This window comes from Chamaea fasciata, unplaced genomic scaffold, assembly GCF_029207755.1.
Source record: "Chamaea fasciata isolate MVZ Bird 193981 ecotype frontalis unplaced genomic scaffold, bChaFas1.0.hap1 SCAF_3, whole genome shotgun sequence".
In the NCBI taxonomy this organism is placed as follows: Eukaryota; Metazoa; Chordata; class Aves; order Passeriformes; family Sylviidae; genus Chamaea; species Chamaea fasciata.
The window spans coordinates 63,184,712-63,328,890 of NW_027094088.1; the positions used below are offsets into that span (position 1 = coordinate 63,184,712).

The 144,179-nt window shown below is 40.2% G+C and overlaps 3 protein-coding genes and 1 long non-coding RNA gene across 15 annotated transcripts; 1 reads left to right on the top strand and 3 right to left on the bottom strand.

The window, feature by feature from the left end:
* Positions 1-4,424: 4,424 nt before the first annotated feature.
* Positions 4,425-58,501, bottom strand: PKIB (cAMP-dependent protein kinase inhibitor beta). Of its 9 annotated transcripts, none has more exons than XM_066180491.1 (4): positions 58,485-58,501; positions 57,902-57,999; positions 9,484-9,658; positions 4,425-5,759 (listed from the first exon to the last, which is right to left on the bottom strand). In XM_066180491.1, exons 3-4 carry the CDS (start codon positions 9,629-9,631, stop codon positions 5,674-5,676), a joined length of 234 nt encoding a protein of 77 aa, XP_066036588.1. In that variant the 5' UTR covers positions 9,632-9,658; positions 57,902-57,999; positions 58,485-58,501; the 3' UTR covers positions 4,425-5,673. The 9 variants fall into 9 exon arrangements, with proteins under 9 accessions (XP_066036588.1, XP_066036590.1, XP_066036592.1 ...); XM_066180493.1 differs by lacking the exons at positions 57,902-57,999; positions 58,485-58,501 and adding exons at positions 56,825-56,946; positions 57,381-57,514; XM_066180495.1 differs by lacking the exon at positions 58,485-58,501 and having other exon boundaries at positions 9,484-9,663; positions 57,902-58,071.
* An 18,450-nt stretch (positions 58,502-76,951) lies between these two features.
* On the bottom strand, positions 76,952-79,880 carry LOC136287018 (uncharacterized). The gene is made up of 2 exons (XR_010720051.1): positions 79,795-79,880; positions 76,952-79,593 (listed from the first exon to the last, which is right to left on the bottom strand). It is a non-coding gene; the product is annotated as an uncharacterized lncRNA (long non-coding RNA).
* SERINC1 (serine incorporator 1) lies at positions 78,741-94,739 on the top strand. Its single transcript, XM_066179317.1, has 10 exons — positions 78,741-78,862; positions 84,340-84,501; positions 86,014-86,207; positions 88,984-89,063; positions 89,255-89,392; positions 90,400-90,569; positions 90,669-90,759; positions 91,217-91,358; positions 91,461-91,691; positions 93,145-94,739. The coding sequence occupies exons 1-10, from the start codon at positions 78,824-78,826 to the stop codon at positions 93,281-93,283; spliced, it is 1,386 nt and encodes a 461-aa protein (XP_066035414.1). The 5' UTR covers positions 78,741-78,823; the 3' UTR covers positions 93,284-94,739.
* A 1,530-nt stretch (positions 94,740-96,269) lies between these two features.
* Positions 96,270-111,447, bottom strand: HSF2 (heat shock transcription factor 2). 4 transcript variants are annotated; one of them, XM_066179320.1, is made up of 14 exons: positions 111,199-111,447; positions 107,734-107,842; positions 107,400-107,527; positions 105,904-106,028; positions 103,877-103,952; positions 102,693-102,754; positions 102,494-102,578; positions 101,489-101,658; positions 100,079-100,191; positions 99,913-99,988; positions 99,226-99,331; positions 98,237-98,296; positions 97,569-97,635; positions 96,270-97,193 (listed from the first exon to the last, which is right to left on the bottom strand). In XM_066179320.1, the coding sequence occupies exons 1-14, from the start codon at positions 111,376-111,378 to the stop codon at positions 96,904-96,906; spliced, it is 1,647 nt and encodes a 548-aa protein (XP_066035417.1). In that variant the 5' UTR covers positions 111,379-111,447; the 3' UTR covers positions 96,270-96,903. The 4 variants fall into 4 exon arrangements, with proteins under 4 accessions (XP_066035417.1, XP_066035415.1, XP_066035416.1 ...); XM_066179318.1 differs by having other exon boundaries at positions 99,913-100,191; XM_066179319.1 differs by lacking the exon at positions 98,237-98,296 and having other exon boundaries at positions 99,913-100,191.
* Positions 111,448-144,179: the final 32,732 nt, after the last annotated feature.

The window sequence follows — 144,179 nt, forward strand, 5'->3', positions numbered from 1 at the left end:
TTATAAATTTACCTAGAAGTTTTGAGTTACAACAGCCAAAGTGAAAAGAAAAAAGATGAGAAAAAGAAAAAAGAAAAAGAAAAAGAAAAAAGAAAAAGAAAAAGAAAAAAAAAGATGCAAAGTTCACAAAGTTCAAAGGCTGTCTGAAAGAAGATGCCTGGAAGAAACTTATTTCAGCACTTTTTTAGATTGCAACACCACCTCTACTTGCATAATGACATGCTATTTGTTTTCCACAGAAGCTTTCCCTCTCTCCGTGTTAGAGACAAGGGCTGTTCGGGCCTGTCTCAAGGGTCTCTCATGAGTCTGTCTGATAGAGTAAAATTTACCCAGTACTTGCTGAGACGAACATCAATGAGTTGTCCTTCTACCATCTTATTTTAGCGAATACGGAGGTAATTAAAGAGATTAGTTTCCTGTACTGAGTTTGAAAGCACTAACAGCGGATGTTGGGCTTGAGGTGTGAGTGAAGCAAGGGGTGAACACAGAAGACAGGAAAAGAGTAGGAGGATGTAAGCTTTGAACGGAGTAAGACGACAAATCAAGAAGGAAGGAAGGAACGGGATAGGATTGGATTGTTGAGCCCGCTTCCCCCTGCTTGGGAAGCCGCGGGAGTCGGGCGCCCAGGGCGGGGACGAGCCCGGGGTGCCTGTGGGGACCAGCCCAGCGCCCGTGTGGGGACAAGCCGCGCCGGCGGCCCCGCGAGCGGAGGCCGCGCCAGGGCAAGGGCGCCCTCTGCCGCCAGCGCCCGGCGGGAGCCCCGTCCTGCGTCCCGCGGCGCTGCCACAGCCCCCACTCTCCCTTACGGCAGCCATCATCCCGAAGCAGACACGAATTCCGCCGTTCCCGGGGAGCCGGGAGCTGGGGGACGGACAGGGGCGAGGCTGTGAGGAAGGCGAGGGCCCGGCTGTGTGGCTGGCGCGGGCTCGGGCGCCATCTTGTGCCCGCCGGGCGGGAGGTGCCGCCGGACGGCTGCAGAGCCCCTCTCTCGGGAATGCTCCTGTACCATTAGGAGACAGGGTGCCTTACGGCAAAACTGTTTCTGGAATATTGCTGGGCATTAGCAGCAGTTGAAATGCTCCTTCTTTTTATGTTTACACTGCTGATGTATCATTGACAGACATGCCCGAGGAGTCTGGAAATTAAAATCACAGCCCTACACAGTAGGGTCAAGCCAGTCTCTCACAGATTAGCTTTTCCATACATTGCACAATAAGCGCTGGATTTACAGCATCAATTCTTGCACAGCAGAGTCCCAGGAATAAAGCACTGGTAGGGATTGTCCAAATCCTCACAACAGGGCCCTTACATTGCAAGCAATTATTATAAAAATGTGTAATGCAGAAAAGTCAAGAGCACACAGGGCCAGAACCCTCGCCTCCCCAACAACCAACCAACCAACCAACCAAACACCACAAAAACAACAATAAAAATCCCCACAACACTATCCATCAAATGTAAGTCTTGCACTAAAATCCACAGATCTGGCATCAGGATGTGGCACATGCCAAGATGAAGTGATGGCCTTCAGGCTTCCTGTTGCTTACATCCATCGGGATGGTCCCCACTGGGCTGAAGAGGGAAATAAACCAGGACAGTAAAGGAAGAGCTCTCAGTAATCATTGCTAATTACTAGCCAAAGTAGAACTGCTTCAGGTTGAGAAGATGAAACACAACTATCCCTAAAAAAGGTCAAAACAGTCATCTGTGGTGGGATTTGCACCCAAGCCCAAATCGCAGAGTGGGCACCTAAAGCAAGGTAGACTGCAAGCCAAATTCAGACACCAACTTTACAGTAAGTTTATGGGTTGAAACACAAGATGCTTCCTGTTTGCAATCGCATGGATTTCCGTGTACAGAGGCACCCAGGTTCTGGGCCCATAGCAAAACTCCTGAAGTGAATGTGTTGGATCAGCTAGAGACATTCTGCCTCTCATCAGCCCAGTTTGCAGCTGGGTTTGAGGTCTCAAACTTGTCTCCCTCCACTGCCTTGCACAGCCTACCTGGTAAGCTCACGATCCCACTAGATGGCAGGACAGTTTAAGCCTTTGCTATTTCTACTTCAGAGCAAGTGCCCTGGGACCCCGGTGGGCTCAGCCCCACTGGTCTGTGCTTTCTGTACCTGGGGGAACCCACACTCATCACCATCTGGGGCTTAGCTCACTGAACACACATGGAGAAATCCACGGAGAAGTCTTTGTTCAATTCTGTTTCATAGGCTTTATTACCCACAGAGCACTGGCAGACAGAAGTGAGGAATATGAACTAATACTAATTTGCTAAACCTTGAAGTATTCCTCTTTATGTGTGTGATACATAAAGAATATTTAGCCTACTAATGGTAGTAGGTAAAATGATAGTAGTAATAAAGTGCAGTTTAAGCCTCTTATGCTCTCCTGTAATTTTAAGTAGTCAAGTGCAGTTATAATTTCTTAATGACATCTGGAAAACATCAAGGCGAATTCTCTATATATTCAAAATACCTAAATTGTTTTATAGATGCACAATAAAAATACAAGGGTACTTCCTGCTTTTTTTTTTTCAGCATGCTGAGTGGGTAAGAATGGATAATTGCTTTGGTATGTTCTAAAATGTGCAGACAGCAAAGTTACCTTTTTTGCTTGGTACTAACATGAAATTCTTTGCTTTATGAAAGCCCAGGAAAGCACTGTAAGATGATGAAAAAGATGCTATTACCTGTACCAAACTTGCTGGAATGGAAATTGGGATTAATGCATTATAATACCAGATTAGCTTTAATAGACGTTTTCTGCTGTCATTTATCAAGGTAATTAAGTATGTACCTAATTTTAGGCACCTAAGTAGTTCTATTGACTCCTGTGAAACCCCTCTGCATTTTGAAGTTAAGCATGTTTTTAAATATCCTGCTGATTCAGGGCCATAAAGTAGTAGCTGTGTGAACCAAGAGAATGCACGGTTATCAATCACCCAGTAGTTGAATTAAGGGCCTGGATAATGGTTGAAACGGGATAAACTGGCTCAGTGACAAACATATTCAGAAGCACTTCATTTGCTCTTTACAGACCCAGACAAAGTTTAGTAGGACTATTATCTGTCTTCAGCCCACTAACAAGAAAATGAACCAAAGATTCCCCAACTTCAGCTGTGCTTAAGTCAGTAACTCTGCCCAAGCCCCAGAGTACTGGATAGCATGGCATAAAGCCCCCAAGACAGGCCTAAAGAGGTGAGTTCCCTTCTGCCTGAGTCAAGAATCATGCAGTAATACTAATAAACTCTGCTCCAAAGACCAAAGTTTATATGGTACAATGTCTCCCACATCAGTCAGTTTGTGAGTCAGTTTATACTGGCCAGAATTACGCATTTGGCTCACAACTGGAGAAACTTGATAAAATCCAGGCATAACTAAATATTCCTACTGCTACAACTAACTAAAAATGAGATCTCTCATGCAGTCTGGACTAATACTTGTTTAGACACAAACCGTACATGCACGTGGCAAAAAAGTATTTCCGTGTTTGTAACTTGGTTAATTTGCAATTAGATAATACACATATAACATATTACAGATCTTTTAAAAATGTTCTTCCCACTTTCAATTAAATTGCATTTTAAATCTTAGTTTTTACTACTGCCTTTTTTTCAAATTTGCTGTTAAAATTCTTTTATCTACACAAAATATTTTCAACGACAGGTTCATACAGCTCAAGTAAAAAGTAAACACCTGAGTGCTTACAATAAATTCCCCAGGGTGTTAAGCATTCTTGACTAGCTGTAAACTATACATTTGTGAGCACTTAATGCCGTTTATGTATGTAGTTATAGATTGGGGGGTTTTTACTTAGAATTTAGCACATGAATAATTTGCTAAATTCAGCAGTTTCAGAATTGGTGTTTCAATAGCAAAAAAATTCAAACTAGCGCAGACTAACAAAGTACCTAAAGGATCTATTTCTGTAACCCAAATTTCAATGTCTGTTTTGTATCAGAGAAGAAACTAAATATATCCAGTGCTGCAACTGTGAAAAAAGTGCAGAATTCGATATAGGCCATAACCCAAAAGAACAAACATATAAGGACTTGTGTTTCAGTAATACTCACACACTTGATTTTGATAGAATCACCACAGCTTCTTCTAATTTACCAATTTTATGTACTGTGGTGCTTTAAAGGAGGCTGGTGTAGGAGAGTGGGACTATAATCCAGAACGAGAATGTATACCACAAATACAGTTACCTCCTAGTCCCTGTCTACTGTGGTTTTCAGCTCTGGTCCTCCAGTGTCAGCTTGTTCTTTCAAGCCACCTGTTTAGATCCAGTGGAGTAAGTTATTTTACCTTTCCAAGTCTGAAAAAAAAAATTGGGGTGTTGCATTTATTGAATGAAAACAGCTTTAAGAGGAGGGAACTAATTGTCAGTTCAGTTGAATTAAACTGGATCCTTTATTGAATGGTCCCCAAAAGCCAGAGTATGGGTAAATGCACAGTAGGAATGAAAGTTGTGCCTTATAAGCTCTCTTGAGCTCTTACAAGCTGTCAGGTTTAGAGTACACAAATATCTCATTGATGAAGTATCAGTCACATGAGGGATGTACCCATCAGAGATGCGTCCTCCGTTTTCATGATGTACATAAATGGCTGCTGCCCAAGGAATCATGAAGGTTCATGTCTGTACCTGAATCTTAAGCTTCCTACAATAGGGGAATGAATGCCAAGTATTTTCAGGAGCATGATTTCCAAAACAAATCCTTTCAGTAGAGAAAAAAATTTTGCCTAAAATCTTTGTAAAAATCACAATGATTGAAACATATTCACTGTCAGCAAACAACAAAGCAAAATCCAGATGAAATAAAATAAATATGTATTATAGGGCTTTAAATATTGTCCTACAGGAGAAACATTAAGAAATCAACTGAAGACAGAAAAGATGATAGATATTTAATTTCCACAGTGAGATTAAACAATTTTCATCATATACAAATACACCTACTTTACTTTAGATACACATGAACAGCTACAATATTGAGCATGAAAACAAATGGCTGAAGAGGCAAGACTGCAGAGAGTGGGAGAACTGAGATGATCTGCCATAATCAAATAGAGGTAAGGAGAGTCTGAAAACAAACACTGATGTTTAAGTATTTTATAAAACCTTCTGGCGACAGGAGTAGGAGAAAATTTTACTTTATGTAATTTTTTTTCCTCACACCCATGTACATATGTTTAATGAGAACAAAGATCTCAGGAGATAAATTACAGATAATTTCTGTAATCTAATATATACTTAATATCATGTTGCGGGGAGTGAACACACCTCTGTGTCAGAGAAAAGGAAGCTGTTTTGGGAAATTAAGAAACAAGATTTTTATTTTGAAACAATGATTAGTTCCTGGTAGGTATATTAATCGGAACTGTCAAAGAAGATTAGTTAGGATGAATACTATAACCAAAACAAGCGAGAAAACAGAAAACTAGAGATACATTCTTTAGTTCTCTTCCTGTTTGGATATGCAGAACATTGCTTTTGAAAGATGACAGTAGAAAGAACTGTATGCCATCCACATAATCATCTAGGTACAAGTGTGTTGCAAAGTCATGTCTGTGCTGCTAAAGTTGCTACCACACTTCAGAAGGGGTGACACGGGGAAACTGGGAAGTCTGTTGACGGGATTCATGAACCCAAAAGTCCTTGGGTGTTAGGAATCATTGCGTTTTCCTTCCGCCTCTTGACTTTCCAGCAAGGCTTTGGATGATGACACTTCTCCACCCTCTGCTCCTGCATCTAAACAGAGAGAGAATAAACATTTATACCACACATATTCTCACAGCTTTTTTTAATGCAACCAAGTATTTGAGTTCACTGATCATCTCTGTTTGGACTGGTTCTTTACTACCACAGTCATGGGTGCTTTAGAAAGAGAGATTACTCAAGAGATAAAGAACTTTGAGAGACATCTTCTAAAAGCCGATGCCTGGTTGGTGTTGATTTGCCCACTTCTTGGACAGGCTGATCAATATGCATTTGGCTGTAAAAACTAGACAGGAAATAACATTGTATTACTGTTACTATTTTTTTTTCTGGGTCATTTCCAGAATCAAATTAGAATATTGCATTCCTTTGAGCACTGTGCAGTTTCAGGTAGATGACATTACAGTTTATGAATATGCCAGTTGTCTGTCTGACATTCTTGGACCAGAAATATCTACATGAATTTACCCTGTCTTCACAAGATGTGGGATTTTTTTTTACTCTGAGTTGGAAGTTCACTCACAGCCTCGAGTTGAATGCTTACATGACTGATAGAAATAAAAGCTCCCTAGTGACTCTGGTCTTTATATGTATTGTTGCATGCTGTTTCTTTTGATCAAGTTTACTCACTGAGAAGCAGAAACTCCTCTTGCTTTGATTTCCTTGCAAACCACAATAATAATATTCACATTATCTTCAAGCCCCACATAGTAGTACCAGTGGGAACAGCATACCCAAATCTATGGCAGTCCATAACTTTTGGGGACAAGGAGAGGTCTGCTCAGCACATCTGGCTGTACTACCCTCCACTTCGTACTCCTCCATCTCCTCCACAGTCATAATCTAAGGGGTACATTTTCTGACTTGCTATAAAATATTAAAAGCACCCAAAAGAGTTATATATCTTGGTCTCTATGTATCACAGCAAATATATAATGCTGTACACAATCAATCAGCTAAAGCCCTTGCCAGAAACTGCTTGATGTTTTAAGTCTCCTCAGAGATTCAGAGGCTTTGGAATTCTACAGCAATAAAGAACCAAGTTATTTGCCACCCTCCAACCTTATGTAGCACAGCACTGTTGTGGAAAGGGACACAGGACAATCTCCTCTATTGACTGCTTCTGTGCAGGCTGGACATCTAATATCAGTTGAGTCTTTCAGACAGGGTAGAGCAAAACAGTTTGCTAGAGAAAATCTAATCTCATACTTGGTGGCACTTAGGTGTGCAATAGGTGCTAGTTAAGCTGCTGAGTGTTATCGGCAGAATGGTACCCTAACGTAGATTACCAAATGTGGAAGACTAGTACAGCTTCTTGCTCTCAAACTTCTTACAGCCTTCTCTTCAAGCTTTGCATCACCAGTGACACCAGTCAACTATTCAACATGGTTCCAGACCACCTGTGGAAAATCTCATCACTCCAAAACTTACACACCACCAGAGGATGATCAGACATGGTACAGATGATCTGCATTTCAGAGTTAAGCTCCAAGATAATTAGCTGGTGCCAGAATCTCTCCTATTCACCTCACAATAACATCAGCTTCATGTGGCTTGCAGAGTACATGGACATTTGTATCATACAGATATGGTCCTTGTGCATTCATAAAAAATATAGAGCAAGGTCTCTCTTCTTTTCTAAACCAGAAGGTATTAGCACATCCTGTTCCTGACTTTTCACTATGACAGTAGCATTTAGAAAGAGGAAATGTATGATCCAATGAGCATTAGCTAAATTTGAAACAAGATGGAGAGAGTCCTCCTCACCATTTCCCATATTTTTCACTGAATCTGAATTTCAGAGTAGCAACAAAATAGGGCATAATTTATATAGCCACATGTTCCATCTTCTCCACTTCTCTCATTTATCTAATTTCTTTGTTCTGGGCTGCAAATGACTTTCCTTTTTTAACAACTTATTGTTAAAGTCAGAGATAGGCAAAAAAGATGCCTGTTAGAGCACAAATGTTTCACAGACAAACTGTTTCCCTGTCACAGCATTTGAACTTCAAAACTGTCTTTCCATTTTGATGAATTTTCTGTTTGCTTATTGTCTCATCAAAACTTTAACGTACAACATAATGAGGCTGAAATTCCCATCTGATACTTGTGGAATTCCTATCTCCAGAAAGCACCCAAGCTCTCAGAGTGGATCTAACTGCATCCTGTATTCATTTCCTATTATCACTACTGTAAACTGCTGACAACAGAATCTGCTGCCTTCCAACATGCTCTGGCACAGTTATATGTCAAAGACAAAAGCCAAGGACAATTCCATGCTCTTAACTGTCCTTCAAATCCTGGCAGTGCTGGTCCTGTGTTTCTAAGAAAGCATCAGTACATTTTGCTAAACCTAACATAGCTGCGTTTAATTTCTTCTTCTTCTTCATGAATTGGATGGAGACCAGGAGAAGAGGACTATTGTGTCATCTGGAGGACAAGATACTTTATGCCATGCTGTAACTTTTCTTACAAAAAGACTTGCACTGTTTGTTTTGTAGGGCCATAATTTTCATATTCATAGGGGAAAATGTCTCCTTAAGACAAAATAATACCTTCTTCCAGGACCCATTCAGATTCTTATTTTCCTCGCTTCTCCTGGTTCAAGTCAGGTTATGATCATTCCCCTTTTCACTCCTCCAGGAAATGTTCTTTCTACTGGATTAACAATCCTTTGATGGGCCCGTGTAGGCTTTAGATTACAGAACCCCAAGGACATGACTATAAATTTAATCACCAAAATAACAACAATTTGAGATCAAATAAATCCATCCCCCTGGCCTTTTTATGGTGCTTTAGGAGGCTGTACACCCAACATCCTGTAAATTCTTTGGGAAATGTAAAAGGAGGATATGCAACCCTCCTGAGACCAGGAATCCCTTTAATGATCTACTTCAGTTCAGATTCATGGACCATTCACACCTCAGCACAGGCTTGCCTTCCCTTTTGCTGCACTCACACCATCACTGTTCCTGGATGTGGGACTATCTGTTGTGCTGGTACCACAGCGACAGCAACAGTGATGGGCATGAGAAGAAAGTATTCTGAAAAAAGTTCTGATTCAAATTTAAAAAAAGTAGGGACAGACCACGCTCAGGGCCAGTCTATATTTTTTGTTTCCTAGGCATTAGAAATCAGATTTTTTCTGAATCTGAAAATTCCCTAGAAGTCACTCTGAAAGTAAAAAGAACTGACAAAGCTGGTGTTGATTAGACCTGTGCTATATCAACAGATCATCTCATCTAATTAAAGGACATAGCAAAATAGGGCATTGGTCTCAGATAGCAAAGTTGAAAGCCTACTAAACAGGAATAAAATACTATAAACACTACTCTTAATGTATTTGCCTGAGTTAGGATAGCTGTCATTGTATTAACAGCACAGCTCTGCTGTCTTATGCAAAGTTATCTCAGCGCAGTAGTACACTGGAATTTATAGCTGGAGTGATGTGTTATCCTAGTTGCCTGGAAATACAACTGTATTTTCTGTCAAGGGAACTGGAATTCAGTTCCCAGCACTGAACTGTTTCCCTAAGCTGCTAACACTGGATCTGTGGATGGGTATGGATATGGATTAATATGAACTTGAGTCATCACGAGGCACACGAGCTAACTGTTTTGGAAGCTTGAATTCAATTCTAAATGATGAAAGTAATATTAGTATTGATATCAAAACTGCACGGTGGTGGAAATCTTAAAAAAAAAAAAGCAAAGGACGAGTGCATAAAAATGTTCTTTTCTGAATGCACAGCCATTACCTTCTGAAACAGAGAGCTCAGCCAGTTTGTGTGGCAGGTCTGAAGTCCCAGCCCCAGCAGGAGAGCCCAGGATATCTGGTAAGGCGTTTCGGCGGCCTGCCCGTCCTGATGCAGCAAAATCTGTGACCACAGGCTCCACATCAGTCATTGCTGACTCCTTTCCTCATAGCAACATCTGCGCTTGGAACAAACAGAAGAAGAAAACAACTGTAGCCTGAGGGATGCTAATTACCTGCTCATAGTACAATAGCCAGAGGCTTTGCCCAATCGTTCTTTTGATATTAAAAGCCATACATTTCAATACTAAGTGTTTGAGCTTTATTTCTGCCCCTGAAGAAGATAGGAGACTGTCTGTGCATGTCCTTACGGTGCCATTTGCACATCAGACTGGCACAATGAACAGCTCTGCACCGACAAGAAACCTGCGAATAGGGTCAGCAACAGCCCTTTCTGCCAGCCATCTGTCTGTCCTTCTACGACCTATTCCCTCTTTTTAAGCGGTTTTGCCATACAGTCACTTGGAAAAGAACTAAAATTCTGTTGCCATACAGTCTGTGCAAAGTAAAGCATGTTTTCCTTATTATGAATCTTGTTTAGATTCTTATTTAGAATCTTGTTAGAACAAACTTATTTCACAAAGGAGCAAACTATATAAAATGACCTCTCAAAACACCAACTGAAACTCTTTGTAGAATTTCTTTATCCTTCCATATCAAACCACTTGTTTTCCTCTGCTACTTGTTAGCCTGGTTTAACCTTTACTTGAGCATATGACTTTTATCAAATAATTAACTGAATACTAGAAGTGATGGAAACAATCATATTCTGGTCCTGTGATCCCTGTCTCAAAGCCCATTGAACTGAGTGGGAAAACTGAGGTCCACAGTGGGCTTTCGATCAGGGATAGAGATGTTTGCATGATCACACCCCGAGTCAACAGATGAAGTACGAACACCTAGAGCAGAAGGATCCTTGGCTGTAAGTGACACACAGGGTGTGAAAACTGTCCTTAGCAGTCACAAAAGGCTATAATACAATCATTTACACAATAATGTGATAATTAACAGAGCAATTTGTAATTAAGTATCCATTACTCAATTTAAAACAGTAGTTACTTGCTCTATATGAATGAAGTTCTGTTTGCAGTGTGGGAGCAGGAATGTTGTCTCTTTGTGTAAATACGGTCAGTGCATTTGTGTGGGAAGGGATACAGATGGTACTGGAGACAAATCTGACAGAAGGCTGTCAGCTTCTGGTTGACAACTGGCTGTATTTAGACTAAGAACTGGATATGGAAAGTGTCAATCATGTTAGTGTTGTTCATATAAGAAGAAAAGCATCACAGTCCTCCTTTTAAAATTCTGCTAAGCTTGGGAAATATTATTGCTTTTATTTCATGGATAGAAAATATTATACAAATAGATATCAAACATGACTTGCTCTGATGTACAGGAATGAAGAGGCAGAACTTTGATTACTGATGCTGACCTGCCCTTTCTACCACATTTTCTTTTCTCCATCAAAGTGCCTTTCAAGACGAAATATTCTTATCTTCTTTGTTTCTCTAAGTACCTTGTAATAGAGGAAATGAATCCTTGTTGGCAAGAAACAAAGGCACAAGTAGGACCGCCAAGTCTGAAAGGTGACCTGAACATGCAAATAAACTGTTTGCTTTAACCAAGGGCAGTAAGTGAAAGGTCTCATTTGGAGATTTAACAGAAGGTTCCTGTTATGCAGGAAAACAGGTCAAATCCAAATGAAACTTTTCCATCAGTGGCAAAATGCAGAAACTATAGATGGGCATTCAAGAATGACATTATTCAGAAAACACATAAAAATCAAGGAGTCATCAAGGTTAGAAGAGAACTTTAAGATGATCCAGTCCAGTGGTCAAACATGCACCAACATTCTCAGTTAGATTTAGCATTATACTATCAGAGGGTGAGATCAGCACTTGGCATGAAATATGAAAATAAGGAGAACAAATCCTTGTTTATACACACAGTCTCATGGCTTTTTGGGGGGTTCATATTTACTAAACTCTAGGTGTCCTAAACGTTTTTTCTTCATATGCTTACTACAGCAAATAAAGAGACTACAAATTACACTTCAGAACAGAAAATTCTTGGGGTTGTCTTTTGCTTAGTAAACTTGTTAAAATTATTCTCAATGCCAAAATACCAGCATGCTTGCATTTCATGCCCATTTCAGCCACTACTACGGTGGAGCCAAAAGTACTGTAGTGAGTAGACTGCTGTTCACGTAAGATCTACAGAATGACATTAACATCACAACACACTTTCTCAAGCCTGTCTTGTGGACTTCCTCCCACCCCCTTTTCTCTCTTGCATGGATGTTTTGGCCCCTAAATGGTTACTTTTTAAATAGAGAAAATCTGGTCTATAACTCATGCCATAAGAAATTACTCTCTTCTGCAATACAGTTTGCAGTACAGTTTGCACTTTTGCACTTGTTTCAAAGCCCTCCCTTTCCTCCCCAGCACATCTCCTTCTCCTCTGACGTAATCTGCCTCCACTGCATAATACTAGGCAACCCAGGAAGATGATGAAGGACACAGTCTGATATGCCTTCAAGTAAGTGAATTTTGATTTATGCACTTGATTAAAAAAGTATGCAAATCTAGACAAATCTAGAACATCTGTCAGACAAAAAAAAATCAGCTGATCATTATCTATCCTTTTGATGGCTATAATTCAAATATGGCTATCTAAAAATACACAATCCTTTATATACGTCACATTTACCATTACGGGTTTTCACCTTTGTTTTTCTATCTATACTGCACTAGCACAGCAGTGTATTTGAAAGGTGTAGGACTGCCCCAAGAGGCTTAGAATTGACATTATAAAACGTAAGTCCATTCATAGGTCCATATAAACCAAAACTTAAGCTCAACTCCCAACATATGAGACACATTATTCAAAGTCGCTTGCTGCTGTACTTGAGAGAAATGCCATTTTGTTCATTAATGTTCTAAGGGAGTTCATCAATTTAATTCTGAGGATCTCTTTTATCAGTATTTTCTAAGGCCTACATCCAAGTAAGGATACAGAGTTTCTTTGCTCTTGATCTGTTTCTACCTTTACAATTTTTAACACATTCATTGGAAAATATCTACCTCTCTAGCATGTCTTGCATCTGTTAAGCACAGTATTATTCATGCCTCCTCACAGAGTAAACAGTAATTACAATGTGCACAGCATCTATTTTTCTCAAATCCACTCCTCCTCCTCCTGCTGCCAATATCTCCTTCTGCTTCATTGAACCCATTTTGCTCTAGCCTTATCCAAGATAAAGATACTCACATGTTGCCAGTGCCTGTATGCAGTTGCTTCTGAGTTTCCAAATTACTATTGTCATTTTTCTCCTGTGTTGCTGCTCACCAGAGTAATGGAGCACAGTTCCAAAAGAACAGTGCCAGATTTCCAAATCACAAAGTTCTGTACTTCCCCAGCTCTCTTTTTGCCATAGCAGAAGCCCAGTCCACCTAAAAGCATAACGCAACTGGGTGGAAAGGAAGAGCTGGGCAGGGATGGAGGCTGTCTGCAGAGGGTCAATAGTAGGAAGGCAGGTGCATGTCCTAGAAGGGCTCACCTAGCAGTTTAGAGACTGAAGGCTATAACTGGCATCCCAGCTAGCACTCCATCACCAGGACTAACTTTGCAGATCATTACTGGGCCAAGACAGTGTTAAAAAGGTTTGGGGAGTATTAGATTAATCCTCTCATACAGGCCTCTGAAATGCCTGCAGGATCACCCAGAGCGCACAAAAGACAACTCAGGTGTGTATGGGGGAAAGAAATGCTCTGCTTGTGAAAACTGACTACAGCCAAAAGCAAAACTCGATTAATGATCTATCAGATATTCAGGTAAGTGTACTCAGACAAAACAATGGCAGATAAACTACCAGTGGCATTTTTTCTAAAAGACAGCTAGTTTGTTAATCTTTGAGTCTTCTTTTGCTGGCAGCATAGCCAACCCTTTGGGGGAAAATGAGTCACAGAATCTGGTGAGAATTTATTTAAATAAATTACAGGAAAAGAACAAATAATTCTCCTGAAACAATTTGTGTTAAGAATCAAAGGAAATAATGCTTCAAGGTGTTTAGTTATAGCAGGTGCCACAGTCCACATTCAATGTCAGTATTGTCTCTTCTTCACTCTTTTTTGTTAGAAAATAGATAAATCACCACCTTAAGTATCTGTGAAAGCTATTTTTGCTTCTGATCTTTCTACTAACACTGACAGAACACCAGATTTGTTCTGCTTGGAAGGACAATAAATATCAAAAGGTTCCTAACATTGGCATTGTGGTAACTCCACTCTGTGCAGGAGCCTGAAAGACCAAACACATCACTCCTTGCTATTCAGGCACTTCTGTGAAAAACTTATGAATAGTCTCTGCCTGTGCTACCAGAGAAAGCTACATTTCCCAAACACTGTTCATTCTGAATGCCCTTTAGTAGAAACAAACTGGAAAGCATTAAATCCTCTCACAAAACAGATGAAAAATTCAAAAGACAAGTAGTACTTTCAGAGCCAGACTGACTGATTCTGTGTCTTGAGGGTCTGTTACTGTAAGATGCATTTCAGTATCTTAATATATTCAGAAAAAAACGATAGTCCTTCAAGTGGTGTTTAGTTTGTCTTTATTTACTTTATTTACTTGAAATTAGTGTTCTCCATGCACCTCTACCCCAAAAGCCTGTAGGTTCAAAATTTTCTAAGTAAGGAGAACAGAAAACTTGTTGAATGAAGTGCTTCCCAATGTGCAACTGAGATGAAAACCATGTCTTCTTGCTATGCAGTTGCCACACTTTTACATCCACTTCTGCTGCAGCTGCATCCTCATGTCTTTGTGTCCTTTTACCAAAGGTCTCAGAATAGGAACATTCTCATTATAAATGCTCACGTAATCCTTATGCTTTATCCTGAGGCATTTCTGGACCACAGAAAAGAAAAAAAAAACCTAGGAACATCCATGCTTTTAAGAAAGACATCCTAGAAATTATGAAAATAACTAACAGTCAGCTGGGCACTTGCCTGAATTTTGTGAGAAGAATTTCTCTTATGTGTTTTTTCACATCATGAACATTTGTTACACACAGACAACCCTACTGCTGGGAAGCACACAGAAAGATAAGCAAAAGTTCTTTACCAATACATCTTTACTGTACGTATATCCAGACACAGGAGTTTCGATTTTGTTTGGGGATTAGGAAAAGAAATCACACATTTCCTAGTATGCAGAAGTAATATAGCTAACTATATGAATGTTAGAAGCGATCCACTAAGGAAAAAGAAGTAAACTTGTAACCTTTCAGGTTTTTTAATATATCACTAAACTAGAAACAAAGAGTACTTTTTATTATTTCACATTAGAAAGATGAATTGGGTTTCCCGTACCAACAGAGTTGGCCTTTCTCAGAAAAATGTTCTCAGAAAAATTAATGAATTTTTGTTTTCCTATGCAGGGAAACTAGATTATATCCCTTTTCAGTAAATCTACAGTGCAGAAGCATGTCCTTCTACATCTGTTTCAGTCTATCTGTTACAGCCCTATCTCTTACACATTATATTTTTGGGATGATATTTGAAAGTTTGGTATATTGTATTACAGGTTTTCCCTTTTGGTTCTTTGCAGTGTACACAGCTGTACAGAGATTTTACACAAAGGTCTTGTGTCTTACTTCTGCTCTGGGTATATGACCTGCTATACACTATTGAGAGAGAATCAACATCCTTATCAATAGTGTGCAAAAATAGCTTCCATACATCATCTTCTTAATACCAAAATGGTCAGACTGGGATATCGTGATTGCACCATTCCTCCATTTCCCGGTCTCAGAAACACTGATTGAATACCCAAGACCTTGATCCTCTTCTTCAGAAGTCCATCATTTTAGGGCACAGGATCTGAAAAACTTGGCCAAAGATGTAGGACATTTTTTGCCTCAGAATGGAACTTGGAAACTTTCAGTTGAACTTTCGACCACTTCCATAAAGCCAATATCATACTCATGGGAAAGACAAGAGGGGGAAAAAAAAGCAACATAAGACTGATCTTGCTGCCTTTAAGGTTCTGGAGAATGCACAGATACCAATGGTGCAGTTCACCCTCTACAAACCTGTAGAAGGCTTCAGAGTGAGTGAGCTGTATCTGACCTCTGAGTATGCACAGTGCTCTTATGCACAGGAGAACACATTATAGAACTAATAGCAGCTCTAAATAATGGCAGAATTTTCTCTTTGTGAAAGAAAATAAGGGAGAGAGGAGAAGGGGTCATGATAGTGACAACTGAATCAGAAGTCAACTGCATCAAGTAATAAATGAAGTGACATTAGCTGAAGGCAGTCGATACCAGGCAACCACGCATGTCACTTTCCAAATGTCTGTGAGTGACCAAGAGCAATGACAGACATAAATGTTAGTAGACTTCATGGGAAATACAGTTCAATTCTAACTCATCGGACATGCTGGAAAGAAATCAAACACATCCCCTACTATGGATTAAGAAATGAAGCTCAGTGGTAACAAATCAACTGACCAGCCTAATTCTTGCTCTTGTATTTTGTCCATTCATCCCCACAGAGTTTTCATTTCCTGTTGCAAATGCACATGCCATTTTCGGAGTTCAGCCACACAGTTCCAATCTGCTAAATCCTTTCCTAGAAATCTGCATCTGGCCTGAAATTCAAGAGAATTTTGCCCACTTTCAGGAATATATGAGAGGAGTAATTTCAGAATTAGAAACAATTTTTACAGCTAATCTTGCCTTGCGGAGTCCTTGAAACTGCAACATTGCAGTTCAATTTTATTTCTGAACTTTTGCACTGTAAAAGGCACACAAAGTAATGAGTATCCCCCAGCCTCTCCAATCTCCTTTCTCCTCAGCTGTTCAACTGGGAATTCCTTAGGGAAGCACCAGAGAAGTTTTTTCCTCTGCTTTGATATCTGCTGCCCCCGCATCCCACAAACACTTCCTGTAACACAGACAAGTCATCTACATAAGCCAGCATATGTCAATCTGTATTCTTCTATAGAAGCAGTGAGGGATTTGTTTCTTTACTCGCCAGCTCTGTAGAAGAAAACTATTCTGACAAAACCACTGGGAAAACTGAGACAAGGAAAGAGCTTGAGACATACTGGAGTCCACTTACACAATGCACTCCAGTAAAGGAATCAGCTCAGTGAAATGTAAAATGCTTTTGTGAGAAGATGAATTTACAATTTAGCAGAAATAGGAGAATGGAACAATCCCATGCACATAACCAACATGGCGGTGTATCCAAAGTCTCTCACTTTGGGAAGGCCAAAATCTCCTTGAGATCTTACTGACATGAATGAGGAATGTTTCCATCTGGCTTAGAGTGAATCTGAGTGTACCTGTACGTACAGTATGTTCCCAGGACGGGAATTCCTTGTAGAAGCGCTTACAGAAGAGGAGTTGAGGAGCAAGAGGAATTTCCTAGTAGCAACACGTGCACACAAAGGGTTGAAAGCTAGGAGCACAAGGCTGACAGAGAAGTAAAAACCACCAGGACCTGTAACTGTGCACAGATTAGAAGCACAGTTACAGCTCTTCTATGTCAAGAGAGATTACCTGAGGGTCTGTGTGAGACAAAGAAATTACACAGGAAGCTAAAGGGACACGGGAAGAAAGGAGAGCTCTGGAAACTTCCTGAGGAAAAGGAACAAAATCAGTACTGAGGAGTTTCTTTGGAAGGCAAGCATGATGGGAGGAAGAGGCTTTTTCAGTTCTGGGGAACACTGCAGGAGACCATCTGATGTAGAATGAGCAGAGAGATGGGCACAATGGAGGCCCTATGTTTAGCAGCAAACTAGCTAGGAAACAGGTTGGTTTGTTTGCTTAACTTAAAAAAAAAATGTTAACTATACCAAAGATCTCTCTTCTCAGGTTTTTTTTGAGAGGGATAAATTATTGTGTTAATATGACGTGCTACAACACCTTGGCCACCAAATAGGTAGTATTTGTGACAACCTTTACAGACTGATATTGTTTGGAGCCCTCAAAAGAACAAGCAACTCCAATAAGAGCTTGTGCACAGAAGTGCATTTTCTTTGCCCTGCAGGCAGTAGCCTTCCAGGGAGAAAAGTCCCTGTTTGTTTCATATTAAGACCTCCAGATTGTCCCTTGGAGGTAGAAGTGGGTTTGGTGAAAGGGTTACCTTTCCATTATGAAACTGGTGAGGGACAGAAGCTTGTGCTTCTTTCTATTCAGCAGTTAGGTGGTAACAGTCTAGCAGCAAGCAGTGTGAATAGCTGCAGGCACCTTGCACATTCCTAAGCCTTCAAAACGTGGGACTGAGATAATTTCCATTAAAAAGCAAGGACAAGCTCTTAGAAGTACTTTATTCATTTAACTTTGCAAATAGGAGCTGACATTTTATTTTATCTTTGTCACAGCCAAGTATCATTCTGTAATTATATATAAAGCCAGATCAATTTTCTTTTGTTTGTGTGATTCTTCCTTCTTCAAACCTACAAGCTGTATTTTTTTAGCCTGGATAAGACCAGGAGACCATCCCATACTCTTCATGGACTTCTTCCCTGCTCATCTCAGTTTCACCTGACTGATGTGGAAAAACTTGGGTTTAGCCAGTTTTGCAGTCACACCCCCGAGCATTTCTTCACTGGAGCATAGGAGAGGATACTTTCTGTCTTATATAGTTTATGTCTGATGAACATTTTGGAAAAGTTTAAGTCCAACCAAATCCAAGCACCATTCCTCTCACTGAGTAAAACTTCCAATTTAAGTTTTTTATTTCTGCATTCTGGTTTCATAGTGCAAGCACACACCAGGGGAGTCACGATTTGCAGAACAAAAATTACTCATAGCAGTCTGTTCTAAAAAAAATACCCCAAAACAAAAACTAAACAAAAACCAAACAAGCAAAAAAAAAAACCCAAACAAAACAAACCAGAAAAAAACACAACAAAAATCTCAACACAAACCAACAAAAATTAAATGCAACTTAGTATTAAATTGCTACTTACTCATAGGGGACTGGAAACAGTATTTAAAACAAAGTAAGGTTAAATCTATTCTTTATTGAGTAGTAAAAGTACTAACGTACTAATAAAGGCTAATTTTATTTTCTTTACCATGGAAAGCTGCAAGAAAGCCTGTTTGTCTTTATCATGAGTGTCCCTGTAACACTCCAAGTTTTTTATTATTCTGCTGGCTTCCTTAAGCACTAGCCTGACTGGTAAAGCAGATGACAACTTCAGCTATTTCAGTAGCACTTATTGTTGATGGGAGCATCTCTACCACCCTCTTCAGCAAATATCAGTCTGACAGCCCCCCAGCTATCTTGCAGACATCACCACAACACTTCTCTCAAACACGGTTCTTGGGGTCTCAGTGCTCTTTGCTTTTGCCATGAAGCTCTGCATAACTATTTCCCCTGTAATTATTCAACAATTTCTCACTTCTGTTGTGTCTCATACTCCACAAATGATCTCGGCTTCCTGAACTATTCTTTTGGCTCATGCAAGAACACTCCTGGAAATCCAATCCAAAATACCTCATTTGGCATTCTTCACTGAATAGGATGGTGGAAAGAAAATCATATTTTCTCAATTCAATAGTTTGAATAGTTAATAAAATATTATTTTATTAACTCCATTCAAGGGCAGTAAAATTCTTTGATTTTGCTTATATAAGTGAACTATTGCAAGATAATTCTATAAATCTATCTCTGCTGGTCTACCCAAAGGTTTTTCCAATCATATTTCTCTAACTAATAAAAGATAATTTCTTTCCCTAAAAACTTCATCTTGACCATGTCCTTAGACCACCACAGGTGCTGGAAAATCATTCTGGTTCAGTTTGCTTTTAGGGGAAGATGAACCAACAGAGAAGAAAACACTGTGCTTTTCAGACTAATCTGGTGACTGTTAAAGTGAGCCCAGGCAGGAAAAAGCCATTTGGCAAGTGAACTCTAATACAAGGAAAATGGAAATAACCTCCAACTGCAAGTCAACCTGGTGCCCTGACACAGCCTTTAATGAGTAACTTAAGTTTCCTACTGCTCTCCTTGACATGTCAGTGACTTTAGCATTCACAAACATGAAAAATCAATAGGACATAAGGATACATTTTGAGAAGTTATATGACTTTGCTGCACTGTCTTTAGCAATTGCATTTTAAATGAGGACCCTCAGTTCCTTGCTCGGTATGTTCCATTTATACTATATTTATGCTTTAGCATATTTTTTTGCCTCAGAAACAGTATTTCTTCTATAGTCAATGAATAATTTTTCATTTTCATTTCATTCTCCAGCATACATCGTGCTTACTCTAATACAATTTCACTGAGGTCACAGTTTACCTGTTCAATCTTGGCAGTAGTCCTATTTACTGATTTTAATGAAATTACAGCTAGGAAAATTTGCCCCCTCTCATGGTGACTCACCAAGAAAATAGACTGAGATTTGAGAAATCAGTCTTCTTTTAGGCTTATAATTTAAGTTCAATAATGACCTTGATTCACAAGACTTTCTCAATTATATTTACAATAGACTTTAAATTGCAAGTAAAAAAAAAATAAATTCAATCAATTACAATTCACTGAGACATATCCTGATAGTACATGTTTACAATTTGACCCTGCAGTTCCCCACATACTTCATCTAATTGCAAGGCTTGTCTTGCTTCCACTGAAATTTGATAATACAGCCAGGACACAGTACTATGAAGGAGCACTTTGATATTCAAGGGCAGATCACTGAGTCAGATTAGGTGACAAGAGTTATCTCCAGGGGATAGGACACCTGAGGATAGAGTCTGTGGTTACCTGTGCGCTAGAAAATCTGTGACTGCCCCACGGTCAGAGACCACAGGGTATTTACACCCACAGGCACAAAGGATCAGAATAAGAAAACCCTCAGTTTTAATTCTCTGCCAGAATGTTCTGAGACTGGGGGAAAGGTTTTTTTCCATAGAATAAAGAATATAGGGGCATAAGTATTTGAGAGCATCTTGTTCTTAAAATTTCTGGAAATGAACCAGCTAAGCAGTGCTCCACTGAGTATGACTGATGAAAGAAATTAAGTAAATCAAAAATCCACAATCTCTTGAGGAGTAATGAAGGAAACAAATAGGCTGTATGATTATCCATAATACACATTAAGAATTTTTTCCTGAGAACTTATTTTGGATTAATTTTATGCTTCAGGTGAAGGTTTTATCTGCAGTACTATACTTGCTTCCCCCTTCCTACTTTTAGATGACTCTCTGCATCTCTGCTGAAAGGATACCATTGGTCACAGCAATTTGTAAACTTCCCTTTCATGCTGTTTCAAAGTGTCTCTTTTTTCCTAGGTGAACAGGTCTAATAGGTAAAATTCATAGTAGTTACAAGTCTAAACAAGTCAATAAAATACACATGGGATTAATTTGGTTTTATTTCTTTGGCCTTTCAATATACTTCTATTTTATGAAAGTATGAATCATCTCTATTACCCTCTAATGACCTTAGCCTGGGAAGCTAAACCAGTCTTCCTATCTTAGGGCTTCACAGTTATAGACTAGTTTCATAGAAAGGAAGACATATTTCAATCAAAATTCTATCAAAATATACTAAGGAAATTATTTTATGGTCTCAGCGAGCTTACTTGGCAATTAAGAAAAATTATTGTCTCTCAAAAAATCTAAGCCCTAAAAGCAAATCCCTACCTCTAATTGTTAGAGCCTATCTGTTTTTCAAGAACAAGAACAAAACTGACCTTTCCAAGGCATGCATGAGGCTGGCAGGCAAGTCATTTCCACACAGTTGAATTAATGTATTTTAAATTAATTCCATTAAAATTATCTCTAATTAAGGCTGATGGCTTTCAAATAAACCTTTCCATTTTGATAAATGATCCTCCAGTAAACATGCCATGCTATTGAAATACCTGGATTAAGTGCTTTAAATAGGGACCAAAAAAAGGTGTATTTACATCTCAAATGATAAGGAGGCTGCGAAAACCACCAGTACATATAGGATGATTTAAAAAATGAAAGAAAAAAGTTCAAGTGTGCTTTTTATAAATTATTTGAATGGAACACTCAGACTTTCAGTACTGAAAGGGGGCCTAGAATTTTCAGCAGGGCCTGTTACAGGACAAGAGATAATGGTTTTAAATTGAAGGAGGATCAATTTAGATTAGACACAAGGAAGAAGCTTTTTATCGGAGGTGGTAAAACACTGGCACAGGTTGCCTAGAGAGATGGTGGATGCCCCATCACTCAAAACATTCTAGGTCAGGTTGGATGGGGCTCTAAGAAACTTGATCTTGTTACTGGTGTCCCTGTCATTGGCATGGGGGTGAGACTAAATGAGCTCTAAAGATCCCTCCCAACCCAAACCATTCTACAATTTTATGATTCTAAGTATGGGTGGACCCTTAAGCTATTCTAGCTGGGATATCATGATCCACAGAACTTTTATTTAACTTTCCTTATCTGCATGAGCCGTTGATGCTTAAGGAGAGTGAAGGAATGAAAACCAAAATATAAACAAGCAATCAAGTCTTGTTTCTATTTGTCATACAAACAACATAATGTGGAAGTTCCATATACTACATCCTTTGGATTTAAAAGTTTAACAGTCAGCTTGCTTTCTCCTCATCTTTTTAGTTTTAATTTAATATTTAGTCTGATACATTCTGAGTGAGAGATGGGCTTAATTTTGACATGTTAGAGCAATGGCATTCTTGCACAAGAGTAGCAGAAGCAACAAGCAAGATCTGTATAAGCAAACGTTGCTTCCCTTTGGAGCAGAATCAGATAGGATTTTCATCTTGGAAACTCAGAGGAAAAGGAGAATCTGCATGTCCACTATGTAGGGATGGTACCATGTAATTCCTGAATCACATCAATTTTAATTAAACTTTTTTTACTAGATCCAGGCAAGAGAGAGACCTCTGACTGCTCCTGAAGAGTTGCTTGCCAGTATTCAGGGAGTGGCACAGGGGAGGACAGTGTGCTTGAGTTGCTATGGATATGGTGACTGCTTTAATCACCAGGCTCTTTGACCCCTCTGAAATTTTCACTTTTTGGTTTCACCCTTGGGAGCCCACAAATTTCACTGGGTTTCCTTGCTCTGGAAAGAGTCCATACACAGCCCCAGTGATAGAGATATTTCCTAGAAGATGAGGAGGCAGTGAAATCCCAGACCTTGCTTGGCTTTACCACAGGAGGTTTGTTCCTTTGTGCTCTCATCCCGCACTGAGACAAAAAGAGTCAAACCCTGAGAGCCACAGAGGTCATGCAGGAGACGGGACATCCTTCACCTCAACTCCTTCTGTAACCTTGAAAGAGACAGCACCAGCCCCGCCTCCCCTCTTCCTACCCTCCCATGGCAGCAAATGCCTTCTCTCCTCTTTGTCCTACACCAGCAAATTCACACACTCATAGACATGCTCTCTCCATGCAAAAAGTGCCAGTGCCCACCTCCTCACCCAGCCTCTACCACCCTGCCCCACAGAAGGACCACGGCAGAAGCCTCCACCATCCCTGAAGAGGCTTTTCCCCAGGCAACACCACAGGTGAATCTCCCCACAGAAAGACAGAACAACGAGCAATGCAACCTGCAGAGGGGGAGTTAAACTTGCCAGTTGGAGTTACACCTGCCATTTCAATCCCTCACTGAAAGCGCTCTGCTGCAGGGGGATGAGGAGCCCAAAAGGACCAATTTCTCTTTATACAAAAGATTACTGCTCAGCACTGACATTTTGTATCCTTCAGATTTTATGTCTCACTGGAAATAACAGCCCCCCCTGGCAAGTTCCTCTTAAGGTTTTGCAGGCTCTACGGCACTTGGTCAGAGCGTGTACCTACCTGTGTAATGTGTGAATTCAGGAACTGCAGAAAGCTCAGAAACAAATTTTCCCTATCTGCTAAGCTAATGACCTCTTATAGGATGCCTATGAGCTCTGAACATTTCCTTTTTTAGTTTTGTCAGCATAATCATATTACAGCCTGATACCTGACAGTGTAAATTAATCAGTCTCCTTTTATTTTTTTATTTTCCATGCAAATTCCTCAGAAGTTGGTTTTTTGTTTGTTTTTGTTTGTTTGTTTGTTTGTTTTGTTTCTGTTTTTTTTTGGGGTTTTCCCCCTTTTTTCCCCCATTTTGTCTTCTTAAGCACAGAGGGAGAGAACAGGCAAAAAACAGATAACAGATAGGCATTATCACTGAGTGAATCCTTCTGCAAGCTGATACTTCTTTTTCTAGATAGACTGAAACTAACACCAAGACCATTTTAGAGGACACGTTCTGCAAAGATGTGTCTTTCCCAGAAACACAGAGATCTAAGTGAATTGCTTAAAGTGGAAATTCCATAGGAGGGTTTCTTGGTGTTGTTTTTCTTTTTTTTCGTGGTAGTATGAGTTGAACATTTCAAAAGAAAGCCTGGAAGTGATACCGGTAAGTGCAAATCATTGAGGAATTACGCTGATGTTGTAGTACTCAAAATATTTACTCCTTCATTTATATACTGGGATTTAGTTCTGCATTAAGACCTATTTATTCAAAAAGTCAAAAATAAGAAGGTGCTTGTCATGATCTCCCAGTGAGTGCATATCCTTAGAGATGGTGGATTCTCTTCTTCTAAACTCCACTCAGCACTGGAGATGAATAGAGCCTACATCTCCTCTCTAGAGCCTTCCATGAATCTGGATGGAAAACTTCAGATAGGGAGATTTCTTTCTGCAGATGTCCTCTTGTTCTTGAAGAGCTACCGAAGATTACAGGCATGATAACATTTTTCTCTGGTCTTCTCTATAGCATCTTTACGTCTCACTTTAAAATAAGTAGCTGAAAGGTTTCTTTTGTTTCTAACTTGTGTTTTTCTTTAAAAAAAGTAGAGAAATAATTCTGCATTTTCTTTATTGCAGATGAGCAGACACAACCTTTCACTGAACAGGACCTGTGTTCTGGTCTCATTTTAAACTCATGGGTCACATTCTGTTCCTTATGACATCAACTAAACCACTACAGCTTTGTTCAATGAAATGGAGGTTTACAAGAGTACTTTTAGAAAAGAAATTTCTGCAGATACCCCTCCACAAAATCCTTGCTCATGTACGCTGATAGAGGGAAGAAAATAAGAACAAGATTTGTTCCTGCCTGAGAAGTTTCAGCACTCCTCCCTCAACCGTAGAGTCCCTCATATTTGTGGTGACTGTGTGAAGGCCAAGGACAAGCAAAACCAGCTATTCCTTCTCAGTTGAGAGCTGTTTGTGTCCAGTACTCCATCTCAGACTCCTCATAGTCACATACAGCTCCAGAAACTTGGCTCTGATAAAGATGTCTCTGCAGGGCTAACCTGACAAGTCTGCATTTTAAGGGCCAAGTAAATGGTTTCACGCAATGAATCCCTCTTCCCCTCTGAAGGAGGAAATTATGCACCCACAGAGAAACTGAACTAATTTTCTGTACTTCTCAGCAGGGAACTCCCTAAAACACTGATAGTCGTAGCCAAAAGACATAATTTTTAATATAATATGGAGGGCTTTTTTGGCTTTTAATCTAACCACATTTATTATACCAAACAACAAGCTAGTTCTAGTGTTTCAAAGGAGACCCTAGAAAGACAAATATGACCCCCAGTGTGTAAAACCCAGCAGCAGGATAACACTGGCAAGGCTATGAACATTTAAATAAAGGGAACTTCTCTGTTTGCTTAGTCTGTTCAAGGCAGTAAGGAAACAAGCACAGCTCGTTAACTAAAGTTCTTTAGGAATGGCAGATGATAATGAAACTCTGTTAAAATGTTATAAAAACAGCTCAAAAGTTACAGAACACAGTACAGCAAACAGAGCATAAGAAAAAAAGCTACTTACAGGACAGCAAAAAGAGGCTGATGAATACCAGAGACACCCAGAAACAACTGGAAAGTGATCTCAAAGTCTGTCTTCTCAGCTGACTACAGCAAAACACCAAGGGAAAACTGAACTGTTGCCAAGAAGGAAGATAAACTTGCATGCATTTAAAATAAATGAACAGACTACAAATTCACATACAGGAGGGCATGGCATACAGGTAGACTTCCAGACTTCAGCTTTTCATTCAGGGTACTTTTGGTACAAAAATCAATCCTTAACAACAGTTCCATTAAAGGAATTCTCCATCCTCTCATAATGGAAGGCAAATCCCTCTGCACCAGCAGTGCTGGTACATTCATCCCAAAGGTGGCAACTGGTGCCTGGACACCATGTGAGCAACAAGCCATGGCTGTCCCATGGCATTCTGCTCTCCAGAGAACACGTAACTGTGTCATAAAAATTGCTTTAACACTGCTCTAAGAGAAATACTACTTTGCCAACACATTTTCAGCAATTATCTAAAACAGAGTTCACATTTCAGCATGTAAACACAGAGAGTTTCACAGCAGACAAGAAAGCTAGCTGGAAATAACCACACTGCCCATTTTGTATTTGCTGTCAGTTGTTTTGCATGAAGAATTGACCAGCCTGCAAGAGGAGGGTCATTTAGTATGGCTACTTGGCAATCTGCACAATTCTACCCCCCAAAATGCTAAATACCTTAATGTTCATGATGCCTTCAGCCCCACAGCACAGCCTCAAGAGGGGCCAGCATGAGCTACAGAAGAAAGCCGCTGCTCAAGCTGTGCCAGCAGCTACAGATTCCACTGTCTCCACAAAAATAACCTACCATCACATAACTACCAGAGAAGCAAATTGCCACTGGAAAAGCCTCCCTGCTTGTAAAAATCAGAAAGGCTGCAGCAATTTGAAGCCACACATATCCTGTGTGTCACATACGTCAGCAGGGCAAAAAAAGGAAAGGAACGATCAGGAAAAATTAACTTCTTGGTTGAGGAAATGATTCAGTGTTCTGCACCAAGTCAAGTTTGCCCCTATCTGACATTTTTCAAGGATCAGTCACCTACAAATGGAGGGGGCAGGGGGGTGGGGGGGGTGGTGGCTGGAAGGGAGGTGTGGGTTTATTTACCACTGAATAGGTTTTATCCAACACAGAAGATCCAAGCTGAATAAAATTCAGCTGCTGTAAACCTAAAGCAACCCCACAGGAGTTATGTTTCTCTAGATGTGCACTGGAGTGATTGAGATAGGGGTCTTACCACAAACTTTTCACGTCAGATGACTATTTATTTGCTAGAGTAAAAAAGGGATATTTCGGTGGATGTCAGTGGACACATAAAGTTAGGTAGCAGAAACAAAAAATAATTTACCGACCTACATATTCTTTTTCTGTACAGTGTCACCTCTATTTCAAATATTTAATGTAGACAGGAAAAGAATGTTTAAAAAGCTAACAATTTGTTTAAATGGTTACATTAAATTAGCCTTCAAACAACTTATGGAATCATTTGGGTACAATATGAAACCACACTAAAGTCTACACCAATGTATTCAACAATTCAGCTCTTGGCAAGTATAACATTTTCTTCCCCAGATTCTCTTTTGGATGAATATTATTTTCACAGCACTTTCATGTTGAGAAATAATGAAGTCACTTCATGAAGCGCAGTACAAACTTTATGAAGGACTCAGAGAACTCTTGCCTGTTTCACAGCTACTAGTTGTAAAAATGCTGCTCCAGAAAGTTTTAAGAATATTAACAAAGGCCAGCATTTCGAAGTAGATATGGGTTCATCACACAGAGATTACTGCATTTCAAAATACTTCAAAATAAGTTGTGCTACTTTTCAGCTTCCACCTCACCATTTCTGCCACAGTAACTAATATAATAGAGCATAAATTTACAGGAAAACCACAATCTTGCCTGAAGCTTTTAACACTCTGTAAAATTAGTTTTCTTTTTGTGCATATCAGCTATGCCTATTTTATTGGTTTTGCTCAATTAACACCATGCAGGAGAAAATTCAGTGATGTACCTGTCCTTGGCCACTGATTACAAAATATGCTTCTTTTATTTCAGTATATTTGTCAATGCAAAGCAAGAATGGGTTTCTAATTAGGAACCAGGATCTGAAGAGAGTAGTGTGGAAACAGGGAGACAGAAAATGTTATCAGAGTCACACTGCCTGTTCCACAGCTGCAGAAAGAAGGTATGTGGTTGATACCATGCTGATGCTCACACACAGCCCAGCTGGAGTAAGGCAATGGCAACAGCATCATTAGCTCTTTTCCCAAGCTATTGTCTTCCCTTCCATTCCCCCTCCCTTCAGTAAATCACGCCTGGTATTGGCAGGGAAGCATCAAATTGTGAATCTCAAGTTAAAATGCTGTCTTATTCCAAATCTGTTGCTCATCTGAAGACCAAAACCCATGCTTTTACTACATTACTGGACAAATTGTTAGTACTGGACAAATTGTTAGTACAGTCAGTGCTTTAAACCACATGCTTAGCCCAAAATGCTTTCTTTGCACACATGCCCTTTCAAACCTGACATTTTGTGTATTGATTTTGGCTGCTTTGTAGGTACTTAAGTGCTGAGAAGAAGAAAACACCATGCACATACACAAAAGGTCTGTTGGTGGGTTCTCTCTATTCTATTTTGAAGTGCAAAAGCATTACACATTTTTGCAGCTCTTCAGGGATCCTACCAGCTAAAGGATAGATTTTTCTGAACAGTTACTGCAGCTTCCAAAACTGTGACTTAGAAACCAAACTTTCACACTTAGAAGTTTAGTAAGTGGCTTGGTGCCAGATAAACTAATGATCTAAGAGCTTCCTAATATGCAGCAGGATGCTTTAGCGAAAGTTTGCCCATTACATATGTAAGGAAACGTTATTTGCTGTAAACTTGGATAAACTTTGTTGGTCTAGCAGCAATGAGAGCATTCAAAGTCTCCCAAACAACACACTTGTTGTTGTGCAAAGTCCACCCTGGTATGTCATCATTTATTAAGCTACTTTTGCATTTCATGAAATTTATTTTTCAGGTAATACTTATGAGACTCTTGTTTCAAAAAAAAAAAAAAAAAAAAAAAAAGAGTTCTATTAATTAAATTATTAATATATGAATGAAGTATTCTGGACTTGAATTTAGTGCACTTGAGAAGGTCAGTTAAGTCTTTTTATAGACCAACCAAACTATCTTGTATGAAATTTTTAAAGAAATCAAAATTAAGACCATGAAATACATTATTGGATTGATACCCAGAATGTTCTTAAGTTTATGAGACACACATAAAGGCATTTTTGCTTATTTGTAACAAGCATTTATTTTGTATTATTAGGTGTGGACATACCTACACTGATGTCTGAGGAGATATGTCATCCAGTTTATCTCTGAATGCTCTTGCCACAGCCATTAAGGTGAGATAACTAGGGATGAGAAGAAGTTCTCTGAATTTCATAGGATATTAAACTGTTTGGGGTTTTCCTAAAACTAATAAACTCACACCTTTGTCTAAGTGAATAAAGGTGGAGTTAAGCCCAGTGCAAGTAGCCATTTGCAAAGTAAAACCTTTCGTGGACTGTCGTGATGAAGGCCCACAACTGTCCCTGGAACTGATTGTGCCTTTTTTCTTGTTTCACACACCACAATTCTTCGCAGCATCTGGGAGTGGATTTTCTTCATTCTTCAGCCAAGAACATGTCTATGTATGACAGGTGCCATGACACCTTTGCTTGAGGTAGCAGATCTGCAAAGTAGCAGAGAAGCCAAACTGCAGAAATAGATGATGAAGTTTCTTCTCCCAAGCTGGATGCTTCATAAAATTACTTCAGTCTACAGATTTCATGTACGAAGGAAGAGCCACCTGGAACTAACCAAAAGGTAACACCTGGAAGAAGGGCCTGCCTAGGGATCCCACCCATCACAGACTCTGCTCTGGGTTGCCAGGTAGCACCTGCATCTACTCACTGCTCACTTCAGCTGATAAAGAAATCATCACCTCTACAATGACTTCTTCAAACCACCAGGCATAGTTCATTCTTTCTTTTGAAAACATGCCCAGAGGAATGGGATGGGATTTGAAGAAAATGCCTTGGGATTTGAAAAAAAATTGCCTAGAGCTGATGTCTCCTAGGTGAATGGTTTGATCCCCGGGGAAGAAGTTAAGCTGAGCAATAGTACTTTCCACTGTGCAGAAATATTGCAACTGAAATTCTGTTTTTGTGATGTCAACTCAAGTTTTGCCCTAGTCTTTACACTTTAACCTCTAAGGCAATGCTTTCACTGAGTGAAAAAAAGAAAAAAAAGTCAATACTAAAGGAGGTCAGTGTAAGCTTTTAGACACACACATATAGAGATAAAGAGGCCACAAACATGTCCAAAATAAGCAGAAGTTATTTATGCAATTATTTTGGACCCTCTAGGCATCAATTTTTTGTGTTTGTTGTGTGTCTCCTACTGTCACCTCAATCCCCAAACAATGACAAGCTGCACCAAGTTCACAGGCTGGATCATCACATAATGAGGCCTGAACTGATGCCAACATGTACTTTATCACACATCACAAAATGCCCCTTGTTTTTTTGCCCTCACCAAATAGAAAGCTGATTTGCCCAAGTTCAGAAAAGCCTTGCTCACATGGCTTTTTTGGAAAGAAGTTCTCAGCACATTCCAAGTTAATCACTGAATTTGAAGTTAGTGAATTCTGCAACTGTTACGAAAACAGAGATGACCAATTCTCAAGGTGGCCTAACTGGATGAAATGAAGTGACTTTTGATAGGCAAACTTATTATTCCACCTCTCTGTCAACCCAAGCCCTGGGTGTATTCTGGGAGAGACTCTTTGCTCTCCTTATTGTAAACCAATCTAGCAAGTTTCCTCTTCAAAGTGACATTTTTAGGGAAAAAATGTAACACCAAGCGTCCAACAGTGGCCAAAAAAAAAGTGTTCTTGTTACATGCTTCAACACAATTTTAGAAACTTTACACTGATTAATCCACATTAGAAATTTGACCTTGCAATCCCTTCAATTTTAGGAAAGAAAATAAATTTTGGAATTTTCCTAACATTATTTCAGATTTATTATTAAGTCATTATATCAGACTATTCATGGGAACACTTTGGATGATGTCTTTGTATCTGCCCATTCTGTATGAATTCTGACTCTGCTGCTGAAGAAAAGCATGAGCTTTCTGTGCTTTTCTCAAAGTCGGCTGAGGAAGAGAAGGGAACAAGTAATATAATTAGGGAGAGTACAAAGTAGTTCAACTTTATTCTGTTTAGTCTTCTAAAAACAGTTCTGCATATAAAAATGAATTAAGGTCACTGCTTCTGGGACAACTAAAAAAAACCTATTTAAATCAAAGCAAGGAATCCTGCTTGACTTTGCTGAATACTTTCTGAACAGATGGGGTACATGAGACATGAAGAAAGGTCTGGGAGGAAGCAGACTCTGGTGGCTCCTCAGAGGCCACAATCCACTGCTGCTTCAGAATAGTAACACCCATACATTTAGGAATACACTAAAATGTCTGTATCCTGACAAAAAAAAAAAAAAAAAAAAAAAAAAATCAACACTTTCATGCTTTCATGGTGAAAACAAGTCAACAAAGCAAGGTTCTTCTGTTCAGATGGGAGTAAATAGATGAGGCAGTCAGGTAGAAATCAGTAACTTAAACTTCAGCATTGGTCATAACCATCTTCTTCCCCAAGCAGATTTACAAGGCCGCAGGCACAGGCCTGCATAAGTTTGAACTCTGGTACAGAATCAGTCAAAGTGTTGACTGGGTGTGAAACATGTTTTACACTTTTCTCACGCAAGAAGTCACTCAGTCTCTTGCCAATGACACCTGGTCTTGCTGTATGTGGTTTATTTTCTTTTTTCCATCTGTTTTTGTTTGTTTGTTTGTTTGGGGTTTTTTGTTTGTTTGGTTTTTTTTTTCCTTTCTCCTAAATGAACATGTATCCACTGTCTTTGACTGATTTCCTGCTCCTGCTCCCAGAAATTGCTCCACTCTATTTTGGACCCTGAATACAAGTTCTTTGAACTTGCTTGAGTCTGGAACATTAGACAGTATTATTTCTGCATTTGCTGAAGCAGAAAAAACCCCTTCATTTATGCGATATAAAAATACCTCATTTAAGAGTTTGCTGGAATTCTGTTCTGCCTTCCTGCTAGTTACCGTTGTGTCTTCTTGCCAGCCACCATCTTGAAAAGTCAAATACCAGCTTCCGGATGAGCAGCAATGTAAAAGACAACAAAGAATCATTCTGAATAAAATATATGGCAGCATGAAAGGAAAGCAAATATTTTCTTGCTGGGACAGCTGCCTAAAAGTCCTGGCTAAGCAACCCTTTTATGAAGACAAGGTAGGGTTTTGTCAAAATGGGGATTTGTCCTCATCTCAAAACCAGCACACTTTTCATCATGTCACCAAGGTTCACTCGGTGGAGAGCAGCAGTGTAACCCTCCACTGTTTGTAGGTCTCTGAGAGCAGGACAGGAGGAGGTGACTGGGACAGAGCCAGAAGTAGAGGACAAATCAAGGCTGCAAACTCTGTTATAAAATCATAGAATAATTCAGGTTGGAAATGACCTCAGGAGGTCATCTACTCCTGAAATATCACAACATACTTCAACCTCCTACTCAAAGCACACTCAATAACTAATTCAGATCACACTTCTCAAGGATTTGTCCTTTCAGCTATTGAATATTTTCAAGGATAAAAAAACCTCTGTGCCAGGGTTTCACCGTGATCATGAAGAGAAGTCTCTTCTTTACCTCAGGTCTGAATCTGTCCTCTTCTAGTTCATAACCATAGTCTCTCATGACCAGAGTCTCTTGTTCTCCTGCTGTGCAACTCTGTAAAGAGCCTGGTTCTACCTTCTCAGCAACATAAGGGAAGGCTTGTCAAAGGTCCTCCCAAGTGTTCTCCAAGCTGAACAAGCCCCAGTCCCTCATAATCTCCTCAAGTGTTCCTCCCTGACCAACTCCTGCTCCAGTTTATCATCATCCTTTTGGTAAGGCAGAAGCAAAACTGGACAATCTTCCATTCGTGGTCTAATGAGTGCTGCCCAGGATGTTATGCCTCCATTGGTGAGTAAAGTTTAGTTTGCTATGGGCAATGCACAGAGCAGGGTAACATGGTTAGAGTTACCAAGAGTTTTCAGGTTGAGCTGCTCACCCCAACAGGTGTGAAAAAGCTGGGGAACTATCCACTGATACAGCAGGAATCTATATTCTAAGAGTCTCCATGTTTTGGAAACTGGGCATGGTGACAGATTTCCAGTTCGGCTGTGAGACATATAGAACAGAGCATGTGGTATCCAAATCAGGCATCAAAAATCAGCCTTTTTATTCTAAATAGGGCTGGCACCAAGTCCGGTTTCCAGATGGCTTTCTGTTGCATGTTTCTGCTGCTTAGAGGAACACAGCAAAAGCAGAAGGGGAAGCCCTTCTCCACAAAGAAGAAAGGAATCAGGGAAACAGAAGTACAAGCACGAAGAATGAGTCATTATTAGTAAGTTACGTCACTTTCCATGTCACTTTTCTCCAGTAAGGAACCAGCCATGGAAGTTCTCACTTTTATGCCAAACAATTCAATGTTTGATTCTGCTGTCTGTAGTAGCTTTGGCTGGCATTTTCCAGTCTTATTTATACAGTTAGATGCAAAGCAACCCATTAAAATGCTTGTTATTTATTAATAAATGTGGTGTTTGAAAGGACAAATGCTCTTGTTTACCATCCCCTCAGATTTTAGTCAGTCTTCATATCATGCTCTATGCTATACAAAATCTGACTTCTTTTGTTCTTCATCTGCTTTTGATATTTAATTATTCAAACTGCTTGATGACTGCATTAGGGTCTGGTTTAGTTGTTTCCAAATATGGAAACTTTCCTTATAGCTCACTGATTGCACATTCATTTATTAATCTAATTAAAAGTCGGTGGGAATTTTCTGTTTAAGAATTTGGATCCTGGAGTAGCTGTGGCTTCTAAAAGATGCCCAGCACAGCTGCAGAGCACATACTTAATGCAGTGGGCACATGACAAAGTTGACCTAGAGGACTGCTAACTACACTCACCTTCAACTATGTGTAGGTGTTCCATTTATTTGTGGTATTAGAGCCCACCTAATACCTAGGAAAAGACAGCTCAAATACAATAGAGGATAATGCCAAATCAGTAAACTGAAACACACTATACAATCAAAGGTCATTTGAAATCTAAGTTGTAGCACTATGTACTGTTGTACTGCACAGCTCCAGTACACACAAGCACTCAATTTCATGTCCAAATTTCATAGCTGCATCCTTAAAAACAAATTCTTAAGCACTCTGTACAACTGGGACCATAAATACTTATTTCATCTTATTTTCTAATTTCATCTTTCAAAATAGCAGTTGGAGGCTTAAGAGACACTACCAGGACACAGAAGGTCCAAATGATCATCTTTCTGTTCTTAAGTCTGCAGAGTACCGAGCACTGCTGATGTCCACAATTCTCTGCCTCTGCTGGGGAGAGGTAAATCTATTTAGCACCTTAAAGGATCCAGCCCTATTAAAATTAAAGAAATGTGAAAGACTTCATCAGAAAGGTTTATTTAATTGGGGAAATTTTCTTTTCTAACAGTAAGACCTTTCCCTGCCATCTGATCTCCTGCAACAGACTGGGTCATTCTTGTAGGGCTATTTTGCTCCTGTGGCCTTGAACCCAGGCCCTGTGAGGAGACCAACAGAGCAAAGATACAGCCAGTTATAAACACAGGGTTCCCAGGATACCATCCTGCCTAAGGGCATCCATAGGAAGCTGAGCCTGAGGCTTTTGGCTGCTACTCAGAAGCAGTAGCTGGGGTATAGAAGAATTGGGGCACAATAGCCTCTAACTCACTGCTCTTTCAGCCTTTGCCTATTGACCTTCAACCCATCCTTATAGTTTCCTCGCTCTTTACCAACATTTCTTTTTACCTTTCATCTCACTGATGCAGAATTCAAGGTAATAAATAAGAATTGCAACCTAACTACTCTTTTGTGTCAACTACAACTTACTTGGCTTGAAGTAGAAATGCAGGCATCTACACAGTGGCAGCCAGAATGGCAAACTACCTTTGCACAGACATAAACAGTGTATGGAAGGAGAGGCACCTGTGTCCCTAATCCTGCAGAGGCTATGGAACAAGTTAGCACTGCTGCCAGCTGCATCGCAAAAAGGCAAATGTGTGGTTGCAGCATTAGGACACACAAAATACAAGGGTCAGCAAGCAGCATTTTGAAGGATAATGCAATTTTATTCCCTGGTCAGAGATTTGCCAAAAGGAGAGAATCCACTCCACGCTTGCCTGTGTCTGGAGTACAGCCACACAGACGCCAGTGTGTCAGTAAAACACCTTTTTTCACGTGCCCTAGCAGAAGGCAGACACAAGCAAAGCAACAGAGACACACCAGAGCTCCAATCAGCTTTATCTCCTGGCCTGGGACCGGAAAGAGCCACAGACTCAAATGGGGCTGGGGAGAAGGTGTGGCTACAAGAATTTAACCTTTCCCATTATATTGTAGAATCCGTTGTGCTTGTTTGTCACATGGAAAGGAAGAGAAGAAAGAAATCTCCTCCAAACATCAGTATACAATCTTCTGTGGCTTGCAGTCACAAATCAGCAAATTCAGAGACAGATCTGTGTCTGAGCAAGGCTACAGCTTATTTCCGTGCACGTTATCAGACTGTGCACAGGATTTTTAAAGCACAATTATAGCCTCTGACATCCTACCTAAAGGAGTGGAGTGGTCACCATGGTAACACCTGCATCACATGGCAGTGAACACCTGATACCAATCAATCTTGAAAACATCTTTTTAAAGAAATAGCCTCCTGGAAAACTGCAGATGGAGATTTCTTTCTGAAACTAAGAAGACGCTCTCTTATTAAAAAAAAAAATCAAAGTTTTACCTTACCATCTTTTCATCTGGCTCTCCCTGCATACAATCCTATTCTGTATAAGTTTATAAAAGTGATAGAAAATAAAAAGGCAATGGTGCTGGGTTGAGAAGAGTGAAAAGCATTGTAGTACAGCTGCTCTGTAAATGATAATTTTGCATTTTTCTCCCAGAGCATGAACTGTGGCTTCTGACAATATGGCCATGCTCTGGTTGCTGAAACAAAATAGAAATGTGCCTACTGTAGTGTCCCCCACCTTCCCAGGACAACAGATTTGCCTCAAATGTTAAAAAAACCCAGAAATGTCATCAGCTTCTTTCTCCCTTTTTGCTTTCCAAATCTGCAATTCAATTTCATTAATTAGAGTTGTGTTCCTTCGTGGGGGTATTAGAAGAAAAATATGTTTAAGGAAGTGATGTTTGTACTCAGCTTGGCACTGTGGGTTTCTGAATTGCATTCTGCCACCAGCCCTCCAGACATATCCAGCAGCCAAAGTGCAGATGTAATTGCTAAAGTCCCTGTGGTTTTTGGCAGGTTGGGTTTTTTTTTCAGCTTTGTTCCACCCCAACAGCCTTTGGGTTCTTTGTGCTGTGACTGCTCCTCTGCCTCTTTCAATGGTCTGCTTTCTCCTCTTATCCCAGTAAGGACAAATAATCCCAGAAAATACCTCGTACAAAGTTGAACAGCCTCAGCAGTATTTCCAATATAGTCTTTCTATTTCCTGTTTAATTCTATCTCAAGTTATTGCTGCTTTCATTATTTGAAAATCTGCTTCTTAATTTTCCTTTGAAAAAGACTTTCTTCAGATGGCTTCCATCTTTGTCATCTTCCATTTCCTCTACATTCACTTTTCCAAGTAATTCAGAGCTATAATTATCTATTCTGATAGTGTTTTGCACAAAAGCAAAACAATACAGGTGGTCAAGCAATAAACTCACACTAAGCAGAAATTCCTTTACCGAATACGATTTCAGAACAGGAGAGCCACTGAATCTGCAAATACCATTGACTGACAAAAGCTGGATATCCAACTGCCGTAGAACTGGTGAGAAATCTGCACAGGAATTCTTTCAGCATCCCGAAGCTGTGTGGGAAAACAGCAGCAGTAGACACTGCATGAGTCCAAGGAGGTAACAAGACATCCTTTCATAAGGTCACTGAAGTCACTAGAACAGGCCCCCCTCTGCCATGCCCTCCTCACTGCTGAGCAACCACAACAGATTATGTGCACAGGAACTGCTGCCACAGGTTGTTTGAGCTCATGTCTACACAGTACACAAAAACTGATAAGGAACTTGTTTCCAAAACTTATTTCTAGAGTTATGATTATATCCAGAACTAACTGCTTAACTCATCAGAAAAAAAGATGTGACTATTGCTGTTCAAGAAGAGTGCTATCAGGATTTTTCTGAGAAAGAAAGTGCAGTAACTGGGTGGTTATGGTATATATATATATATATATATATGTCACTTCTCATGTATCCAACTGAAATGTCAAATTGTACTTGTTTAGCTCAGGTAGGTAAAAAAATCCAGTTGTCTTCCATTTTAGTATAATATTGGCCTCTACCTACAGGTGTGTTTCAGGAGAAAAGCGAGGCATGTTGCTTTGAAGCTAGAAAAATAAAAGGAATTGATGATATGTAAAATTTGTGGGAGCTGTTCTCTGCCCTCAATATGTTATGCAAATAACTCCCGGCAGCTGTACCAGGTATTTATACTGTCTGTGATGCTCTACAAGTCAGCACTGCTGTCATGCAGTCTTGTGATATATGAGGAAGTCTGGATTTAAATCTGCTTTCATAGTGTGGAAGTTACATTTATTTAGCTGTGGTTCTGACGTGCATCTCACAGTAAATGGCATTATTGCTCAACAGGGCAACAGACTCCAACAATAGAAATATAAAGCTCCAAAATCAAAATGAAGATGTCAATAACAGTGTATTGGGTTTTAACCTGTGGCAGGGCCCAATTATGATTTTCAATAGGGACATAATCAATGACAGAAGAGATCCATTGATTCCATTGGTTACGGCCAGGACCAGAAACCACACTTCAACTATGTCCAATATCTTTTGCAAAGGTAAGTGGCAAGGGAACATCAGGCAACTGCAAGAGAGTTGTTGCAGGATTTGAGAAAGCTCTTGTGGCTTCCTGTGCTTATCAACCTGTAAAACAGTACTCAAAACCTGCCCTTCCCAAATTCTTGGTTTAAAGACAACAACATTATCCATGCAGTGAAACACACAAAGGCAGTCTACCCTCGCTCTGGAAGAGCATTGTCGTAAATAAGTAATTAACTACGCACTTCAGCCTGGAAGCTGAACTTTACACTTGCCACCACAAATGATGATTCATGTTTCCCATATCCATTTATAAATGAAGGATCAGCACAAAAAAATAGCAGTGAGGGTCAAAACTGCCATGAATATTTTCATTACCTTCTCTATCAGGGCTACACATGCATTTGCTGACAAGAAAATCAGAAATCTTTCACCTCTATGCAGCCAACTATGCTGTAGGAGCTCTCAGTACTGCAAGTTTTGAAATATATGCTAAACTGATGATTTCTGATAAGTCTGCTACTATCCTTTTGTGTATGAACTTCAAATACCAAATTCCAGCTAGTGAACATGGCATGTGACTTTTAGGCTGGTGTTCATTTTTAGTGCTCCCTTACAAATACAATCTTTGTGTAGGCACACCTACGCCCTTTTTTATCCCTTGATGCTGTGCAGTAGCAATAACTAATAAATAGTTTGCTAAAGAGTTATTTATGCAAGTACAAACACAAACCCACTAGATTTAATAATATATTTTCCTTTTGCACTTGTGTGAGATAGAAATAAACACAACTTGATAAAAATTTGGTCCAGAAAGAGAAAACAGGATCAGAACAGCAGATCTTTCCAGCAAAACAAGTAAGACAGTTTTAAGTTCCCCTTTCAGATTCAGACTTCCGTTCCTGGCACCTGTGGTGAAGATTTTTTTCCCTAGTCCAGTCACAATTTCTGAGTCTCAGTACTATCACTCAGACACATCTGATGTCTTTTTTTCTCCTCCCTTCAGTGTCTCAAAAAGCGAAAGGCAAAGGTAAAGCCTGGATACCCTGACAGGGCCTTTCTTCACACTGTAATTAATGAGGTTAATGTGCTTTACTGAATTTTCACTCGAAAATATAAAAATCCAACATCCCTCTGAAGCAGTGTGGCAAAAAGGCACAAATTCACCTCCTTGCTACTGGCAGCATGGCCTGAAATTGCTTAAAAAGGCTCAAAAACATTTGGAGACAGACGGTCTGCCCTACTTCTTGTATTTCCCTATGAAATTCTTTAGACATAAACCACTGACCAAGTCAGTGACTAAGATTGGACTCATCTGCACCAACACTCCAACAGGAATTTAGAAGCAAGGTGGTCCTCTCAAAACCCCATGACTCATTGAGATCATCTCCCTCACCTTTTAGACCTTTATCCTTTTTCATCCTTGTTCTCCATGTAAATAATTTAAAATTTGGTTCTAATCCAAGTTTGCTTTTTATGCTTTGTCTGTGTAGTCAGTCATAGAATGAACCTTGCCACTGAATTTTGTCAAGATGCACCTTCTCAAATTCAGATTAAACATGCTGCTGCTATTACCTTTGGCAGTGATTCCTTAAGTGACCTAAACCACTCATCTGTGACAGTCTCCTAAGAGAGAATTCATGGTAACTCTTGCCTCATTCTGCCTTCAGTTGAGTTTCCATCTGTGTTAGGAGAAGCCTCCTAAGGGCTGACTTCTGCTAAGTGGCATTTTTTGCCAGTTGTTGAGAGGCACAAGATTGCTGGCTGAATTCAGCTGCACTGCAGGGGAGGGACCAAACTTCAGCCTACACACAAACCCTTCTCTTTTATGCTTCCTATTTCCATTACTGCAATTACAGCATCTTAGAGGCTGTAAGAGGCAAACTTGCTCTTTCTTCTGAAATACACAAATATGGCACCAATTTAGACTGTGTACTGTGTAATTGTATTGATCTGGAGCACTGTTTCCCCCCTTCAGTGTGGTGCCCAGTCTCTAGAGGCTTTAAAATAAAAAAAAGGTGTCTATGTTGAAGAAATAAAGATGTGACGTTAAGGTGATTTGAATACTTTATCCAATTCATGCTTATGTCAGTGGGAACATTTCTAGGATCTCAAATGCAGGGCAGGGGTCAAAGAGGGGGATTTTATACAGGTTTGGACTAACAGCAAGTAATTCTGCCTTCTGTGAAGCATCTTTGAAACTTGAGAGGATGCACAATGACTTAATCCTCCTCACACAGCCTCTGCTGCACATGAAGGATATTGGCAAGCATGATTTCCACATTGTAAACCCATATTTGAGGAGTTTATCTTTCAAAAATGGTTGGAGCTTATCAATTTGCACATTTTTACCATTCCCATACACAGAGAGAGGTGGGCTCTACATCTTGAGAGATCCTGCAGGTCAATTCAATTTCCAAACCCATTATTGCAACTATTAAGCTAAACAACTTATGCCATAAACATCATCTGCAGTGAAATATGTTAAAAAAAAAAAAAAAAAAAAGACATTTTATGAGTTCTTTTATCAAGGTTAAAAAAAGTCTGTAGCTACTTGGTAGGTTATCTTATGCTTAAGCCAAATCTGCTTACAGTTGCAGTTCTTTCCTCTACCAGCAACTTGCATAAGGACATCCTACTACTTTCAAAAGAAATTTCACAGATGCAGGGGAAAAACCCCAAAACTTTCCATATAGAGTGTTATTAATATTTATTGATACACATTTAAAACTCTAAATCTGTTCTAAACATTTGGGAATGAGCAAAAAATGAAGATTGTTTTGAGCAGCAGAAAAAGTTTTTTTAAAAACAAATCTGTCTGTATTAATGAGGCTTAATTAAGCAACATTTCCTTAACAGTCCTGGCGGTAAGTACATACTGATTTACTTACTCATTTGCAGAACTGCTGCGTAACTACACTTTTCATGTGGAATTTCTAAGAATTTAAGTTAAATGATAGAATGTAAAAATAATCTTCTGAAACTAGGCTTTAAGTATTAATTACACAAGTCCAAATGCTTTGTTAACATACATTTTCTTAAGATCTTCAAATACAATGAGTAACGCTGCTCTGCTAAGGACAGCAGAGTTCCTGTTTCTTCTGGAGTTGTAACTAGTTCCTGTATCATTCTTTTCTTCTGGGACATCTCAACATAAACCATTAGTGTAATCAACAGAAAGATCATCTAAGGGATGTTCACTGCACATGCACCACTTCTCACCTGACACTATTTCTGTGTGTGCTGAGAGGCACAAGAGCAATGCTTTTGCCTTCAAAACTGCTCAGCCCACTGCAATGCACTGGCAACTTCTCTACACACCTGAAGTGGAGCAGAAAACAATGGCTACAGCTGTGGTGGGGACAAGGACACAATCCCACCAGCTTGCAGAGGGTGATGATGAGACAACAGTAACATCCAGAAGAGAAATATGGCAGCAATTAGTCTTGGCTTTGGGAAGACTGTGCTATCATTCCAGATGTCCTGTCACTTGGCCAGGATCTCTGTCAGAAGCCAACACTCTACAAATTCACACACCTCCACAGATTTATGGTTTGCTTTCCATTATACATCATCTCAGTATTTCAAACATTCACAGAATTAAGAGGCAACAAATATCAATTGATTCCAAGACAGAACCTGCTTCATGTCATGATGGTGGCTTGAGAGAACAATTTCTGGATGTCTGTGGCAAATCTACCCTGGATTTGAAAACTGTGTTCAATATAAAGAGCTGAGTGAGAGGTTCAGGAGGTAATCAATAATGTTGAGGATGTCATAAAAAATCTGAAGGAAGCAAAATCTATCAAAAACTATTAAACACAAAAATACTATGCCTCACTCAAGTAACCCAGGAGCTGCCGAGCACAGGACACATGGAGATTATACAGTGGTAAGCACCTTCGTGTGCTCACAGTGGTTTCCCTTATTTTTGACCTCTCTCAGCAACAAGACACTACACACTAGATACCCATTTGATAAGAACCAGCTCAGCTGTTCCCAACTGCTCTGGACGAAAGTATAGAAACAAAAACAAACTCCCCAAAATAAATCCCTATTATGTTAGTTCTAAGCAAAATAAAAACTTCCTTTCCATACCAAAAAGAAGTCCAAGTCGTTTAGTCAACATTGGTTTAAGAAAACCCATTCCTTTCTGTGACAAGGCAGAACATCAAGTTTCTAACAAAGAGAAGACTACAAAAATATTTTCAGTTTTGATTTCAACTTCCAGAAGTCAGGGTGTGAGATAACCTCCAACTAGCCCCACAACAATTCCCTACAGAGAGGAAAGGACTATTCTCTCCTATGGCAAGAGGTCTACTGTGTCTGCTGATTTTGGAGAGGTAGAAAGCAGAATCTGAAAGTGGAAAATTGCAAGGGTATTTTGTGCTAATAAGACATCAGCTTTCTGATGAAAATGGGAAAAGATCTTATTAACTGTTCATTCAGTTTAGTTTTTTGTTTTGTTTTGTTTTGTTTTGTTTTACTTCAAAGAAGTATTAGACAATGAAAAAGCACTCTAAAGACTGAAAGAGCTCAATCAGAAAAGAATCTAAGATTTTAGATTTTATCTTCCTATTGAAATTGTTACCTCGCTACTTGGGCTAAACTCTGCTTGAATGGTAAAATGGCAATTTTCACAGTGCTCAAAGAGATGAACACACAGTTTTTTTCCCTGCTGGCCACCCTGTAAGCCCAGCAACTCTGGGCTGGTGGCTGCAGAGGCAGCCCTGCAGTGCTGCAAGGTGCCCTTCTGAAAGGGCGCCAACACAAGTAATCAACCCCTGTAACAGTGCCCTTAAAAACAAGGTGATGATGAGGAAATTTAAAAGTCAAATGCCCCAAAGAATCAACATCTGCTTTCCTGTCTACAGAGACATCTCCAGAGACATCTTTGACATTGGGCAGTCAAGAGCAGGAGATGACAATTTATGCGATGTCTCTACCATTAATAAAGCCATCAGCATAGATATGAGAACTGAAGTCTGCAGTTCCAAAACTAAATCCCTCTTTAAAACCTATGAGAAGAAGGAAAAGGGGTCAGAAGCCTAGACAGACCCCAGCTGCAGGACATGGTCACTTGCCAATGTTTAACTAAAGCAATCTGCTCTCACACCAGGGTTCTCCAATGGCATTTGGAAGTGAGGGGAAGGTGGTCCAAGGGAAGACAGTGAATCATATCTGATCCCTAAAGAGATGCAGAGGGACAGAAGAAGTGGAAAAGGGGTTTCTCCAGTCTTTATTCTTGTGTTTTGCAGGCCACACACAGCTGCAGCCCAAGAGGTTCCTTAGCAAATTCTGGAACAACAGCATCTTTGCAAAGAGCAGGAGAAGAAAAGTAGGAATCGTTAAACCCCAGCCCTAACCTCTGCATACTCCATTATGGCTTCATTCAACAGGATTTTTACAAGTGTTTTGCAATCCTTCCTGCAAGATTTCTTGCTGCTATCAGTAGGAGAGTGCAATTTTACATGTCACGAAAACTTGGTATTTATACCTGCATGTAGCAAATAACAAGAGTAAGATGCATAACTGGTATCAATGGCAGAATAAGACTGAAGGCTGGATGAAAAGAGAAGTGTCTTCAAACACTGCTGCCCTCCCTAATTTCATGTCACATTGTCACTGCACCTTCTCCTGCCTTGCCCCCACACAGTGTCCTGGACAAGAACACCCATGTCTGTCAGCACAAGGGTATCCATCAGACAGGCTCTGTAACTGCAATTCCTAATGCTTCTTTTGACCTAACAGGCTGCGACTGACCATGTGATATGCCACGTCTGGTGTCACAGAGATCAAGTCTGACATAAAACAATGGAAGGAAGCCTTGGCCACGGGGTATCACATGAAGGTCGCCTCCAGACTCAGTCTGCTGTGACACCAAACCTCAGGCAATGTGGTGGTGTTCTTGCTCTTCTCTCTGCTGTGCATGCACACCACTGAAATGGTGGGAGATTACCTGTGCAGCTTTAAGTGGATTGGGAGTGAACATAATTCTGATACTAATTCACCAAGTCTTTTTCCTAGTCCATCTCTCTGTTAGGTATGCACAGAAACAGCATTCCTTCTGTTCATTCCAGGAGTGAATTCTACCCTTCACCTATACTGAGGAAAAGGATGCTTATTCTGAACACAGTTCACATGTCAATGCTCTACATAAGGATATGGTCAAGCCACACATCAATCAACCATGCAGCTTTGCAGCGACAAGCAGGCAGATCTATAGATGTTTTATTTGCCCTTGGTATAGAGGACATCTCCAAAAAAAAAAAAAAAAAAAAAAAAAAAAAGCAGGGCCGGTGTACCACTGTGCTGCAGAGATCCATCTGAGAGGCTACTGTAGCCAGGAATATTTTGTACCAGATGTTCTGATAAATAGCAGAAGCCAAATTCACCCTAATTTACCTTCATCTTCCATACGGCAGAGAAGTACTAACACAAAACCCTATCCTTCAAGTCCTGGGTGGTCCATTCCTCAGGTCTTGATGTGCTGTGGGTCTAAGCTGGCTAAAAATACCCTGTGAAGCAGGAAACTGTTCTTTCAAAGGCTGTTAAACAGTTCTTCTAAGGATACATTGCTTCCAAACAAATGCAAAAAACTCTTGAAACAGAAATAGGACAGGATACATCTCACAGAAAGGAAGACACATGGCGTAAGGCCTCAAGATGGCCTGTATTCAGCCAAGTTCTTTTCAGAGTTTTATTCAATATCATAAAAATATTCATGCATAGCAATTCAAGCATGTCTATTCCCAGTGAAAGGTATCCAGGCTCTACAGTTGAATTATCATATTATCAATGCTCTCTCTGAGTTTTCTCTATTTGTCCTTAGTAATGTTTTGCCTCTCCAAAGAATCCTCAGGACAGCATGAAGGAGAGGAGACACCAGGTATTTAGCACAACTGTCATGTCTGTTAGGAGCACAAAAGCTACTCTGCCCCAAATGCCATCAGTCAGGAGTTTGTGCCTAACTCTCTTCCTACCACATGCTCTTATCAGTTAACCAGTCCTACACCATCCTCTCAGTTTTCATGGTCACTGAGTTTCAGGAACTAATACTTGACTCTTTAGAGATGAGTGCTTTCATCACATCTGGGAGCTGACTGTCAAAATACTCAATATTTATATGAAAATTGTATCTACATGAAGAAAAAAAGGAAGCAACTTCAACAAATAAACTGCTCTCCTGAAATTCCGATCTTTCAGCTACAGAACTGATGGCTGAAAAACAGGTGTAGATAATAACCTAGTTAAAAGAGGTGCAAGTTCACATGAAGTCCTTTACTAGTGCAAGTGGCAATTTCATCTGAAATTGTAAACAACAATAAAGGGAAAAATCAAAGTCAGGATTTACTAATAGCCTTTCTGAGATTTCATACAATAAGAGAATGTGCTGAACCTACATATCCAGGAAAGCTGTATTTAGTAGAGTGTGGTTTCAGATTGCTTACAAAGTGACCCAAAATGTTGAATGGACCTGGAGTCAAGGGCTGTAGGGAAGAACAAACTGAGTGAAAAAACATTGCCCAGTCTGTGCAGTGGCAGAAGTCTTGCTTTGTGCAATATGTCAGTACATGTTTCTGGGATCATAAACATTTCACAACAAATTTCTATTATCATATGGTAGGCACAGTGAAATCCAGGGCACATTACTCATTTGCCTCACTAGAAGACACAAAGTGCTCAGTCTTTCAAGAAGCCTCCCTGGTGACACTGTTGTCTATTCTGTGCTCTGAAGACTTCATCTCACAGCTCAGAAGGTAATGTTTTGCCATTTTAGCAGGGACAAGCTGGAGATTCATGAGAAAACCTGCTCCTACCTCAAAGATCCCCAAAGAAAGGATGACCTCCAGCCACAGAAGAACACTTCCAATGCAGGATGCCCCACAACCATCCGTGTCACCAAACCACACGGTGGAGGGGATCTTTCAGGTGCCACAGCCTAGACCGTGGGACAAAACAACTCTGACAGCAAGATGTGCTTCATCATCAGGCTGAAGTAAAGGCTGGAGATGAGCAGAAATTGTGGCCACAAATGGCCACAAATCCACCAAGACAAGGTGGAGGTGTGAGGCCAAAGCCAGTGGTGTTTATCTCCTTGGATAAGGCGGCACTTGCTATGCTGCCTGGAGGTGCTGTGAACCCACAGGGTAGGCTAGGCCTTGCTGAAGCTCATTCTAGATTAACTGGATAGCTGTCCTCACTACTCAGTCCCAGGGGAAAAAAAAAGTAACACAGAAAAAAATAGGGGTTGCATGGTAAAAATGCTTCTTCAAGATCAAGTTATGAAAAATAAGAATGGCTTAAATGCATTTCTGAATTAGAATTAATTTGGTGGTGTAAGAGAAAAGGTCTTTTGATCTGTTAGGGTTTTTTTGTTTTTGTTTTTGTTTTTGTTTTTGTTTTTTTTTTTTTAATTTTGAGCTATCCATCCCTCTAAAGCTCTGAAGCTCTGAACAATTCCTGCATTATCTCAGTAGGCACTGCTGATTCAAAGCAAGGATTAGTCACAAATCTGTGCCACTCCAGAGTCATTAAAACAGCAAGCTGGTGGATGGGAAAAGGGCATATGCATCTAAAAACTAAGACGACCTTTCCTACAGATATTAGTGTTTGATTACCAGTATCTTTTCTGGTTATACAGTTCCACCAGTACACTGCAACATCCCAACTCTTTCTGAATTGTGGAGACAAAAATAAGACAGTCTTTACCCCACCACAACAGTGCTGCTTATGCAGTGCAAAATCGTGCAAAATCACCAGAACAATTTTATTCTTCCAAATAAGGAAGATACTTTTATAAGCCCTATTAAACCCAAGCATCAGTACCAACCCCAGAATTAAATTGCTGAATATAGAACAGTTTTCCTATGGGCAATTTATGACCCAAGGAAATATGACCAAAGGAAATATTCTAGCCTTGGTATTTTTCTAGCATCCATTATTTTTGAATGGAGGATGGAGCTACCCAAGATTTAAAATGTCATTCAAAGTGTCTTCTACCTTGAAGAAGAAAAGTAATCTGCATTGGCATACCATGCCACAGCCCCCAAAAGATGAGACAACCCCTGGGTGCAACTGGTGTTGCCAAAGTACATTCACTTAGTCAGCCACCATTCTCCTCAACAGACATCCTGCCCATTTTGGTTACAAAACAAAACCATCCTGACCTTTCATCTCACTCCTCTCTGCTAAGTAACACTGATGCTTATTGTCAAAGTGCACAGACAGGGGTCCTCAAGCCCTTTGCAGGTGCCACAGACCTTGTCCCCTGAGCTCTTGCTGCTCTGTCACCTCAGATCTGCCCCTCTCTCCCACTGGTGGCTGCCTTTCCCAAGGCTTCCAAGTAAACACCCTGTAAACCAAACACCCAAGAGAAGCACAGACAGTTCATGAGCTGTTTAGCAGTGACTTATTACCAAGTGCAGCATGACCTGAGAAAAAAATAAAATAATAAACTCTTATTTTTGTTCCTCTAATTTAGAAAAAGAGGGCACAATTTCCTCCAGAAAACAGATGCCACAGAATTATTAGTGAGTGTTTCCTGGTATTTTGTTCACGGTTAAACATTAAAATTCGAGTTGTAATAAGTGTTTGTTGAATGTTTAGCACAGTTAAGCTCTATTTTTATCTAGAGAATTATCATTTCAGATGTTACAGTTCACCAACAAATTCTGAATGCCATATTTGTTCAGAGTGGCATTTCTCCTAGGATCTACAACTCCAGAGCTACACTGAAACATAGTTAACAATATAACACATCACTGCAGCTCCTCTGCATCTTCCACTTGCAAACAAACTGGTGCTAAACTCTGTCATATCCCAGCAGCGCTCTCTTCTCAGCTTCCCTTCCCCCTCACCTCAGCTTCCCTTCCTCCTCATCCTCCCCCTCTAAATTCAGAGACACGAATCAACAGAAAACATGCCAAGACACTTTCTAAAGAGATGTAAAAAGGAGAACCATGTCATGTATATTCCTCACCCAAAATAAGCTTATGTGCTTTTTATACAGTCCATATGCTTATTTTCTTAACAATTTCTGAGACTCCCAAACTGATACCAGACATGAACATGCCATAATATTCCTTCCTCAGTTTCAGGGCTTTTCCCCCTGAGGATATTGCTCCTCTGAACATTTCCAGAACATCTCCAGCCTCTCCCAAGTTCAGCACTGGCTGTGCTCGCACTGTGCAAACACAGCTCGCAACACCACAGAGCTGTTTTTAGCTCCCATGCTGCCTGAGGCTGAGCATCTTCCCCCTCATCACATCCCATTTAGTGATGAGCCATCTATCCTCATGCTTTTGAATGCTACACTCTGTCTTAGGAGATGGAGACTTAAAAAGACATGCTCCAACAGAAGAGCATGTCTCTGTGTGTTCTGCTGTCAAGGTCTTTGCCCCAAAATCAGAAATCAGAGGTCCTATGCTGCACCTCTTTTGTTCAGCTGTATAAATAGACTGGGCCTGCTGTCTTGCCAGAGCAGTTCAGACTGGCACAGGAGGAGTGAAGGCAGATCTCCCTGCCAGCTCCTGGTAAGACATCTGAACAAATATCCCCATTTTGGGAACAGCTTAGCTTCAGATGGTAATTATGTCTCACCTTTGAGGGGCTCCTGCTTTTCTAAGCCTGAAGGCTGGACCGCCTCCCCTGCCACAGCCACAACCAAGGGACCTGCTGCTGTCAGTACATCCAATGTGACTCCTGTCAGATGGCAGCTTGGGCTTTCAGCATTGCTTCTCTTCCTCCACAAAAAACTGGAAAGTCTTAACAAGGAAACCGGGATTACGGGAGATGTCCTTTGCCCCGGAGACGGCACTGCCGGCTGTTATCTCTGCTTTCCAGTTCTCAACCAGGAATAGAGCACTAACAAATGCACTCAATCCTACACTGAAAGGCAGCCAGACAGAAAGGCCTGGGCTGGAAATACCAGCTTTTTGGTGGCTTTAATCAAATGGAACAGCACTGGGAGAAGAGGTGAGAGTGGCTGTGGGGAGGTACAGAGCCATTCAAATTAAAATTGACCTTTTTTTAATTTGCTTTGATTCACCTTTAATCTTACGTGCTTTTTCCTAATTTCTGAAAAGGTACAGAAATTATGCCAAGATACAGATTAGAAAAAATAAAATTATCATTCCCTCTCAAAATGTATACCTAGAAAAATTGCATGGTTAAAATATTTATAGTAAGGACTAATCAAGCCATTAAGCCATAAAAAGCTTCATTTAAAAAAAAAAAAAGGCACATCTCTAAATCTCATCTTTCAGTTCTTCCAGAGTATTTATTTAATCTTAAGCAATAGAACTTCAGGTTCTAGGTTTTACAATAATCTAAAGAACAAGCAACTGTTAAAATCATTAAGGTGCGAAGTTTTAATTGACTTTTTTGGCTGTCAGAATCATGAGGCAGATATCACTCCATGTGGATGTGCGAAATTGATCAGCTGGATAAATTGTTCAGCTTTCTTCTATGTTCTGCAGACCACCAACTGCTACTAAAGAGGCCTCCTGCTTTCTTCGATCTCCCTTTACATGACAAAATTTAACTCTCTACAAAGGCTGGATTGTTAACCATTAATTAACACAATGAATATACAGCTGAATGTCTTATTACATCCCTTCAAGATAACTAAGTTTCTGTAACAACATTCAATTTCCATGCTAAAATGTGTGAATTATTGTAGTTGACTCAAACCAAGAAATTGTCTCTCCTTAAATGGGATTACAGCAAGTAGGTTTCCATCTGGAATTATTTTATTACTCAGTAAAGCTAAATGAATTAGTATCATAATATTAGTATCGTAATAATCTTTTTATTTTTTTAGCTTCAAAACTTGTTAGAACAGAAAACACCGAGTCTCCTGGGAAATCTGTTTGAGAAACACACCATCCAATTTAATCTGTTTTACTTTGGAGTGCTTCTTCCAGCTACCTGTAACAAATGAGAATCCAGAAGGAGAGAAGGAACATAAAAGTGAGTTACTCATTAATAAAAGGAACTGCATGGACAGCATGTACTCTCTCTTCAAACTGTAAATAATAAAACTACCAATTCAGAACAGAAAAAGCCAGCACTGCCTTTTCAGTGATGCTTTTTCCTAAAAGCATCATGCCATATGATAAACACCTTCTATGTTCAAGTGGAGACCTTCCAATCACGTCAATAATAGGTTGTTCCCATTAGAAATTGGCTGAAAATTATTTTATTCAATTTAATTCCTTCCACAATTCTAGCTTTTGCAGCAATCAAATGCAAGTTCAATGGGAAAGAAAACAAATATTCCTCCAACCCTCACACACTCATCTTTTTAAGCTTTTTTAAGCTCTCTGAGGTAAACAGCAAGCACTTTTAGTGACAGGTTCTGAGTAATGATGGGGAAGAGAGGGGAAGTGGTTGAAAGCACCACTGGCTTCTTAATGCCAACGCTTTTATGTTACTCAGGGAACACATGTTCAATCACTGCTTATGAAACAGCTTTGACAACATGGAGAGGAGCTTTTTGCTTGATGTTTGCTTAAATGAAACTATTGCAGAAGCAATTGCTTATAGTTTACTTTTTGGCATGGTTCTTTAGTATTTTCTTGTTAAACAGAAGCAACACACAGCCTTAATAATAGACTAGTCAGTGGCTGTCGTCTCTGGAGACTTTGTTACCAAGAGGTTTCATTGCAATCCAGCTCTTCTGAGAAGAAATTTAGAGAAAATATCAGAAGGGTGGTAACAACAGAATTTCTAATACAGATGAGACACTTTAGAAGAACCCCATTGCCACTTAGGGACCTTTCTTTTAAACATCACACTCACACCATTGGACGTGATGCCTACTTCCAAGAAAGCAGTAGGCTCTGTGTTTCATTTTTGAACACAGAACATAACTATCACATTAAAGCTTTAGCAAAACGTGTTTACAGAAGTCCCTGCATTTTTATTATACTGTATTGTGCCTTGGAGAAAGCTTTTCTTAAGTGAACAAAAGCTGCAGCAGACTGAATTAGACTTAAAGCCTGAAACAGATCACATACAGTACACTTACAAATTGTTTTACAACACTGAATTTAACCATATCTAAGGCAGACTGTATTAGCAAGATATTTTAAGGCAGGGAGTGCAAACCACTATGCTGTTGTTAGCATCTATTTGGTTTTTTTATTAAAGATACTGTCAGCTGCCCTTCTTTCTGTCTGTTAAATAAGGTTCCTCTTCCCTGTTATGTTCTCCATGCATCTTTTGACAAAGACTTCACAGCAACTTTTCAGAGGCTCAGCTTTGAGCTTGGAATGACAGGGTCACGGGACAACTCAGGCTGGAAGGGACTCAGGATTCCCTGGTGCAGCTCAGCTCCAAGGTCAGATGAGGCTGATCACAGCTGTGCTCCCTTGGGCTGGAACTCCCCAGAGCAGAACTGGCACAGCCACTGTGGGCAGCCCACACCTCTGCCTCCTTGGATTCTTTTCCTTGTGCATCATCTGAACCTCTCTGGCTTGGTCCAGTTGATGCCCCATGTCTTTGGCTCTCTCCTTTTGACCACCCCCCTCCTTGTGGCTGCTGTCAGCCCCTCCAGAGCCATCTTCTTCCAGACTGAGCCAGCCTGTCCCTCTGCCTTTTCTCATGGGGCAACTGCTCCAGCCATGACCATCATGCTTTTGATACTCCAGAAAATGGCTCCTTCCCTGGAGGAGAGTGCATCCTGTTCACAGCATCATCTGACTCCCTGTGTCCAGAGAACCTCAATCCAATGTCTAAGCCTGTCCTACAGGCAGGGTTACAGCTAAATCAGTGTCTTCCCATTACAAATTATCTGTATAGGAGCATCCCATCCATCCTCTGGAAGAAGTGGCAACAGAATTGCAGACCTCTGCCTTGCTTTTCAGTTCCAGGGTGGCTTTCCCTTTTTTTTTCCAGAAAAGCCGGTCCTCAAAATTTCTATTCATATAAACAGCACAAAAACTTCAGCACTCCCACTGTATTGTGGACTTAGAACAAGATGAAGTGCCATATAATTGCTTAACACCTTCTTGTGTCATCTGCCAAAGCAAACAATGCTATTCACAATTGGCTAAGCCCTGAGAAATATGTACACTTCAGGCAAACCTTCTACTTGGTACTATGGGAGAAATTCTAGTTCAAACACTATTTTTCAGAACCGCTTGTCCACTCAGAGACAGAATATCCAGACATCATCTTCCCATCTTCTGCTTCCTTTCATCCTCTTACCCAACCAAACCTCACCCACAACAGACAGAAGAGACATACCAAGGTCTCCACATGGATACTTCCAGGACAAATCTTATCAACACTATTTAATGGAAACTCCCTTAATTAAGGACTATAAAATCCACCTTCATAGATAGAAATTGCTTATGAACAAAGCATACCATTCATTGCCCAGGAACGAAAGCTATTTTTGATGAGGCAGAGGAAGGGTACAGAATCATCTCAATGACAATCTCTTTCTCATCACTCAGTGAAATACCACAGAGCACTTTCATCAGTTAGTATGAAATATTTAAGAGCTGCCAATGCTTCTGCATCTGTCTGAGCAAGACCAAGGTACCTTGTAACGAAGAAGATATAAAATATTGAAGAAGATATAAAATATCGATGGGTCAGGTACTCAATTAAAGGATACAAATGACACAAGATTCCAAAGCAGGCAAAACAAAACTTCAAAAGGATGTTGAGCCTGAGCACAGGGCAGTACCCTATACCAAGAGAACATCAAATTGTGTGGTGTTGAATGCTGCACATCTTCCAAGGGCATTTCAACAACTCCAAAGCTGCATTGCTAATCACAGTTCCAGATTGCTCAGGAGCTTATGGACAAGTTCTGGATTTCCAACATAACGTTGTGAAATGGTTGCAAAGGTAATTGAAAAAAGCTAAAATAAAGGCTACCATTTGTTCATTGGGGCTGGAAAGCAGTATAAATTATTCCCTCTGTTCTGCCTCAGCAGGTGTTCTGAACTGCAGGCATAAACATCACTGTGTACTGTAAACCAAGTTCACCTTCCTCAGTTGGATGGAATATGTGGGCAGGATGGGGAAAGACAACAGAGATAGCTTTGCTATTATTATGTATGTAGTAAATACTGCTTAATCTGTAGATTAAAAGAAGAAGAAGCAAAATGGAAAAAGCAAGTGGTCCCTGATCTGCAATTGTTTATCTCAGACCTTCTTAGGGACACAGAAAATGGAATATTTTTAATTCAGAGCTGCATCCTTGAAACCCAACCCAGCACAGAAACTGTCCCTACCTCTAGGTACTGCATGGAAAGATGTGTGCCACACACCAAAGCAAAGACATGTAGAAAACCTCTGCTGCATATATTCAGTGCTTTTTGTGCTCAGGGAAGCCAGCTGAAATCCTCCTGACAAAATGCTTCAGCCTGGGTGCACCTGGCCAGAGCTCCACACCCAAAGGCTGCTCAAGGTCTGTCCCCCGATGCACAGTGCAAACCTGACCCTGGTAAAATCATCACCTCCCTTTGCTGACAGTGGTTTTTTAGGCTGTACTCAGATGAGCTGCCTCAGCCACAGCTACACCATGTGAAGGACCCCTGCTCCCAGCCCACCCCAGCCCAGCCCCTGGTCTCTGGGCAGAGGCCACACTCCCTCTCTGCAGGATGTCACTGCCCTTCTCTGCCCTGCCAAGGTAAGGGCACAAGTTTGCACGTCCTACCCAATCTTCCAGCACAGCACAAGTTAAACACTTCCACTGGCAGGGTTTTAAGATCCCTCCCTGGGATGCATTTGAACTGAAGCAGACTGGGTAGCACCTACGTACCATGCTACATCCCACGTTTCTGGGAGTGATGCAACCACTGGTGAGAAACTGCTGTGGGAGCTGTCTCTGACACCAGCTGGGAGCCACCCAGCCCAGGGTGTGAGGTGGAAGCTACCTGGAGCACAGGGAGAGCCGTGTGGGGCTGCCAGAAGGCAAGGTCCTTGCAGCAGGGAAGGATGTTTGGCTCCATCCAAGTGCAAGAGGATGAGGCAGGGCAAGACACTACGTAAGTGTTTGTGCTTGTTCCCAGAAAAAAAGACATCACTGTGCAGCTCATCCTTCCTCTTGCTACTATCAAACAAATGTAATTGCTATACAAGCATGGTGGTGCTCTGACTTTAGTGGGGAATGAAGGCTTTTATGTATATAAATGATTGTAAAAGATGTAGAGGAGAGCTTTGTGCAATGTAAATGCAGAAAAATATTTTCAAAGAAATCAACGTTATCCAGTGAGAATTTTACTAAATTAAATTAATTTATAGATGTACATTTATGCCCAGAGAGCAAGGCCAGTTGACAAAATGTCTAGAACAGAAAAAAAAGCTAGCAAATCAAATTAATACACTATTAAATCTTTCTAAAGGAAAAAAAAAATTTAAAAAAATCAACCAAACTCAACCACCTCAGAAAAACCTACAAACAGTAATTTTATAGGGGGATAATGAAAGAGAAAAAACAGACAAGTATTGTGATGTTATTAATGCTGGCAAGACAAGGAAGGAGAAAATGGGCAATTACCCGTAAACACAGCTCCTCAGTTGTGCAACAGAGCAAATAATCCGAACAAAAACCACCACTTAAAAGTCAATAAAAGCACATGTATTCATAAAGGCCTTGCTAGATAAAATCACAACACCTTTTCATATTTCTCCTCCATTATCCTTCTCATAACACCAGGAGAGTGTAACAGCCTCCTGCTGTGCAGAGAAAGCAGAAGAGGACGTTTGGATGTGGCCTTAACCAGAAGAAACAGAAGTGGAAGAAGGAAGCAAATTAAAGTCTAATCAAAAACCTGTAAGCAATTGAGAGAAACTGACTGTGGAAGAAGCTAGATTTTATTGTGACCACAGTAATCAAGTGTTGGCACTGCGTCAAGATAACAAAGAAAGTCACTGCACCACTGGCTATCAACCCTGTATCAAGAAGTATTTAAATTATGGACAAGGAAAGCGACACATCAGCTTACGAAGTCAAGGAATGACAGTGTCTGTATTCATAATTCATTATCAGAAACATCTCAGACCTATTGAGCTTATTTTGAGAGGACTATGGAGAAGAAAACGCATGATCAAAATTTCCACAACTGTGCACTCCCACGGAGCAAAGAAATTGAAAAATATAATCACCAAACCTTGAGCAGCAGAAGTTATAAAGCTCAGCATCCTATAGAGCACTCACAGAAATTTTCTGATGTCTATTAAGTTGAATGCTTGCTACAGCTCTTCCTTCAGTGGGGGCATCAACTGCATCTCCCTCATCTCCCTGGTCACCAGAAGTCTTGAGGTTTGTAAGATTTCATCACTTTGAAATCTCTGCTCTTCTGTTTATATTGGCAGAACCTAATCCCCAAGGGTAAAAAAATTACACCAAGGCAATGAGGGGAGCTATCAGTCAGACCGCATTATTATTGTTTCAGTTTCATCTCCCTAGGAAACCAGGCTGAAATTAATATAGTCAGGGCAGAAGGGGAGAAATAACAAACATCATTCTTAAAAGGGAAAAACTTCTAAACCCAGAATTTTTAAGCCAAGTACAGAAGACATTATTTCACGTGAGGAAAGCCAGATTTGGGAGCTTTTCACAAACAGATCACCATTTCTGACTTTCTAGGATTTCTGCTAAGCCATACTCTTAAGGCTGCAATGAAAATCTGGATCATCCCCTGGTAAAAACGCAAATGCCAGAATCTTAATCCATTCTAACACAGATGTTTGACTGTCTAAATACTTCTACCAGACAAGATCACTTGGATTTACTTTTGTAATTCTCCCCTTTCAGTGCTGGGGGTGATCCCATGGGTCTGGGCGACCAGTCTGGATGCCATAGAGTGCAAAAAAATCAGTCCAAAATCCTGAACTGTTCCACTGCTCACAGAACTATTTGAGAGAAGGAGGGAGACGCCTGCAGTGCATGGAGGCTCTTTGGACATCAAGAAGTGGAGAGAACACACTAATTTCCCTCACTTTCCCCCCAAAAGCCAGTCAAGAGGAAGCCCGGCCCAGAGAACCAAGTGTGGTCCTGAGGCATCTTCTCCAGGAGAAGAAATCAACAAAGTACAGCAAAAAGGCCAGCAGGAGTTCAGGGAACATAGGATCTTGAGCTGGTGGAGATAACTATACAAATGATTCCTCACAGATCTTCCATCTCAGGTTTTAGAAACTGAAGGAAGCAGTTACATTCTGAAAGGTTCACAGAAAACCCTCATCTGTATTCTTATGGAAAATATTATTTGTTAACAGGACAGCCAGTAAATGGACACAAGGAAACAGTTCTGCACTTTCAGACAGATTAACAACATGACCTGACTGAGTTTCTGTCTCTCTGCATTTCATGATTTTTATTATTTTTGCATCAATATTTTTAAATTTGCCATGATTTTGAAGTTCATGTATATTTTTATGGCATGCTGATGTGTTTTGCTGTTTTGCCTTAAATTGTAACTGTCATGACCCATCTAATTTAAAAAAAAAAAAAAAAAAAAAAAAAAAAAAAAAAAAAAAAAAAAAAGGAGACTGGTCTCGGTTCCAACAGGGTATATTACAAAACCAAGGTACAGAACTAAACCTACACTCTAATGGTACACTTAACTGTGCGCTTTTAGAAGTTATGTGGATATTTATAGTTGAGTTTCAAATTATCTTACATAGGTATTTGCTATCAACCACAATGTAATATTTTAAAACCATCATGGCATGAACATTCAAGTTCAAAATTTCAAAGAGAATATTAAAAGTTGAAACAAAAAAAATAACTCAGACCATTCTCATCCCCATGACTTCTTCAGTCAGAAAAGGTAAACAAAGATTCATTGTCTTTCCTTCAGCTGTTTTTAAGGTCTCTGTTTGATCAAATTTTTCATCAAGAAATGTTTTCTTTCCTAGATACAGAAGGTGATGAAGTTATACTGTGTAAGTCAAAATGCCATATATATTTCCACATTAACCAGTCTTAACCACAATGCCCCCAAAGGTAGACAGTAATTTTATCTATTGCTTCAGGAATTTTCAGTCTTTTACTTCTCTGTTTGCTAAAAACACTTGTGTGCTCTGCAGAGCTCACAAAACTTCAACAAATGCTGAGAAGCATCATTTATAACTGGATTAAGAAACAATTCTCTTACTGCCAACGTTCTGTGTGGCAATCAGAAAGAAAAAAAATCCTGCCTGATGCACGATCTAAGTACAGGGACATTCCTTGCAAACACAGAAAGCTGAAGTCAGGGATGTATTTTAACTGGTTTTCTAGGCATATATTTTGCATTGTCAAACTGCATGTTAATTGTTCATTATCTTGTCCGTGCAACTTAAATTATGGACTTCATGCAAAACCGTTATGTTTAAAATATGTGTTGTAATATCCTTAAGCAGTAAATTACTCTCTAGCCTTCGTGTTGTCACCACTGATTAATTTGACCATATAAACATAATTCCAGGAAGGAGACGTGCTTAAAAATCGCACCTGGTGCACTTCTGATTGCTTTTCTGCCGGAGAAAAAGTCCTTTCAGTTTCCTTGCCGATGAGAGGCAGCCTATGTATGACACCGATTAGCGGCTTCCCCTAAAGGTTAATAATACCTGGCGCTAAGAAACATTAAACCTGGTTAGTCCGGAAGCACCCAGGGCAGGGAGGCACAGGCAGATCACCCGTGACCTATCCCGAAGAACGCCTGGGACACGGTGGTCGGGCACGGGACATCACGTCCCCAGGACCACCCTCCGCAGCAGCTTCACCCGGAGCTGCCGGGCCGCCCGCCCTCTGCTCCAAACTTCTCCCCGTTCCCTTCGATGCCCGGGGCCGTGAGGGACGCGCACGGTACCTGGGCACTCCGCCTCGCCGGGATCGCTCCGGTTTGCGGGCGCAGGACTGGCGGCCCCTCCCGCCACCCCGCCGCTCCTGCGGGATGCTCCCTGCCGGCAGCCGGCCCGGGCGGCCACGGCCCGGGCGGAGCGGGACGGCACCCGCGCCTCTCGCCCCCCGCCCGGCCCCGGCTTCCCCCGCCCGCCGCCGCCCTCACCCGGCGCCGGAGGTCCCTGCCCTCGGATGGCGCTGCGCCGGGAGCCGCGGGATGCCGTGCCGGGAGCCGCGGGATGCCGTGCCGGGATGCCGTGCCGGGAGCCGCGGGATGCCGTGCCGGGATGCCGTGCCGGGAGCCGCGGGATGCCGTGCCGGGATGCCGTGCCGGGAGGCGGCGGGATGCCGTGCCCGCCCCCTCGGCGAGCCCGTCCCCGCAGCCCGTCCCGGCGGGAGCGGCGCGGGGGGGCCGAGCCCCAAGGGCTGCCAGGCCTGGAGGTGGCGGGCGTGGGGCATCATTTCCCAAATTACCGATGGCGGGCTGGCTCAGGCTGCCGCCGCGGCTGGGAGAGGGGACCTGGCTGGGCCACCCCCTCCCATGCAGCAAGCGCGGAGGGACGCACCTGCCGAGGGTCCCTGTCCCCCGTGGCCCTCACAGCGCACAGAGCTGTCCCGCTGCAAAGTGATGTCGGGGGGGAAAGCAGGTCCCGGTGCCCTAAATACAATAGGGAAAATAGCTCTTACCTGGAGCCTTGCTGACTTTACTCCCTTTTCTTTCTCCTTTTTTTGGCTGCAGTCTCTCAAACTCCACCAGCAAAATAACACAGGACATCCTCCCACTCCTGCCCGACGCAAGCAAGAGAGCGTGTGACAAAAAGTTGGCACCTGGATGTAGCCATATGTGACCCTTTTTGGCTCCGAGCCTCGTTACGTCGCACAGGGAGAGGCCGTGGTGCAGCTGCACGCCTCTGTCAAGGCTGCTGGCCTCTGGGACATGCCTTCATGCAGGAGTTTGGAAAAACCTTGATCTGAAATCAGCAGTCTTTGCCGTTTCCAGCTTAAAACGGTGAAGAATGCCGCAACTTCTCTATCTTAAAGACTGTGGTTAGTGCAAACACAAAATTAACATCTTCAGGTATGTTCTACCACATTATACCAAACTGAGTTTGAAAGTTTTTTTTTAAAATATCTAGACATTTTGAGCATAGCATAAATTTGTTGGTTTTGGTTTTCAATTGTACCAAAAGGACTCTAGAGTATCTATTTTGAAATCACTTTAAGCTGTTTTGAAAATCACACTACAATCTTTCTATATACATATACATACATGCATATATATATATATGAGACTTCATCCAGCTGTTTCCCTAGATCCAGTCAGAGCCAAATGAAAGGGAAACCTGCATAGAGATTTTCCATTTAAACTCAGAAACTTTCTATTTATATACTGAGAACTGGACAAATTCTGGCAAAGATGGATATCTTACCTGTGTTTTTCAGTGTTTACACTACAAACCATGTCAAGCTTTTTTATCATATTTATTTATGATAACAAATAAAAACAGAGGATTAGAATTCTATTCCATTTTGAAAATGAGATTGGCTTTCATGAACCTAAAATCCCTTGGTTTTACTTCTTACATATTTTTGGCATGACCTAGAATACTTAGGATCTATTTTTAACATAATTTAAGCCATGTTGTTAAAGTAATCCTATTTACAGTGGGAACTTTAAACACCAAATAACTCAGGTGGTGACTTAGAATTGGTTGATTATGTTGCATTTTTATTAGAGCTTTCCAAATGTCGTCTTAAAGTACAAGAGCTATACTTTGGCGTCCTGCCAATACTCCCTCTAAAATATTTTTCTTAGAAAATAATTTGCTGTATCTCCTTTAATGATTATTCTCTTTGCCATTTATTTCATTATTTGGGCAGATGGCTTGATTTCTCAAAAAACTCTCTTACAATATCTAGTTTTAGCTTAATGACAAAAATAACTGGTAGGTGTCTTTCCTTTTCCAGGTTATGAGGAAGGTTTCTTCAGAAGAATGATCCTGCAGTTACTCTCTCACAAAGACAGTATTTGTACTATAGATTTCCATTCAGCAGCTCCTTTTTCCAGCAGAAACTGAAATTCAGTGTGCTGGTCACTTTCAGAGCTTTGTTTGTGTGAGAACACATGAGCTAAGGAGGATACACAGGTATTAGTGCCAAGGTCCTGCCCTGCACCCAACTTGGCAACGTGAAGGCCTTAACATCCTTCTCGCCCACTTGTATGTCTTCTGAGGGAAAATCCAACCTGTGGATTCCTTCAGGCTGAGGCAGTTGTAGAAGTTCTGAGGTAGCAGGAGATGCTCCTCACCTTTCCTGATGCAGCTGGCATATGCTGTGTGCAGGTGGGATTTCATGTGTGGGGTTTGGAGTGGAGCACTTCAGACACCTGCTCTGAATCAGATCCAGCACAAATGCCTGGAGGAACCACTGATGCCTGTGGAGGGAGATGATTACTCCATGACAATGAGTTCTTCAGGGATGTGTGTGTTTCCAGTGTGGCACTGAGAGAAAAATCCTTTTTGCAAAGGAGTGAATCAGATACCTTAGTGGTGTTCAGTAGTGGAAAGCTGCTTTGAAGCAGCTGGGATCAATTTATTTTCTGCTGTGAGCATGCCTTGTCAGAAATGTGGAGCTTCCCTACTTAGAGCCACAACTGAGTTTCTCTTTAATTTCTTTAGTAAAAAAATTAATCAACTGCTATTTATTTATTTTATTTTCTCCTTTCTTGTAGCAAAATCAATGTCACTTGAAAAAGAAATTTTGTATTTGTAAGTCTTGCTGGGAAACTTTTCTTATTGTAGCCCTGTGCAGTTCTTATATTTTTAAATATCTGGAGGATTAGGAAAAAATCCTAACATACTTTAATAATATTTATGCCAAACCAGTCTTTCTTTATATTATATTGTACTTATTGTTGAGAGTTTCAGATTCCCAAAGACACCTCTAATTGAATCAATTGCTATCAGAGGAAACAAACCAGTGAGGAAAATAGTGTAGACAACTGTTTTTGAATTCCAGTTGCAAATTCTATGAAGAAGATTATGGTTTACTGTTCCCAGGAGACAGGGAACAAAGTCAGTGGTCCAGATGCTTGGTAGTCCTGTGACCATGTTCCATGTTCCACTTGGCATCTAAATTTTTAAAGATAAACAGGACATAAATAAAGTAAAAATGAAGCAAACCCAAAATTCAGACTTTTATGACTGTTTTGCTCTCTGCAGCAGGCATTGGCAGAATAGCCAGGAGGGGAAGTGGATTACACCTGGGGAGCAGTGGGGAGTTGCAGGAGCACCATCCTTCTCCATCGGCCACCTCACTGGATGGGCCATGGAGAAAAGGTCCTGCCAGTGGCCTTTCCCTGGTATTTGAGCTTTGCTGAGTTGGGTTTTCATAGGATCTGAGCAGCCATGGTACTGGATATAGTGATGTATCAGAGGCTGAGGGTACCTTTTAAGCTGGAGAAAGAATCTTGTCACAGTAAAGGCTTCTGAACTCTCTCCCTTCTGCTAGAGCACTGATTTTAGAAAGCTGATATTTTGGACTCCTTAAAAGCATCAACTTAAGAGGTGTAAAATAAATGAATATTCCTTGGGAAAAAAAAATCTTAGATAAATAAGATGACAAAGCTAAATAGAGGAGATTTTATCTGAAGGTAAAAGACATTTTTCCAGAAGCAGAAGTTATGTGCAAACAAGGGAGCTTACACAGATCCTAAACCTAAAAAAAATAGGCTTAAAAATAGAAATGAAAACTTTGTAGAACAACTTGCTATAGGCAAGTATAAAAGTTATTCATAAAACCCTAGACCACAAGAACCAGGAAGTTCTGCAGAGCTGAGGGATTACTAAGGAGTTGGAGGATCACAAAAGGCCATGAAAGAGATACTAATGCAACTCTTTCTCTGCAGTGTTCTCTACCAAAGAGCTTGGAGATGTTCATATCTATCCACTTTCTTTACGATAATCAGGTCTGCAGAGTTATATTGAATGGTTGGAAGAAGAAACAAAAAGCTCATGTAAGTAAAAAGGATAATAAAATCAGCTTGCCTGAGTCCTATTCACCTGGGAGTATCTTGAGAGGTCATTGAACAACTGTCCCACTAAGTTTGAGGTAAATTTGCCATTCAAATACTTTTTGAACTCAGCAAAATAGACAGATACAAAATCTTGAGAAGGGCTCCAGAGGTTATTTGTATTTGAGACAATCCTCTTAAAAATAACCTAAAAAATAGTATCACTTTGCATATGAATAACTCTGAACTAATACCATCCTGGCCTGTATCAGCAATAGTGTGGCCAGCAGCACCAGGGCAGTGATTGTCTCTCTGTACTCAGCACTGGTGAAGCCACACCTAAAATTCTGTGTTCAGTTTTGGGCCCCTTACTACAAGAAAGACATTGAGGTGCTGGAGCTTGTCCAGAGAAGGGCAATGGAGCAGGTAAAGATCTGGAACACAAGTCCTGTGAGGAAAAGCTGAGGGAGCTGGAGTTGTTTAGCTTGGAGAAAGGGAGGCTCTAGAGGGGGCTCTTATCACTTTCTACAACTACATGAAAGGAGGGTGTAGTCAGGTGGAGTTTGGTCTGTTCTCCCAGGTAACAAGCAGTAGGGTCAGAGGAAATGGTCTCAAGCTGCACCAGGGAGATTTAGACTGGATATCAGGAAAAGTTCCTTCTCCAAAAGGGTCATTCAGCATTGGAAGAAGCTGCCCAGGGATGTGGCTGTGTCCCCATTCCTTGGAGGTGTTTAAAAGATGTGCAGATGTGATGCTTGGGGTCACGGTTTAGTGGTGCACTTGGCAGGGCTGGGTTAATGGCTGACTCAATGATCTCAAAGGTCTTGTCCAACCTAAAGGATTCTGTGATCCTATTGTATGATTCTATTGTATAATTCTTATGAGGAAGCTGCTCCTCTTCCTATCTCCTGGAGGCTTCATCAAGCTCCTTCATATGTAAATGATCCACTTTATATAGACTCTTAAATTCCATTTATACTTCTGTCTAGGTCTTTCTGGTAAGAACTGTGAAGACCTTTATAAGGAGTCCCAACTGCCTTGAGTTTAAAAGGATTAATAACTATTTAAAGAACCATCACAGGATATTAAAGAAAGTCATCCAGATTCAATTTCTGTCTTACACTACAAGAAAAGAGTCACTAAATGAAATCTTTAGGCAGTGTGTTAGAAACAAATAAAAAGAAGCACCTGTTCTATGCCACACATTATTAAACAACACTTTGCCCATATGATCAGAGAATAAAGTAGAAAAAAAATCACAAATGGGTAAAAAACGCAAATTACGGGAGAAATATTTATCAGGTGCAATTAAACACAAAAATTGAGATTCCCAGTTCTTTATATATATGAGGCCTCTAATAAATGACCCATACCAACAAGGCCTATAATAGGGTACAGAAACAGAAAAGCAAATGCATCATCTGTGTCTCACCTTGTTGCAGCTTTAATACCTGTGGTCTTTTCTTGAGGAAAGCTCAGACTCTGGAGACATTCAGAAATTTTCTCAGAGAGATTGTTATTTGGGAAAGGTGACTAAGTATACTAAGAATAGGTTTTTTGTATACTTATTTACCAATATTTGCATTAAAATATCTGCAGCATGAGCACTGCATGGAGACCCCCCTAGTTTGCATAGCACAATTACTCTAAATGACAGCATCTTGTTCTTGTTGCCATCACACCCTCACATTGATCAAAAGCTGGACAGGGCCTCCGACAAGCTGGCCTCCAGCAACTGGCCTCTGAATTAGCACAAAGCAAGAGGGAACTCCCCAGAAGCTGAAAGCAACTGTGAGGCAAAAATCAAGCCTCTGATTCATGAGATTGATTACATGCATGCATCCAAATACATGGAAACGTCCACACACAGACATCCTGTCGGCTGTGATACAGCATTGAGCATCATGTCTTGCTGCCACCTCAAACAGAACTGACAGCTCTAAATGCACATTGAGTTAAAGCACTCTGAGGGGAACGGAGGAGATTACATTGCCCAGAGGATCTGCAGCTGCAATGTGTGTTTGTACCAGAATGACAAAGCCAGGGTTTGAACAGAGATGCTGCTTTGTCAGCCTGGAGTTGGCCCTGACAGGTTGCATGTGAGATGTGCCTTGCAGATATCCAGTTCCTGCTTCCTGCCCCTCCTCATGTCCAGGCTTGCACATGAATTCATAAAAGCCTTAGAGGATTTAAATAGCCTGGTTACAAAATTGTATTGAAACATAGATACTGATGCAAACTTTACAGCCTGTTGGCACTGCATGAATCATGCCAGGCCTAGAAAGTGTCTACGTTAATTCCAAGTATGCTGTATTTCCATTTCCAAACTGTTCTTTTTTCATATTCATATTGTGTTTTGCCTTCATTTAGATTATTTTCTTTCTCTTTTTTTTTTAGTTTTCTTTTGCATCTGTTAATGCTTTTGCCAAGTCTCTGTATACATAGCTAATTTCCAAAGCTTCCCTCATCCTGTTCTGTGTTTGATCTCCAGTCCTTCCAAAGAAATATACACAATGGCAATCAGAAATTGAGATAAAGAAAGAAGCATCTCTTGGGCTAGTTGTTACAAACAAATCCCTATTATAAACAGAACCAAAAGAATAAGGAGAGGGTTTTTCCCACTATAAAGTTGTTTTTTTGTATCCCAAATATACACACAGTGGATTGGTGTCCTACCATTTTGGTCATGCTCACTTCTTTTGTATGAAAAATTTGTGCTAGCCTTTGAAGGCCATTTCTGGTTTCCAAGGGAAAGTGAGCTGCTCCCAAGTCACTGCCATGGGGAACACAGGCACACGGGCAGCCTCACCAACAGCTCATGCACCATGCCATTGACAGCATCCTTGTCAAAAGATGGAGAAGAAGGAAGCCCAGTCTGGTTGATGAAACTGCCACTGAGCAGGCTCCTCGCTGAGAAGGCTGCTGTGAGGCATGGCTGTGTTCAGGAGATACATTTGAGAGTGGCTGTAAAGCACTTGCCATTAGGAACCTGCATTTACAAAGTCAGACATAATTTTGGTGATGCCTGTGGGGATTAACGGGCAGGACATGCAACTCTGTGTGCTGCAGCAACTGCCATGAAATCATGACACTATTGTTTGATAGTCACTTCCAAAAATTATAGAAACACTCGTATCAAATACAGTTGTTGATAAATCCCTGGAATAGTCTGCTGGGTGAAAAGTTCATTAAAAGTCACATTCTATTAACAAATGACTGTCGCAGCCAGATGTGTGTATCCTGAGGTACAGTTTAATATATGTCAGACACAGACAAAATGACAGGCTAAGTGATGATTAATGCTTAACTGACAATTTCACAAAGCATCACACTAAGTGAAGGAATGCCTCTGAAATCAACAGCCTAATTTACACAGTGCCAGCTAACTTGAGTGAAAATATGAAATAAAAATAGGTGATATTAAAAAAAACAGAAATGCAATGTGCTTGCAGTCATTCCCCAGTCTATATTTCTGTTTGACTGAGCTGGGGAAGAAACATCTCTTTTTCAGGTCAATAATTAGACAAAGATTTTGTTTGAAGTAATGAACCAAAGCAACAGAGCTCTAAGTGCATTCCCTGAAAGGCAAAAAAGGCAAGGTAGGGTGTTAAATGTGACTGAGTGGGTTTCTGAAGAGAAGCAGCATCACACAGAGGCTCAGAAGACCCAAAGTGGAGGTGTTCATGAGCCTTTCCAGGGCTCTGTGAAACATCCTCCAGGCCTGACATGTATAATTGCAATGTTACAACAGAAAGACAGGCAGCTGAAACTGTGCTTTCATTATATGAGTGTGCTGGCAACAACACTGAATTAAGGATTTCTTCTGCCTACTTCACAGATGGTCACTTTTAGCTCCATGAAAAGGTGCATCATCTCCCACAAATGGCTGTGGGCTCATGCTAGATCCAGGAGCAGCAAAAGGAGCAGAGGGTGGGCCACAGGCACTAGTGAATATTGCCAGAGGATTATCATGAAAGCATGGTCTCCACCAAGCTATGTTCCACTCCAACTATCAAAAAGTGCTTAATTGTGTGGGTGAGGACCTGGGCTGACTTGGCAGAGCTGTGTGTCACCAGCTGGAGTGAGTTCAGACGTGGTCTTTTGCTGGGGTGATTTCCAGTTTATGCATTGGCATTTAAAGAGAATGTCCCACAGCTCCAAGTTCCTAGTGCAACTGAAGCAGTGCAGAAAACTGCAACTCAAGCAGTGTAGAAAGGTTGCCAGGCCATTATCTGTGTCATAATAGTTGAGTTTTGCAGCATGAGGCACAGAAAAGGTGCAATGCAGGCACTGGAAAATTGCACTGTTGGCTTTATAGCAGTGAAAAAAACGATGAAAATTGCTCTTGTTTTGTGAAACAGTTTCTTAACAGGCTCTGATGTTCATGATTTTGTCTTGTCTACTCCGTGACCCCTGAACCTCTGGTGACAGAAATTACTTAGCAAGTTAGTTCGGTTGGAAGATTCACACAGTTCCTGAACTCTGTGGTATTGAATTCTGGACCAAGTGCACCAGTTCTTTATTCATTTATCTTTGTATTAATTTCTTCCTTGTTCTATTAGAAAAGTACAAGGAAGTTAGAAGACATTTACTCATGTGGCTGTCTGCAAGATGTTTCTTTACAACTTAGGTCAGTTCAGACTCTCAGAGCTCCTAATACTGGCTGCTGCAGTAATGTGAGAAAGTGCATGAATTCCTGAGCTGAACATTTTCACTTTTTCTGAGCTATCTACCCTCTGCACACCATAGCAGGTAGAAAGGATTATACAGGATGGCGAACCAGTCCCAGGTAGAAATGTTGGGAAATTGTCCGACCAGGAGCAGGCTTGTCAGATGTCCAGAATAAGCTGTAGTTACTGGGGAAAAGTGCTAAAAAGGCAGTAAACTGAGGGGGGAAAAAAGAAAGAAAAAAAAAACAAAAGAGAGAGAGAGAGGGAGAGAGAGAGAGAGAGAGAGAAATAGTTGAATATGAAGAATAATCTCCAGTTTTCACAGTCTACAAAGGCCAGCTTCACAGCATTCCTCTTGTTCATTTGTTTATGTCATGGATATACGGGCTGCAGTGGCATCTCTGAGGTCTTCTAATGCTATTTATAAAGTACTTGATACTTCTGTAAGTGTTTTGCAATATTATTGTCTCAATTCTTACTCTTTTTTTAAAATTACTTGTTTTCAAGTAAAGGAAATTATAACTTCTCTTTCAGCTATAAGTTCCCAGCTCTGGGAACTGGCTTAGGAGAACTGCTCTTTTCAGATGGCAGTCCCAGCTAAACACGTGGCGTGTTAAGGTACCCAGCTTAGCTTGGTCATCTTGAAAAAGCCAGGTTGTTCCTAAGACTTTTGTTGAGAGCCTTCTTTAGTAAGCAGTGTGTAAAGGAGCTGGAGCTTTTCAAAGGACATAAACAGGACTCTCAGTGGCTGCAACAGCTGGAAGAGCAAACAAGCACCAAGATGTGTCAGTGACAAATGAAACATAAATCAGTAGACAGACAAGACAAAAGACAAGAGCAACAGCATTGGGGAGAATTATCTGCATGTCATCACAAGGTGATTGGACAAGTGATATTACAGGCATCAAAGTACATCACTATCTATTAATCTGGTGTTAGCTGTCATTTAAATTTAGTATCTGAGTAATCTGGACTAAAAAGTTCCAGACATAAAAGACACTAAATGCAAGTAATTTGGACTAAAATAAATCAGACAATAGAGTGGACTTGAATGTGAGTTTCCACTTGAGATGTAGGGATCATTATGTCAAGAATGATGTAAGCAGTAATAAGCTTGCATTGTGTCTTCCTGGGAGGTACTGATTTCATGGCTGGCTGAGAGAAGTCTCCAGGGAGAGAGCACGTGGATACTGAAAAGCAGAAAAAAAAATCAGTTCTCAAGAGGGGTGAAAGGACTTTTTGTCTTAAAAAAAAAAAAAAAAAAAAAAAAAGGACAAGAGAATATGTTTCATGAAAGAACCTCTCAGAATGAATCAGCTTTTTGGAGTGCATCAAGTTAGCTTTACAAAACAGACTGTTTCTGTGTATTCACCATTCAGGAACCTTCAGTGACTCAGTGAATTAATTTCTTTCAGAAGTTTCTCAGAAGAGCCTCACCAACATTACTGGAGAATTAATCTCTATAATTCAGATGTCAAGCAGTGTGACTGATCACCTACAGTCTAATTCTTGCTCCCTCATTAAATGGTCTGTGTTTCAAAAAGACATTTTCTCAAAAAAAAAGTAATCACCTAGTCACAAAATTAATCTCAAATTTAAGCAGCCTTGAAGACTGAAGTTCTTAACTTTGCGTTTATTAGTCTCAGGAAGTGAACATGTCTAGGCCATAGACAATGGATTTGAAGATACAGACTGACCCTCTTAAATAATGTTGTATAAGACTGTCCAGGCTTTTGTAAGATGGGAATATAAATGAATCAGAAAATCTTTAAGATCTTTAAGAGAATGATGGATTTGGAGGTCCAGAATATCATACCAGGTAATGAGTCTGTATGGAAAGAGATTAAAGATGGAAATACCTGAGATTTGATCAGTTCTGAGGCAGGCAGTTTGAACAAGAGTCTATCCAACAGAAAAAAATGTCAGCAAAGGGTTGGGGAGAGAGATGAAGTTTTAGAAAGCAGAACTGAAATATGTCTCCCTTGGTGGTAATTAAAGTGTGAACTGTCCAATGAAAACTATCAAAACAGTTTCAAGAAGAAATCATATTCAAATAAAAGTTGGATGTGATCAGGTGCTGCCAATTAGAAATTTTGTCCTTATCCAGAGCCACTGAACGTGCCTATCTCCAGTTTATTCATACATTATTAGGCTGTCAGGGCAGTACCTCTGTTCACAGACTCTCCATGCTGCTGAGAACAGCTGTAATGACTCACACAAAAGTCTGGTGACTACAGAAAGGGTGCATGTGGCCTTTCCGTAACTCAAACGTACAATGAAGTTCCTTCCTGCCACAATAATTTAGCAACAGTAAAGGGCTTGGTTACTGTGGAATGCAAAAGTTTCAAATCATCACTTTGTAGGGGACACACAGCCTGAGGGTTTTTTTCACTTCCATAATCCCTGAAAGACATGCTTCCTCTAATTGTCCACTAGAAAATATTATTTCCTTTTCAAATTTGTAGACATACCATGAGATAGTTTACAATGTGCAGAGATGGCTGGTCATCTACATTAAGAAATCAAATTATTTGAGGGGCTGTCACTGAAAAGTTCATTTGCTATATTGTTTAGACTTCATGCAATGTTTACTCACTTGAATGCGCTTTTAAATTTAATAGAGCTGCTACTATAATTAAGTCTTCATACAGCGGACTGACAATGTGGTTCTTGCAACATGGAAAGTGCTAAATACTGACCTACGTTTTTTCTGGTTTGGTTTCATGCAAGAGAACAGAGAATTTCCTCTGCTCCACTACAGATGTGAAATATGCAGCAAAAAAAGGTGTTTCTCAATCGGAAAACCTGACACTTTCTTTTGCAGTTTGTGTGTGTGTGTGGGGGGTGTTTTGGGGTTTTTTTTAGTTTAGTTAATTTAGAACAATACAACTTGATCATGACAGAATAATGCCTGGAATCACAATGTGAAAATAAGAAAAGGAAAAAATGCTTTTCATTGAAACACTGAAACTCAGTGAAAAAGAATAATTTTCCAAACTTTAGTTTTAATTAGCACCTATTAAAGTACAGCCCCACATCCAAAGCAAAAATATGACAACATCTTATTCCAAAGAACCTAAACCCTGATGGCAAGATATAACTTCCATAGGATTTTTCTCCATTTTAAGGTGCTTCTAAGGATGTTTAAATGTGAATGAACCTCTTAAATATTTTGCTCTTAAGCATTAACTGGATAACCAGGTAATGTGACAGATACCAGGAGCAAAAAAGTAAAATATATGGTACCAAACATAAACAGTTTGAAGGTGAAACTATCTTAGACTTGGTTGTTCCAATGGACATTTTTGTTGCAGACAGTTCTCCTTCAAATTCATTATATTCCTATTTCATCTAGGTTTTCTTTCTCTCCTAGATCACACAGTGCAAACTGAGGAGGCGTTGCTGCCTTAAGACTCCCTTCCACAAAATCCCCATGAGATGGTCACAGATGTGCCAGCGTAGGCGTACAATGGATCTATGGTTTGCTCCCTTTTCTTCATTCCCTGGAGCATGAAAGTTTCTGGGCCTGATGTTTTTCCTTTCCTGCAGTCATCTTTAAAAACTCCACTTTTTCTGTTAATGGCATATTGAGTCTTGACACGAGAATGACAGAGTGATCCACAAAATGGTGCCAGCCGCCCCAGCTTGACTATGTGTTGTGCTTTCTTTAAGAAATGTGCATAAAGACTTGTACAAACATGAGTTCCAGCATTTATACTGTTGCATATGAAAATACCTGCTACTAAATGGAATGCTAGGAATGTTACCTGGGGCTCAGGACAGCATCTGTTGCTAGCAAAGCTGACAAGGATAAAAACACAACACTATAAATTCAATTTAGAGGCATGGTATAATGGAAAATATTCATGATGGTTTCAATGTATTTCTTCTGCATTAATGTCTGTGTTTTATATGCAAAGATATGCTGCATATTTATAGGCCCAAACTACCTTACACACTGGGACACCAGACTGTGCCTCCTTGGATGTGCAAGGCCAGATTCATCCCATCCCTGGAAGTGTTCAAGGCTAGGCTAGATGGAGCTCTGAGTAATCTGGTCTACTGAAACGTATCCCTGTCCATGGCAGGGAGGTTGCAACTAGAGGATATTTAAGGTCTCTTCCAACTCACACCATTCCATGATTCACTCCAACTGATCATGCCCTCGTAGGCAGCTCTCCACTTTCATTCTCCATCATCTGGGTTAGGATATACAGGCAGGAAAGAGATTATCTGCCTCCTGAAACATGTCTCCAGTCCTGAAATTTGGGGTCCAGTCACCAAGAGTCCAAAGCCTTCTCTCCTAAATCTCCATCTTTAAATCAATAAGAAAAATATCAGTGGGCTAACCATCATCTGCTCACTGACCACATAGGGTAGGGGAGCTTGGGGAACCAGACGTTTATCTCAGGTACGTCATGCTTTAAGAAAGCATTGGGAAAGCTTTCTATTTGGTATATTGCAAGAGACAGATGAGAGCATCCCTGGGCCTGTAATTTACCCAAATTGATGGACACCTTTAATCCAGCACCACCTGGACCAGTACACTTGGCCCTTTCTCTTTCACCATCCTCACTGTCCTAAAACTGTACCTGACCTCCTTCAGACCTGTTACATCATCTGCCTCACTTGACACACTGCTGTCACAGATTTTACCACTCCAGAAAGAAGACAAATTCTATTTAATTCTTTTTCTTGGAGCACTGAAATTGAAGTCTGCCTCTGTTATTGAGTAGTTTGGAGCTGGCTCTTCTTACCTTGCTTTCAAGTGGGTAGGCATGATCATTTTTATCAAGCTCTGGTTCACTGCTCAGAGCTGGAAGAAAATCTCATTGCCTTTTTTACTAGACCTAGCATGCCCACCTGAAATAAGTTTGCTGCAAGGAGATAGGCAGTTTCTGTCTTGGCTTAAACCCTAAAGTCAAAATAGGAGTTAATCTAGTTCAGCATGTGGAAGGTTCATGTCAGGGTAGGTGTTTGAACAGTATGGCTGCTTGTGATATGACAAAAGAAAATGCAAAGAGGAACTGGCAGAAAGTCTTTATTAAATAAAAAATTACTGAGAGTCCTGTGTTTCTCATAACGAGCTTCCACATGCAGTGTACTGAACCAGATGTGTGCAACAAAACCTTGCTGTGCTTGGGTAATCCCACCGGCACAGAGAGAAAATCGGTGCTGAGCATATTAAAGCAGTCACAGAAATTCCAATGCTTCAGAATGCTTCCTCTAGCCAATGGCTTTTCCATCATTGCTACAAAGTGATTGCTCCAATACTACCATTCCAGTGAAGAACACCATGAACTATGAAATACAGATTTAGCAGTGAAAAATCTTTGTTCCAGAAACCAACCTGTAAAGCCAGAGAAGAAAAATGGCAGAAGTATGTTTTTGTTGACCAGTATGTGTTTTTTTCTTTCATGGTATTAAACAGTTTAACTCTGGTTTCTGCAAAATAAGTAAGCTGTCCATCATCATAAATAAGCAACCGTTGAAAAGAGAATTTTGGCTCTAAACATTCTTTCAAGGTTTTTATTTTTTGGAAATAGGGACTCCAAGTTAGGCATAATTGGCCTGAGTGGTCTGCTAGCAGGAGGTCCAGAGAAGCCGACAGTTCAGCTGAAGTTAACAGGACTGCAGAGGAATTGTTAACATATTAATTTAGGCATTATTAACATAATAATTTCATTAATTAATAATCAAAACATTGGATTCTTCTTCTCCCTGTTTAAAAACTGGTTCCATAGGAAGTCAAAGTATTCTGAAAATAAACTCTGATTTACTTCCTTGAATGCCTTGATCAGTATATCCACAGTGTGTTTTACTATTAGGCTATATTTGCACACAGGCAATTTGTTCCACTCCAAAAAATAGCAGCAAACTGTTTTAGCTTGCCAAGAGATCATACCGACAGCTGAACAGATTGAGAGAGCAATTTGCCCATTTAGTACACAGACATAAATCTTTGCACCTAACAGCTTTGTTTAAGCGTCAGGACTGCTCTCTCCTACACCTGAACCTGCCATCAACACATGTATGGTCGCGCTGGGAAAGAAGTAGCAGTGAGGCAGAACGCATGGATTTACAAATGTTGACTTGAATAGCGTTGCTCTCTCTTAAGTGAGTTTACACAGATGCAGAGTTCATGGTGTAATCCAAACTTTTGATATTCAGTCCTCCAGTGCTTGTGGCTGTGTGAGCCATACTTGTACCAATTCCAGCTTTGCCTTCCCCACACAAGTGCAACGCTTTGTTTGAAGGATTATGGTCAACTTGTGCCTCTGATGGTCTCCCAGGATTCTGCAGAGGAGGGATCTCGGTACAATTTAGCAAAGTGCAGGTACCATGTGTTGCCCTGATTTTTCAGCCTTCTGATATTTTGCATTTTCTACTGGAGCTTTCTCACTCTTGTAATATAAACAAAGAATGATGTTTTGTAAATAATACATTCCTTTCCAGGGGGAAGGACAAATGGATAGACTTCCAGGTTGACCAGTGGGGTCAGAGAGGCATTAACCTCGTCCCCCAATCCCTGATCAAACTCCAAAGACCATATAAATCAGAATCTCAAAATAAATTTCCTTCTTTTTTGCCCTGATGCTAACTCTGTGAGCGTCCTTCTTTTCGCGTCTATCTGGCAACAACCATGTTCTTTTCTCCAAAGTCTTCTAAAAACAAGAGCAATGACAGATTTCAGCACTGCCCCCCCACAAATATGCTCAGAGGGCTGGAGCACCTCTTCTATAAAGACAGGCTGAGAGAGCTAGGGTTGTTCAGCCTAGAGAAGAGAAGGCTGAAGGGAAACCTAATGAGGTCTTTCAATACTTTAAGGGAGCTTATAAAAAGAAGAGAGAAGGACTTTTTATATGTGTAGACAGGACAAAGGGCAATGGTTTTAAATGGAAAGACAGCAGTTTTAGGTTAGATGTTAAGAAGAAATTCTTTACTCAGAAGGTGTTAAAGCTCCTAAACAGGTTGCCCAGAGAAGCTGTGGATACCCCATCCCTGAAAGAGTTCCAGGGCCAGGTTGGATGATCCTTTGAGCAACTTGGTGTACTGGAAGGTGTCCGTGCCCAAGGCAGGGGGCTTGGAACTAGATGATCTTTAAGGTCCGTTCCAACCCCAACCTTTCTATGATTCTATGTGAAAATTATTGTTCTATTTTTACCTAAAAGTATTAAGCTACAAAAGGAACTGTCCTTTTATCATTAAAAAAGAGAAAACTACAGATGGTTGCTACAACTCAGAGCACAGTGGGACACTTAGCTAAGAATATCAGGAAGGCTGCACTAGGTCAGGGTAAGTACCCTCTTGCCCAGCATTAAGACCCTGAACAAAACCAATAGCAAATGCTTCAGCAGAGTGTAGCTGAAGGACAAGCAGATGGTGATATCTTTGTCATTCGAGTTTCAGCAATTACCATTTTAAGGATTTTCTGAATAGAGATTGGAGCTGGACAATTATGCTTAATAGCCTTTGATGGATCTGGCTAGTAGCTACTAATCGAAAAGGGAGCCTCTTTTGTCATTTTGTGACTGATTAGTTGCTTTGAAAGGTCTTAGTGAAGACCTTGTGTAAGGCCCTCTTTAGAAATCTGGGCAACTGCAGAAGCCAAATCACCCTTATTCATACATTCACTAACTTTTTGAAAGAATGCCATAAGGTTTCTGCAGAATGTGTTCCCAGGGGGCTAAGCTGCACAGGTGCCTCCAGAGCCTTTGTGGCACCACATTTGTTGCTCCCTGTTTTCTGGGACAACTCACACAGACAGTTAAATATCAGCCAGTGGTTCAACATGTTCACATTTTAATTTGTTCAAAATAGCTGGTAAGCTGCATCTGATCTCACCAGTGTTATTAATGTATTCAAAATTAGCCACAGTGCCCAAAGTATCAGTCCTAATAGCAGAATGATCCCTAAGTTCTTGCTTTCTTGTTCCAGCTAAATGCTTTTATGGACCAAATAGTAAAATCCTACATCTTTTCCTCCTCATCATTACCTTTTAAGAAGATCAGAACCTCTGTATTACCACCCATGACTGGCAAGGTTTATTCTTAGCCAAAACCCATAATTGAGGGAAATATATGTTCACTGCCTTTAGGAATGAAAGGTCATTGACAAAACAGACCACTAACAGCTGGTGTAAATCAGTATAGCTCCAATAATATCCCTGCAGATATCTGAAAATAAATAAAGATATAACCTTCTCTTAAAATACATAGTTTTTCCCCAACAGCCTGCTGCTTGGATGGATGGATGGATGGATGGATGGATGGATGGATGGATGGATGTATTTTAAGGGTTATTTTTAAAAAAATCAATTCACTTCAGTAATCAACTGGCTTCAGAACCTGGCCACCTGGGCACACACTGGCTCATGCCCAGCTGACTGTCAACCAACATCCCCAGGTCCTTTTCCCACAGGCAGTTTTCCAGCCACTCTTCCCCCAGCCTGTAGTGCTGTGTGGGGTTGTGACCCAGGTGTTGGACCCAACACTTTGTCTTGTTGAACCTCATCCCATTGACTTGGCCCAGCGATCCAGCCTGTTCAGATCCCTCTGCAGAGCCCTCCTGCCCTCCACCAGATCGAGACTCCCACCCAACTGTGTCATTACAAACTGAGTGAGGGACTACTCAATCCCCTTATCCATGTTGTTGACGAAGACATTAAACAGGACTGGCCCCAGTACTGACCTGGGAGGACACTACTCGTGACCACCCTCCCTCCAAAGCTGCGCTGAAAGCTGCCTTCAGCAAAGCCACTGTGAGGAGCTCCCTCTGGAGACTGGAGCCTGCCTAATGCAATGCCAGTGATGCGTCCTCAGGCACTCTCAGGCATCTCACCCGTCTGAACCTTCCAATACACAAGAGAGTGTGATTTTGAAGAATACAGATGAATTCTAAATTCTTGCTGGCTGATGAAAAATAAGGGTAATCAATCATTCCTTGATGAATTCCACTTGTTTCTTTAGACTTATGCCCAGGATAAGTGGTACAAACACAAAGCTTCTCATGGCTGGACCAGTAGGGAAGATGGGAATAGACTGAAAGTTGTCAGTATTGGGTTTTAAAGTCATCCATCACACCCTGTTACAGTGCTAGCAGCAGTCTCCAAAATGCCAATTATTTAGAAACACCGAACCGTACTATGCTATACAAATTGTAGGGCGCTCGTTTTATTACAAATATTTCTGTCTTTTCCAATTAAGAATGTAGCATTATGTAGCAATGTGAAACTGTCTTGTTAATTTACCCTTGGAGAGCATTTATTCCAGGCACACAGTAACAGTAACAGAGTAGAAATTAGTTTTCCTCTCTCACTTGCAATGACTGTCATGGGGCTTAATAGGAATGTTAATAACAATCTTGACCCAATCTGCATCTAATCTTCTGCTGCCATAAATGGAGTGACAACAATCTGCACAATCTGATGATATTTTGTTCTTTGCTTCATGACAGTAGCTGTATAAAACAGTTTCAGATTATCCATGTTTTTGTAAAGGATTAAATCCACATATATTTACAAAAAAAAAAAAAAAGAAAAAAAAGAGAAAAAAAAAAGAATGTTGTTACTCAGAATGCTGTTACTCAGTTTCTACTCAGTAATGTATTCTTCAGGATGATAAAACATCATTTTAGAAGCATACATGATAATGCTTTACCATTTAAATTCAATGCATTGTTTTTGATCTACATGAACATGTATTGCTAGAAAGAAAAAAATGACAAAACCCACAAACTTGTAAGAGGGAGATAGAGAGGAACATTCATTCTATATTCCTATCTATTTGAATCTATTAGATTTCTATCTAGGTCAGTCCTTGAATAATATGGCCTCTGAATTCCATTAAATTTCTGATATCCCTATTACAAGTCCTTGCACAGTCCATCAGAAATAAGAATTTTATTCTTTTGTGTTCCACTTCTCTCTCACAATAGAGATCGAAACCTGGATATTATTAATCTGTTGTCACAGACATTATTTCAATATTACTTTTCATTTAGAGGATAAAGGGGGGGAAAAGGTGGGTTTTTATTTATTTCATTTTAAAATGACATAAAGTAAGTGAAATGTAGAATCGCACCGTGTATACAGATTCATTCCAGAAAATACACCCCTGCAGAGTATTTTTCTGTTAACACTGTTCAGATAAAAACCACATTTTCACATTTCCTTTTTCCATTTGAACGCTTCCAGGTAGAGATTTCAATTCCTTAAGTTGCACTGCCCTCTAGGGGAAAGGATCTTCAGCTGTAGTTCCATGTACATGCTGCGAGAACAAAAGCCGTTCCGGCTTTTCTCCTTCAGTTTTGAAGGCTGAACACTTCGCTTCCTCCAAATGTTACGCTGATGCTTGGCACGAGTTCGGCATGAGCGAGGCCTCAGTACAGCCATGTTTTATTTGCATTTTTATTCCCTTACATGTTCTATTTGTGTGTGATGCCTCGCCAAAAGCATAAGCCTATTTAGTAGTGAATCGTATCCTGTCTAGCTCACCCTTCCTCTCAGTGGTCCGGGGACATGAATTCAAGAGACAAAATGGTTACCAGGGCTTTTCTGCTGAGGATTAAAGCGTGTGTGACCTTGTTTAGGATCCACCACAAGGCAACTCTGGGCTCTCTGCAGATCTGGTGTTCACTGAAGGAGCTGATCACAGTTGCTTGTGCAGACCATGAAACTGACAGGTGGTCTCTAGTTTGGAAAAATTATCGATTTCCAATAAACAGCTGACAAAAAGGCAGATTTTAGTAAGAAGCTCCCTAATAGAAACAAGAAAAGAAAAAGTTATTTTTGCTATTTGAGTCCTGTTATATTCTAAAAAGAAATAATCAGAGAGCTAGTCAAATAATGGACAACTATGATCATCATATTCATACAAGCTCAAAAGGGTCACAGGGAAGCAAGATATGACACTGGAGAAGCCACTTGGGACATATATCAGGGTATGATGAATTCCACCCCCCTTCAAATGAAGTAAAATTGGTATTTCATCATATAATTTAATGCTGCCAGGCAACGGTATGACTTGAAAATGTAATAAAATTCCAGAAGAGAAATTCCTATAGCAGATCTTTTCTCTTTTACAATTTCTTAGAAAAGATGTGCAGTGAAGGAGGAGCAGGACTTGGTTCAGTGAAGTGTACATAATGCTTCAGTATCTTTCCACAGTAGACGCTCCAAATAAGACAGCAGAAATAATGACTAAGTCAGAGAACAATGATGGGACTTAGAATCTGGAAAAAAATAAACCAAACAGATCAGGTTGGTATGGAGATAAATAGGCTACCATGGCTCTCTGAAATTCTTGTAAGAAAAAAGAGCACACTGTGAAAATCGCGAGAATACTGAAGCAGAAAAAAAAATCAGTAGCTAATGAAAACTCATCTTTGAAGAAGATTAAGGGTTTCACAAAGGATAGGCAATGGACATTATGCATTCATCACACGGAGCAAGCTGCAATGTTAGCTGTGAGCTGATGCTGTGCCTCCAGGACCTTCTGGCTACTGCGGTGGTGTTATGTGGAAGATGAGCACAGCACACTTCACAGGCTCAGTTAGTGCACTAACAAAAGTGAACATGAAGAATAACTCTTGTGGGTCCACTGGCTGAACTAAAGGCACTCCAAAATTCCTCCATGTCCACTAATCCTGTGTACTTACCTTTCAAACAAATAGCTATACCCATTTTATTAACTGTTCCCACTTTTTTTATCACTAGACACTTGCAGGCTTAAAACTTCAGCCTGCAAAAATTCCTTCTTAGCCTTTTCATCTTTGATTTTGAAAATAGGATTGCCTTTAAAATCAATTACAAAGGATAGATTTAGCAACATCCATAAATAAAGCCAATCTGAGCCCAGCATGCAGTAGTGTAATGTTTGCATGTTAGTAAGAAGGGAAAAAAGTAAGAGACTAAAATGTTCTTAACTTGTAAAATGATGTGTACTGCTAAGTACACTATTTAAAAATCCAATTTCTTTATGTATCTTTAAGTGTCTAGCTTTCGATCTTAAGACATTTTACAAATGAAAGGGTTGTATTTTTCAGCTGAAACCGTATCCTTGGTATTATAATACACCTATTATTAAATATTTTTAAATAAATACATGTGTAAGTATATATTATGTCTATATTATTAAACATATACTTAATATATTTAAATTTCTGCTCCTTGGTTGATTGTTTTTAAAAGATTTTTAGGTACTACTTTTTCTTTGAGGACTATTTTTTTTTTTTTTTTTTTTTTTTTTTTTTTTTTTTTTTTTTTTTTTTTGGTGAGCCTTTTTCCTTCTCTGGGGCTGTGTTCATCTGCTATGATTAGTTAGGAGTTTCCATACAAGCTACATAACCCCAGCTAACATCTATGCACGCAAAAGGGGAAGGTCCGCACCTGACATAGGGTCTTCGTTATCTGTGACTTTTAGTATTATAATGGACATAGTTCAGCTATAGGACACATGGATATCAAGTATTTTGCCGAGTGAATAACTTATCCATAGACGTGCATCGACACCTTGACTTAGTACATCCTTAAAGTCTGTTAGTTCCCAGATGTCCCAGACTACCTGTTTTACTGACATAAAACATTTTGATTTACTACATCTTGATTTGCTACACCCACAGCTTACGACTAACAAGCGTTAAGCTTTAGCTCCCGGCTGTCCCTGACTGTCGGCTGCTGCCTGTTCCCCATGTCGGATCTCCTTCCCTCTCGTTGAGTTTGAAGGCTCGCAGAGAGCACGGAGACCAGCCCACACGACCCAGACTCCACACGATCTCAGCACCTTCTCCGCGGAGGCAGCGCCCGGCTGGAAGTGACGTGCCCGCGATGTCAGAGCGGCCGGAAGCGCCGCTGGGAGCAGTAAACAACGGCGTCGGGAGCCGCGGCCGCCGCTTCCATCTTGGAGGAGCCCGAGCCCGCCGGCGACCATGGGCAGCGTCCTGGGCCTCTGCTCCATGGCGAGCTGGGTAAGGTGGACGCGGGCGGCGCGGGGGTCCCTCCCTGCCCCTCCCTGCCCGCCGCAGGCTCGGTGCCGGCGGCCGCTGCTTCCCCTCCTCCTTCCCTCCCCACCCGGGCCTCGCCCGTCGCCTCCCCGCGCCTGTGTCACTCAGGGCGGCGGTGGCGCTGCCTTCTCTCCTCCTCCTCCTGCGGCACGGGGAGGCTGCGGGCCCCTTCCCGGCCCCAGCCGGGCTCTGTCCGCCCCAGCCGGCCGCGGCCCCCGCGCCGCCGGGCAGGGCTCTCTCCCCGCCCCGCCTGGCGCCCCTCTCTCGGGCTGCTCCCGGGGTCCCCAGCGTTCTGTCAGAGCCGTTCCTGTGCCGGCGCTGTGGGGAGCTTTGTCCTTGGCGCAGGCCCGTCGGGCTGCTGGGCGCTGCTTAATCCGCCTTCTTGTGCGGGAGGTGTTAGGGTGTCCGCTGAAATCACCTCTCCCCGAATCTGTAAAGAGTCTGATCAAATGCTTTGAACTCCAGGCGTTTCTTTCGGGAAAATCAAAACCCGCACGTTTCCCCGATTCTGATATTTGTATTTAATTCCTCTTTCTTACGGCTTTGTCTTGAGCAGCTCCACCCTTTGTAGCATCTTTGTCTCGCCGAGCCCTCCTTTCCTCGCGGCACTGTAATCCGTGGTGATGTGTCACCACCGTCAGGTGATTTTTGTTCATGGGAAACAGCAGATTGAGATAGCATTTAAACTCTTGGCACTGTGCAGGAAAGCAAAGAAGTTGGTGAAGTCTTCAACTGAGGCATTGCTTTTTTTTATCCATAAGTGATATGTCTGTATTGACACAATCAAGTGGTTTGTGAGTTTTTAGATGTTTGCTGTAAGAATGTCAGTGGGACTGTGAAAATTTGAATTTTTCATACTAGAAACATTGTACCATACATGAATTAAATTAAATTACCTATTATTAAAGCATTCATACACACACATCTAGTGATATAACAAAACCTCATATTTATCCAAACTCCTGTTTTTGTGATATCTGAATGTGTAGGTTTTGGCTCCTCTAATACAGAGTGACCTTTAATTAAGAGAGATGACCCATAATCCCTTAATCTCATGTGAAAATTATATGAAATTACCATAGAAAATGATTGGAGAATCTGCTTAAGTTAACTTCCAGGCTGATATGCCTATAAATAATCACTAGAACACTGATATCCTTTTAACAAATTACTGTCAGGATTCATTTCACTCTTAGTAACATTTTAAATACTGCTTAATGGTTTAGCCAGTTAGGCTTTAATTACTAACTGAATATAGTTAACATTATTATTTTTGATTATTTTCAAATCCATAATGACATTGTGACTATAGGCTTTAATTTAAATACTTGAGTTAATATACACTGCGTATTCAAGTTCATAAACAGCCTTTCTGACATCTAGTTGGTGTTTGTAGTGTATGAAGAGCTCCTGCCTACTTGCTCTTGATTGTTTGTTTCTCTACAGAGAAATTCAGCTAATAGCCTGTTAGATAAAATGATTTGCATGAGATCACAATCTTAAATAAATCAGACTTACTGTGAGTAGTTAACCCCTGTCCCTTCCTTTAAAGTGCCCAAACAAATCAGGGTGGGTAGTTTTTGTTGGTATTGTTTTTCTCTTTCCCCTGGTGACTTTAAAGCGTTCATTTTCTTTCCACATTTAAAACCACAGCTGATCAGCACTTAAAGCCTATACAGCAGTTCTGAGAAGTAGGAATCCGTCCACACTGGTCTCTAAGGGTATGGCAGTACAGGCTCTGTCTGTGGCTCTGAGAAGGAGGCACAGAGTGAGGGAGCAGCTGAGCCAGGTGCAGTGGGGCCGGTATGGGCCGTGCCCTGGCCGTGTCAGCTGCTTTTCCTGCGAGGTCGCTGCTATGGGTGTTGCTGCTCCGCAGGGCCGTGCGTTGTGCTGGGCCGAGCCCTCTGATTAAGGCCCCTGCTTGTGTCTTCTGTGCTTGGTGGGTGTCACTGCTTTGCCCTCCCGTGTGCTGATCAGTGCTCCAGGTTAGCATTTTTAGCAGCAAGGGGGGAGCCTGTTGGAGATGGGGGTGAGGCCAAAGCTGTACGTAAGAGCAGAGCCATCTCATCAAAAGTATTCTGCTCCTGACAGCCTAGATTGATAAGGCAGCACCGTTTTCCCTCTGCTATGTCTTGCCTCTGTTGTTCTCTGAAATGGCTGAGCTGCTGTTTTGCTCCTTTAATATTCTCTGTCAAGGCAAAGGTCTTGATTAATTCAGTGTCTTTAAGCTTAAGAGTAGGGATGAGGTAGCTAAACCCTGACTAGGCCCATCAGGGGCTTAGTGTTTTTGCAAATAGTTAATTCAGTATCCAATCATGTAGTCATTACTCCAGTAGGAAGATTATGTTTGATATTAAAAACTTGTTCTGTGTGCATCAGGGGCAGTAACGTTTGACCTTCCATGATTTTGTGGGGTTTTCTGTCTCCTGCTCTCTCCTTCAGTATACATCTTGTTAGGTGTTCCTCATGCAATTTCCACTGCCCTGGGCAATGAAGTGACTAGTTTAGCAGGCGTGAATTAGCTTGTCTGCCCAGCTGGCTGCTCCCAGAATAGGTGTGTGGGTTGTCTTTTTTTATTTTGCCTTAGTAAACACCATTGAGCTGCTTATTTTTCTCAAAAATATAAAGGGATATGAGTTGTTAGGTAAGTAAAAAGGTTTCTGGAGGGCAATAGATTTTTTTTCAGTTGTGTCTGAGTTAACTTTTGTCTAAGCCTCCTTATGGAAGCAAGTGAAAAAATAATTGTAGAGTAGCTTTTTGTCTGCATCTGTGACTAAGCTGAGTCACACCTGGGGAGTTCAGCTTTGATCTCCATCTTGCTGTTTGTACTACTGAAATTCTTGTGGGAGGTGTGCTTTAAATTTAGGAAGAAAGTGGCACAAACTCACCTTGTCTCCTGCTGGTAAGCTGGGTTCCATGGGCTGAATGTTCTTTGGTTTCTGTTCTTTTTGAAGTCTGTAACAAGTAATTTTGCTGATAGTAGAATACTCTTTTGTTGGAATGGTATGTATTTTATTCCCTTTTGCCAAAGAAAGGGAGACTTGGACTGTAATGTGATTCCTTGTGTAAGTAGCTGGCTTGTATAAATAGTGTCATGTATCAGTAAGTGTCTCTTGTTCAGAGATGTATGTGCATGAGCTGTTTAGGGGCAAAACATTTTAAAAGCTGGTGTTGGAGCTCAGACACCCCAGTGAGATGTATGGCCTCTCTTAAAGCACATTGTTTCCCAGTGAGGTGGAGACAATCTTCATTTCAGCTACTGCTTGTCTCCCATGTCTGTAAGAAGCATTCCTGCTTCTGCTTCCCCTGAGACAAGGAGCAAGTGGCTTGAATTATTTAGGTATTTCACAAACAATGTAACACTGGGATTCTTTACAGAAGGGAATTTTTTAACAGGTGCTCCTGCCCCCACCTTTTCTGCAGTAGATGAGCCTAGTCATATAGTCTATTCTGCCAAATTCAACCTTTTATTCAACAATATGTTTAGAAATATTAATGCAGACTGAATTAGTTCTAGAAGGTAATTTTTTGAACAGAGAACAGATATTTTTCACTGGAAAGGTTATTTGTGTGTGTAATAAATAGTGTAAGACAGTAGTGCATTCAGAGACGATATTTGCCATATGTTTCCTGCTTATGAAGCACAGATGCTCCTTGTGTAGTTGCTTGCAGTAGTAGAGCAGCCCCAAAGGTCCACCTGCTTCATCTTCTATGAAAAAGAGGGCCTGAGTGGGATGATCTGGTACCCTGTCCAGTTGCATCATGGAAACCTCCAGTGATGGAGACTACCATAGCCGTGGGGAGGTTTTTGCAGGGACTGGTTGCTCTCAGTCTAAATAATTTCTTTATTATATTGAGGTGAAACCTTCTATAATCATCACTTTCATATTGTTTGTGCTATAAGGATACTGAGTGGAGGAGAAGATAAAAAGGGGCAATGTAATAACATATACATCCTGAAATACTTATAATGAGAATCTGCCTAGTTTCACTGGTTTAGCAGGACAAATGTAATAGTGAAGTTTGCTAATTCAGAGATGATTCTGTAGTGTAGTGGAGTGAATTTTCTTGGCTCTTTGGGAAGGAACACATGGCACAAAGAATACAGGGAAGTTACTTAAAAGATGGCGTTTGTGGGTCCGGTGTGTGAGTCTGATTGAAACTGTAAGAATGATAATTGGTCTTTTTGTGGGAGCTTCTCAGGAGGCTGCCGGGAGTGTTTTGGCTTTTCCCAGCAACCCATGGGGCTGCTGGCATTTTTGGTTGTCACGTGACTGAACTGCTGAGAACTCTTTCTGACACATGCCACACTGGGTCATACTGGGTGATTGGCATGTCCTGCTCATGTGGCCTTGTAACTGCTCCTGTCCTTATGTGACTGTCTCATGCAGTGATGAGCAGCAGTCAGTGGCTTTTGTTCCATGGTGGTGTCCCTGGATGTGTGCTGAGGGAAGAGCTGGGTTTTAACCCTGTTTTGTGTCAAAGGTACAAAGTATGGTTGTTGTAGCTCAGAGAAGGGCAGTGATCACACATTTCGATTGTGCCTCTCCTCCTTTGGCTAGTGTTTACTTGTGGGACCTTGCCATTTACTTCCCAAATTGTCACTCAGCAAGTGGCAGAGAATTGTTCCTTCTTCCCAACCCTTTCCTGGTGAAATAGCTCCCTTTTTTTCTTCCCACAATTTTCTCTGTGAGAATTAAATACAGGTAAATTTTGTCCTGTTTGGTTTTTTTTTTTTTTTTTTTTCCTTGTAGTATTACAACTGTACAGCGTTTCCATCCACTTTTGGTGTTGGTATTTGACATCAATAACACATGTACTGCATGTTTGCTCTGTTCTTAGTGTTTGTAACTTTTACATTGCATAAGTTAATTTGCAGACTAACAGCATTATGTGATATGTGAGTAGCTGCTAATGTTAAATAGTTTGCAGCCTAAGATTTAGGCTCTATCACACGTTTTTTGTGTTTTGGAAATATTTATGGCCCCAGTAAGGATTGTATCCCAACTGTGCCAGGTGCTGAGGATGTACCTACATGACAGTTGTGCTTGTATCTTTTTCCTGTGATGTGTTTGTTTAATTTCTGCAGCTGCGGAAGGGAGGATGTAGTTGCTAACAAAAGCAATCCTTGCATGTCATTTAGCTGAAATGAAATAAAATTCAAGAGAACAGATGAGCCTGAACCCAGTCTTTATTTCTTCTGAATGGCGAAATGATTACTTCAGGCACAGCACTAATTCTGCTGTGCAGCGGCGCATTGGGGAGCGCTGATGTTTGGTGTCTCTGTAATGTGTTGCAGTGACTTAGTCCCCACCAGTGGTGGGATGCACAGGATGAGTCATTTTCCATCATAAAATCTGATGATCTGCACAGCCTGATTAAGTATTGAAATCTAGTAATCCAGAGCTTTTTAAATAATTCATGTTCTGTCTTTCTGTCAGATACCATGCTTGTGTGGAAGTGCCCCATGCCTGCTCTGCCGATGCTGCCCCAGCGGAAACAACTCCACCATCACTCGGCTGATTTACGCCTTCTTCTTACTGCTCGGCGTCAGCGTGGCCTGTGTGATGCTAATACCAGGCATGGAGGAGCAGCTGAAGAAGGTCAGGTTATTTGTTGCTAACATTTTTGGTGGAACAAATGTCACAGATAATAATAACTGACACATTGAAAAGCATAAATTTTATTTGGAACTATGTCATTTTGCTACCTGCTGTGCTTCACAGTCACCATTAATTTGATTGTAAGTCAAATGAAGAAGTTTGGGGAGGATCCCTCTATAGATGAGAAGCATTATTTTGAGGTAAAGCCTCTTTTTTGAATGCTCAGAGCAGAAAAAAAAAATTTGCATCACATTGACTTAATGTGTGTGTAGTTTCAAGTTAAGTATTATTGAGATGCTTGTATTTATGGCACTCAATTGATTTTTATTGTGGTTGCAATTAAAAAAAATAACCACACTCTAAGATATCTTCTAGTTTGGTCATGCTGTACTAGTTAAAATTCTGTTTTAAAGTCTACAGTGTGTAACAACAATATTTTCCATATTTTTCGTATTTTTCATATTAATCATAGTAGCATGTTTTCCACCCAGGGAATGAGGATGTGTCTGTAGGATCTTAACAGTTTATTAGCTATATGAAGATGCAGTATAAAATTGGAGAGTGGTAATGGGAGTTACAGTAGAGCTTACAGGCTCACTGAACTTGGGTTGCATGTATTTCTGTTCTGTTTTGCAGTCTTCAGGGTTTTTTTCACTAGATAGTAGCTTTGGTGAGGCATGGTTTTCATGTTTTTTTTTCCCCCAAATGATTCATCTGTAAATGTGTATTGTAGGTTGGTATAGTTACCACATTAGAGTTTCAGTGAGAGCCATGTTAGTCACCTAGGAAAGAAAATTGCACCCTTCTGGAGTATGATTTGACTTCTAAAAGATGTTGCTCATGTCCTGGTAGTGACTGGAAAGAATGTTCTCAGCTGTTTCATATGGAAGTTACAGATACACCTAATTGATGGTGATGGTACCTTTTTGGAAAAGGCTGTGTCTGTTTTAAACAGATGTGAGCAGGCTACCACCTCCCAGCTATGTCATAAGCCTGATGGTAACTGTCAAGTCAAATTTACCAGTTCCCAGATCTTTGATTATCTCTTGATTCAGATCAACAAGGGAAAACTGCATTTCTTTGGGAAGTTCTGAAATTGCTAATAACGTAAAAAACCTGTTAATAAGATCCTTGTCCCATTCCTGGAAACATTCAAGGTCAGGTGGAACGGGGCCTTAAGCAACTTGATGTAGTTGAAGATGTCCTTGCCCATGGCAGAGGGGTTAGTCTAGGTGAGCTTTAGGGGTCTCCTCCAACCCAAACTGTTCTGTGGAAAGATCTATTTTATTTTATTCTGCCTATGGAGAGTTATTTTTTTCCTTGCATGTGTTTGATATTCTAGCTGGAGTGTAGCTAATGATGCAGTCTTTCAATATCATATTTTCTAACAGTGTTAGTAGTTACATAATGTTACAATATTAATGAATTGTGTATTGGAAATTTATTAATATGCATTTACTGTTGGGAGGTCTTTTAAAGATGGCTGACTGACGTGTCTTGTATTTATCCCAGATTCCTGGCTTCTGTGATGGAGGGTTGGGAACAAGTATTCCTGGTGTGCAGGGCCATGTGAACTGTGATGTCCTGGTTGGCTACAAGGCCGTGTACCGCGTGTGCTTTGGCATGGCCATGTTCTTCCTTCTCTTCTCCCTGCTGATGATCAAAGTGAAGAGCAGCAACGACCCCAGAGCAGCAGTGCACAATGGGTAAGATGCAGGAATGAGTGCTGAGTTAGTGATGAATTTTTGTTTCATTCCACAGAGATTTTTTTCAGGAAATTAAAAGATTGAAGAGCCTCATCTGTTCTCTGAGAATTATATTCCTCTTAGCTTGGAAATTTGTAAGAATTTTTGTTCTTTTCTGGACAGTTTTCTTTTAAAGGTTATAGCAGTTACACATATATATCTGTATAGATGTATAAAATGGATCTTTTCTCCTTCTGCTATCTTTTCAGTTGCCCCTCCACAAAAAGAAATGATTTATATATCTAGTTTCTGAGCTTTCCAGTAGATTTTCTTTTGTATTTTATTTTAGTTAGGATTATCAGATGGAAGAATATAGTGGAATTTCAGCTTGTGTGTTGACACAAGTAGTAGTTTTCATCCAGGCTCTGCCTATGTGTAATGTAGCAGACAAGCTCCTTGAACCAAGGAGATGTTAATATCTGTAAGAGGGGATGATGCTAAAAAGCCTAAAACCTTTTATGGTGCCTAATCGTGGTGGTTACCGTGATTGCTTAGACTACTGCTTGTTCAAGGTGACTGTATTTAACAGAAGCTATGAACATCTGAGTCATAAAATTTTATTTTATATTCAGTATAGTACGATTAAACATGTCTAGCATAAAATGAGAAAAAGCTTCAAATTATTTCTGTAGGGGAAAATAATTAGGACTGAGCAGAATATTGCTTTGTTTACTTTTGGGTTTTTTTGGTCTAAAGAAAAAGAGTACAGTGTTAAGATGTGTTAGCAGCAGTAACTCAGTTCAACCTTTCCCTTCACCCTGCTTTGTTCAGACCATGCTAGTTGCAAGAAAGAAGAAAGAGGTTCAGCTACATTCTGTATCAGCTCTGTTTTTTTTGGTTTTTTTTTTCTCCAGAAGAAGGCACATGGTGATTTTACATGATGTGGGATGTTTTTTCCCTAAAATTGTTCTTAAGTATTTGGCATCTTCATGATAACCTTATTTGGAGTTGTACTCTCCAAATTTAGGTACTGTTTATGCAACCCATGGCAGTTTGCTCTTCTTAGCCAATCTAACATAAGCACTAGGATAAAAGGAAAAAAATTATGTTATTTAACTGTTGCTGGTAAAACATTACTTTCAGCGCTTCTGTAATAACTAATTGCTTTATGGCTTTTGATTTTTGAAATTGTGTGTATGTTCAGTAATATTTTGAGATGTAATCCTTTTGTTAGTGATTTGAAATGCTCAGAATACTAGGTTTTTACTTAAATGTGTACTAACTTTTTCATGCTTGAATGCAGGTTAAGCTCAGTAATATGATCTAGTGCCAATGTTCACCTTCTCTGCTTTTTTAGTGTCAGAGTGGTTTCTTGTCTCAGGTTTATGATGACAATAGAAAAAAAACAGTTAAAATGTATCTATGAGATAGTTGCTGGCCTGTAGAGAATGCACAGCAGCTTTAGGTGTTATTTCAGATGACTGTTGTTTTCAGTTGTCGTATGTGGTAGAGCATTAAGATTTCTTTAAAAAAGTCTAGAATTAGAGATTAAATATATACAAACTTGAACGCATTCTTAGTTCTATAATTGAGAACGACATTGATTTTAAAAAGTGGGTTCTAAAACTAGTTTTAGTTGGGTTTGTATTGTATTGTAAATGTTACAGCTTAATTCAGCTTTCAGACTGGATTTAGTAAATTCTCTGTATCCCAGGGAATTAGTCCATTTTCTTTTGTATTCTACACTTCCGTCATCTCACATAGTTCCTCTCCACACAACTGGCACTTGTTCTTCTGGTCTCCATCACTTGATTGTAACTGCCAGCAAGAGAGATTAAACTTGTTCACAGTATGGGAAGAAATGGGAAGGGATAGAAAACTTGAAAAATTGACAAGTGTTTGACATTGTGGGGGTGTGGTACATATCTTTGTGCTGTTATATTCAGTTTTGAAGTGCATGTAGATGGCATCATGCCTGTTTTTGGAGCTGCCTTTCACTGAAATCAGAAAAAAGTAGTCTTCAACTTCTCACAGTTATGTTGGCATAACAGTTCCCTATGCAGGGTATATTTATACAGTTAGTGTTTGTGGTGAGTTTGGTCTGTCTTTGGTGAGGGATGCTCCCCTGTATGCTTTCTGGAAACATCTCATCTGTTTTGATGGTCTGTGAATGCATATCCTTTACTGGAAGAAAAATTCCAATGACACTGCACTGAAACAGGGACTTAGAACTTGATTGTGTCTTTTCTGTGCAGGATAAATAATTTGATTTTGTTTTTGCGATAAATCTTCATCAGCTGTAGGCCTGAAGAATCTGAAGTTGGGTGGGAAGAATGTCCCACCATATTTTGTATCATGTAGGAAGTGAAGCAAGACTGGTAGGAAGCTCCAGCGTAATATTTTATGTCATTGTAGGCGCCAGTCAGATCTTTGATATTAAAAGCAGGAAGGGGTTTTTTAACCTCTTTTTCTGATATGCAGATAATTCAGTAATCTCGCTGCTGTGGTTTAAAGCGTTCTTAGGAAGAAAAAAAAACCGCTCACAATTGGCCTAATTTGTAATTCATGAGTAAGAAGATACCTCCGGGAAACATGTCAAACGCTGTGTCAGTCTAGTACAGTTTAAGCATAATTTTTTGGAGAACAGAAATTTTGGGCAGATAAAATTTTTATCCTGCTTCAAATGAGACAAGTTCAGAATGAGCAAATTAAAAAAAACACCAACTCTTAAGATGTGTATTTTATGTGCGAGTTAGACCAGACTTCACAGTTGCCTTATTTTTTTATTTCCCTTTAGATTCTGGTTCTTTAAGTTTGCAACGGCACTTGCAATTAGTGTTGGAGCTTTCTTCATACCAGAGGGACCATTTACAACTGGTGAGGGAATATTGTCTTCCTCTGTGTCATGGTGCAATCATTTGTAGTTTTTAAAAAATAAGTGCATGCTGATGTCATACAGTTTTAATTGTAGCTGTGTAACTGAAGTGTTTTTCGGTGTTCAGGGACACTAAGATGGGGGGGTAAATCACCTATGGTTCTTAACTGGTTTTGTTTTACTTCTCTCCTAGTGTGGTTTTATGTAGGTATGGCTGGTGCATTCTGCTTTATTCTTATTCAGCTGGTCTTGCTTATTGACTTTGCCCATTCCTGGAATGAATCTTGGGTTGAAAAAATGGAGGAAGGAAACTCAAGATGCTGGTATGCAGGTAAGGAGGGACTGTACTATAATCAAGTTTTAAATTTCATTTAATGTGCACTGTGTTAAATAAGTTAGTCACTGAACAGTTCATTTTACCAGTGCAGAAAGGGCTGCATCATACATAAGTATCATTTTCTCAGATGTGTAGTTCATCTCCATTGATGTCCTTCTGTTTTCAAGTTAAATAAGGGGAAGCAGGGAGAGGTGCAGCAGCTTCTGAGTAATAAGATCTATTCCCTGGGAGCAGGGCATGAGTTTCACAGAATGGGAGAGGTTGGAAGGGGCCAGAGCAGCTCATCTGCTCCAGCCTCCCAGCTCAAGCAGGGTCATCCCAGAGCACATGGCACAGGATTGTGTTCAGATGGTTCTTAAGTATCTCCAGTGAGGGAGACTCTACAACCTCTCTGGGCAATCTATTCCAGGGTGCAGTCACACACAAAATAAAGAAGTTCTTCCTCGTGGAGCTTTGTGTGCATCATATTAGAGAAGTGGCAACTGCAGCTTGTTGTTATTGTTGTTGTTGTTTTTCAGCCACAGGTTTTGCCATCCCTTTAGTGCTGATTAAAAACAAAGTAACCTGTTAGTGTGTCATGTTGAGTAGAATCATCTCAAATAATTTTTTTTTCTGGTTGCCAGTCAGTCATTCTTTGAAGGTATATGCTGAGTGAAAGGCCAGGGTAGTGGAGGACAGTACAGGTCATCTCATTGGAGAAATGATATTTTAATAAAGTGTTTCAGGTGTGATAATTTAGGTGTTTCAAAAGACAGCATGGCCTGTCTTCATTCCGTGTCCACTGTTCTGTTTAGTGTTTTTATTAAGGTGTAATTTAGAAATGAGATTTTTTTTTTAGCCTCTGTTGGAGAGGGATTTTTTCAGTTTATTTTTTAAGCGGTTAACCAGAGTGTGTGCTGTACAGCTGTGTTCTGTTATCCTCCTTGCTCTCTGCAGTATTATTCCAATTCATAGTAGTCTTTGTTATTAACCAGTTTAACTATGGTTTTGTTTCTTCACAGCTCTTCTCTCAGCTACAGCTGTCAACTATCTGCTGTCTCTAGTAGCTATTGTCTTGTTTTATGTTTATTACACTCATCCAGAAGGTTGTTCTGAAAACAAGACATTCATCAGTGTTAATATGCTCCTGTGCATTGGTGCTTCTGTAATGTCAATTCTGCCAAGGATTCAGGTACAATTTTCATTCTGTTGCCTCCTGTGTTATCACAATAGAATCATGCCTGCAGCTTTTGGTTGCCTAACCCTTCCTGTTTTGTGACTCCTGTTGTAGGAATCTCAGCCAAGGTCTGGTTTGCTGCAGTCTTCGGTGATCACAATTTACACAATGTATTTGACTTGGTCAGCCATGACCAATGAGCCAGGTAAGTGTAGCAGCAGTCTAGAGCTTTTTGGGTAACCTGTTCAGCAATCAATTGCACTGGCATTGTTTTCCAGTTCTGGGGTGACTGGGGTACCCCATCTATAGAGTATGTTTGTCAAACTTCTTTTCTAGCAGTAGAATTTCTGAAGTTTATTGTACAGAAATTTTTGTTTTGTTGCATCTAATTATGTGAGATGGAATAGTAAAGCAGTTGATGCATATCTTACATAAGTTCAGGATCCTTTTATCTACTCCAAGAGACAGATATTTATGCCATATATACTGTCATTTCTCAATCTAGAGAGATTCAGTAAGCTAAAATTAGACTCAGATTTTACTTCAAGACCGTGACAGTCACAAAGTTCCTTTCTATTTCTGTGCATTCAGCATGGAAATGTGCTGTTAAATATTTGTCCTGTTCTTGTTTTATGTAAGTTCTAATGCAGTTTCCCTCACAGACAGGCGCTGTAACCCCAGTCTGCTGAGCATCATTGGTTACAACAGCACCACCATTCCAACCCAAGGTCAGGTAGTGCAGTGGTGGGATGCACAAGGAATTGTAGGACTGGTTTTGTTTTTGCTGTGTGTTCTTTATTCAAGGTAAGATTCCTTTTTAAAAAATACATTATTTTGTATCACTTCTTTCTGTTGGGTACTAAATGGTACTTCTTTGAGTAACTGTACCTTTCTTGGAAAATCCAGCATCCGGACATCCAATAACAGCCAAGTTAACAAGCTGATGCTGACCAGTGATGAATCAACACTGATAGAGGATGGAATGCCCAGGAGTGATGGCTCCCTTGATGATGGAGATGATGTTCACCGAGCTATCGATAATGAGAGGGATGGAGTTACTTACAGTTACTCCTTCTTCCACTTCATGCTTTTCCTGGCATCACTGTATATCATGATGACACTTACCAACTGGTACAGGTAATTACATTTGATTAGATGTTGTGCTGATAATGGAGATACACGATGCCATCTCTTGCTGGGCAAGGAGGCACAAGTTGCATGCTCTGGATTCTGGGTCTTGATTGGGCCCTCTCAGTTTTCCCTCTGTTTCAGTTACATTTAGGGAACTGTATTTGAAAACTGTAGCCAACTTTGTTCACAAGTGCCTGTCACATTTTCTAGGATGATTCTTGTCATTCACTGAACTGCTGAAACACATCCTGCTGAAGGGAACACGATAAAGTCTTAAGTTACTTAACAATTAAAAATCAGTAAACACTAGGCCTGTGTCTGGTACAGAGAGCTAGAAAAAGGACATGTTATATCAACAGGTCAAGGGAGTGGTGTTTCTTCCCATCTCCTCAGCACTAGTGACTCCTCCAGTTCTGGGGCTTCCCAGTACAAGAGAGACACGGACATACTGGAGAGAGTCCAGCAAAGGGCCACAAAGATGATGAAGGGACTGGGGAATCTGTGGTATAAGGAGAAGGTGAGAGAGCCGGTACTGTCCAGCTTGGAGAAGATAAGGTCCAAGGGATGTCTCACCAATGTATATAAACACCTGAAGCAGGTGTGTGAAGAGGATGGAGCCAGGACTTCTCACTGGTGCCCTGTGACATGGCCAGAGGCATAGGGCACCAACACAGGTGATTCCCCCTGAACATCAGGAAACACTTTTCCATTGCTAAGGTGACTGAGCACTGGCACAGGTTGCCAGGGGAAGTCGTGGAGTTTCCATTCTTGGAGGTACTCCAAAGCCATCTGGGGCAGCTGGATTTAGGTGTCCCCACTGGAACAGTGGAGCTGGACTAGAATGGTGGAAATAAATTGTGTTGTCTGCTCCTTGAAAATATCTTGACAATAAAATAGTTCTCCTGTGCGTGAAGTGTTGCTAACAGCTTGATCAGATGTTCTTCAGAATTAAGAAATACAAACTAAGGTCTCTAGTTACTTGGCAAAGAACAATTTCTGTCAAAAAAGCAACACTAAAAGGTACTTCCTTCAGGAATAACTCTTCATAAATAGTTCTGCTGTGGATTTGATTTGTGGCCCTACTTGGGTCAATGACAATCAAGATGATTAATTTCTCTAGGTAGTGTCCTTTGGCAAGGCAAAACACATTCTTTGTATCTCTTAAGTGCTACCCATTTATTGCCTTTCTGCAGATTTGTTAGAGATTCCTTGTAATTATTTCTGCTTCTTGGCAGCTTCTCATACTGAGTATTTTTTTGTGCTGCTTTGTTTTTCCACCTCCTGTGACACCAACTTGCCAGTGCTGGTCTTGTACAGACTGGTGTGAACTGCCTGGAAGAAGGGTCCTTTGAGGTGTGAATTGAAAATGATCTCCTGTGAAAACAGTGCTGAAGGGTGGCTTAGAACACAAGTATTGAAAAAAAAATTACAGATTATCCTTTTTCTTTCCTTTTCACAGTCCTGATTCTTCTTACGAGACAATGACCAGCAAGTGGCCCTCAGTGTGGGTGAAGATCTCTTCCAGCTGGATTGGCATCGTGCTGTACGTGTGGACTCTGGTGGCTCCGCTGGTTCTCACCAACCGCGACTTTGACTGAGCTCCGCTGCTCTGTGTTAGCGCCTGAAACAAGCAGTATTCTGGGTAATGGTGGGGTGTAAATACGTGTGTGTGTGTGTGTGTGCGCGTGTGCTGTTCAGGTAGAATTCCCTGCTTTATCCTGCATGATTACCTTGAATCACGTCTTGTCATTTCATGAAACGACTTTTTCTAGCTGAGCTCGATGGTAATTGCTGTAATGATGGTTTTCATAGGATTACTCCTAGTTTGAGTGCTTTGGGAGCACGAGATGTAAGATCAAGAGCTTTTGGAAGTATGATTTTTTCCCCTCAATTGCATTAAATGGTTTTAGGAAAAAAAGTACAAGTGTTAATTAGGGTAACTGAACAGTGTTAGGTCAGGCTTTGCAAGTAAAGGAGGGGCTGCCTTTGATGATCCCTGTTGCCTTGATTCCAAAGTAAGCCTTGAATAAGTGTTGTTAGACTCAAAAGTGAAGCATGTTGGGGTTCACTGCACATCTTGCAGCACTTTGGCACTAACAACCTGACCTTCCCCATGCCGTTTGGCACTAACAGCCTGACGTTCCCCATGCCGAGGGCAGCAGTACCTCCAGCACAGGTATAAGAGGGGGAAACTTGCACCTGGAGCTGCAAAGGAGCCAGTCCAGTGTGTTCCATTACACACTGGAGGACAGGCACCCCTGGGGAGAAATATCCTAGTATCAGATGCTCAGAAGCATGTTTTTAAGGCACCTGTTTACAATGTGCATCTACATATTATTATTATTGTTTTTTTAAGTAGTTTAAATGGCATAGCTGTGCTGTAATTTATTGCTGTTTTGTGTGCCACTTTCTTCTTGGCTAAGCTACAATCATGGAGTTTGCAAGGAGCCGAGTGGTGAAAGCTGTGTAAGCCCTTTGGAGGAAGTTGAGTATTGTGATTGGAAAAAAAAAAGTGGAGAAAAAGGAGCACTGAAATTACAACTACTAAAGGGGAGGTTTGCATTCACTGAGGCTTCAACTGAAGGGTTTAAATATTTGGGGCTCTGAATCTTCAGATCTTTTACTGTATTAGGTATTTTGCTTGTTGTTCATTGCCAGAGATGGACTTGAGCCTAGAAAGTTTAAATCCAGGCATAGTTCCTGTGCAGTTACAAAATCTTAAAATGCTTTTGTGCTTGCTGCTTTGTAACTGAAGTACGTAAGCTGCATAATTTCTCTGTTACTTGCTACAACTTGAACCTAGAGCAGCCTGACTGGGAGTGACCCTGGAGCCTGCAGTAGATGTCATGCTCATCTCTTTCCATGGTGTTTGTAACTGTGACTTCCTGTTGCTATTCTCTAAGCTTTTAATTCTGAACACTGACATTTACTGCAAAAGTCTGACATGCCAAGTCAAACTTGAGACAGTAATGGAAAGATTAGTAAAGGCTTGTAATAATTTGGAATATGTTGTTACCTTATTAATAAATAAATTTGGATGAAGATGTCCCATGACTCTTGCTGTCTCATGCTGCTTCTGGCGATGAAGTCCTCTGACAGTTCTGTGCCCTTGGCAGCCGTGTCCCAGCAAACACTACACATGCCTTGCACCTGTAATTGCATTCCTGCTTCATCAGCTGCTGCGACCTCACTGGATTGCACCTGTTTAAATTTGGGTAAATCGCCTGGACACTGAAATGAATGGACAAGGAGACCAGCTCCTTTTCAATGCCTTTATTAAGATCAGCTCTCGTGCGTGCCCAAAGGGTTGCGGACACCGCCGCCACTCTCGATAGATAACGCAGGGGAGGAGGGGTTCAGCTTTACCGCTGAGCAGAGCTGGGGCTTGTGTTCTCGCGAGAATCCCTAGGAAAACAGTGGCTCGTTGGAAAGCATAAGGCTAGTCCTGCAGAGAGGGTACTTTCAAGTTATGGTGACCAGACACGAAGCCCCGGCAGGTAGCCCGATGCTTTTCCCTGCTCACTGATGTAGTTTGGAGTCCAATCTGGACAACGGCTCGCTTGTTTTAGTTTTTAGGTATCAATTCCACTTCCTCTGGGGGCCAAGGCTCATGGGAGTCATCTTTATTTGCATGCCGGATGTTGTCATCGGTTGCCATGCGAGAGCAGCAGGGGAGCGGGAAGGATACAGTTTCAAAGAAAGGGGTCCCAGATAAGTACCAGAGAAAACATTTAGGAAAGGCATTTGCAATTACAATGACAATAGGTCTGAGATAAACGGTATTTAACAGAGAAAGCCTTACAACAGGTAAGGTAAAGGCACTTCACAGTAACAACACTTAACTGAATTCAGGAACTTGGTCTCTTATTTCTTACAAATACCACTTCTTCTACAGCGGTTCCTGAGTCCTGTAACAAAACAAGGAGCTGAATTCAGAAGATTCAGACTGCTCTAAGAATTCAGCTCCTTGTACAAGTACCCAGATTACTCCCTTGGAAAAAAATTTTGGATCCATTGCCAGAGTTGGGGAATGTAATTTTTGTGTTGCATGTATGAAGTTACTGAAACCCAGTTCCTCTCTTTGCTGAGCCTTTGTGCTCTGGAGGTTCTCAGACTTGATTGTCAGTTTGGTTTACAGTTTATATTATAATCAGGAGCTAAAGGTGAGACGATCTGGTTTAAAGTGAATCAGCTGCCCCTTCACCCGGTGGGGCAGGAACAGGCTGCCCTCGAGCACAGGTACACAAACTCACTGCAGCACCTGTGGCTTCCATGAGGGCATCAGTGGACACACACCTTGGAGGAGGGGTAGGGCTCCTCCACTGGAAGGAAAGCGATAGAGCTCTGCCACAGCTCTCTAAGAAATCAGAACACCCTGTTGTGTGCTACTACTGGAAAACAGTTTGCTGCATTAGAACTTGTTTTGGAGGCTTATCAATAAACCCTTCAGGCTGGAGATAATGGAACTATTTTCCAGGAGACGTGCACAGCAAACCTTGCACAGCTACTATGATAGGAAAACAAGAGGCTGTTGAATCTATAACCACCTGGCACACAGAGTAAACGACAAACTCTTGACACGTATCACACTTAAGTAACATTTATTTTGTCAGCATAGATGGTCCAAGTTAAAAGTACTCATGCAGTCATGGGGCCTGGCAGCCGTCAAGAACTTTTCCCCAGTTTGTGCTATGTGTGAGCACTTCCACTGAAGTGAAAGTAAGGCAGAACCAAGATTTAGCAAGGTACAGGCACTTTGTTCCCAGTTGAAGCAGGGAAAAAAAAAGCCTACATCAGGTCCTGGTCCCCCCACCCCAAAAAAGCCTCATGTGTGTTAAACAAAATGTAAAAAATAAAAACCCCAAAATACAGAAAGTCAGTGTTCCCTAACCATACACTACTAGTTTATGTCATCATAGGTAAGACAAAGTATAGGAAACCATAAACCAAAGCTCACTATTGACAAGTGTTGGTTACCTGCAGCATGAGCAATGTGTGCAACACCAAGTGTTCACATCAGTGCAGCAGCAGCCTGGCCCAGCAGTGCCAGCTGGCCTGTCTAACTCCATAGCTAAACAACTGCTTGTATAAGATAGGAAAGGTACTTCAGATTACACATATCTGGTTACATAAAACGGTGATTTACAAAAAACTCATACCAAACAATATTCTAAATAAATAGTTCATCTTCATGACTATATACAGAGCCTCCCTCACATCAGTTATCCAGGAAGGACATGTCTGTGTCCATGGGTGCTGGGGCAAGTTCGCACAGGTAGAACAGCGTGGCTTCGCTCGCCTCTGCCTCCGTCAGCGGCTCCAAACGCACCAGTTTGCTCTGGGTGGGCTGGGGATCCAGGCTGCTCTCCAGGAGCTCCTCCCCTTCCAGGGATTTTTCAACAGTGGAAGGAGTTTCAGCTGTGAAGCTCCCACCTTCAACGGCAGAGACTGGGTTCCCATCGAGGAATGCAAGGAGTGGAAACGCAGTATAGTGTATCAGCTGCTTATCTATGGGGAAAAAAATGCCCAGAATATCAATTTGTGTGTCGTTCTACATGCAGAAGGAAAAAACAAAATCCAACGCACAGTACTTTATTTAAAGAAGAATTAATTTAAAAAGATAGGTGTTTATGCTTTAAAAGAATTGTTATGTTCATGCATAACATTATTTGTGCAGATTCACATACAAAAAATCAGTTTCTCTGCATCTAGTACAGAGACAAAAAATCTAAAAAGCAAATATCCTAAGTATTGTGTTTTGGTTATCAGCATAACATAAACACCAGATAAGGAGCAAATAAATGAGCTGGCTTTTAGAGTAATGTTCAACTGTTGAAGCATTTCAATAGATCATTACAACTAGCCCTGATCTGGGCTTAGTACCTTGCATTTCCTGTGAAGCTGCTGGACCAGCATTATTCTTGTTAGTTTCTTTTCCCTTTGTCTCTGCCTAGGAACAAAAGCAAACTCTTAAAATACATGTTTAAAGCCTGTTCCAATGCCACTGAAAACAGCTGACCCACTACTACAAAAGATTTTTTTTTTTTTTTGTGATAAGACGCAGTGGCATGATCACTATTATCCACACTAACACACCTTGGCTGAGAAAACATGAAATGGAAACACGGGCTACAAAGCAAGAACCAAAACTAATGCTTTAAATGAACAAGACAATTTCAAAGTGCTACATCTTTGCTCCACTGCTTACTACTGTGTTTCTTTTCCCACTAGACAATACAGACAAAACCATTCTGATAGAAGTGCATACCATGTTTGCAAGTAAAAAAATCTCAGGGGATACAAAAGTCAAGAGACTGGTGCAATGTAGAGGTAATACAAGTTTTAAAGGACATTACTAATTATTTGGGGTGCTTTTCCTTTTACTGTTTAAAGCCCAACAGGATGAATTTAGCTGCAGTCTTCCTATTCTCATGCAAGTCTTAAAAGCCAGAGCACAAAGTGCCATGATTCCAGTAAAGAAAACAGCAAAAGATGAGTGAATTTTGCATCTCTCACTATTGCGAATGTTGAGCAATGGATTTAAGACTTACTTTGGTATTAGTGACATGATCATGATCTGTGGGATTCATCTGCACAGAACTTGTAAAAAGCTGAGTAAGACAAAAGACATGAAGTTTTAGGTATCTCAGTGTTGCTATTAAGAATACAAGACCATTGCTTCTGCATGTGTAAGAATAACCCCTGTACTTATTCCACCCTCTGTGAGGACTGGAGTCTATTTACAGGTAATTACTGCTTTTACAAAGAAAATCTAGCTTTGGAGCACAATGGTTTGGAATTCCAGGAACCCTGATCACAAAAGAAAAAACTGTATGGCATCTAACACAGTTTGCCACAGTCTTAAAACACCAATTTCTTCTGACATTGCTGCCTGGGTAATTCTGTCTACAATATGGATGAACTCAATTTGCAAGTGACACCAAACCGGAAGGAGTCATCAGTAAATGAAAAGCAGAGCTGCTTTTAAGAGGGATCTCAGTAAAGTAGGAGAGGGGCCAACAGGCACCCCAGCAGGTCCGACAGCCACATGTCACCAGGAGCCAGTAACCTCAGGCACTGGCCCAGGTTAGGGTTGAGTAACAAATGGACAGGGAGCAGCACCTCAGAGAGTGGACATGTGAGTCACGGCAGACAACACCCTGACACCAGCCAGCAACATGGCCCTGCTACAGGGAGCAAGGTTCTTTTTAACCCCAGTTCATTGAGAAGACCACAGATGATGTGCTGGGTTATTTCAAAGCAAGAGTATTAATCGACTTGACATCTAAGTTCACATCACAACAAATTAAGCATTATTTCAGTAAGAAAGGCATTGTTCAATAAGAAACTTAAGCATTCACTTGAGCAGTGGTGTAGCATTAAGATTTATACCACTGCTCCACAAACTCAAATATTTGTAACTTCGCTTTGTAAAGGGAAGAAAACAAGATCATTTTTAAATCCTTATTAAACAGCAACAACGCACACAAATGTTTTCTATATCCTATTATGAAAATACTTATAATTAAGTCAAAATTACATCAACCAGGAGATCTGGATCTATGCTGAATTGTCGTCCTGACAACATAGCCTGGAAGTCCTCTAAACTGCAGTCGATACTGTCCAGATAATCCAGAAGTTCAACTCTAGAAGGCAAACAGTATTTTATTGCTGTATCCCTCAATAAAGTAAGAGAAATCCTTAAGTAAGCTTTACACAGAGTTACTACATGCATCTAAAATTCTTCACCAGAAGTAGAATGAACTAAGTCTTTCACAAGAAATGACCTCTGGAAAAAAATGAAGACTTTTAGCCTCTTTAGAGGAGAACCCAAGTCAGCAGACAGGTGCTCTGGAATAGGTAGCACAGGAATTACATCAACATAACACTATTACATGGCATCAGCAGAGATGCAATTCTTTCATCCACACAGCCCTAATGGGTCTAATCCACCTGCTGGAGTGACAAAAATCAATCCTGACAGTTTAAACAATCTTCACAACATTACACTGCCAGATTAAACATCTCAACTCACTCACTTAACAATGAAAATCAGAGGTCGCATCTTAGGTAACATCTTAAAATACTTAGAAGGATCTTCAGAAACTGGCTGGAGTAAGTGGCCTGTAAGTTTAAAGTTCTCAGAGGATACTGCCATTCCGTTCTTTTTACTTCAGTCAAATAATCAGTTCTAATATCTGAAAGAACAAAAGACCAGACTACTCACTTTCCAAGAAGATTTATATTCTGTGAAATTACTCCATTTTCATTGAGTATGGAATCCATCACAGAGACTGGGTCTTCTGCAGTTGAAGTTGACTGGTTATTCAGCTGTACAGCACTTGATATGAGTGGGCTTGTACTGTCACTGACAGAGCTGACTGGATCATTACCTGGGACAGCAACTGATTCAGTGCTTTTATCCCCTTGAATTACAGGGGCATATTCATCTTCATTATCATCTTCCACAATTACAATATCGGGAGAATGGTAGCTACAGCTACAGCTGTAATGTGAGAAATAAATTACAGCATTTCATACACATTTAAACTGGTATTATCCCACAGGTTTAGTTACCTCTCACTTTAGTCAGGCTACTATCAGGAAATAAACTTATCTACTGCTTTTTAATACTAAACAAAGATACTCAAAATATCTGCTTTCCATTGATATGGTCCTGGAATGATCAATGCAATTAATGCAGCTCAGTTAGCAGACACTGTTGTGCCAGACCACAATAACCAACTGCTAATGGGCTACAGGAACACCTACACTTGAACAACTAGACGCTTGCATATAAATATGAAGTATGTACAAAGTGAACCAAATCACAAGGTCATCAAACCAGACAGACAATATATGTTTTGTCTATTTCCTGTTGAACAACTTTAACTCCTGAGCACCCATAACAAAGCTTCCCAGTCTACAGGTTTGTAGTTAACCTTATTATGCGTACCAGGAATGAAACCTGAAAACCAAGAGCAAACCTCAACTTATTTGCTTTCATCCCTAATCTGGTTCTTAACCCTTAAGAAGCTGTTTGTTAGGTTGCCTCTCTATCACTACCTTTTTCTCATGAAGCTCTTCTACCAGAGAATGCATTCAGGCATCAGCTGAGCAAGAACAAAGGTGCCAATTCACTATAAGGTACAAATATTGAGGTTTTTTCCTTGAGGCATAATACAGGTCCTACCAATCCAATGTAAGTCAATAACAGAGTTGCATCTAAATCCTTGGACCAAGTTTCAACTTGCTTGTAGCTGAAATATGAACAACCTCCGTAGTATTGGAGTACAGACAGGAAGGAACATAATCACAAAAAACAACTGGGACTGTAAAAAACCCAGAACCTTGAAATTAATTGGCTTAATGCAAAGACCACACCAAAACCTGACAAACACCACACGTAAACTGTTCTCCAAAAAAACCAGCAAAAACAAAGAAAGTTGTTCCTGCCTGTACACATAACCAAAAAGCAAGAAGACTTCTCTTACTCTGGCTTTAGTACATTTAACTACAAATGTTAAAGTATATATACTACGAAGTATATATGCAGTAACACAGATTGCTTTCACGAGTTTCCTGGTATTAAAACTCCAAGAACCAATTAACTATTTGGAACAAATTCAGAGGTCAATAAATCGAAAGTTAGTGTGAATTCACAGATAAAGTTTCTGTATGTGCAGGAGGGCTCAATAATTCTAACCACTTCACTGAAAAAAATTATCTAAGGCATCTGAATTAGCGCATATTATACAACACTGAAAGCCATTTCTCAACACACACTTCCGGAGACTTCTTACTTGGAAGAATCTGAAGTGGTATCTTCACTTGTTTCTGGTGTAACAGGAAGATTTTCTTCATCAGCCATGGGATGTTCTTCCTCACCCACATCCTCGGTGACATCATAAATAACAATGTCATCTGAAATCTGTTCCCTTTGTTTTAAGCCCTCATTTCTGTTGAGAGGTACCTGAGAATTATTTTTACAAGAGTCAGGGTACAGAGGGATGGTAAGGTTCAGCATTTTGACAGTTATCATTGTATCTTACAATGCTTCACATCTAATGCAGTCTAAGAGCTTTCCTACACCTTAAGAGATTACAAGCTGTTTGTACAGATCTATGTTTAATAGAAAAAGTTCTGCAAGTAAATAAACAAGCTGGAGAATAACAGCTACAGGATAAAGAATTTGGCAAATGCGACAGGCATAGAAATAAAATTATACTAGCACTGTCAGATAATAGAACTAAAAATATTAAAACAGTGATTGCTGTTTAAACAGTACTTTGTTATAAAGCTACTGATTCTATACTACATACTACAGCACTTGTTTTAACGATTTCCTCGCCAATCATTATTTGGACAGCAGAAAACAATTTTCAGTGGTGTGACTCACTCAAATGTAACAGGAACATGACATGATTTTGCTGGGTTGGATGCTGCCTATACACACTGGACCCTTGTCCCTGTATAGGGCCAGGGGGGCCAAATTCCCAGAGGTAACAATGCAGCATTACACATGCTATTTCTAACAGCACCGTTCTTAAAAGCAAACTACTTTCAGCAGGATCATGTCAAGCTGTATTTAATACACAGGTAACTGGTTTATATGTGCTTATGTTGGAAAGTGAATGGTGATTATCAACACATCTAGCTTCTGAAAGGAAACAACACAGCCTATCACTTCTACAAGCTGACAGCCCTCAGTACACAGCTGTGTTACAGTCTCCACACGACAATGAATTCAATCCATCTGCCCACCTGCACTCCATCATAACAGAGAGTACCCATAACAGAAAACTTACATGGTGGCTACTGTCAGCTGGTTCTTTCACAATTTTCGGAAATACATTCGACTTTGTAGGTCCATTAGTGTTCAGAAGTAGAGGCCTACATCAGACAGAGTAAAGGAAGAAGGCCATCTCAAACCCACCTCTTTGGTAATTAGTCAACAAGGCCTGTCAGTTTACCAAGGCGACAGAAAGCTTTTGAAACCATATTTACCTCTTGCGTTTCAGGCTCACTAGTTGGTTATTCTGCACCAAGGTAACAATGAATTGTACAATCTGTAAGGGAGAGAATACTATTGTTGGTTGCTCTACTTTGTAATTGTTTCTCTTGAGTACCAAGGCATCTTATAGCAAAAGATGCCAATAATAAAATCTATAAACAGCAAAACACTTCCTTTGTATAGTAACTTTTATACAGAGCTGTTCAGAAAACCTAAAAATCAAGGTAAAAACCAGTGCTGATAGTATCTAAATAGTTATTCAATTGTTAGAGAAAGACTTTTCACATAGCAGGTGATAAGAGCCAGCTTTTACACAACATCATACAACACACAGACAGACATGCAGCAACTCAAACGATTAAAAGGATTCTAATTAGCAATGACAAAAGGCGTATAGGGATGTGGACCATACAGATAATCTGTATCTGTAAATACTGGTTCTGGTGAAAGGTATTTTTGACAGATTCAGAAAAAAATTACATGTACAATTAACAATATTCATCAGCTGCCTTTCCTTTTAAAACATTAGCCTTCCTTCTCTTACATTTTAAACCTAAGGCTTTAATGTACATATCTGGCTTGACGAAACTGGGACAAAAAAACCCCACTAAGTCTATGCTACAAGGCTACTTGCAGTGATGCCCCTTCTGGTATGTTAAAAAACAGATCTATAAACTTAATGCATTTATATCAGTTTTAGTAGATCACAGAATCAAATAATCTAAGTTAACATATCAGTAGGTTCCACTCAATTATCTAGTCCTCTGGTAACTAGGAATATACAGTCAGTGAGTCAGTTAAGTGGAGTAGCAGTGGACTTCCAAGGAAGTTTCTCCCGAGATCGGTTGACATAGAGAATTAGACATCTGATTCCCAAAGTAATAAAAAATAGATGGACCAAATTAAGGGCAACTTTAATGACTGATGTAGGATGTTCTTGAGCCTCATTCTTTGAAAATGTTTACAAGACTTTGGCCTTATTTTCCGCTTATGCAATAAAATTCCCTGAATGTTTGTATCACTAGGGTTTGTTCATCATATACCACCCTGCTGTTTTTTCTAATAGAGATTTGACATTATAAAAAGCTGAGTGAGGGCAAAGCAAGGTAACGTGGCAAAGCATTCCTACTTCAGAAGCACTCACTCAAGCACACATGACACCTGAATGAAGGCTTACCTTTCGAATAACTTGCTGCTGTTGCAAGTGTTTTGCTCTCAGTTCTGACACTTCCCTCCAAAGGGATTCATTCTCTCTGTTTAAAAATGATGATTTAAAAGTCACCTAAAACTAGTTGTTGATTTTTGTTAAAGATCAGTTGGCTTCATTAAAACTCTTTGAAATGTGTTCCTAGATTGTGGGAGTGTCCCACAGGCAGCAAGCAGCCTTGGAAAATCACTATGAAACAGAGACCCAAACACAACAAATTCTGCAGAGAATTTTCATCTGCTTTAAAGGAAAAAAAAATTCCCAAATTTGGCAATAATCATTACACATACATTCAGCATTTAAAAATTAACTATCAGCATTTAACAGTTACCTCTATTAGCTCCAGTAAACAGGCCTGTTAGGTGACAAAATAACAGGAGCATGTCAAAGGTAGCAGCTTTCATGATACACTGTCATTTTAGTAATCTTGGTTCTTCCAGTACTGACAGGACTCCAGTCAGTGGGATAGTGTAAAAACTGCCCTATTGTAACCATGAGCCTTGCTGTTTCCAACAGTGTATGCCATAGTAAGAGATAGATAATGAGTACCAAAAGCTTCAACAATTATGGGCAGACAACGTATCATTCTCTTCTCTTTTGTAGTTTAATTTTCAGCACAAACAACCCAGCTCCACTGGTGTTTGTGTTTTTAGAAAACCTTAAAGTTTTCAAAAACAGCAGCTCATATGCAGTGTGATGCAGGATAGTACTTGCTTCTCAAACTGCTCCCATGTCCAACATACAATTTAAGAGTACATTCCCATAACAGCAGAAGTCAGGGATTCTGAACTTTCTCAACTTTTTCACTAGCTTTATCAAAGTGCTTTGCAGGACCAGGTCTTCTGATTTAGCTCCAGTTTCTACCTCAGTAACTTTAAACTGTTGGGATGACCATATGGATGTCCAAGACCAACCACTATGTTCTCAGCTCTACAAACTGTCATCTCATTAGCAACTGGCTGTCATCTCAGTCAAAGCCAGCCCTGTCTGGGAAGAGGTTTGGACCTGATGGCTCTTGAGGTTCCTTTCAACACAAATTTGTCCAGGATTTCAAGAGGGCAAATACAATTTTTACTCTAGACTGGCCAGATTCTAACAAAGACTGTGCCTAAGCAAAAGAAGTTTGCCTCTGAAGACTCTACCACTCAAGTCACTACAACTGAAGTCTAGAAATGACAGAATTTACTTCTTAAAACCTGAACTAATTAGTGACTTCTGCCACAGAGGTACACTGTCATAAGACCTTCTACTAGAAGAAATAGAAACTCTAACAGAGTTTCTATTCAGGCGATGTGACTTAATGTGCATGACCTTATGCTCATGTATATTGTCTGTATCTACATATTCTAAAGGATTAAGTAATTTGTGACACACATCTCTCTCACTGTTGAGGATAAATCAACTTCTAAGCAGGTAGTAATGAAATTCTAAAAAAACTCTATTTACATTTGGATTTTCAACTCTGCTTCTCTGTCAAGGAGGTAACTAATGAATTTCCAAATTAGATTTCTAAACACATTTTCAAAGGTATTAACTCTTCCACAATTTCAAACAGCGGGGGAATGAGGACAAAAACAATAGGAAAATAAAAAACAATGAGCAAAGACATTAATTGTCCCACAAAAAGTATTATATGCAAACTGCACAAACCAAACTCTGCCTCAAACCAAATACAGTGACTATTTCCAACCTGAAGACAAAAACCAGCATACTTTATATGAAGAGCTGATTTAAATATTCATGCTCAGCATCTATATGGAACAATCATTAAAGGTGTTAATTGCCTACTACTAGACAGTTCTGCAAACACCAACGTTGCCTATGACTTTATCAGAAAATTCAATTTTAAAGCAAATTTTCTATTGAAATGTATGTTCCTAAAGCAGTAATTTATATTAGGCAACTAGAAATCAAGACACACCTAGAATTAGTCTTTGTCCAGATCTAGCATCACAATTACTCAGCATTAAGGACTGGATACTGATGAAGCAACTTACCTCTTCAAAAGAGACAACTGAGATTCAATAGTTGTTTGTTTAATTTGCACTTTTTGAGCACTGCATATTATTTTAGAGAGATCTTCCTGACGTATCTTGTTCTCTTCAGGTCTCGAAGAAGAAACCTTTAAAAGATTAGAATCCAGAAACTCCTGCTTGACTATTATTCTCTTTCGGTGATGAAGTATATTTTCTTACTCATGCTGACAAAATATGCACTTAATTTAATAATAAACCAAGCATCCAAAAATCCCCAAAACCAGAAACACTGCTGTCACCACATTAGCTTTAGTTTTTACCAACATTCGTGTACACTCAGACTCTTCAGGCATTTTCCCAAGTACTCTACTTCACCCTAACTGCGTCACAATAACCTGGTGATAACAAGTACATCACTGTTTGCTGGTTTTGGCTGGCATGGGGCAATTTTCTTCATAGTAGCAAATATAGGGCTGTGTTTTGGACTTGTGCAGTTGTGCTGCAGTGGTGGCAACACAGAGAAGTTTGTTACTGCTGAGCAGTGCTTACACATGGAGTCAAGGGCTTTTCTGCTTCTCACCTCACTCCACCAGACAGCTGGCTGGGGCTGCACAAAAATCTGAGAGGGCACACACACAGCTGGGATAGTTATCTCCACCTGACCAAAGGAGAATTCCACACCATACGGTGTCATGCTTAGCATATAAAACTGGGGGGAAAGGAAGGAAATGGGGAGGATGTTCAGCATGATAACATTTGTCTTCCCAAGTCTCCATTACATGTGATGGGGCCCTACCTTCCTGGCGATGGCTGAACACCTGCCTGCCCACGGGGAGTGGCAAATGAATTCCTAGTTTGGCTTTTCTTATGTTTGTAGCTTTTCCTTTATTTATTAAACTGCCTCCATCTCAACCCATGAAGTCTTCTCACTTTTACTCTCCCAATTCACTCCCACATCCTGACATGGGGGCAGTGAGCGAGTGGCTGTGTGGGGCTGAGCTACTGACTGGGGTTAACCATGACATCCAGTTTAATTTGCCATATTGCTATTTGCCATCCATAATCACTTGACTCAGTAACAGCAGAGCAGACTTCAGAAGCATAACAAACGTGTTTATAGGTTTTCCCTATCCTCTTGGGTGTAAAGTCTAATGTTTACAGTAGCTTTGTTCTGAAACAAGTTACATAAATGAGCAGTTTCTTATATTGCTGATGGTAAAGTCAAAGCATGCTCTGCATGTCTAATAGTCATTTACAAATTGTCACATTACATAACTCACACTTCTTTGCCACCTGTGAAACTTTACTATAATGACAGCAAAGTAGATAAAAAACCCTTGTTAAATCCCCCAAAATATCTTTAAACAAGCTCAAGATATAAATGAAAGCAGGGCAGTTTGCTTCCATAAACTCCGAACTTACTTGCACTCACAGTCCTGCAGTTAAGCTTGACATGAACTTCGCCATATATCAATATTCAACAGTTCAGGTTTCCCCCACACTGAATTTTCACTGACCTTCCTTTTAATGTGTTCCAGCAAGTCCTCCCGGCCCTGCCTAAAATACGCATGCCGGAACTCTACTGGACCGTCCCGCTCCAGTTTGACAATCCCAGAATCAACATGGACCACTTTACGGAAGCCATCTTTAAAAAAACAAAGGCAAAGAAAAACCTCAAAACCCACATTAAGAAATTCAAAGTATGCTGTCCCAACTATCTTGTTGCCAATTTTGAAGATAAGACAGTATCCTAGCTGCAGAGAACACAAGGCCACTGTTCAAAGGAAATTATAATTTAACTTATGTACAGGATTTAGAACTGTGCTAGAATGCAAAAATCCAAGAACTTACACATATTTAACTGTCTGACAAAGCTTGCCATGTTGTTATGCTTGAAGTACTTGGGAAGGATCTCCTTTGCGAATCTCTGTTCATTCAACACCAAGAAACTCTTTCCATTCTAAAATGAGAGAGACACATTAAGCTACTTAAAAACCATAGCAGAAAACACACTGGGCTTTTAGAATTAATCAGCAGATTGGAATGTTTCCTTTTGCATGCAGTACATTACTGATCTGCCTGCCTACAATTTTCCAAAACAAAAAGTGTACAAACCTTGCAGTTGCAAAGCAACTGAGTGCTATCAATTTACATCCTCATCTGTATCTGAAGGGGAATATCTTTATTGTTACACACTGTTTCATCAGATACGAAGTAATTGTTTACCAGCAATTATCACAGTTTCACTACAGGACAATACTATCGATTTTGACTGTAGTTTTGAAGCCCTGGTTAAGAAATCTTAACAAAGAACATGAGCAAGGGAAAAAATACCAACAATCAGCTGACAGTCCCATCTGCTTTTCAGTATAAAAGCATGATCAGTTTGCTAGGACTTGTAAGGCAGATAGAACTGTGAAAGAGGTGATGGTGTCCACTGGGTTTTGGAGTTACCAAAAAGGTAGCCACCTAAAGCAAAATTCCCCTTCTGGAATGCCAGTGGTGAGGGAAGACTGATCTTTTATTTAATCTACAGGCTTTAACTAAAACAGAAGGATCTGCTCTTTGTTCTTCAATGACTGCACTCCATTTAACTACAGGGCAAGGAGTTGGCAGAATGCAAATTACCTACTTCAAAATGGTTTAGGTTCTGTCTACACATCCACAATACTCTCACTCTGTAGTTAATAAAAAGTTTTATCTCCAACAAATGTCAACACTTTTCCTGCATCTTCTTAAGAGGCTTTTTTAGTTTAATGAGTCACTTTTCTTCACTTATCCTCAAATGCCAGCAGTTCTATGATCTCAAGAAGCTTAAAGAACCAACTGTAAGACCATATGAAGGTCCTTGTCCAAAGGCGGGTGTCCTTGTTCCAGCTAGGATAGAAATAATTTTTTTTCTTAGTAGCTGGTAGAGTGCTGAGTTTTTGGATTCAGTGAGAAAATAATGCTGATAGTAAGCTGATGTTTCAGTTGTTGCTGAGCAGTGCTTACCCTAAGTCAAGGTTTTTTCAGTTTCCCAAGTGCTGCCAGCAAGCAGGTGCACAACAAGTTGGGAGGATGCACGGCCAGGACAGCTGACCCAAACTGGGCAAAGGGACATTCCATAACAGAGAACAACACGCCCAATATATAAACCAGGAGACTTGAGTTATCCAACAGGAGGGCCAGCTGCTGGTTTTGGATGGACTGGGTACCAGCCTGCAGGTGGGAAGCAATTGTATTGGGCATCATTTGTTCTTCATGTGTTTTCTTTCTGTTTTATTACTGTTATCATATACTTCATTTCAATTTTATCTCAACCCACGAGTTTTACTTTCTCGACCAGGGTGTGGGGAAGCGAGCAAGTGGCTGAGTTGTGTTTAGTTGCCAGTGGGGGTTAAACCACAACAGCTTGTTCCTGCAAATCAGCAGGGAGCATCAGAAACAGGATGTTACAAATGGCTCTCCACTGAACGACTTAGGTGCATAACACTGAGAGGAAGGTAGGGAGATGAACACTTCCAGTAATGCCTACCTACCTCCTGCTGAGAGTCAATCAGTGGAAGAAAAAGAGGAAGCAAAAGAAATGGCAAGAACAGACTATTTTAGCCAATGCTGTGTGAAACTCACAAACTGAAGTGACAATCAGGTTGAATCAAGTGACACTCCAGTGACCTGTGACACCAACAGATAACTTTTTGTGGTGCCTCACTTTATCATCACTTTGACATTGTCCAGGCCAAGCACAGGAAAATCTGGGAAATGCATCCATAAGCCGTTGTTGCCCTGACAGTCACTTACAGCAAAGCTGTACAGACTTTAAGGCCTGTAAGCGTCACGACACAGCTAAATAAGATTGTCAACTCCAAGTGCCAATGACTACAGCACACAGCAGTCTTCCAAGTGCTTTATTTGGTACTCCTCATCCATATCAAAAGTAATCCCAATACTTCCCCCCAACAAGAACTGCTGGCTGCTAATAATATTGACTGTGATGGGTGGACCTTCCCCTCTATCAAAAGCCTTGCAGAATCTCAAACAATTATTTTTACTGTTAAGTAAGAAAATAACACAAGGATACCTAACAGGTATTGGTGTGTTTACTTGAGATAAACATGAGCTATGGATTTGGAAATTCTCCATTAAAAGCATAAGGCAGCAAAATCAGCATTTTTTAATGTAGACAATATCAATATTCATGCAGCATTTAGTATCTATTTTCTAAAAAAAAAACCAAAAAACCCACCCCAACACCAAACCAACCCTAAAAAACCACAAAAAATCCCACTCCAAAACAAAAACAAACAAAATGAAAAAAAAAAAAAAAAAGAAAGAAAATCTGCTGAAATCTACTGAGGCCTCCTGCTTCCCTCTTTGGGAAGTTTTGGCTAAAAATGGTCAAGCATTTTCAGTAAAACATTTAAGACATTTCATTATTTCTAAAGCATTCAAAATAAGGAACTCTCAGTTGAGTTTCACTCAATACCACTTAAAAGATATTGATATGACTTGAAAATAAGATTTCATTGAAGACAGCATTTAGGAAAAAAAATGAAGTAGCTATTACTAAAAATTGTGCTTAGCTTTCAGCACAACTGTCAGTGATGCTCACTGCAGCAACTCGTCAGCCCTTCATCGCACTATAAGAAGACTGGTACCCACTTCGACTTCCCCCCGGTGCATTCCCTTTCCGCCACCCCAGCAGGTGGACACCGAGCCCGGGAACCCCACAAGCATCCACACGTGGCCCTGCGGGACCCTGCCCCGCGGCAGCACACAGGAAACAACAGAAGGCCTGAGCACGATGCTCTCCCCACCCTCCGGGGCTCTCCCGCAGCCCCGGCTCACCGAGGGCGAGCCCCATTCCTGGCGCACCCCCATCCCGCTGTGGGAAATCCCCCCGGAACTCCACGTTCCCCACACGCCGGCTCCTTAAGAGATAGGCAGAATCCCCCCGGCTCCTGGGCCCCTTCCCACCCTCCACGGACGCCCGAGCCTGCTCAGTCAGAGCCGCCAGACAGACAACCCCCCTCCGCGGGGGTGCCTGGGGACGCGCCCCCAGGGCGGGCACCGGAGCTCCTGCTCCAGGATTAAAACAAGAGAGAGGCTGAGGGCCGAGGCCAGCCGGCCTCTCCCGAGCAGCTCAGCCCAGCCCAGCCCGGCCCGGCCCAAGCCATGTGGCCCTGATTTTCCGCCCTCCCCAGGCGCACGCCGAGGCCCGCGGCCCCCAGCAGGCCCCGGCACCCGCCGGAGCGAACAGCAGGGTGATGGATGGCGGGGGCTCCGCCACACGCGGGCGGGCGGGCGGGCGGGCAGGGGGTGGGGGCGGCCGACCTGGCTCCAGGTGATCAGCTGGTTGCTGGGGGTCTCGCCCAGCAGAGCCCACAGCTTGCTGAGGAAGGCCGGGACCCCCGGGCTGGTGAAGGGAGGCGACGGCTGCTGGGGAGGCTGCGGGGCTGGGGGGGATGGTGGTGGTGGTGGCGGCGGCGGCGGCTGCTGCTGCTCCTGCTTCATTGTCGCTCGGGAGTCTCCGGGGCCTCTGTCTGGGGAGGGAGCACAACCAGACCGGCCTCACCCCGCCCCTCGCCCCCATCCCGCATGCGCAGCGGGCCCGCCGCACGCGCGCGTGCTGGCCCCGCCCCTTCCCCCTGCGCCTTACATAACGTCCCCACGTGCGCCGCCCTCACGTGTCACAACAGCGCCGGCACGGGCGGGACCGGGCCAATAGGGGCGCGCTTCGCCACGGGGGGCGGGGCCGCGTCGCGCGGCCGCACGTTCCCGGCGGGGCAGCGGCGCGTGGCCAGGGGCGGGGGCTCGGCTGAGGGAGGCGGGAGCGTGAGTTGGAGTTCGCGCTCCAGCTCGCAGGGAAGGGGAGCGAGGGCGCGCACCGGGGCTTTTAAGGGCTTAGCCCAACCTGGGGTTTCCGAGCCGTCGGGGAGAAAGAACAGCTAATCATCTCAAAAACATGAGTACACAGGGCGTATGCACAACGGGAATATCCAAGCCAACTTCCCCCCAAAGCATCTCAGGCAGGCCCTAAGCAGACCCCTCTGCAATGCAACTTGTGTTTAGACTTCAGACCTCTCAGCTGCTAGAACTGCGAAAAGAAACTGGGTATCTCAAGGAAGAAAGCCTATTTCTTTGTTTTGTTTTGTTACTGTACCAAGTATTTTGCAAAACTTAATGACATATTAACTGCAAATAGTTTTTAAGAAGTCGTTCTGTGCAACTAATATTGGTGTTTTCACAACAAACCTTAATCGACTAGTAGTGTTACTAATATCTTCATTGAAATTTCTCAAAACTCAATCTCAGGAGTTTGATCTGCTTCAGTTTGCAGTGAAAATGAAGCACAATGGCACAGGGAATATAACAGAACCTTTAGCAGGGTAGCCTGCAAGAAAATTAAGTTCAATATTTCTGTTTCAAGCTGTATATCACCCAGCTTCCCTTTCGTCATATCATTAGCAGCCTACCACAGCCTATAAAAAACCCTTTGATGTTCACTAGATCATTCCTGAGAGAAGTCACAGTTGCTAAGTTTATGGCTCAGCTTTTCAGGGCCAGTATTTGGAATGAGAAAACTTACATGAATACCTTTTGAATTTAAACACAAATTTACAGTAATTTTCCAAGTAGTTTTTCATCCTGACATGCATGTGCAGCAAGGTCCCACCGGATTCCATTTATCTAGACAAAAATGCTAGATAAGCAGAGTGAAGAATATGGTTGTGACCTAATGTGGACACAGTATTGCTCTGTATCTTGTATTTCTTGTTTACAACTTCCATTTGAAAATAGGAACTGATTTGCAGACTTGTTGGACAGTATTTCAAGAGGTCAGCCCCTATATTGATGTCTTTGGCTGAGAAGTGGAACCACGCACTTAATTTTTTTTCATTTCTCTAGTAGACTGAACACCACCATGGTGAAAAAAACTGCCATGTAACTTGATTTCCAATATCTTAAAGCTGAGGGAAGTCTTTTAACCTTTCTTTCTAAACCCCAGTTTAGGAAAAAAATATTTCTTCTGAAGCTTTAAGGCTTAAGAACTGGAAGTTATTTATTTAATCCTTACAATAACATAAAGTGTTAGCAATGTACGACTCAAATAAGGCTTCCATTAGATTTTTATTTTATTGTCTTACAAGGTGTGAGCACAAGGTAATTGCTTGTCCCTGTTCAGAAAGCTTCTGGTTACATTATTTTACAATCCAGCAATTGCAAAACTCACCAGTCTTTACTCTGGGGCTGTTTGACTTCCCAGTATCTTCATAAGCAGTGCTGTAATCTTTTTCCACACTGCAGTAAAATTTTCCTCCACTTAGCTTTCAGAAATCTGGTAATTATCAGCTCTGAGACAGGTCGAGCTGTTTAAATCTTCCCCGATACAGTTCTCACCCTCCCCTCTCCAGAAAAACATAACACTTTAAAACTCTTCAGGTATTGTGAAATGTTGGGAATTCAGATTTCTTCCCATATCCCTGAACTAACCCCTCAAGCCCCAGCAGATTCTGTTCCTCCTGAGCCTCATTCTCCCTCCCTTGGGCCCATAGTTTCCCCACATGTCAGAGTTCCAACTAAGACCTAGTTCTCGGGGACTAAGGGAGCACTGCCAACAGGAAACATCTGATTTCCAGCGCTTTTTTTTCCACAGTTTTCATGGAGAGGCTACATAGTTAACAGCACCTCAAATCTGGGCAGGAGGCCAAAGAATAAAGTTAGATAGCTGTTCATATCACTATCTGTTTATTTTGACATCCCATATGCCTAAAAATCACATCCATCTCTGGTCTCTTCCTCTCATGCTCAAGCAGCAGGCAGCCCCACAGCACCCCTATACTCTCTTACAGCAGCTCTGGCCACTGATAGTCTAGTTCTGATGCGCTTTAAGAAAATAATTTGGGATGGGGACTCTGTTCCACAGCGCATTTACAAGTAGGGGTCACAAAGCAGCCCTCACGTAACAATACTTTTCTGATATGAACTTAACCCATCTTCTCTGACTTCCTATTTTCTTCCCCTACAATGGAATATGCAGCAGGGGTCAACAGCCCTGCTTGTGCTGTTGGTCTGGCTCTTACAGGTCTGAAGTGCAGTCTCTGTGAACTCCAGTTACAACAGACCCTGAGTAAAGCCTGAGTCAACTCCCCAAGGGATACCAGTCTGCAAATTTTCCTTAAGACAAACAACATGATGCAAAACAAGAAACTGAAAATGACAGGAGAGACAAAGGCGGGGTGACAGATTCCAAGGCAATGCCCTCCTCTTTTTGCAACCACTGTTTGTCCTGCCTGAAAGGCCAGCATTTGAAGGTTATCTTTATTGATTCATCGGTATTGATCCATATGAAAGCAAGACACAAATCAGACGCTGAGCTTGCACAAATGTTATCCCCGGAACAAGCACAGGCAGCCAGCCACAAGTACGTTGTCCTGGATCAAACACTGCAGAGCACCTCACAGCCAAATTTGGTGCAAGCCTTCCACCTTTGAAAAATGATTACACCACTTAAATCACTGAAAATGATCCTGGAAGTCCCAGATCTGCACATATTAGGGTCTCCTCGAATCAAAAGTGACCCTGAGAGGCCTAGCTTTAAATTAATCCTCCTTGAACCAAGGATGGTCTGAGATGTCTGTATTTGTGATGAAACTAGCTAGAGTAGGCAAGGTAGGTGACATTTCAGAGAGCTTCTGTAGAGATTAATCTTCCAAAATAATATCCATTCAGTTAGTGTTATGCTATCCTTGTGCATCTGGTTCAAGTACCACTCAGTGTTTTGGATGGCTAAGTAATTAATTTTCCTTCTTAGGCCCTGCAGGAAGAACAGATGGCACAGTCATCACACCGGATATTTAATAGACAGTGATAAAACAAAGGCTGGCATCAAGTTTCAAAATTAAATTTTGATAACTGTTCCCCACAGTATATTTAAAATTAAGCTATGATAACTGAAACCAACTTCCACTCATGATCAATGGCTTTCCTTTCTTGAAAGGAAAATTCAGACCTACATTCATATTGTCTACAAACCCTCCAAGACAGCTTGCTTTGCAAATAGCACAGAAGTGGTATCCATTTCTTATTTGCTTATGTGTGAGGAATACTTGAAACAGACTTTCCCAATTAGACAAGATCTTCCATTCACCTTGAAAATGCTCGGTGTTTCTTAAAAGACTGTTTTTTTTTGTAATATGAGGAAAAGTTACAAACTTGGAAAAGGTATCTTGTAAACAAGCATTGTTTAGTTGAGATGGGATTCAATTAAACTTAGTGTCCTTAAAAGATTCCAGGCTTAAAATGCTTGAAGCTGTAAAAAAACCCCAGGAGGCAAAATAATATCTGAGTTGAAACCCACTTCTTAACCCCGCTAACAATGAGTTCAGGCCAGATTACCTGATTTTCAGGTTATTTTACAAAGTTAATCTTTACATTGAAGCTTTTGAGAAGGTGGTAGATTTGGAAAAAAAAGAGGGAAGGAGGTTTCATGGGTGGTACACCTGACAGAAAACTTTATTGAAGTTTTAGAGCAGCTTGCTGTGACTATGTTGGTAATTATGGAAGTTCAATGGTAAGGAAAAAAACCGAAGTATTTGTGCTCATTTGGTCATCCAAACTTAACACTGTTTTACTCTAAAATGAAAAGTAGATACAAAAACCTGTTAGCATAATTTTCTCTGCTGCAAAGAGGATTTTGTTACACAGAAGTTCTGAACATTATGGTAATGAAGGGCTCATAAGTCAGAGTAAAGTGTGAAAAGAAACTTATCTCCCCTGAAGCTCGTTTATAAACCACATTCTACATCCATGATTGACTTATTCTAAGGCCTCCATTTCATGCAACTTCACACTCCAAACCTTAGGACCTCCATAAAATAACTATTCTGTCAGCTCAATTTTAGAGCATGGCAAAACTTTCTTCAACGACAAATGTCCCTTGCATTGGTTTATTCTTATCAAAAACACAGTGGAAATTCTTCACAAAATACCAGTGAGTAACCTTAACCATGTATTTGACAAAGAAAAGCAACAGTGTTCTGATTAAGTTTTAAAATCAACATTATTTTCAAGAGTAAATTAGATTGATTAGTCTGCTCTCAAGGCCATTCAGAGATGCAATTTGAATGGATAAAAACCACCTACTCTGTGGGTGTGAAGTCTGTCATATCATGTCTCCCCATGCTAATCACCATATAAAAACTCTCTTCAGCCTGTTTAAACCATAAAACACTGAGACTGAAAACAAACCAAACTGGCTAATCTCAGTCTAATTTACCTGAATCTGAATAGGTGGAACAGTAATATCCTATGTCTGTGCCTAATTGACTGTTCTTGTTGTTGGTCCGGGTTCCTCTAAGTTTTTATAAAAGAAAAAAAAATTACTTGATTTCCAGAGACATGGCCCAAATCACTAGTTTTCCTGTATTATTAGAGGTACCAGAAAAAAGCAATTATTTACTGTAGCGTCCACAGGATTCTGCTATTTCCTTCCCAGTTGGGTTAAAACTACTGCTGTACTGCTGTAGTCCACATACCACAGTTGAGTGGACAGCTGGTGACTGAAATGCTATCTATGCTGTCACTGCAATTGCAGCTGTCATCACCTTTGTTAAGTTGATCAAATGTAATCAAACCCTTACCGAATGTGCATCAAAATGTTGTCTTCTGTGCTAGGCTGCTTATTCTTCCCCACACAAGTTGACCATTAAGTTGAGAATTCCCTGCAACTGGTAGTCTTCTGTATTATGCAAATGTAAAAACTCAACCCAGACAGAGCATCTTGACTTCACAGTTCTGGCAGATTCTGTCTGTGGTTTGCACATATTTGGTGCCTTATCCTGGAATTTTAATATGGTCTCAACACTGTCACTTCTTCCTCTCCCCTGGTCTAGATAAGAGCTACAGTCATAGCCCAACAACACATCTTTTAGGGACATAACAAATAAATTAATATTCGTTTGACTTCACTCCTCATCATTAAGGTCTGTCCTCCCGTGCTGGGGTACAAGTGTCAACAGAGCACCTGAAAACCGTGGATTTATGATTGTAATCATAATTTGCTGTATGAGCAAAGCACCTGAAAAAAAAAAAAATGGAATCATTTAGGTTGGAAAACATCTTTACGATTAAATTTAAAGATCTCAAGTCCTGCCATCAACCTGACACTGCCAAGTGCACCACTAAAACATGTGCCTAAGCAGCACATCCACATGTCTTTTAAGTATCTTTAGGAGTGGGGACTCCACCACTTCCCTGGTCAGCCTGTTCCAATGCTTGACCACCTTTTCAGTGAAGGAATTTTACCTAATATCGAATCTACACCTCCCCTAATGCAACTTGAGGCCATTTTCTCTTGTCCCATTGCTTATTTATTGGGAAAAGAGACTGACCTCCACCTGGCTACACCCTCCTTTCAGGCAGATGTAGAGAATGATGAGGAAGGAGACTCTCCCCTGAGTCTCCTTTTCTCCAGGCTAAACAACCCCAGCTACTTTTCATAAGACTTGTTGTCCAGAGCATTCACCAGCTCAATTGCCCTTCTCAGGACACGCTGCAGCACCTCAGTATTTTCTTGTAGCGAGGGGCCCAAAACTGGACACAGGACTCAAGGGGTGTCCTTATCAGCCCCGAGTACAGAGGGGTAGTTACTGTCCTGGTCTCACTGGCCACATTATTTCTGATACAAGTGTGGCATTACTGGCAAGTATTATGAATCTGTACTCTAAAAGCTGTATCTTAAATTCTTCTTTTACCAAGGCAGTAACACTCATAGGGGACTACAAGGACATTCCACTATTTATTAGTTATATTACTAAAGAAGATCCATTAACATAATAATACTTTTTCTCTGAAAGAAACAAAGGTTTTTCTCCTGTTAAGAAATTGCTGTCCTTAACTTCAACTAAGTGTTGCTCTTTCATAGAGAGAACTCTGCAAGAACCCTAAGGGCATGAAAGGCTCTAGTTCAATAACATTTTCTTCCCCCTCTGCCTCCCCTTACAATGCAGTGTTATTCAATGGTTTTCACTCCCTTACTGCTGTGCTAACTCCCACACTATTGCAATAACTGTTAGATCAAGGCAAATTGGATTAAAAAACACACACAAAAAAATAATGCTTTAGACACCTGGGGGAGTGTAAGCTTTCAACCTGTATCAGTTCTATAATCCAGTTCAAGTAATTCAGATCCAAAAGCAGTTGCAGCATCCCAGCCAAAACCGTGTCCTAGCACTGGAAGTGAAGAGCTAAGAAGCTTGAGTTAGGGCACGCTTGGGATTCTAGTTAGAGGATACCTTGGGATTCTCTTCTCCCAGCAAAGGATTTATGAAGAGAGGTGAAGCACAATAAAAGCAAGATTATTCTATTTTCAAGTACTTAAAGTACTTGAAAACAGATCCTGACTAAAGCAGATCTCAAGCTTAGTAACTTTATTATATGGACTAGTTTCTTTTCACAACTATTCAGCAGACTACTCAAAAATCCAGCTAGCTAAAAAAAATATTCAAAAAGTTGAAAATTTTATTATTACTGCTGTAAAAGCTGCATTTTAAAGGTAACAATGAAAATGCTAGAACAAAATCTCACTTTCTGTATGCATTTCTGTTGAAGCCTGTAGGAGATATTGTGGAAGTAAAATGAAAGCATTGTTTGTGTAATAATTTTAACACTGCCCTGAAAGCAAACACAGATCTACTCAAACATGCAGCCATAGTAACCATCAACAAACCATCTCAGGAAAGTATTGTTTTGTTACGCCTGTAGACATGAAATTTGAAATGAAATTTGAAAAGAAATACCAATAAAAAATATGTTGTTAGATCTGTGGAGTTTCTTTGAAACAGGGGAAAAAAGTCTATGACCAGAGCAGTTTATAACTATGGCTAGTTGAAAAAGGTAAAAACTCTGTTGTATATGCAGTTGCCAGGTGGAAATTAAGTGCAGAGCTCCCCTTTAGAAGGCTACAAGGCAGCAAAGGCCACAAATGCAACCTACAGGCTCTAACCACTGTTTGTACAGAATGACTTTCTATGAAGTATTTTCTTATTCTCACTGTGAGGAGGGATATTTCTACTTAACATCCATAGGGCAGTGCTACCAAAACCATCGTGTGTATGAGACCAGTACCCTCTTCTCCTGACCCTATGTTATGTGGTTGGCATAACCAGTACTATTCTATAAGCTAAGCAGCCACTCTCTGTAACCAAGTAGGTAATGTGTTTGTTCACTTTCCCTCATTATCAGGCCCTGAAGGTCCAGTGAACCAAGTAGACAAACCAAAGAGATTTCTTCTTCCCCTCCCAACCTACCTCAAGGTTGCTGGGCGCCAGGATAATTACTCCCTTCCCTGCCAGCCCTGGAGGCCCCAGGCACCCAGCCAGGAAGGTGCTGTTGTTGACCCTGAGGGGGGCCTAACAGTGCACAGAGCTGTCTGTACCTTAGGTTGTATTACAAGCTTGAGTTAGGGCACAACTGTAATTGTAAGTTAGGTTGTACTGTAAATGCTGTATTAGGCTACTTCTAAATTGGAGCGCCATGATTCTGCTTCTAGAAATCCAGTGCCATTCCAGCAATAAATTCTTTGATATACTGATTATAATAGGCTGCTAAGAAAATAAACTTTAATTGTTACTACAGGTTATCATCATCATCATTATTCTGCCTAAGATCCCTAAAAGAACCTGTCTGTCCTCTTAGCATCAGGTGACACAGGCATAGATATCTCAGGACTGAGCACATGAATTCAGTCTGTGTGTATGTCGTATATGTATCTACCAAACAGTGGGAGTGCCCAGTTCTTAATGGAGTCCTCTCTGCCTTAGACCAGACACTTTTCTTTCAGACTCAAGGGAACCACAAACCAATCTCATGCTGTTCCCCACATGTTCTACAAGTTCAGCACCTTGCCCCAAATGCCAGTGTAGGAAGTGAACAAAGTGTTCCGTACTATCAGCCTCAGAAGTTACCAAGGACACTTGTGTTTCTATTATAGCCCAGTGAGCTCAGTTCCCCTGGAAAATACTGTTGTCATTATCAGTGTAAAATAAAACAAAGGACAACAATACTTTCCTCTCCTCTCTGAAAGATGCAGGAGCACTCTGAAAAAGCTGCTGTCACCTCAGTAATACACTAGTTCCCATCCTGCCCCAAGCTGCCACATCAGTTATGGTAACAGCTGAGCTTTCCAGATTTAGGGAGTGTTAGTTGTAGGACTCCAGCTTCTGACTCATCCTCACTGACAGGACAGCTGGAGAGGTTAAAGACATCTGACAAAGGCATTTTGAGTCACCCCACTATCTAAAGGATAAAATCAGTATGATTTGAATCAATAGTCTAACCCTTTAAATACTCATTTGAGATAACTCATGTAAGCCATCATTGCTATACTTATTAACTAGCGCAAGGGTTTGAAGAAAAGGCTGCGTCATAGAAGAAATTAATATGAAAGCAGTGAGGTAGGTGGACATGGTTTTTTCAAAGTAGCTTGGTTAACCCGCAAAGATTTGGATACTGACATGCCAGAAGTGACATATTATCCATAGATATTTAAGACTCATTTTCCTGAGCATTCTTACAGAGAAGATCCAAATGTGATGCAATGCTCATTTGAGTGTTGAAGGGTTCTAACATAGTATCTGCTGTGGTGATACAGATGAAGTAGCATCAGTTCTCCTTGTTCCTTCTCTCTTGATGTAAGCTAGGTTTGTGCCAGTGACACGGTGCTCTGCTCGTCCCTGAGTGGCTGTTGATGAGAACAATACCAGTGTAAAGCTGTTTATACTGATTCAAACATGTACAGAATTCTCACTTCAAAACCTTTTCTACCATGGGGGGAAAAGAAACTGTGTTAGAAGACACTGATACTAAATACATTATTACTACATACAAGACAGTAGGTGTATGCAGCTCTATTTAGATACTGATCTAGATCTGGTAAAGAATACAGAGATATTGCATTGAATCAGCTGCTTACTCAAGACTTTTTTTTTTTTTAAGACATGCATAGGTATTGTCAGACAACACAAATTTAACTATGCTGTTTCTGAATTAAGCATGTAATACACTGACAACAAAAGATTTTTTTTTTAAGGAAGAATAAAATGTTTTGTTGCTGCTTAAATAAGTAAAGGAGCAACTCTTAATTTATGGATTAAAGATTTGTGGCAGGAGTAAGAGGCACTGTATATGTCTGGCCAGTTCTGTTTACTATTTTATCTCTTTCCTGAAGGGAAAGCTTCCTAGGGCAAGCTGTCAGAGCAATGGTAAAAATGGAAAGAGCCATTACATCCCGCCCTACCACCTGTTTTCTTTTTCCACTGTGGGATCACAAGATCCATGACTCTCATTTAAAAGCAGTTTAAGTTCAAGGCTCCACCAGTGGAAGCAGTACTCCAAAAGTATGTTCAGAAATCCTAGGGAGCCTGCTGCAAAAACTGCAGTTTGTGAACTGCAGGCAACTGTAAGTTTGTTAATATTTTTAGATCGATAATTACTGAGGTAAAGCAAGAAGTAGCAGCCTCTGCTGCTTTGTAAATATACAGTGCTTTATACCACAACATAACAAAATAATGGTTTTGTTTTGGATGAAGATTATCAAGTGAAAAATCACCCACCTCTCAGAAAATATAACTTGCTAGCTGAACAGGAATACATCCTCTTTTAGGCTCCTTCATTTCCTAATGTCTTGGAAAACACATTCAGATTTTCCCCACGTCTGAGACAACACATTTCACACTGCCTGCCCTAATCACAAATAAACTTTTACTCTTTGCTTTCCAAAAAACACAAGTCATTTTGCCAGAAAAAAAAAAAATCACCCCAACTGTCACAAATGCTGATTTTAGATTAAAAGCTTCCATACAAGATTTTCATTAAAAATAGAGGCTGCTCGATTTTGCAGTAGTAGTGGAATGTGTTTGGGCAAAGCGCACCACAAAATTTTGTTTGATTTTAATTGTTAATGACTTAACAGTATCTCAGCATCATCATTCAATGTACTCTAAAAACATTTATAGGCAGATGAACTGCAAGGAATGTGACCAAGGAAAGCCAGCTCATGCTGTAGGGTGGAACAGATAGTTCTAGCATACTAAAAATAAAAATAAAGCATTAACACACCATGTGCTGTGCAACCTCAAATTATTTAGAAGTGTTCCAATAAAAGGTAACCATGACAAAAGTTCAGACCTCCTGAAAAAAGCAACCAAAAGTGAATGAAGCCAGCCGCATGCCTCATTGCATAACAAAAGCCGAAGTTTTAACCAGAAATTTAGTTTCTTTGATTTTATACAAACTTTAGGATAACATTCATCCAGTCATAGAGTTTTTTTGGTAACATGTAACATGAGTAGTAACCATGCCAGACAAGTTGAAATGCAAATGATGAAGCAAATTTTGGGTTGTACACAGCCCACAACTGTGTTTTTCTTAAGTGACTAAATTGTCTTGCACCTCAGTTGTAGAAACTTCTTATGGAGTAAGTTCCATTATAACTCCTGTGTTCATATTACTGTGCTGATTCTCTCTCAAAGTGTACGAGCAAAGGTGTAAAAAAGGAAAGAGATTTTCACTAAAGAAAGGATTTTATTAGTAAGTCAAATTATTTGATATCATAGAGTCATGTCATTTCGGCTTTTTTGGAATCCACAAGCAACATGGGTGCCTCTTTGAGCATACAGTTAATAGTCAACAAGCAAATGATTTTTTTCCCATAACTTTATACTGAAAATAGGAACCAGAACTGGGTTATTCCTCAGAATGTTTCAGCTAATGATCTTGCAATTGGGGAGAGGCCAAAGGAGATTTAGGAGAGGTAAATCTTTTAAATAACAGAAATGCTTCTAACCACAACACAGTAGACAAATTCCCTGACTGTAGCAGGGAAGTGAGTGAAATAACTTAATGACATCACAGGCTTGTACAAATCTCTATCAAGTTTTCACTTTGTTTATGAAGTGGTGGTGGTTTCATACACACTGCAGCAGAGAGGTGAAATCAGTTATACTCTGAGCTCCTCAGAACTGGCAGCAAGCTTCTCAGTCTCAACCTTCTTGAAGTGCTCACTCATACTGTTCGGGTAGCCAGCTCCAGGAGCGTACAGACTGCAATCACAACATTTCCTTAAGCTTTTGTTCTGTTCTCTTGGAGTCAAAACACAGTGGTCTGCCTATCAACTTCTTTGGTCTTTTGCTTTCTAGCAAAGAAGTTAAAGCATGGCATCAAAACAGGACACATTTGCTCAACAGCTTCTCAATTCCAGCCCACCAGAAAATGTGGAGCAAAATGCAATCCACTTTATCCATATTAAAAAGCTTCATTAAATTATCATTCTGCAAGATAACCTGACATCAGCCAAAACATGCGTTGAAGATTAAAACACTCTTAAGGGTATTCTAGAAAGGCAGCTTTAAACCAAATGATGCCCGGTTCAAATTTGTCAGATTTTGCCTGGCAGGTGTTAAGTATTACTGAGCTGTCTGAAAGAACTGCAGTTGATTCAAAACAGCAACAACTTCACATCTCTGTGTTGTTCAAGAAGATCTATCTCATTAGCATATAGGATGGTAGTTCCAGAGTCCACAATGTATGTTCATTCTGGCATATCCATTTGCTGAATACTACCCAAATTCCCTTTTAAGAACCTAACTAGAATATTTGTTCTTAACAGAGAAGTTGGACTAACAAATGGCACTTGCACTCCTAGGGTAGTGAGACAAAAAAACCCATTCCCACCTCAGACCAGCACTGAACCCAAGCTGCCATTCTGAGGCCTTTGCTTTTGTACATGGCAGAACTCCACACTGAACAGCAAGAACTAAAATGCATCTGGCTCATGACTCACTTGGAGCAACTGTTTGACCACAACAGCTTACAGTGACTCAACACTTTGTCCTCACCACTGCCTGCTTCTGCCTTAATTCCCCTTGCAACACAAACAGAAAATCCAAACAAACAAAAATCCCCAAAATTTACTTTTCAACTCATAACCTACCAAGTAAAAATGAATAGCACCCTGAGAACTGGCAGGCCTGTAAAGAAAGAGTCTCCACAGAGACAGAAGGAAATTCCCTTTTCTCGCTCTTGTTCTGTCACCACACAGCTGTCACCACTTCTTTGTATCTTAATAGAACTTGCAAAAGTTCCATTTCTTGTTCTTAACTCATGAATAGAAAGGACAGGTAGGATTATGGAGTAGCACACTATTTTCAGCCATCTCATTGCTCTTTTTCAACATTCAAGCATGTAATATCTACTGATCCTTTCCAACACACCCTCCTGCCCTACATAATAATCGTTCTTTCTTCTACTGCTAATTTTTCCCTTTTTAGTTCAAAATCAGTTGACTCAAACCGGCTGTGATCACAAGCTAGCCAATGCTGAACCAGCTGTCATGAATCAGGGCAACTTCAGCCACAGCTGAAGGCAAACAGGATACAAGAAGGAAGGACATTACTTCAACTTGGTTACAGAAAAGCTCTCTAGTCATTTTTACACAATGCTAAACTTCAAGACCAGTCTTCTCCCTTGCTTAGCTAGATCTAAAAAGTCTGGTACTGTTTTCCTCCTAAAATTAAATGCACTGCTCTTACTCTTCAGCTGTCCTTTTCTGTAATTGAGATGTGTCTGCTCCAGCTCTTCATTGATCAAAACCGCCAGCTCCAGCTTCAACTTTGGTTCTGCCTTCTGTCCCATCACATTAATTTTCCAACTTCTGAAAGAAAGAAAAAAAAACAAACAAACAAAACAAAACAAAACACCAAAAAAAAAAAAAAAAACCCAAAAAAAACCCAAAAAAAACCCCCACAACATCTCATAGGTTGCTTTTAGGCAAAAAAAAATCCAACAAAATCCCAAACAGAAACAAACAAAAAAAATCCCAGCACCAGACTTTCCCCTATACCAGGCTGCAGTTTTCTTTGAAACAATTAAATCTTTATTCAGTGTAAAGCAACATAAAAATAAAATTCAGAACTATATGGCCCTATTTAATTTAAGTTGCAAGGAATTATCCAAGTTTAGCTTAAATTATACAAGGAATGTGAGGAGGAGGCTGCTACCGTCACAAACAGGAAATGACAGTATTGAATAACCTCTAAAATGGCCTTGCTTCAGCACTGCTAAGGTACAATAGAGGGGGTTCATAGAATGACAGAATCAAATAGGTTGGAAATGACTTTGGACATCATCAAGTACAATCTATGACCTAATTCCACCTTATCAACTAGACCTTGGCACTAAGGGACATGTCCAGTCTTTTCTTAAACACCTTCAGGGACAGTGACTCTACCACCCTTCTGGCAGGCCATTCCAGTAGTAGGTTTGCTCTTAAGTGTAGGTATTACACAGCATATGAAGGCTTTGAACTTCAGTCATAACACAGATTTGTTGATCAACATCAGCAAGGATCAAGAATGGGCTTCCTAGTACTCTGTTTCCAAATTCAGAAATTTGATTCATTGAATTTACCAAAATTCCTTTTTCAGAGAAAAATAAATCTTCTGGCATTTTGATCATCATCACTACATTTAACACAATAATTTTTGTCTTCAGGGTTCTTTGGTGTTTTTACAGGAACTTTTGTGGCAAAATATCAACCTCAATATCCGAACAGCTTGACCAGCAACAGTTCAATGTCTGTCATGGAAAGGAACATGGTCCTCTGATGGCTGCAGCTCTGAGGCCACCAATTTATTTTTCTGCTCTTTTAGCAAGGCATACTATTTTTATACAGTCCCTCAAAAACCCTCTCTTCTCTGATGGCTCCAAACTCCATGTCTATCAATATTTCATTTTTAACAGAAGTTTAAAATAAATAAATTTTTTAAAATTCAGAAAACTGATCTTTTCTAATCCCAGAAAAGGATCTGGCACTTGAAAATTCAGTAGGGAAAGGAGTGCTCCCAGGTGACAATCCAAAGAATATGGAAAAAAGAAAAAAAAAAAAAAGATGTATTCATTTAATTTAAAATTTTACCCATGCTGGCTGAATTAGAGCCCCTTATAACTAGTATGTAAAAGATTAAACTCAGGTTACATAACATTCTTCCTTAATATTTCAGATATTAAGTAGCATAGCAAGACTTTATGTAGTATATCTTTCAGGAAGTGAATGTTTTCCAAATGAGTCTAATAATGAGCTAACTCCTCATTTTCCAAATATTGAGATTGCTGTGCTAACAGTATAGTGTGACTACTAAAACATTTTTTTAAACTTTGAGATTCATTGTCTCAAGACTGAACAAATACCATTTCAATATTAACTTGAATATTTAAAAATAAACACATTTTGAAGAAAAGCAAGTTAGAATGACGATGTGTGGGTAGTAAGAATTTCTGTCATATTTTTGCAATGTCATGAAGAGTATGCTTTTTTTGATCAGATGTTTGACCCTGGAAAATACACAGCAGAACACATGTGAACTGTTCCAATTAAGCACCTAATTTTTCCTTTTAATTTAAACACTTCCACCCCTTAACACTGAGACTCCCCAAAAATTGCACTGGTACTATGCAGAATGGAGAAAGAGCACTCTTACAGGGAGGTCACAAAAGTCACTTCATATTTTTCAGTGTATACACTCCTTGTTGTTTTCTTATTGGGTTATTTAGATTGCTCATCGGCAGTAAGAAAAACAAACATGATGCAAAACTCTATTAGCTGCATCAGTGTTGTTTTAAGTGATGAAAATTATTACTAAGCTTAGGGCCAAATGAAAAACCTCTAAGAAGAAGAATTCCTTCCTCTACATCCTTAGGAAAGATTGAGTAGAACTGACTCTGTATGAATTAACTACTGTGTTAATTGTAATATCTATCCATAAACTATGAATTCAAGTGCAGACTGAGTGAGCTCGAGAGGTGACAGAACAAATTTGTATTGAACATCACCAGTTACTTTAGAGAAGAGCTGTAAGTTCCTGGGGTTTGTGGTAGAACAGTTACTGGCTAAGAATACAGGAAAAAAACCCAAATAAACATGAGAAATTTTATGGGAATAGAGACCAGTAGTTTTCAAGTTCTGTCTCAAGTGTATGGATCATTAATTACTTTTAAGGGACCTGCAAAAGACATCTGGTAAAAACAAACCTAAATCTACTAATATTACAAGTGCTGTATGTGTATGTTCTTACCTATCACTTTCATGACCAGTGACAGAGTCGAGGAGATGGCCTGAAGCTGTGTCAGGGGAGGTTTAGGCTGGGTATCAGGAAAAGGTTTTTTACTCAGAGGGTGGTTGGGCACTGGATCAGGCTCCCCAGGGAGGTGGTCAGAGCGCCAGCCTGACAGAGTACAAGAAGTGTTTGGACAACCTCTCTGGCACATGGTGTGACTCTTGGGGTTCCTATGCGGGGCCAGGAGTGAGACTCGATGATCCTGATGGGTTCCTTCCAACTTGGCATATTCTATGATTCTATGATTACAAATTTTCCAGGAGTTCTGTTTAGAAATAGGCTTGAAACAGATTTAGACATACAAATTAAACACCACAAGCTGTTGTGTTAAAAAAAAAAAAAGATTCTGAAAAAAGTGTCTCTCATTTACAAGCACTTGTGGAAAAGTATAAAATTTAAGTCACTCAAGTAGCTGTGAAGCAAATACGCATTTTGTAACCAGTGACATTTCCTTTATGTAGTTGCTCATCACCTTATGTATTTTGCAAAAGGGCTAAAACCCCACTAGCCTCACATTTAGATTACTTGAACATCAAGACATGAAATCTCCTAAACTGGATCTGAAAAAGGAGACTGAAATTCTAAGAGAAACCCATAGGATACACTGTAGTAAAGACACAGATAATGCAGAACACCTGGCTCAAATATTTTCAGAAAGTAAAAGTTTCACTATTGCTTTCATTTAATTGTTTTTTTTTTTTTTTTTTTTTTTTTTTTTTTTTTTTTTTTTTTTTTTTTGGTATATTTTGTGTCGGGCCAAGAGTTGGACTACAGGATTGTAAGGTGATATTTCTGGGGAAGAGAGGGAATGTGAACTGGAGAACAGACCACTTGCCACTCCAGTTAGTAAAAATAATTCTTCCTACATCAGTTGAACTCCAGGTATTCATTCTTAATCAAGATGAGCAACATGTCAGTGATTGTTTGCAATCGTAAGACAAAAACCTCAGGACCATGAGGTGGCATTAACTATATTAAATTCCTCTGTCCTAATGTTAAGGATACCGTAACTTCCAGATCAGTGAAAGAGGTATGAATCAGAAGATTACTGATACCCAGGTAAGGATAGGTAAGGTAAGGATAGCCTACTAGCAACTGACCAAAATTCCTTTAAATATGTAATTTTGAAGAGCCATAATAGAATCCATAAGTGCTTGGAGAAGGCTACAGCTAGAGGTTTATAGATTACTTCTGAGAGTATTGTAATTTCAGTAACATTGAAAACACAGAGATCTGACTTCTTCAGATAATCATTAGAAAACTTGAGGAGTGTTTGCACATTTAAATAGAAAAGTAAGTGCACACAGTTTATGAAGATGTTTATGTTTGAGCACTATGGCTATATTTTCTGCTCTTACAAAAATCAGGTTTCTCAATAACTAATTAGATCACAGTTAAAAAAAAAACCCAACAACTTACATACTGAAGAGCATTTAGCCTTAAATTGCCTGCAAAAAAAAAAAAATAAATATTGCAAGTGAAACCAGAGGTACTACAGGAATTGTTGACAGTATGAAAACCACTAGAGTAAAGGTGTTTTGCTGGCTCCCTCCTCTGGATAATTTTAACTGCCTAGACAGATACGTCGTATTGATACTTCTTGTATACAAACACACACGTTTATAAGATAAGGAAAGACATTAAATATTTCAGCTGAAATACCTCAGAATAATCAGGTATAAGTAAAGAATTCTGAAGAGAAGCAATATAAACCCCCACAATATTTTACCCGTTTAAGCCAAAATTTGTCTTGAAAGTCCATACAGCTGGCAAACACAGGTGGACACCAGTATGCTCCTCTGTGTCAGAACTACTTAAGTAAACTGAACATAATCCCACAATTTTAAACCGAAGCAAGTTTTAAGTTTTAGCATCCCTCTGGAGCTATGGTTATTCACTCCCTCAACAGAGCTATTGGTGCCTTATTTGTTTCTGCATTAAGATCAGTAACTTCCTTTTGACGGGCTCTTTTTCCTTTGAAACTTCAAGGGAAATATTTCAGTAGATCTTAAAAAAAGTCCAGCATTTAAAGAAAAAAGGTGAAGGGAAATTGGAATCTTGTAAGCAACACTAAACTCTTTAAAACAATCAATAAATGCTTCTGTAAAGCCTATTTACGTGAAAACAGAGATCTGTGGAGATAAAACAGGGCAAGTAAAGAGACCATTACTGACACATTCTAACACTTCATTAGTTAAACTGCTTTTGAGTGTAATCATTATATCAAACAGGAAGTAATCTTGCACAAAGTAGATCTCATAAACAAGTTCCTAGTATCCCTCACTCAGTAACTGAAAGGCAACAATAAATGTTGTCCCATGAAGCATTGTACTGCTCATGCACACAAATTAGTTTTAAAGCAAACATGACATGGTGATAGATTACACCCACTTATACCTGAAACATGGATGACCTTTGGGTTCCCAGAGTTATAAATCTGGGTCTCACTTACCAAAAACATGCTCTAAATTGATGATGAAACATGCCAGAGGCACTGCAAAGCAAAATTTTCCATTTCATTTTAAACACATTTTGTTTCCCAATTTACTTACAATTCACATTGATTAAAGAGGACTTTACATCTTGAATATAAAATCCCCTAGACCTGAAAAGAAAGGTGCATATGGCAAACAAGAGAGGAGGGAACTGGTGTGACTACATAGGAAAGCCTGTTGCTCAGTTTTGATAATTGTTGCCATGCTGCTGTATATTTAGACCATGAAGGCTGCAAGTCAGGCAGTGTTTCTATGGAGAGGTAATTCCTTTTATTAGATTAACCAATATAGCTGGAAAAAAGACCTGATGAGCGTCTGGGCACATAATCTTTCTGAGGTCACCATGTGACCAAAAGCTTGCCTGGGATGCTGTCCCATTATAAGCCAGTGTAATAAAAGAGAGCTACCTCCCTCCACAAACCTCATTTGATAGGTGTCATTTTACCACACTTAGTCTCTGCAAAGAGATGATAGTGAAAAATCAGGATACTGGTTTAGCAAGATTCATGTACCTTCATAATGCAGAATCTCTCAAGACTGTTACAGCGCTTCATCAAAATGTCATGCGCAGCAAAAAATCTAGGCCATACAAAAAAAAAAAAAAGCCCTGATATATCAGAAAGCCTTGATATATCATTTTTGGGAACTCCCTAGATTGAGAAAGCAGTACCCTTACATGCTTTATGTTAATTTTGTAATGCAATTCTTTGGAAAAAGGCAGCAGGAAGAAATTGAATCCCTGGGGACAGGGAAGAACTTAATTATCGTAATGGTGTTTAATAAAAGAAATTCCTGTATTGCAGGAGCTGTTTCTCTTAGAAAACAAGAAGCAACATGGGAGAGGAAGTTAGCCAACAATCATCATGAAGAGATGAAAAGATATGGTATTTCACCTGAAGAAGCAGAAATTATGTACATCCAAGGTACTGACACTGGCTGTTTCCTGAATTAGCTTTAAAGGTGAACTCTTCAGGGAAGTGTTCAAAAGCTGTGAAAAGGACTCAGTACCAGTCCTCAGCTGGCTCCTTGGCTTTCACGACTAGGGGTTCTCCAAGAAAAAAAGTTGTGCAGGAACATGCTAAGCAATTTAGGTTCCCTGACTTTCTTTTACAATACAAGACTTAAAATTCCATTTAAGAAATGCATTCTCATAAATCAGTTGCACATCAGACTTAACTGAGTAACTCTGCAACAGGCATATGGCACTCCAGGCGTGCTACATTTCAGCCATCTTCAGGCATCTAAAAAGGTGAGATCTAAGCTAATGAATCCAGATGCAGGGAGCCATGAACACCTAAAAATAATTTATTGCATACTGGAAGGTGACTTTAGAGATCTAATTTTCGAGTTCCTCAGTTTAGTAGTTAGATTATCTCTTGTCTCTCCTGCTTGGTACATGATTGCAAAGAAAATTATTACTAAGTTGGTTAGTACTGCGGTCGTAAAGATGTTATTTAGGAATGTGGTTCAACATTGGTAAAAAAGGGCAGTGCTTTACTTAAGTCAGGTGCAGTGGCCAGCCTATGAAATGCAGTACACAGCAAGCTATTAGCTACCACATTTCATTAGCAGATCAGTCCAATCCCATTAAGCAGACCTTGTGGCAACCAACAGATGTGCAGTTGTATAATGGGATAGTTTTCCAGAGAAAAATTGGAATTACTGTTTCCCAGCAGTATCCAAACATACAAGGATTTTCACTGTTGAGGATGATGGTAGAGAAAACAAGTAACCATCCCACCTATAAACCAAGAAAGAATGCACATGCTCAGCTCTGATAAATACCAGCTTTAGAAGGATTTAACATACTGTTTTAACAATCAAACTGTGGAATCCATTATATCATGCTTTCCTTGAACTTGATGAACTAACACCTTGTCAGTCTCCTCTACATCACGCTTACCAATTTCTATGCAAGGTAAAAGTCTCTAAAACAACCAAAATAGTTATTCCCACTGAATAAAAGCAGTGGAAAAGAGACAAAACAAATGCTTAACAACTTTTTTTATTCAGTATCTCCCTCACATTCTCAAAAAGTTCATGGAAAGGAAAGCACGTATCTGTGGCCAGTATCCCCCACTGTGGTTAGCCTAACTAACAGCATTGTGTAAGTCAGGCCACCACTCTGTCTGAGCAGAGAATTCATTCCTTTCTCCCCATTATCAGGTCCCAAAGGTCCAGTGGACCAAGCAGACAAAACAGAGATTTCTTCTTCCCCTCCCAACCTGCCTCAAGGCTGCTGGGTGCTACAGCAATTACTCCCTTCCCTGCCAGCCCTGGAGGCCCCAGGCACTCGGCCAGGGAGGTGCTGTTGTTGACCCTGACGGAAGCTTAACAGTGCACAGAGCTGTGTAAAATCAGCAAATCCTAAGTGTAGAACTTGGACACAAACTGCTGTGAGACTGTGAGACTCAACACCTCCCCATGACCAGGGATGCCTCCACTGCTGGAGGTTTGAGGGAGTCACCTGTATTCTTGTGTATGAATGTGAATCTCGATTATGGTTGTTATATTGATACAGCAAACCACATATTAAGATCTGACTCGACCTGCAGGGGGTCCAGGTGATTAGAAATTGAAAGATTGGTTGCGTTGCAAGTGCTCTACTATGAAATTATAAATTGTACTACATTGATTCTGTTTCTAGAAATACTGTGCCATAGTAATTGCAAATTCCATTCTGTACTAATCATAGAAGCCTGTGAAGAAAATAAAGCTTTGATTTTAACTACAGGTTAGTATCATTTTTAAGCCCAGGATCCTTAAAAGAACCTGTCTGTCCCCTTTGTGTCATATGATGAAACAGAAGGAAAATGAGCTTGAAGAACCAGAATAAACAAGCTTGTTCTCTTCTAACATTCACATTAACTGAAATGAGGTCTTTAAATTCCAAAATAAGAACACTGTTTATACAGCTCCTTAGACACAGCAGTTAGATTTGCTTGAGTTGTCAGCACTTCAGGATCAGACACAAATTGTGTCTTCCGAGACAGCAGTTTGTGCCTGTGAGTCTTTACGTTTTTAACTGAAGATACTGTATTATGTGGCTCGCCATGAAAAGTTTTCTTGTACCACGGTGCTAACAAAGGACTACAGAGCATTCAACCAGAAAAACTTCATAGTGGCAATACCGACGCTCTCCAGCAACACCCACAGAGGCCTCTCATACCTTAAAAATGAATATGACCAAGAATCCAAGACTAGAAGATATCTGTATCTAATCTGAGATGCCCTAAGACCAAGGAGATGTGTAATATTTCAAACCAAGGAACAAACTCAGGCTATTATTAACTAGGAGCTTAAATTGAAGCTACTTTTCTTTTTATCTTTCAAAACAAAATTTCTTGACCTTTATTGAAAAAGGAGGTGTTGGTGCTTTCCAGAACCATATTGTTCTTGCTTAACAAACCCCCACTCATATTGTATGTATTATTGAAAGTAATTTTAAAGGGAATGAAAAACAAATACAGAGTTTTTGGTAAATGGCATGGCTTTGTGTGCAAAGAAAAAGGCAAAACAAAAGAGTTAAGACTTGCATTAGCAAGGAGAACGATACATTCAGCTGCCAAAACTGGATACAGATGTGGCCAAAGTTTTGATCTTTTGTGAAAAAAAAAAAAAAAACAACAAAAAAACCCAAAAAAAACCTATCAAAACAGACTGAAGTTTTTCCCCAGAATGGGACTAGGTGCTGGGGAGAGAGAGAGGGAGAGAAGGAAATCTCTCTTTGGAATTTTAAGGTCCTTTTCAAATATTCTAAAGTCTAAATTACAATTGAGGTATCCACATTTTGACAAAGACCCAGACTGAAAAAGCCTAAACACCTCCCACTCACCACAAAACCATACCCCCACTAAAGTGTTTGGCCTATGTTCTTAGCTTCTGTACAGAGATACTAGCCAGATTTTCAGTCCAAGTAAACTGCATTATGGATCCTGATACCCCTGAGGAACTACTTGAAACACAGTCTCTAATACATAGAAGTTCTTCAGCATTAGATTAAACAACTCAGTGCCTAGAAAAGAATGACACATCTTTCTTCCAGCCAAGGACCCCAAACTGAACAACTGAGGAACTGAAAAGGACAGAGTTCACAGCAAAGAAAACTTACAGAATATTATATGGGGGCAGAAAACAGTTAGAGGAGATAACAAAGGCACTGAAAGATGAACATATGACAATTGTACTCTGCCAAAATTAGAAGGGCTTCTGTTCCATAATGTAGACATGCACATGCATTATTTTCCTTTTCCAAAATATTGTTTTTAATAAGTACAAGTTATTTGCAATTTATTTTAAACTTATTATACTTGTTTCTGAATTCTGCCACTGAATTACCAAGCGTAACAATAAAATGTTTTTTTGCCTGTTAAGATAAGATGAATGCAAAATTAAGGTCAGAAGTAGTCGAGTGACAAAAAAACTCAAGAAAAACCAGCAACAATGACAAAAAACCCCAACACCAAAACCCGAAGACAAAAGCTTTTTTACTGTCTTAGAGTATATAAAAATATTTATGAAACCTGTCACAATACTTGGAACAGTTTTCTTGCGTTAGGATGTGACAGACTGGTTACTCAGACAATTTATGCAAAAAGAAAATAGAATCACAATCATAGGTTCTTCCGATGTATCTATAAGAGGTTACTAAAACGTTTTTGCTGTGTTGACTTGTAGTTTACATGTGTATGACATGCTCCTAAATTTTACTGTAACCAACAAAGAGAAACTAGCCAGGAAAACTAAAGTGAAAAAACACAGTGAGAAGTTATCATAAAAAGATGATGTTACAATCTTGTAAAAGGAGAACACCAAAGTAGGAATAGATTTGGCAGATCAGTAAGATAGATCTCATTGAATACAAAGTAACCTATAATACATTAATAAATTAGACAGTACACATGATGTCCTGTAAGTGGAAACACTGCATTTTTCTACAGAAAAAAAATAAGAGGAACAGTCATTTGACTGTCAGGTTAACAAAACAAGCCTTTAGATCAAAGCAAGTACTTCTTGTCTCAAGGGTATGTAAAGCTCTAAGGCAGGGCTTTAAGTACTGGGCTTTGAAGCTGTAAAGATTAATCTTGCCTATGCAACTAATAGTTGTCCTCTGTGTCTGGGCTCTGACATTGGACAAGACAATCAAGCAGGTATATCTTCAGTAAATCTGACAGAAATGTGACTAAGACAAACCAATGTATTTTTAGGGCTATGGTGACAGTCTTTCACAAACTCCAAAATGCCAGATTTCAGCATGTGGTAGCTTAAGCTTTGCACAGGAAAACAATCAGCACCAACTCTGAGGAGCAGAGATACAGAGTAATTAGTTTGGTAAAGGTTAACCTATATGGAAGACAGAACAGAAGACATTTAGAAGATTTTTAGTAACACTTTATTACTAGCAATTATTTAAAATAACCAGATTAATGTAATGTTTTAAATAATACTAATCAATTTAAAAAATTGAGCTAATGATTTATTTTCATTCCTGGTCTGCACTTGTCAGAAAGCTTAGCACGACTTTCAAAACCTCATATTGCCTTCCCTGCCAGTGGAATTGCTGAGCTAGTTATGCAAATGCCCAGAATGTCACACTGCTAATCTAACAACTTGGGCCTCATATTTGAGATCTGGTTTAATGAACATATTCTGTTTTCAATCTTTTGAGTCAAAAGAACAGGTTTAGGCTTGTACAGTTTATTTTCTTAAAAAAAACCCAACAACAAACCGGTACCCAAATCAAAACAAAAAATAAAAAACACCGTTCAATCCAGTAATCTGTCCATACAATTGCATTCAATTTTTCATTCCTATTTCTTGCCTTAGAAAACAAAAAGCAAGCTAATTCTCACCTTTTCAATGTGGAGGTTAAATTACTAGACTGTGCTTTCAGTCTTCTTGACATTATAACCCAATTCTAGATGATTACTTCCACTTTGATTTAGTGCTCTGATTCAGAATGATAGCGTAGAAGCACTGAGTGCTTTGGCTACTATCTTTTCACCTAAGAACACACAGAGTCCTTGGCTATTCTAGAAAGCAGTATGTTGTTTAAAAAGAATCATCAATGTGACATCATTACTCAAACTGATCAAAAGGTAAGCAGTAGCCTCAAAAAAAAATACTGTCATTTTTCCACATTAATTAATTTTGTTCTGTTAATGCTCTGTCAAGAACAGAATAAAATTGACGAGAACAGTTGACATACATCTTTCCCAAACTGTTTTTGTGAGCCTCAATTTGTGAGCCTTTTGTGATTCAGAATCACTAAGTCTTTACCAGGGACACTCTGTGATGCCTTGAAGTCATTGACATGATATGGACCAAGGAAAAGATAGCAGGCAAAGTATATCTGAACCTTAAGGAGATGCTGAAGGTGGCTCTACATCGCAATAAACTCAAGGGGCTGAACTTAATTAAAAGACAGATCTGAGCAGCTGTGTTCAAAATCAGGTATACCAAGACTGCTTTAGTACAATTTGTTAATTTGTTTAAAACAAAACCATTAGTGGGTTTTGGCTCTCATTGCTGTGGAGATTTTTCATTCAAATTATATGAAAAGAAATCTGATTTTATTTTCTTTCTAGGTTTCTTTCTTTCAAGGCAGAAGATAAAAGAAAAGCAAACAATCCTTTTCTTTGTGATTAAAAGTATCATATTTGATGGTGTTGGAGTAGAAGTTTACATATTAAATAACTGTCAAAACAGCTGGCCCAAGGGGCCTCTTTAAACGAAAGAGATATGACATAAAGACAATTTCAAATGCAAGTATTTTTGGGTAACAGACAGACATTTTCAAATTAGTCTTTCTGGGTAAAACGTAAGCGTGTTTTTTACGTATGCCTCTAGGTGGTGCTAACGCTATTCCAGTGGTTAAAATCACAGTTTTAGGAAACATTTCAAGCACCGGCAAAAAACTTCTGCCCACAGCTTTTGAGCAGAGGGAAGTGCATCTATGCAACAGACCGCATATTGATGATTTGCAACTAAGGAGAATTCACACAATTAATTTCTGATAAATGAATCAAATAACGTTTAAAGTTCTTGTTTGAACCCACATAATCTTGTTTCAGAAATGAAGAAGAGAGCCCATCTTTAAGCAAATGTCAAATCAAAGAGCTGCAGCATGCTGAATATTAGTTTACTTGCTATTTGGGGCACCATGTTACACAAGCACTAATCTAATGACTGAGCTCATGTTTATATCATATTACAGCTTGCAGTTTTGATTTTGCCTGAAAGTAGGATAGAGTAATTCTCATGTTGGAGGATCTGTGGCACTAGAGTCCCAGCTCTGCCTACCAACATTTTTAAGGCCTTTGGGAAAGCAAGCCCTTGTAAGCCTTTAAGTATTTTGGTGAAAAAGCAAAGCAAAGCTTTCTACTGGAAGAGATTTGTGCACAGTGTACAGGAAATGAAAGAAGCCTTTTATGCCTACAGTAAAACAGACTCTGTCCTTTCATACTAAATAAGACATGATTATTCATTCAGACATGTTTCCTTTGGACTGTAGTGTAAAATTTCTACATAGTTCAGGATACTTTTTCATCCTCCTGCCTCATTCACACATACTTCCCTTGGCAGCCTAGGATACTTGGCATTCTGATGCTTACTTAATGGCTTTTGGATGGCAAAAAGTGGGAACTTGCTTCTGAGTCACTGTTGTTGATTGATAATTTTCTTTTTTAACATTACAGTTTCCAGTTGAGGCAAAGTTCAGAGACAGGTTGTCCTGTAACTCACCTCAATGCTTTATTAAATTAAAAGAAAATCTTTTCAAAGCAGTGTCTCATTTGTGAGATGGTATGTGGGCTGCACAGCCTGGTGAGAGAGGAGACAGCTGGGTGGTGGTGAAGTGCCTTAAACTCACCCGGATCCAGTGCCAGCCAGGAAGTGCTTTGTGCTTGGTGGAGTGCAGCATGAACAGGCTGTGAGCCCGCTCCCTTCCTGGCACACATCTGTTTCAGGTCAGGTCACAAATTGACCTTATGGATTCACCAGAAAACTTGGCAGTGCGGTGTTGTCAGGGGAAGTTTTGGTTTCACTGTGGTCAATATAGTAAAATTACACAAATTTCTCTGAATTTATTTATTAAGGTTTATTTAACCATGGGTACCCAACTCTGTTGACCTACACATTGCATGTGTAAGTGTTGGTATGACTGAAAACAACAGACATGAACTAAAGAAAGTTCAGAGAAACTCTGTGAATGTGTTTCTGGGAAAAATGAGAAATTTCTCATTTTCCTGAAGCCCCAGGGTGGGGTGGGTGTTGGCATGCATATGGTCAGCAGCTGAGGCCACTCCAACAGTAATGTTTGTCTCATTTCCTACAGCAGATGATTCCTGTGATTTCGTGAATACTGAATAGACAATAAAGGAAAATTATTATAAGCAGAACAAGTATTTAGTTTTGCTGTGGAGGGACACGTTCACTTAAACTTTCCTTGTCCTTTGCTTTTCTTGACTATTATTTTCAAAAGTACGTTGTCCTAGGGCGGCCCATCTATTCCACCACACATTTGTCATCCTTTAGGAATCTCTTGGATTAGGTGTTGAACACTGTTGGAACAACAATAGGACTCAAGGACAGACAGTGCCTTGCAGGGTTGATCCTTTAATTTGTAGTGCAACACAGACATGTGCAATCAGCATGGGTCTGAGTGTGGTGAGGTAACCGCATAGGTAATACAAATTACTCACTGCTTATGGGTAATTAACCTGCTAATTATTCACAAAACATTTTGCTCTGTGGCAGTCTTTTAAGTTGACAGGAATCACCCAAGCTGAAAGAAACCTTTAAAAAATCTTTTTACCGTTGCCTCACTTCATGTCAAATCACATCATCTCTCAGAAGAACGTTTTTGTATATACAATGAGGTAATAGTGAAAAAAGAAACTCCTTCCTTCCACATGAATGCCAGCTGTCATTCCTAGTAACCAGAGATACCCATCTCTGTAAGGAATAAAGGAATACAAAGAATGTGCCTTTGAAGACCCTGTACCTGTTCCTATTTCAGATTTTAATACTTAAATAAATTTTAGATAAGGTCTCTTTTAGATAATACCACAAACCTAAATTGTGACTCTAACCTTTTATTGCTCAACATTTTTTTTGTTGTTGTTAAATGGGAGAGTTTCTTAACGTTTGCTTTTTCTCTAGACTTTTTTTTGCTCACCATATTTTACAAAGGGTGACCTATATGCATTCTATCAGTGCATTCTTAGTACAAAAATGATGGTGAGTACCTGAATCTTCTATAGTAATGTAGAAGGAAAGTAGAGAGCTGCATCAAATATTGTGAGCTACACCGTGTTCCTGGATGTGTGATCTTTGAGGCTGTTTGGGCAGTCAGGTCTTGTTTTCTTAGGACTTCAGACTATGATGGCGGCAGCTGCTTGCAGTGGTACTGGGCTTGCTGGGGCTTCATTTTTTTCCTTCATCTCAAGTGGAGATAGATTTCTGTCCATCATAACCATCTCCCTTCTCCTCTCTGCTGGGCTAAAACCTTAAAACAAATCTCCCTGATAGCTTTTTTTAAAATTAAGGACACCCTAACCCACCAGACCTTTTCTTTTACTTTCCCAGAATTGCCATGTTTTCTCCCTACACTGCTCCAATATGTAGCACTTTCTCTAGTCCTGTTGCAGCATTTTAGTAGAAAGAAGCACCCACCTTCAGGTTTATAAAGTAGATGGCATTATTTTCTCAAATGTGACACTGCTTGAAAAATAGCTGTGCTCTGAAAACCTCTATTCTTTCCCTTAAATGACAGGATGTGAATATCTCTGAAGGTTTCTAGAAACGAAGTCTGGTGTATGCACTGTAACTAACCTATAAGGATAACATGAAAGCTGCTTTCCAAAAGGGCAAGTGGAGGACAGGGCAAAAGCCTTTTAAGATTTGTTAGTTCGTACTAAGCCATTTGTCCATCATTCTTTTGTTGCCTTTGAAAATGGCTATTCTTCTGATGTGCAGGAGTAGCGGCACTCATATCATAATGCCCTTGAGCACTTATGAGTTGCAGTGAATTGCCAGCCACAGGGAGAGAAAGCATCTTTCAAGACTCTGTGCTCATTATGTTTCTTGTGGCAATGTAAAAAGTACTAAAATTAGACAAAGTGTCCTGAATTCGTTAGAAGTACGTGCCTGCCTTATGGTGTTTTGGTGTATCAGGCAAGTGATGGGGATCATATTAAATATGGGTTTGTTAAAGTCACACTGATTGAGCAGCAATTGCCTTTTATGAAAACATTTTTTAAAGTGCTTTCCTTTATCCTAGATTTTTAATTGCTCTTTAATTAGTAATTGTCCTGAAAGTTTCAGAATTATCACCTCTATATTTTCTTCTTACTGCCAAAAGAGTTTCCATATAGGAAATGGAACTGTATTTTAACTCTCATTTTGATCCTGTCATTCAGGTCTTTTGTATATTTGTTTTACACTGTGCTTTGCTCTTTATATTATGCATTCAGGTAAGGAAAGGATTTTGGCCTACTGTTTTCATTAATAAACAGGGGGGCTAATAAGATAACTGATGTAACCCTACTGGGTTTCAGCATTAAGAATGTAGAGATTCACAACAGAAATATTAAGACTGACATGAATGAGAGTATCTATATATAAAAGTACCAATAAAATTAATTTTTAAAACCTCAAAAATCAAGAAGAAGGAATAAGAGAATGGCACATGTTGAATTTGCTTCCATATTTTCAAGACTTCAAAGGGAATGTCTTTCCTTCTTTCCTTGAAGAAGGAAAATGAAGGACAGGCTAAGATAAAGGACAGGCTACACATGGAAATGGAATCCAAAGAATAATAAGAAAATCATCAGTGTTACCTGATGATTTACAGGAGTGCTGCTTGGTGGAAAAGGGAAAATACCAGATTCCTGTCAAGCCCTAACGGGCAGAAAAGGCAAATCAGGAGACCAGCACATGCTTGCCAGTCTAAGACAAGTGACATCCTGAATAGTCAGTGTCCCTTGTCTTGTCACTGAAGTGTCCCTAGCCAGACTGTTTGAACATGAGAATGGGGGTGTGGGAGAATCCACGTGAGTGAAATCAATTTTGTTCAATTACCATTAGTTATTATAAAGTTACATGCTGAGCTTTGTGCAACAAGAATATTGCAAAAAGCCTAATTAGTTTGTGGCTGTGCTCAGAACTGTAGATATCCAAGAGGTAGATAAAGAACAGAAAGTATTACTCACAGTTATTTGTTCATTAATTTTCCCTACATACAATGTAAGCTTTGTAAACACTGGTGTAAGTTTTTGAGCTTTTCTCTGTGTTAGACACAAGTTATCTGAAAATATCACATTGCCTATAGGATGGTGCTGAAGCAAAATACAGGTTGGGATTCAAAAGTCTAAAAGATCTTTTTACTTCATATTTGGTAAGGGTTTTCAAGCCTAATCAATTTAGTTTCACTTAATTTCTTTGATTGTATCCTTTGCTTGTATTCATGCCACAAAGATCATAAAATACTGTAAACTTCACTGTTCATCATGCCAGAAACTGAAGGTGAAGCTCAACAGCAGTTTATAAGTGAGTCTTCATCAAAGACTTCACAAGGAATCAAAGAGCCAAGTCAGCTGGTAGCTTACACACATTTACCCGGGACAAGTCTGTTGTGCTTTTCATCCTAGACATGGTTTTCACCATGCTGCTAAAGGACTGCAAAGTTTTCTAGAAAATATTACCACAGTCCTGCTTAAGTAAATCAGAGTCATAGAAATTTTTTTTATTGTATAGACTACTTTGAGAAGTTCTTTGAAAAGTTGTTTCCAGTAACAGTTTGCAATTGCCAGGTGTACTGGGTTCTATTTTATTGAATTGTCAGATGATGAGGAAAAAGTCACACCAATGGTCTCACCATTCTTTCATTTATGCACTATTTGCCACAGAGTAAATAGGCAGGATGGGAAAGCTGAAAACGAATTTCTGCGGAGAAGCAATGGTTTATTTTATTTTTGATATTTTCTTTCCCCCTTCAAAACACAGGTGAAACTAAAAGATACCGATTTGAAACACTTTGGGTTATATCTTCCTAGGTGAATGGCCAATTACTGTGAATGAGTTTCTTTTCATAGATGGAGAACATTTCATCTTTTATTGAGGCCAAAATATGGTCTTCTTAATGGCACCTGACAATGAAGTTTAAAACACAGTATAGAGATAAAATGCCAAGCACAACCATATTACAGTGCACTTACTGACTTCTCTGTTGAATGCATAACAGCTAAAATTTCTTTTCCTTTTGTTTTGGGGAATGATATTACCTTCAGAGCAGTCATGCTGTTTTCGTGATTTATGACTTCTGTAGTGTGTAATGGCAATTCTTACCAGAGTTCAGGAAGTTTAGTGGAACACTGTACAGGAGAGTAGAGGTTTCTCATACAGAATAGGTTAAAAGAATAATCAAAGGCTTTACTATCTGACCTTTTTAGCGTAGCTCTTAGTACTTCACTCTGTATTTCTTGCATCAAAACCATTGCCTGTGATGGAGTGAAAATATTGGAAGACCTGGGAGTTAATATTTGTACTGTGGGGGAAATTATTGTCGTATTACTCCTTATTTTTACAGTACATATATCTGCACCTGCCTTAGTTGCTCACCCCTTATGGGGAATGGAGCCAAGTAAATACTTAGAGTGAAAGCCATCTGATTTATTTCAGATATAAGACTTTCGGAAGTAATGGGGTATAGGTAGAAGTTACACTGCTCAGTATTGACTTAGCCTTGAGGTTTGTTGCCCACAGCATAATCACTATGGCAGTCATCTTCCCTTAGAAGAAGAGATTGCTGTCAGAGGTGCCCAATGATGTTTCAAATACCCTATGGTGTCTCTGAAGGCTTGGTGCATGAGGAATAAATCCTACAGGAACAAATCCTGCGGTCCTGGGAAACTTGTTGGCAACCGAGGCCAACTGGGATACACTAGGATATCTAAAATGACATAAGAGGATAAACTAATCCTTTTCTGTTTATTTCACTTTATTCTGCTTTTGAAAGATTTACTGTATCTTACCTCACCTTCTTTTTTAATTTTGTCTATCTTCCCTAACAAGATGTTCTCTAGTTTTCATTTTTCTTATTGCTCTGCTTTGCACTTCTGTAGTTGTTCTAAATCTTCCTTGAATTTTGGTCAACAGATACATTTTATAGCAAAGTTCTCGATTTTGGATGGAACAGAAGGATCCCTTTTTAAATCTTGCAGTCTGTAATCCTAATTACAAATCTAGTGCATAGTTTATCCTTTTCTATTTATTTATTATAGCAACAGCATTAAGTTATTGTGTATAACTTGTTATCTTTTATAACTTTCCAATCAGTTTCACCAGAACTGTAATGTTTTCAGCAGCTTATAATTCTGTTTCAAAAAAATTATTTTATAAAGTTTTTCATACCTGAATAACACTACTTTTCCTGAACAAATTTGGTTTTTTGATCTAACATGATTTCATTCCCTTCCAGTTTAGTGTTGCCAGTGTTTTTTATTAAGTGTACTCTATATTGTATCCCTGAGGTGGCTAATATGAATACTGAACATACTGCATCCAGGGAAGACCCTTACAGAACCTTAGAATTTGTTTGGTAGGAACAAGTAGGAAATAGATGCTTTGCTAAAGTCAGTTATTACAGTGCCCTAGAAGAAAGATAGAATGGTTTGAAACAATGCATTCTTGAAAAATTCCCAGTCTCCTCTTTTTCTTCTAGGTAGTAATTTTGTTTGCCTGTTTGTTTGGGTTTTTGGGTTTTGTTTGTTTGTTTGTTTTGTTTTGTATTTTGTTTAGGGGGTTTTGTTTGGTTGGTTTTGTTTTGTTTTGTTTTTTTTTTCTTTTTGTATCTGAAACAGAACTGAAGTTCTGTCGACTCAAACTTTTATATCCTTGTAAAGAGTGGCACTATTTTTCATTTCTTAGGCCTCTGATGCCTCCCCCTTCCTCCAGGAGTTCTCAGGAATAACTGCTGATATGCTGGCATCTCAGAAAGAGCCCTATAAGGTCAAGCAGATTTGGAAACATCTAGTTTATTTGATCATAATTTCAAGGCTATTCTCCCCATCCCCTTTTCTTCCTTTTTCTTGTACCGGGAATTGCAGGCTTTGTCATTTCTCATCTTATCTACCAGACCTGTTGATCTGTGGTGTCTTTGATCTGATGATGGACACTTTATTGGGAGTCAGTCTGAAGTAGTATTGCTACACTTGGTGTTTTCTGCTTACAGTTGGAGTAAATAATTTTACCTTCACAGTCTTCTGTTTTCAGACCTTTTCTTTCTTTCTGCTGCCTGGATAAGGAGACTCCCTTGCTAGTTGGGCAATGTTCAGTGCCCAAAACAGACAGTATTCAATAAATTCTCATTCCTGGACATCCTCTCCTTTTGCTTCTGTAGAAGGCAGAAACTCTTTCCTCAAGTCTCCTTACAGAGAAACACAAATAAGAAGGTAACACTTTGGGTCAAAATATAGGCAAGGAAATAATTTACAAATTAATCTAAGTATCTGGATACAGATTTCTGTATTGAGAAAAAACAGATGAAAAAGACAGATATTTAAAACACCATTTATCAATGCCCAGGCTAACAGACTCCTGGTAGGTCACAGCATCCATTTCATGTCACCATACTTGTTTGGGTTGT

What these genes read in the sequence shown, in the direction of transcription:
- HSF2 (XM_066179318.1), bottom strand. Translation starts at nt 111,378, where the DNA reads ATGAAGCAGGAGCAGCAGCAGCCGCCGCCGCCGCCACCACCACCACCA. An exon ending in CAGCTGACAGTAGCCACCAT is followed by an intron (nt 101,659 to 102,493) that starts GTAAGTTTTCTG and finishes AATAATTCTCAG; the next exon opens with GTACCTCTCAACAGAAATGA. An exon ending in AGCTTCACAGGAAATGCAAG is followed by an intron (nt 97,194 to 97,568) that starts GTACTAAGCCCA and finishes TTTTCCCCATAG; the next exon opens with ATAAGCAGCTGATACACTAT.
- SERINC1 (XM_066179317.1), top strand. Translation starts at nt 78,824, where the DNA reads ATGGGCAGCGTCCTGGGCCTCTGCTCCATGGCGAGCTGG. An exon ending in AGAGGGACCATTTACAACTG is followed by an intron (nt 89,064 to 89,254) that starts GTGAGGGAATAT and finishes CTTCTCTCCTAG; the next exon opens with TGTGGTTTTATGTAGGTATG. An exon ending in AGCCATGACCAATGAGCCAG is followed by an intron (nt 90,760 to 91,216) that starts GTAAGTGTAGCA and finishes TTTCCCTCACAG; the next exon opens with ACAGGCGCTGTAACCCCAGT.
- PKIB (XM_066180491.1), bottom strand. Translation starts at nt 9,631, where the DNA reads ATGACTGATGTGGAGCCTGTGGTCACAGATTTTGCTGCATCAGGACGG. An exon ending in TGAGCTCTCTGTTTCAGAAG is followed by an intron (nt 5,760 to 9,483) that starts GTAATGGCTGTG and finishes CTCTCTGTTTAG; the next exon opens with ATGCAGGAGCAGAGGGTGGA.